Source organism: Juglans microcarpa x Juglans regia, chromosome 4S (assembly GCF_004785595.1).
Source record: "Juglans microcarpa x Juglans regia isolate MS1-56 chromosome 4S, Jm3101_v1.0, whole genome shotgun sequence".
Taxonomy (NCBI): domain Eukaryota; kingdom Viridiplantae; phylum Streptophyta; class Magnoliopsida; order Fagales; family Juglandaceae; genus Juglans; species Juglans microcarpa x Juglans regia.
This window is the reverse complement of record NC_054601.1, coordinates 673,612-817,790: the sequence shown is the minus strand read 5'-3', so window position 1 is coordinate 817,790 and position 144,179 is coordinate 673,612. Positions and strand designations below refer to the sequence as shown.

Genomic DNA, 144,179 nt, shown 5'->3' with positions numbered 1-144,179 from the left:
TATATATATAAATTATATTCTAAAATAATAATCTATATATGAATAAATTATATATAAATACATATATATATAAATGATAAATAGTCTAATTTGAATTGTGAGTCAAAAAATTAGTTTAAAGTTTGAAAAAATGAAAAAAATAAATAAAAATAAAATAAAAATTGAAGGCTGAAATATCGACAGGTACGAAACGTACAAGATACAAAAAATTTCGATCGTACCGGCACGAAATTCAAAACAGTGGTATAGAGCATACATAGTACATACTTAGATGATATAATTTGATTTGAGATATAAATTTTAAAACTTAAATATTACAAATAATTTTTTTTTATTTAAATTATGTGAATGACATGCTCTACATACATACTTAAAAATAAAATAACTAAACAAACTTTTCATTAGAGCCATGCACACATTATACAAATCTGACACATTCTACAATGTTAATGTGACAATATTTGATCTGTGATAAAAAATTTACAAACTCGAATCTTGCAAATCAAATCGTGCTATATTAATAATGTAAATTATGTATTTTTCACACCGACTTATAAATAAAATAACTTATTATAAATATATATATATATACACACACTCTCCATATGAAATACAATCTTCAAAATGGTTATATATTATTCCAGGCGTGATGGATGAGAAGACATTTATGAAGGGAGTGTAATGGGGCTCTCACGAATCACCCGGCTTTAATTGCGAGATTGATCAATGATTTAGGAAGATATGACGTTTATCAACTAGGATCAAGAACTACTGCCCAACATAAATAGCTGTAAGTATCTTAAACAAATCTTAAAGAATCAATCAAATGATGCAATCAGCCTATAAAAGCATGTTAGCCCGCATGTTTAGGAATTTACAATTTATAATTCCTTATATATCGGAGAAAATAATAATAATAATAATAATAGAACTAATATTTCATAAATAAGGATTTAAGATAATCTTTGTGGCATAGATTAAGAAATACATGAAAAGAATATATCATTGTGCCATACATTGGCAATTTTGTTTTTTTTTTTTTATATGGGGAGTTTGAATTTGCTTCTCCCATTTGGAGATCTTACCTTAACATCGTCTAGTCTGAAAGTATATTTCTTTAAAAAAAATATTAATTAATATATATAATATCCTAAACAATTATAATAATTAAAAGTAGAGCAATTTCTGGGATATGACTTATGAGTACGTAACTTTGGCTTATAATAAATGTCATTTTCTGCATATAAATTCATCATAATGCCCTGATTATGACACTCTAGCGACCCTTGGCTCTTTGACCCTAACGTTGATTATGATATAATACCTGTGGGCCCCCATGATTTTGGGTACCTCGTCACGGGCAAGAGTAAAATTATTTACACTGTATTAGTCTTTAAGTCTCGAGTATTTATTTTTAAAAAGTAAAATTTATTATTAAAAATAATTTTGTTCATGTGTCTTAATTTTATCTTTTTTTTTTTTTTTAAATATGCAAAATTTATACATTTTAATATTATAAATATAATTTTTTATTGACTAGTGACGTGTTAACATGAGACCTAATACAAAGAAATATCAATAATCTAAAAAAAAAAAAAAAAGAGTGAAAATAATAAATTATGTATTGGTGGGCGTTAGAATTTTTCTTATATATAATGCCCGTGTGCTAACTGTTTTATAGCGTTCTCTCACCCACGTGATAAGTCCATTTTTGTTCCCTGTAAAGTAAAAGGACGAAAGAGATCAGCATTATTATTTCCTGTCATAAATCCTTTACGTGGTTTGAAGAGAATTTTTCTTAAGCAATATGTAAAATTTTAGGAAAATGGTAGTTTTCTTCGGGCTTCCATTGGGATTATTTATTTATTTATTTAATGATTAATAAATTATTTTATAATATTTAAGATAGAAATTTGCATTAAATAATATAAAGTTTAAACGTTATGATTATTATTGAAAAATTTTAAATTTTATTGAGTGGTGTAAGGTATGTTGTTATTATTGAAAATTCAAAATGTCGAATAGTGGTTGACTGGATATGGGCAAGGGTGAGGCCTATAAGAGAGAGCATAAACAGGCATTTGCAGCTTTTTGGATTTATATTTTTGGACCAACTCTGCTTTCATGACTGCCCACATGATTTTCGTGCGCTTGTCCCTACTTCCCCTATAAATTGCCTTTTCATCCCTTTTTGCGTTATTGGGATCGCAGATGCCGATAGAGAAGAGACGGAGACCGACTGTTCCTGGAGAAAAAGAAAGAAGGAAAATTAGTACAAAATAATTTAAAACAAAACTGAGCATCCATCCATATTCCATAGCTTTCGTAGGCTTCTCTCTCTTGTCCTTTTTCAGACCGCAAGATCCGGCCTCTGCATATCTCCATCTCCATATAGAGTTTTTCTTAACAAAAACTTCACATTGAAACAGCCAACAATGAAGCTTCTTCTTTTCTTTGTTTTGCTGTTTCTCTGTCCTCGTAAACCGATTGGGGTTGGTGCCACGCCAGTAGCTTCTGTTTCCTCGCCAGTGGTCTCACCTGCTTCTCCAATTTCCACATCAATGGCTGCCTTCTCCCCAGGTACTCTAACGTTGTACTGTATTTTAGTTGGGTAGTGGGCCAATTCAGTTCGAAAATTCAAATTAAAAAACAACGACAAAAATACAGTATCTCTGATGCTGTCGTATGATTTTTTTTTTTTTTTTTTTTTTTTTGTCGATTCTATTCATTTATTGTTAAGATTAAACAATTATTTTCTGATGTGGATTTTCTTGCCCTTTTTGATTGTATCTCTAAACTTGGTAATCGTATAATTGATGATATTTTCCCGATTTGCTATAGCTAACTTCTCTATATCTATAATCCTCATGCGAACCAGGAATTCAAGTAGGAATCGAAGAGTCTCATACGCATACACACAAGAAAATGCTAATAGTACTCGTTGTTGCCTGCACTACCCTTGCTGCAGCCATTTTGTCTTTGTTATGTTTGTGGATTTATCGCAGGAAGTTTTCTCACAAATCCCATGGAAAAAGTGTTCTGAATTCAGGTACATCCTTACGCGACAAAAACTAATTTCTTTCCCAACTTAACCATCATTGGGTTTTGGTGAATGTGAATCACTTATGATAGTGCTCCGAGACTCTTCATATAGTGCTTCTATAATATTTGTTCTGAGATTCTTTGTTTTGTGCGTTCTGTGTTGTTGGGTTTGTTTTGGATACGAAGATGCTGAGAATGGACTTGCTTTAGCTCCCTTTTTTACCGACTTCAACTCCATAAAAGTGGTTGGTAAGAAAGGATCTGTTCCAATGATTGACTACAAGCAACTTGAAAAAGCAACCGACTATTTTCGAGATAGTAATGTCTTGGGAGAGGGCGGATTTGGATGTGTTTACAAGGCTCAATTGGATGACAACTTGAATGTTGCAGTGAAGAAACTCAACTGTGAAACTGAGGACGGTGAGAGGGAATTCGAGGTAATTTTTGTTTTTAAACCATATGGGTTCATTTCTCTTTGAATTTGTTATGACCCTATTCTTCCGATCTTAAATTATCATCTGAATTTGCAGAATGAGGTTGATTTGTTAAGCAAAACTCAACATCCAAATATAATTTCTCTACTGGGTTGCTGCATTCATTGCAAGACTAGATTTATTGTCTATGAATTGATGCAAAATGGGTCTTTGGAAATTCAATTGCATGGTAAAGCATCTAAATCTTCTTCTTCGCTTTGACAATCTGAAGATGGAAGTTTAAAAAAGAATTTAAATTTAATAATGCTAATTTCTTTATTTTCCAAATTTAATTGATATGAATAGGACCTTCTCGTGGTTCGGCATTAACTTGGCATAGGCGGATGAAAATTGCCCTTGATGCAGCTAGGTGAGCTTGTTTAACAGAGGGTTTATTTTTATTTTTATTTTTATATATATATTTTTTAAATCATTTTATTGGGACTTCAATGTTAACGTGTTGGAAAATATTGACCAGAGGATTAGAATATCTGCATGAGCACTGCAACCCATCAGTGATCCATAGAGATCTGAAATCATCTAATATACTTCTGGACTCCAACTTCAATGCAAAGGTAAAATATATTTGAGAAAATCGTTGAAGTCTTCGATTTCTTTTATAAAATTGCTGAAATTTGTCTTAATATATTGCCATTATACATTTTTATTATCTTTCATTTAACTCTCTCTCTCTGTCTCTGTCTGACACACACACGCATTGTCTGGAATCAGCTTTCGGATTTTGGTCTTGCTGTAACCGATGCAGCCCAAAACAAGAACAACATCAAGCTTTCAGGCACCTTAGGTTACGTGGCTCCAGAGTATCTTTTAGATGGTATGCCTACTAAAATTACAATTATTGCTCACGGTATTCTTCAAGTATATATGTCAGGTTGCCATATCTCCATATATGTATATATATATATATATATGTTTAAATTCTCTTCCATAATGTACTATGACTATTGTTTTGGACCTCTGACGCTGCAATGATGTTGTGAGACGGTGCTGATTTTGATATACGTTTAAACTCATTATTATGTCTTTTGATTAACGCTATCTTGAGCACATGCACGTGTACTACCACTTTAGTGCATCTGGATCAATCATTATCTAGACAACCCTGAAAACTATTTCATTAATGACTCAAGTGCGTTCTAAGGCTGATCTAGTTTTTGCATCTTAGGATTCTTGTATGAAAACAAGTATTTTTAAATCTTCCAGGTAAATTGACGGATAAAAGTGATGTATATGCCTTTGGAGTCGTGCTTCTGGAGCTTCTATTGGGAAGAAGGCCTGTGGAAAAACTGGCTCCAGCTCAGTGTCAATCTATGGTCACATGGGTAATGCCTCACTCTTAAAACAGTTCTTATGTGCATACCATTAAAAAACATTTGAACTTCAGAACTTAATACCATAGCCATTTATGGATGCAGGCCATGCCCCAGCTCACAGACAGATCTAAACTCCCAAACATTGTGGATCCTGCGATAAAAGATACAATGGATCTTAAACACCTATGCCAGGTTTGTGAAGTGATTATTCCCTACCTTTACTCTTGTAATTCAACATTGTTTACCCATTTTTAGTTTTCCTAATGGGTGCAACTTGGGATCCTTCAAATCAATAGCTGATTAACCATAACAAACTTCTGGGTTGGTCTGGTTTTAATGGTTGTGTGGCAATTTGAGACTCAGGATGAATGATTTCCTAGGCAGATCGCAGCTACCGTATTTGGGTCTCAGAAATTCATCCTATTTTTTGAACTGATTGCACCCAATATTATGAAATGATTGTGTAGGTTGCTGCTGTAGCTGTGCTATGTGTACAACCAGAACCAAGCTACCGCCCATTAATAACAGATGTCTTGCATTCTCTCATTCCTCTGGTTCCCGTTGAGCTTGGAGGCACTCTCAGAGTTGCACAAGCAACGCCACCAGATGGTTCCATACTTCCTTCTGGTCACTGATACAGAGCGTTGCCGCTGCTGCATTATTACTAGGGTTGCGTAAATTAAAGATCCACATCGATTACCTTGCTCTCCTTTACACGCATATATATATATATATAGATATAGAGATATATAGATACATACACATGATGGTTTTGTCAGAGAACGAGAAGCATTGGTTTGGAGCAGAAGGGAATTAAATGGTTTTTCATATTTTGTAAATTGAAGCAGTCTAGTTCTTGAGTTCCTGAAAATTACCAGTGCATATAATCGGTCCTCTTGGAGACCGTTGAATAGTTCAACTGATGATTCTATTCTTCACCCTTTCCCACCATTTATTGGTGTATGTTTTGAAAGTTTTGCAAGTGGTAATGCCTCTGGAGCTCCATTTGTCTTTCATGATAATACTACGAGAATGTAAATTCTTGTTTACATCTCAGTTTTGGTTTTTTTTTTTTACAAAAAGAAAAGAAAAGAAAAGAAAAGAAAAGAGGTTGCTCATAATCTTGCGTTTATAAAAAAGCACTAGTTTTTCTGCACTGTCGGAATATACTGAAAACAGTCCAAAAAAAGAACAGAGTAGGGTACCATAATCTGAAGACATCCTAAATGCAGCAATGCGGCACGATAGTGAACCCCTTTGCGACGACCGTAAAGTTAAAAAAAGGGCCAAATGTTTTGGATGGAAGTTAACTGTACGGCCTCAATGCAAAGCGACAAACGAAAGAATAACAACGAAAGAGAGAGAAAAAAAAAATCTACTTGTGCCAGTCGTGCCATCAAAGTGTACAATGGCAATCATGCGCATTATCTTTAAGAAAAATTGATAAAAATGAGATCTATATAAAAAAATTATTTTTATAAAAATAAATTTTATTTTTTTTTTAAAAATGCATAAAATTTACATGGTCTAAGACTATATATAGTTTTAGAAATGATTTAGATTTAGAGATAAGTTAAAATAAGCTGGAATGGTTTGTAAATAGTAAAATAAAAGTTAAATTATTTATTATATTTTGTGTGAGAATTTAAAAGTTGAATTGTTTATTATATTTTGTACAAAAATTTAAAAAATTATAATAATCAGATGAGATGAATTGAGAATGCAAGCGAAGCCTTAGCCTCTCCTTTTCATTGGTAGTCTAAGGTTGCGTTAAGATGTTGAATTGAGTTAAGTTCTTTAAGAATAATAGTGAGTTGAGTAGTTGAAGAAGTTATGTAAAATCCATCTAAACTGAGTTTAAAATATGTTTAAATGTTAAGATAAGTTTAATACTTTTTATAGAAAATTGAAAAAGGTTGTTTGTTGATTTCACGGATAAAAACTATTTTAAGTTGAAAAAGATTGTAGATCTCCTGTATAAGAAGGTTTTGAGTTGTGATGAATTTAATAATTTGAGAATTAGATATTTAAATGTTAGATTCAGTTTAAAATTAAACTGAATTCAACTGAATTTGAGAATCAAACGCAGCCTTATCATGCCGCACTGTTAAAAGTGTAAGCTACCTGGCCCAAAACGTTGTCGGTATAAACTCAAAGTGAGCCTTCATAAACTTTCTGCCTGTGGACGCATGCCTGTGCACGCATATTTTGCGTAAGAAACCACATATCATCCAATAAACAAGACCAGATGATACTTCAGTTTTACGCAACACCAGTCATGCACCCATATACAGATTCATTGTAAGCAATGCTTATAAATTTTTGAATTTAGAAATTATCAACTATGGAATGGCCTCAATTTGAACTTCAAATATCAACCTGCGTTGTTATAATTCGTACTCAGTAACTAGTTTGCATATTGTACCCCAAAAATGTAACTCTCTATCCATTAATTTCAACGGAAATTGTGGAATGAATCAATGATGGCATCCGCAAGGTACTCACATTTGGCCAAAGATAATCCAGCCAAGGATATCCTTCCATCCTTTGTCATGAATACATGCCACTTGGTCGTCATATTGTCGCTCTGATCACACAACAAGAAGATGCAACATTATAAAACATTGTACATGCCAGTTCCATGCACCATTGTATTGCAAACTGCACTTTCAGAGTAACCACACAGTTTCAAGGTATTTGGATATTGTAACTGGTTTCAGGTATCTGTGAACAGTTGACTACGGTCATAAATCCCGAAAATATACATGACAATTAACAGGGAAGCTAGTACTCAATGAAGATGAAACAAAAGCTTTTGGTCTAAAAGGGAAAAAAAAAAAATCAATTGAACTTGATGCGGGGTGAGCTATTAACCAATGCATATAAAGAAGTTGAAGAGGTATATATAAATAATTTGGGAAATATATACAATTGTAGATTTGACTAGTTATTATTAATAAAAAGAGAAATGATATTTACAGTCTAGAGTGTGCAATCTTTACGTACTCCCTTTGAAAAATATGGATAAATCTGTAACACACATGAAAAAATTATTTTTTAATGCTGGCCTTCACTTTTTTAAAATGGAGTACGAGAAAACTGCACGCTCCAAGATTGTACGTAGCATTACCCTAATAAAAAATAAGACAAGGGAATCCATGATGTCAAAGGAAAAAAAAAAAAAAAAAAAAAGATCAGGGAAACAAAAGCTTATGGGCATAAAACTTGGATGTTCTGATGGGAGTTGAGAAGAGGGAATTACCTGATCTTTGTTCAGGCCCGTGAATGAGAACATGCCAATCTGCTCAAGTATAAATGACCAATCCTTCCCACTCTTATCTTTTGCAGAGAGGCTATCATATAGTTTCTGTCGCACGTTCTTTATCCTTCCAGCCATGATTTCCATTTCTGCTTTCCATTCATTGAAGAGAGCTGACTCCCTAACAACATTGGCAACAATCATGGCCCCATGAATAGGAGGATTGGAGTACATTGGTCGAGCAAGACTTTCCAGTTGGCTCTTAACCCTGAAAATATATAAAAATATACCCATCAAGCAGATCTCAGGGAATCCTTTCTGTTTCAATAATTTCTCTACTTCTGGAGCTTCCGGGTTGATCATGCCTAATTATTTTAAGAAACGCACAAGGGGGAAATTGATGGTGTGAAAGACACTCTTGCCATGACAACTGCCCACCAAATATTTAGTTCATGAATGTTGAGAGACGAATGTGCTAAGATCAATGACGAAATCTTCCCCCAATACTTCATTACTTTCTATTTCGTCTTTCAAATGCATGCACAAACTCAGGAAATGCCTCCACTTGCAGATTTTGGGGAGTTTTCAGGCTCAAATCACATTCATGCCAATAGCATTATTCAACTCTGTTTCCCTTAGATTCAGGACATTGATGCCCCCGGCGGCGGGGGGGGGGGGGGGGGGGGGGGGGGGGGGGGGGGGGGGGGGGGGGGGGGTGGTGTTTTGGGATTCGTGTTTTTTGACACTGATATCAAATATCCAAATGGAGATGCATAGACAATGCCTGGATGCATGTGCAGTTGCAGACATAGAAAGTTATTTAATAGGTGACCTTTTGATAGGGTTAGTTTTTTCATCTCATCATGAACGTATTTTGTGGGAATGATGATTTAACCATAGACCAGAAAGTGAGCAGATCATAGGATATTGGGTTCACCATACCTTGCTGCAGCATCTGCTGATGAGCAGACAACATTGATTGCTCCGATCCTTTCTGCATAAAGGCCCAGATTTTTAATGTGTGATTGGGCAACCAGAAGCTCCAAACCCCGCGCAGCAAATAATCTCACAGATGCTGCATCTATATCAAGGCTTCCACTAGCAAATCCTTGAAGCATTTATACGTACAGATTTGAACACACTATGCAGATAATTCTCGATTAAAAAAAAAATCTACATGATTCTCTGGAAGACAAAGCGTTTCAATATATATCAACAAAATTTTAAAAACTTTGCTTTTTCCAAAAAGCTGGGTATCAAAAATCATAATTTAGACAAATATAAACGAATTCTGCAATCATACCTGGTATGCAACGTCAAAAAATGGTATATGGTTCTTCTTTTGAATGATATCAGCAATCTTTTCCCACTGTTCAGGGATTGGATCAATGCCAGTTGGGTTGTGAGCACAGCCATGAAGTAACACAAAAGACCCTTCAGGGGCAGCCTGAATAAAGAACCAGCATTGAATTGAAACATGGATATTAAGATGAAAGCGGGTAACACCAAATAAAATCTGAAAAAAAAAAAAAAAACATAAAAACACAATTACACCAAGTTGGAACCGTTATATCGGCTACCATCCCCTCAACGTCCAAACCAACTGTTTTTGGATCATAGTATCGGTATTCAGACCATGGAACTCTAGCATTGTTGAAATATTCTTGTGATTACCTGCAGGACAATTTTGTTGGCCGTGAAAATCCAGTACCTATTGTCAAGACAAATTTCACATACAGGTTCAAGTGAATGGCAATACACACCCCAAGTGGGAGATGATATCAGAGCTTTAGCCCCAGGAAAATATCGTTCAATAAAAGCAGCAGCTAATTGAAGAGAACCAGTTCCTGAAAGACCTTGAACAGTAGCAACCTGGAAGGAATAATGTAAGGGTATTTTTTTTTTATATATAGATAGAAAAGAAGAAATAAAAAATATGAGTCTTTGAAAAACTTCAGGCATTTGAATTACCACGTACTCTCTGTTGTTTTATTATGGGGTTGTCTGCTCCAAATAATAACTCAGCAGTCACCTTATTGAATGCAGCCAAACCTTCGATTGGGAGGTACTGAGGATAATCATCAAAATTTAGCAAGTGATTTGAAGCATGAATAATGATTCCAGGTCAACCATACATCTGAGCAAATAGAGATGCCTCTTTGTTTTCTCCCCTTTCGACCATAAGATTCTCCGCCTAGGAAAGAAACGTTTCAATATGATTAATGTGAACTCAATTTCCTTGTCAAAGAATCAGTTCCAAGTTTTTGCAGTAAGAAGTTAAAAACTGCTACAATGTAATGTTAATGGTAAAATTGTGTATACTAATGAAATTTTAACTTATGACATATATACCATGGAATAGGCTCGGACCTTCTTGACAAAATTCAGTACATAAGGTTGTAGCTCTTCCGTTCGATAGGCTCCAACTCAAGGTTGAGCTTTCTTTTGTGTGTGTCTGCCTTAAAAGCTTCAGAAACCCCAAGAATTGGATCGGGAGGAGCCATTGTGGCACCCTCAAAACGAGAAACGTTAATGGCAGCCACCATAGATATTCGACCAAAAGACTGCACATCAGAAGTGATTAGAACTCAGATATGAATAACAAGAAGCAAACATTCTAGCCAAAAAAAAAAAAAAAAAAAAAACAACCATACATATAAATATACTCCACAGTCCTCCTAACTGAGAGTCTAGTTATAGCCTCGTGAAAACCAATATAAAGTCAGAAAGTGAATGCATCGATTCGGTAACAAAGTGAGGCATGAACATTCTATCAACTAGTAACAGAACACAACACCTACAGAAGAGATCAAAGCCACCGATCAACTTTATATAAACTAGGCAGGGGAGAGAGAGAGAGAGAGAGAGAGAGAGAGAGAGAGAGAGATTCAATACGAATACCGTGATGATCAGAATTTATATAAATCTTAAATCAACATGATGGTTGCTTAATATTAAGGAAAACCCGGGAAGGCCATTATTCCCCTTAAGGACAAATTAATCCACGCCTACATAGCCAGAGCAGGACACTGCGCTATATATATATACCTTTGTGTTAATAAAGACTTTGCCTTTCTCGTTGTGGAAGCTCAAGCTAGTACTTCCAAACTTCAACTTCCCCTGTTGAAATTAGAACATGTTAATGATGAGTACTACATAAGAAGTACAATTGGTTTCCGAGAAAACATAAGAAAAGAGAAAACTCCTTCCTTAATATCTAACAATTGTTAGATTATTTCAAATATCCCCCATTGAAAAAATAAGCAAACTTAATGGTTTATAAGTGAATGAGTATCACTATACATAAAATGGAACACAAGAGTAGACACACAATAGTAGCGTGACTACACGCGCGCGTGCACTACGCATTGACGTTTTAGACACACTTAGCACTTACGCATCGTCACAAGTGACGGAATTTTTTACTTAAACGAAATGATGTGTCCTTTTTTTTTTTTTGACAGTTATTGTTAACTGTCAATTCCAGTTATTTCTACACCTTTTCAGATAGTAACTATTTCATTTAAATTCTAATTGAAACATTGCAATTGCTGCTATTGCATCTATTCGTTCTATGGTTTAGTGTTAAGAATTTGCAATCTGCACACTATGTAAACAGTATTGTATCCTGAGGACAGAATTGCCAGATTCTCTTTTGCAGAACTCAATACGAGTGTGAGGCAATATTTGTTTAAGAGACAGATTAACAATCGTCTCACTGTGTATCATCTGCAATCTCTGTTTGCTATTCTTATTTTTTCTTAACAACAATGACCTCTATATCCTGGTTTAAATAAACAACCGTCCAGTGCTCTGCTTTTCTATGGATCCTAAAAATGAAAAAAAAAAAAAAAAGAAAAAAAGAAAAAGAGAAACATGAAAACCAAAATTCCGATTCGTTTTATTTTCCTATCTTTTTCGGCAACCTAGCAGAAGCCTCCCTTCAAAAGAAACAAGATGTAAATGAAATTGGATTCAGAAATGAAAAGAAGCAGTACCTTGAGATACTCGCGCGCCGAGAATGACGTAGATGGAGAGGCTGAAGCTAGGGAAAGCATTGTCGAAGCCATCTGAATCAATAATTGTAAGAGCAGAAGGTCAGACCGAAAGCAATATGAGAGTCACCGAAATCGGTAAAATCAACAAGTATTACTGAAAACTCGGTCGAAACTCGACAACTACAAAAACGATGAAACAATGATACAGATTAGGTCGATTAATTAGCGAAATGAAATCGTCGAATTAGAAGTATAAATGCGAACAGAACTCACACTCAGTGCACGAAGTAGAAGCCTCAGCTAATTCTGCGTTGGAAACAACGGAGCCTGAACCGAAAAAGGAATGTATTTGGGTGTCATTTTCTTATATACACGTCCAGGGACCTGGGGTAAGGTAGTCGTTATAACTTATGAGTCGTACAACGTTGTACTTTTTTTTTTTTAAAGAATTAACAAGTAACAACGTTGTAAGCTGGTAACGGATGATCAACATTGCAGTGCCAACGTCCGTACAACTGAATAAGAGAGATTCCCTACGGCATACCGAAGGGTGTCAATATGTGGCAGAATCTTGAATTGAATACGAATGTAATATGAAATTAGTGAGTTTAAGTTTAATGTTAACGAATTTGGATTAAAACGAATTGACCTGTTAAAATACGATTTATAAACGGGTTAATATGTTTAACACAAAATCAATCAATTTTTACTCATTTAAAATTTATTTCAAAACTAAAATTTTACTATGGTTAAGTTGTAATATTGATATTTTTCAGTATGTTTATACTTTTATTATAATTTTAGACTTATACTTATATTTTTTACTATATGATTTGTATTATTGGTTTTATTATATGTTAAAATTTGAAAAATATTGATATATATTTTAATATATTAAGGTTATTAATAAATATAGATTTTAATTTTTATGCAAGATTATGTTAATCAGGTCAAATGAGTTATACATTTTAGTTCAACTCATTTATATAAAACAAAAAGGTTTAAATTAGTCATGTCGTGTTAATATATTTCTAATTAATTATTAAATGAGTCAAAAAGAGTGACACGACACGACCTATTATCTAAATGAATTGGATTAAATTTTGAAATTTGACACATTTAACATAATCAAATATTTATGACTTGACATGACACAAACATGACTCGAAAATACGATTTAGATGGAGGAAAGGAGGTTTATTTATGTATTATTTTTAACATGTAGGCGAAAAACGAGTTGGGACAATCTGATAGATGGGTTGGGTTTGGGCAAGATTTCTAGCGGGCCCAATCTAAAACTTTACCCTTTATTGGTTCATTTGTGATACAAGCCTTTTTGTTGGCTTCCTTTTTTTTTTTTTTATCACTTTTTTCTTTTCTTTGTTTTAGTGAGTTATTGGGCCTTGGACAATGGATATATTTGAGACAAATATGGGCCTAGCCTATACCCCGTGCTCTTCAATATGTTTGACCCAAAAAAAAAAAAATCTGTATCAGATTTTTTTTTTGCAGTGACTGATTGAGTGCTTCATGATTCTTCTATAAACACGAGCCTACCTTCGTATATATTTTTTTTTCAGTGCTGAAAAAAGATCATCTGTATCAGATTGAGGATAATTATTCTATATATGAAGTAGATGTCACCGAAGTATTAATGCTATTTTCAGTCAGTTCTGTGGCAGTAATAGTACTTACATATAATTGATTATAATCGAGATGCATATCATGTCAAAGTCACTGCAAAATTTTCCATTGCTCATTAATGTCTGAGCAAGTGGACCACATGCATGCATGGTTCCTTAATTCTTCCCCGAAGCAATTCTCACCCCTCATTAGTATAATAAACATGTTGTTGAACTTGACCAACTTTTATGGGGGTTGATCTTGTGGGTAAAACTTGGGATTTTCCCTCAAAAAATGTAATCCGGCCCGTAATCTGCGTTTCATGCATTTTTCTCTTTTCCTAATTTCTCTCCGGAAATTTCAGTTTTCTTTGTTGTACTCTAGTTTTTACGTTTTACTTGGAGAGAAAAGAGGAACATGCACATGGAGTAATTTGGAGACATGCATGAGTATATATCCTTTTCATGCCAAGCTAATGAGGTAGCTCGTTGGATGTTGTTCAAAATTCAAAGGAACGGCTAGCCTGAGCAATATCCCATGTACTACGGGCTGGGACTTGGAAGACTCGGACATTTCTATCAGTGTACACTTCACCCATGCAGCAGGTTCACCTCTTTATACTTGTTTAGCAACCAAACCGCGTTTTAGAGCAATAGATACAATGTCTTTGACTTGCTATCTACTCTCATTGACTAGTCCTTATAATCATAAGAAATTAAACAGAAATAAATAAAAGGAGAGAGAAAGAGATCATAGTGGAGTAAACTTTATTCTATCTTTTCCCGGAATTCCTGGCTATACAAGCATATTATATGTATTGCAGACGAGAAGATATAGAGACTAAATTAGATAACATATCCAAATTCTGGAAAACTTTCGTGTCTACTTGCATGATCTCCTGAAAAAAGGGATTCCCGGAGTAGTGTAAAAAGAAGGGTTTCGGTGACAAAAAGTGTCTACATGGATGTATGCAAGCTGAGTAGCAATATACTAAAAACTAAAAAAGAGTTGCTAAAATGTCTTCCATCGACAGAGAAAGATCTCTCATATTCGTATCCCTATCCCAAACACAATTTCAAACCTGTTCAGTATTCTTTCAGGTCAATGGATCGTGTTTGCATGTGATCGTCAGAGGGAGAGAGAGAGGGAGAGAGAGAGAGACTTGACATGGACTGGACAGTGCCGTGGGGACGTTGAAACCGTGGGGAGGTTTCGAACATTTGCACCACACAAGGGACAACTTGCTATCATCACCCATGTTAGATTTTGGGCCCCACTTCACGCGTTTGTGTTATGTGGGTCCTAGACATTAGACTATATCCTTTTGACCTTTCTGTTGATTCAGGCTGGCTACCTGGTTAGCTGTAATCCAAAAATGAGACGGTGTAATTTCTCTCTGTTGATGTTTCATGTTTTACCAGGTAATTATTATCTGTAGCAAAAGTACTTCCCATTACCATTTCTTCATATTCTGTTATGCGGATTACCTGGAACCTTGTTTAAGATTATGTTAATGTTAATATAAGAATATCCTTTACCTTCGCTTTTTTCGGAAGAAAAGGAGAAAGGTCGAGGATGCAAGTATTTGCGATGGGGATTATATATGGTCAGGATCAGGAGTAGGCACAGTCAGAAATAGCTGCTGACAGATGATCATGGCATGTTTCTCTCCTACACACCATATAATTGCGTGCAAAACAAAAAAAAAAACCCAATTAATTTTATAGAAATTTGACTCTATCTCTCTCTCTGGGGGATCATTCTTGGCATGTGGGTGAACAGAAATGAAGGTACTTCGTGGCAATCTAAAAACTTGGACTGCTTTTGTCCTGTTCTGTTATGAAGCATATGCTATGCTCAAGTTTCCAGTTTGCAGCACCCTGCATGCTGATGCCATGGGAGATGCATGACCTAATACCAGCAAAATCTACAATGCAGACGAGAACTCCCTCGGTGCTTGATCTGTATGAGCTCGCTGCTATTTTTTATAATCTGTTGCATGAAATTGAAAGCTGCGAAACCAATACCGCTTGAGCAGCCCACCTTTTCGTGCACAGAGATCCATTGTACTGATCCGTTGCATCATCCCCATACTTTTCAGCTTTGTTAAATCTGTTATCATCATCAATTTATTAAAAACTATCAAAATGAAGCAAGACGTACATCAAATTAATGCTGTTGCTTTGATTGCAAATTGATCCGATAAAAGAGAACAATATTTGAGCAAATGATTTGGATGGTTATGGTAATTATTATGGTCCAAGAATTTTTTATCTATGTGCCCCACACAAAATGGACATTCATATTTGAGCCCAATTAATTGCATAGATCTCTATTTTGTTTTTCTCGTACGGATAAAATTGGTTTTTCTTATATGAGATTATCAAAGTTAAGTACTTGGTTTTTACTTCTTGTCTCTTTATTATTTTCTTATATATGTGATTTCTTACAGGTTGGTTTCTTAGAATTGTTTTTTTTATTTGGTTAGTGATTTTTTAGCGTTCTTAGTTTGTGGTTGAGTCTTTTAGTTTTTGATACTTGAGTTTTAGTCTTTATGCTTATTTGTAATCTACAAGTGTCTGGTTGTAACTACGATTTTCTTCTGCTAAAAGTGAGGACTATCAATAAAATTAGAGTACCGTCCTCTACTTAAAAAAAATATTGCATAGACCTCTATCTCCCTATGGACCATATTTGCAATGTATATTAATTGTTAATCCTTTTAGAATTAATGCAACATATAATCCAATTTCGGTGGTTAGAAATTCATTATGAATACTGTGATCAGAAGAAGATGATACGCTCAATGATATTTCATTGATCAGAACCACTGGACTTATTTATTTTGAATTTTTAAGTATACAAAACATGTAGTTGATAGTTGATTGAGTCATATTCTAAACTCAAGAACACAATCACATGATGAGAAGAATCTATGAGACTATGACCTTAGATTTTCTTGAAGAAAGAATGGACAAAAGGCAAGAGAACAGTATTGATCTGATGCCTTTGGATATAATATATAGCTACTTTCTTATTATTCATGTGAATTGAATTTGGACAGTTTGAAATTTTGCTTCACTTATTTATTATATAATCATCACTTGCAACATAAGCCTACCGGTAACAAATAAATACAAAGAAAAGAAGTTGCACCATCCTGAAAAGCTTCAGTGGGACCCAATTCCATAAATTGGTTGCCAGTGAAGTCATAGAAAAAGAGCTCCCCAGTTGCCTATATGCTGTCAACAAATGCAGCTACAAAAACCCTCTTTCTCCCCCTCCTTCGCTGGCAGTACCACTCTCCTGCCTCGTTCAGGCATTTCCACAAACAGCTTCCCAAAGAAACGTCTCTTCTTCTTCCACATGGCCAGACCGCAGCAGCGATTCCGGGGTGTTCGGCAGAGGCACTGGGGCTCTTGGGTCTCCGAAATTCGCCACCCTATATTGTACGTTCAACACAGTGCGAAACCTATATATAACGTTCTTCACGCATGCGCGTTTATGTGTTCCTTGCCCTGAGTACTAAACGAAACGTTTCGTTTGTGCAGGAAGACTAGAATTTGGCTGGGAACATTCGAAACGGCCGAAGACGCGGCACGAGCATACGACGAAGCGGCAAGGCTTATGTGCGGCCCAAGGGCTAGAACGAACTTCCCTTACAACCCAAATGCACCTCAGTCATCTACATCGAAGCTTCTCTCGGCAACTTTGACCGCAAAACTACATAAGTGCTACATGGCATCGCTCCAAATGACAAAACCAATAGCACAGCAGCCTCTAAAAGCATCATCACCACATGTCTTTGCCACCAACGGCATTGCCGGAAAAACCATCGAAATGGGTATGCTGTTACCGGAAAAGAGACCTGCGGCCGAAGTACTAGAACTAGAGCCAAGTTGGGTCATGAAGAAAGTCAAAGTGGAAAGTAGCTATAGCCAACTGGCGCAGTTCAAGCCTCTTGAAGACGCTCATATAGAGCAAATGATCGAAGAACTTCTTGACTATGGCTCCATTGAGCTTTGCTCTGTAGTACCACCTCAAGATCTTTAATGCATGTTAGCCATATCCACAAACATCGATCTCAAACACCCTTCTTCCTTCAAGTCTCTGGTATACGTAAATGTATTTTGACTATTTTCACTGCTAATGTGATTCATTGAGCTAATTTAACCTAGTTTCATCAACCTCATGATCTCTCTTGGACCCATGAATAGTTCTATGAATCCTATTCATAGTTTTCTTCAGGGGCCCCGATTTGAATGATGCCATATATGCAGCATCAAATATGTAATGATTAATATATGATATAAGCTTCCGCTTTAGTTTTGATGATTTGATCAGTATTATAGTACTCGATCTACAACCCAAGTGCATGCAAGAATTCCATTTTTTTTTTAATTCAAATTTCTTTTATAGTACTTATGTGATCTGAAGTACTTTTGTTAAGGGAAAAAAAGTGCTCGGACCCCATGCATGCCACTTCATAGGAAGTGGCTCGACCCCATTAATCAATAAGCTGCCTCCCATATATTGACATCAAGCTGTTTAACTAATTAGAGATATATATATATATATATATATATATATATATATATATATATATTGATCTTCTCTAATTATCTCGATCCCTTTCTCTTATATATGACCTTTATGCATTTGAAAATGTGAGTAATAGGAATTAAATTTTCTGAAGTTTAACGAAGATGGGACTGATCATCTCTCCCATGCTGGTGGCCTTTTTGATTTCAACTTTGCGTGGTATCCATGGGAACCCATGTCATGACAATATTGTACGTGACATTGACATGATGAGACCCAGACCAGTTTTGCTCAAAAAGGAAAGGATATTCCCTCCACATTGAGCGTTAATCACGGGGAAACTGTGATCATTTACAAATGAAAAGATACAGATAATATTTAATTAGCCTGATCAATAGCTAGGTCATATCTTCATATACAATTCCTGTGCTTGATACAGATTTCCATTCAATCATATCTCGCCACATCATGCACGGATGAAAAATTCATATCAGCCTAATCAAACTACAGCTCGATTTTCTATGACTTAATTAAGATATCCCTCGATCTCAGACTATACAAATAAAAACGTAAAGTTGGGTCAAGACTCAAGGGAAAATTCGATGCATCTATTTAATTAATTAGAATACTCGTCTCGAATATATAATAGGTTTTATGGAAAATTAGATTTCACCCATCCAAACCACCAGTACTTATTTTATAGTTTAGACTCGGACATCCTAAATTTAATTCCACAGTACTAGGATTTTTCTTGAATTACTCGGTACATGATGATCATATAGTTCGAGCAAGCGGGTACAATTAAAATTTGTCAATTATATATTGATCTCCAATTCGAAATATGTTATAATTAAGTGACTTTTTATTTAAGATTTGACCGCTAAATCTCTAATTAGTTGGACAAACTATTCATTTATATTTTAATAAATAATGGAGTTTTTAAAAAATTAAGGATATCACTGGATCGATCAGATATATATAGTGACAGCTTTAACGGCTAACTCTAGTGGTTTTGCAAAAATCGATCGAGTACTACTCAAAGTACTATCAATCTGCTTGTTTCTTCCTGATCATCCTTTTTTTTTTTTTTTTTTTTTTTAACGGAGAAACTGGGGTCAACGTTAACCATGTGGAAATGCGCGCAGATACTAATAAATACATTACTTTGGTATAAATAGTTATGGTTCTATATATCCTCCAACTGCATATATCATGTGTAGCATGTGCAGCACTGCATGTTCAACTCAATAAATACACACACACACACACACACACACATAGCATAGCTTTTAGAAATTAAGAAGCATGCAAGATCAGCTTAATTAACTACATAAACATCAGTCTCATTCTTGATCGATCGATCATCTCTATGATCTAACCAAGAATATTACGTACGTACTTGCGATCGAAGTTGTGAAGATCAAAGCCTACATGAGACGTACGTTATACAAAGAGACGGACAAAAACGAGGGATGACGGTAAATCCCATCTCCTAATAATTAATTACTTGAAATTTAAACAAAAAATAATTATCTTATACGAAGTGTCTCAATCATATATACTGTCAGGTTAGAAAATAAATTGTAAAAATATAGTAACATAGATATATTTATTTAACGACAAACAGCGAAGAAATTAAATCAAAGTTCTCGTGGGAGCCAAGTAATTATTACTAATTGGTTGCAAGAAGGTTTAAAAAAAAAAAAAAGTCTGATTAATGGCGGCCTGATTTTCTTTCAAAGAAGATCAACATCTCATAAAATTTTTGTCCATTTAAGTAGTTCAAAGAATCCTACCTACATAAAGGCCTCTCTTCGCCTCGTCCTCTCATTTTAATTAGGACCACTCTCTGCCTCCATTTTTCTCCTTCAGGCCGCACGACACTCACAAACACATTTCTATCAAAACGTTTCACCTTTTAAAGACATGGCCAGGACACAACAGCGATATCGAGGAGTTCGCCAAAGGCATTGGGGCTCTTGGGTCTCAGAGATTCGCCACCCTCTACTGTAAGTTAATCTCACAAGTATCAACTATCATAACCTACGCATGGTAATTCCGACACGTTACGGGTGGGTGCATGCTGACACAAAAAGTTTTCGTTTGTGCAGGAAGACTAGAATTTGGCTAGGAACATTTGAAACCGCGGAAGACGCGGCACGGGCTTACGACGAAGCCGCAAGGCTAATGTGCGGTCCAAGAGCTAGGACTAACTTCCCCTACAACCCAAATGCAGTACCTCCCTCATCGTCTTCAAAGCTTCTCTCGGCCACTTTGACAGCTAAACTGCATAGGTGCTACATGACTTCACTCCAAATGACAAAATCATCAAGACAGGAGCCACAAAAGGCAATATTGCCGCTTGCTCACACAACCAGCTCCATTGGTAGAAGCACCATTGAAATGGGTACTCGACTGCCTGATAAGACTCTGGCTGCTGCTCAGCAAGAAACGGAAGCCAATTGGGTTGTCAAGAAAGTTCAAGTGGAAAGCACACAGCTGCAGTTTAATCCTCTCGAAGATGATCACATCGAGCAGATGATTCAAGAGTTGGTTCATTACGGGTCTATTGAGCTTTGCTCTGTTGTACACCCTCAGGCTCTGTAACTTAGGCCAGGACCTGATCTCAAACCTCCTCCAATTCATCCTGTATTTCTTTTCTGCTAATGCCATTCATTTTGCTAATTTAGTCCATTTTCTTAGCCCTGTCGAGACTCTCTTGCCATGTTTTAGATCCTTGATCGCTAGGTCCTAGAACTAGCTTCTAAGTGACTGATCAATCGAAGATGTCATTGCTATTTGTATAGTCAATAGTGTTATAATGTATTGATGTCTTTCTTTTAAGGTTTTCCCAAATTTCATGTGAAAGGAATGAAATGGTAGGTAATAAATAGGTTCACTCCAAAAGGTGCTTAAAAGTATGACCCTAAAATCCTGGTATTTCCTTCAGGCCAAACCGTCTCTAATTCGAACCAAAGAAATGCGCCACTACCGAAGTGGTTTGTCACTCAAGTGTTCTCATTAGCTAGTCAGGATTGATGAGAGGAAGAGTAGCACTTTTCTAGGAAATCCAACAGTTTCAATCATCTTTGGTGAATGAATGCGGTCAAGAAGAATCATCAGTCGTACTGTCGAATGAACTGACAGAAGGGCATGCACTATTTATTTTTCTTTTCCCTTCTGGGAGATGAGTTAAATACTGTGGAGCGCATAAGCCTAGAATTCCACTATCAAATAAATGATCAAGAACAGCGGAAGCTTGCACTGGAAAAGGTTTGCATGCAAAAACAAGGACTGAGGCTTTTTTTGTTGAGCAGGGGATTAGTACAGGTTTGAAGCTTCCACGAAACAGGGTAATAAAATCGAAAAGGTATAGTAGTTCGTAAAATTTCGGCTATTAAACTGGATATCCAAGATTATATATAATACACGAATATCTACCGCATAAAATAGACACATAACAAACGGGTTTAAAAGTGAATGAACTCATCATATAGGACTGAAAAAGAGGATAATGGAAAAAGAAATTACATTTTCATTTCCATTGATCTGTGCAACCATTGATATAATGCTTTGTCTGCCAGGAAGATATGTTTCCACTTGGCTGGTGTTGCGTTTAGAAAAAAGAGGACATTTTCTGGTTTTTTCTTGGCAATAGAGAATCACCTTTATGAATTGTTGGGTTAAAACTCAAAAAAGGGTTTTCAACGTGGGGAAGGCTTTTGGTTGGGATTGCCGCTATAGAGAGTCAGAGACAAGGGACAATGAAATTTGTTTTGAGTGGTTTTCGACTGATTTTATCTCTCTCTCTCTGAAGATCTCTTTGATAATTTACAAGTAGCCGATCATGACCGAGATATGTTGCTAATACTTGCTCTGGCCATGTAATTACTTCATGAATAATATTGAATTTCATGTGCTTAACAAAAGCAAATTGCTCGTTTTCACATGATGATGTGTTATGTAGCTACTAGTATAGCTAGATGATATGCAACTACTTTTTCCTGTCTTTACTAGATCTTTTTATTTGTTGGTTGTGTTATTTTTTTTTTGGTTTCGATTCTCTTTTTAGGGAATGCTTTGATTTGATTGTGATTTTTAACATAGAATTCATTTTCTAATAATTTTTCTGTCATTCTCATCTCCACGTCTGGATCTAATCGAGTTAAAGACAATTTGGCAGTTTGCACCTACTATACCTTGATTGCAAACTAGTCATGACTCATGAGGTACTGCAGCTTGGACCCCCACAATTCTGATGCGCAGCAGCTTGTAGGCATGAGAAATGGCCGGAAAAAATTTAGATGGTTCAAATCTATTTTATCTGTCTAAAAATGTGAAATTTTCACACAAGAGATAATATTCGGAAACATGCATATAATAGCATCAACATGCAAGCTTTTGATTCCGATGGCCGTTAGATTTGATAGCAGTATAATTTCTTTCCCTGCAAACTAGTTCAAGATCGAGCTTTGCTTTAGTTATTGCATGCCATGATCTCATCTCGAACCAACCAAAAATATTTTATTTCATTCTTTAAACTTTGCAATCTTTTTCCCCATTTTAAAAAATTATATATGTTTACTTTTGGTATTTTGGACGTGTCCCATCTTTGGCAATGAAACTTCATGATCGTTTGCCTGTTTGGGAATTGATTCTGTTCCCCACAACCATCAAAAACTAAAGTTGTTTATTCTCATTATGCTGTGTTACTTTTGATTCAGCAAAGCTGTTTAAATCATGGCATGTTATTGAGTTCACCATCATTAATAGTTTGAACCATGTGACTTTGGGGACACATGAAATTTCACCAGATCGACCTGATCTTTTTCTCATCTCATTACTGGGCAAATATCTAGTTGATCGATCATCAATTACAGGGCCAGTAATTAACAACTCTATTCAAAGATACAAATATTTTGTGCTGGCGATACCATGCAGAACTCTTAAAAAAAAAAAAAAAACAGAGAAAAAAGAAAGAATATTTGGCCGGTTTCCTGTAAATTAATTAAATGTGTAGTCTTACGTATATACGAAGTTGTTGATCTGATTTTGCAAATTGTAGGTGATAAAGCAATAGTGTGATAATCAAACTACGATGAAAACTTTTCAACGAATAAATTGTTACAGAATTACAATGAAAGAACATTTATGGAGAATCTCTGAGTCAAAGGGTAGATCTTCCAAAGGAAAAAAGCAGTCAAAACCAATCATTGTGTATCCTATCATGGTTGTATGGAATCTCACGAGAAAATGCCGTGAAAGAAAGAATCATATGGTCTCTAGCTTGCTTTCCATGAACTATTAATCATAAATGTTGCGCATATTATTCTTCTTAGTGGGGCTTAATTTTAGATGCTTTGGCGATCAACCTAGTCATGCAAAAATCCAAAAGGCAAAGACCTTTGTTAGGGAGTGAAAGATAATGTTGGTGGCCAACTGATCTATCTCTGAAAAATGAAAAAGCCACAATACTTTCAACCTGATTTGAAGCACAAAATTTATATATATATAGATATATTTCTTACTATTTCGCATTGGAAAACATAGACAAGACCTGAACCAGATTATTTCTATCTGATTAGGGTTAGGCTACATATACATTGCTATGTCTTTATTCTCATTTGCCATCCCTTGATCACATGGATGAACATGCTCTTGTTAGCATCCACATGACCCTAACCACCCCCTTCATGATCTTATCAATGCCAAAGAGACAAAGCAGAGATGGGACCCCATAACAGCCATGCATGCACAATATCCCCAGCCAATAAATAATTATTAAGTAGTACTTTTTATAAGCAAATTTATAATTTGAGATTAAGGTTTTAGTACTATTTATAGATGCGAGATTTATGAGAGATCGATTAAGGATTGTTTCTAATTTTCTAGAGCTGGACAAAGGAAAAAGAATAATTACACAGACCGCCAAAACATGATCAGCTTACACAAATATCACGACAATATCGACTATGTACGTAACCTTTTTCTTCGATGTTATTTGCTGTGCATGCAGTTTTAGCATTTTATACTAGCCACGGCAGTAGTACTAGTACTGTTGTATCACATGCATGCACTCTTCAAGATATATATTAGAGATCGTGGACAGCACGAAATAAGATGGTAGTTGTATGTGCATGGGGACTGTGTGCGCCTGGTCCCTCAGCCTCAGACCCGCGTGTTATCTATAATACATGCATGCACCAAAATTAAAAGCATTGACACAGCACAAAGTAGGTACCGAATTAGCTAGGTCACAAGCTTAGTGCGTGACTGTATTCATGAACATGGGCGGCGTCGCAATATACAATCAGGTGCAAGATCAACCAGATAACAAAATGTTTAAAAATTGTGGGGACATTGTGGTCCTGATTTTCTTTTTTCTTTCTCGATCGGTGTGGGACTCTTATCTTCTGCACCAACTTTGAGCATCAAAACATTGTGTACGTAGACAGTTTTTCCATCATTCCTTTATGCTGATCAATCTCTAATTAACATCTCTCATCATGTTGTTGAAGCAAATTATATAATTGGTCGAAAGGAGATCAGAAATATCGACCTCTGCAAAAAAGAAAAGATCCTTCAAGTTTAATTAGGAATTAAATATTGATCTCGGAAGATCAAATCCCAACAATTATATCTTTCATTTTATTCTACCTAGTTATATATTTTGTTTGATTTTTATAATAATTAAGATATTTACTTTATCTTATCTCAATGTTATTTTTTTATAAATAGACACCAGTATTGTCTTGTATTCAATAACACTTGAAATAGAAAAGATACAGTCCTCAAAATCTCCATCTATCATTCTCTTATCTCTATCTCATTTTGATTTATTATATTTTATTTTCTATCATATTTGAATGAGTTAAGCTAGATACAATCATTAGTTATGCTACATACTTTTTTAAAAAAATAGTATAGTTTATTATTAAAAAATTAATTTTTTTATATAGATTTTATATACGACACTTGAACATTATATGATTGCAAATATTATTTATCTAGACAGGATTTTAAAAATCACTAGATCAAAATAGATTATCTAGCAGTGGGTCGCGGATGTCAATATATACTTCGACGCCATGGCCCCGGCCCAAAAACAGCTAATTTTTTATAATCGAAAATCTCCCCCCTTTTTTTTCTCTCAAAATTCTGTATACATAGAAATTGGCCTCTCAAAAAAAAAAAAAAAAAAAAATCATAACCCTCATGTACTCTTCAAAATTTTCTAAACTCTGTATATATATATATATATATAGGAATGTCCCTATCCAATTTTCTTCCCAAAATTTTATTTGATTTCTATATATCCTGTATTTACTATGATGTGGTCTGTTCAAAATTAAATTCTTTTCCCCTAACAATTCTTTCAATTTTATGGGTAAATTCTAAAAAAAACTAACACTAAAACTAAATTTATGAGAATAATAAACTTATTAATATGAATCGCAAAGTTTTTTTATTATACAATATTAAGTTTGAATCCAAAGTGAAATAAACACTAGAAGAATAATTTAAGATTGACATTTTCTATGAAAAAATAGTTGACATTATATACTTAATGTGTCACCAAAATATCCAGATTTTTATATGAAATTTGTATTAACTAGCTTACATACTAGAATGAAAGATGAGTTTATAAAAAATCACCTGTTGGTTTTTATTAAGAGCAAAATCTCTAAAAAATATCATCACAAAAATGATACTCGATAATATTATTTAATGAAAGATTGTCATAAGAAATCTAAAGGAATGCTAAGTTGTGTTTTCTAGAATTTTATTTTTACATGTATATGATAAATTATAAATATTTTTCTTCGAAATGAAAGCTCTCTTTAAATTAGATAATTTTTCCAAGATGTAACTTTTATATAGAGTTATGATCTTATAGTTTACTATGGAATGAAACGTAAGAATTTTTTTATTTATTTGACATAAATGTTGCATGTTAGAAAAATTATACCCTACAGAAAAATATCCCGTTCTGTCATTGTTTGACGTGCTACGTACATACGTGCATGGACTATGTATCGATCTTACAATCTTTGGGTGTTTAAGCAAAGAGTGGTATTATTCTGCCGTTTGTACCGCTAGTTACTTTTTTTGTTTTTTCTTTTTGTTTTCATATTTTTTTAATATATTTAAATATTTTTAAAAAATAAAAAAATATAAGTAAGTATTAATCACTAAGTAAGTATTAAAAAAAATACAGAGCGGTACACTGTAGCGGTCGGCATACAAGCTTTTGTCTTAATCAAATGCCGGTCCTTGTCAAAGACACCAACTTTTGCTTGTTTTTGGGTCAAAAAATAACCGAGGTACGTACCCCAATTTGTGTTTGTAGTGGACAAGTTTCTTGGAACTGAATAGCCTCAATCTGCAGAAGGAGGCCACACGTACATTTGAGGACCTATGATCGCTAAGTCCAAATATTGACTTTGATATTATTTAATTAACTGGCCCAAAGCAAAGAGATCCTCATGCACTACCAGGCCAGTCCATGTTACGTCCCTCGCGCGAGCCTTCCCAGCGAGAGAGAGAGAAGACTACATGTGTTTTTCAGTTGCCTACATCGTCGATGGGCAGTGGACGGGGTCGGATGGGCTAGGGTCCGTCTTGGCCCTCAGACACTCAAATGAGGGGCCGCCTTGGGAATGCGGTGGCAGATTCTGGGAGAGAAAATCTCACCATCCATATCAATTTATAAATTTATTTATATAAAATTTCTTTATGCTTATAACACTTGATCTTTTATAATTATATCCACTTATGTGAGTGACTATACAAAATTATGTTTATGAGTAAGTACGTATAAGTACTGTATATATCCACAACATTAATCAACACTAAATATAACTAAAAATTACACCATGCACTTTCTCAATTCTGCTTCCTCTGCATCCCAAACCGCGCGACCATGCATGAGCCATGAAGGCTATTGCAGATAGCTAGGAGACGCGTTTGATGCTTCACTTAGGTTCGATGTATGTATTGTTTCGTAAAGCAGACTCCAAATTACTCAAAACGGAAAATGAAAATATATATATATATATATATATATATATATATGGGGAAAAACATCGAGTCATCATTTGCAGTCATAATTTCTTTTCCTTTCTGCTTCTCCATGTTATCATCATGCATTTCATAAAGTTATGCAAAAATATCACTAAATGGTTCACAGCGGATCGATTATGTTACCCTTTTTTGTTTTGTTGCAAAAACATGATTAAAATTGTTCACAACGGTTATTGCTGTCTATTGTTGCTAATGATATTACCAGCCCAACATTGCGAGCGGACCAAATAGATAATAGAACCTTAATTAATTCAATTTTCTAGAAATTACGTTTTTGCCTTCATGCAAGTTTCATCATCATGATACTTACCCATCCATGCAAGGACATGATTTTATCCTAGAGTACTTCTACTCATGATCTGCCTCTTCCCACATACACCTCAAAATTGGTGATGTGAATTTGTTTATTTATTTTTTTAATAAATAAACGTGCATTTTAGGCATTAAGAAAGACCTAAATAGTAGTAAATACCCGAATCATTTGTGGGTGGCTTTTGATTTTTTTTTTCCTTCACCCCCGCGCCCCCAACGTTCTTCCTCCATCAGCCTCTTCACATCTGCCACTGTCTGGGACCGCTAACGAGAATGACTGATCGATGAGAACTTAGCCATGACCGACCCCCACCTCATTCAGCTTGCATCCATGTTCAGCTCACGTTCACGTTTAACCTCACACAAGTTTTTGATGAGATTTAGATGGAGGGAGAGGCACACGACAAACATGAGAATCAGAGAGTTTAGAAAGGAACACAAATTCAGATTCAATAGGGAGAGGTAGACGAGAGAATTGTTTTAGTAAACTGGACTCGAATTAGACCGATCTGCTAAATCAGCCTTCGTGTGGTGTGTTTAAATCAAACCGGACTAAGTAGATTTTGCCTTTATATTTTCTAATGCCGAGGAGAAGTACCGGAGAATGAACATAAGTCCAATATGGTACAAAAGTACATACATGCATTAATCAAGTAATTGGCCGACTGAAGAAGCCAATCTATCTCGCATGCACGCACCCACCAGCTGGAATATTAAATGCAAAACCAAGCGCTATCTTTCATGCATGTGATGAATTAAAGCCAGAGGAGACACCACACAAAGCATATATATATATATATATATATATATATATATATATAGTGCTAGGAATAATAATGCTCGTCTCCGGCATACGGACCAGTACTACTACACACAGTCAGCGATGACATACTAAAGACCAGCCAGGGCATGGCTGCCTGTTAGTTCATCGACAATGTTATTTTCATTCGAGTCCTTGAATTAATTTATTACAAAGTAAACTCCTATATATATGCACGATGTACACCAGGTCTTGGCCGACATGCTGCAAGTTGTCATGAATCAGGCGGTTTCCTGTTATTTTCACGTAGCTAATGGTAATGGGTCAAAAGTACGATTTGTTATTTAGAAAAAAAAAAAAAAATTAATATGATCAGCTGGTCATAAATGTGTAGCTACATAGCTATCTAGAGTCATTGAATCTGCTTAATTTTATATATAATCATCTGAGGAATACTAGTATATATTAATGTTGATTTGTTTAAAATTATTAAAGGCGCCGTCTTAATTATCAATAATTTTATGACTTTTAAATAACCAAGATCAAATCAAATATAAAAAGTTCAAGTCCTCGGCCACCCAAGGGTAATTAGAAAATGAAAAATTATTAAAAATAACTGACTTAATTGAGATTAATAATTAAACGCATTTTATTCGTCAAGTAATTAGTGCAAAGATATTATAGGACTGACTTATGACCTGGAATAAACAAAAAGTTCATGATCATACTAATGTGTATATATATATATATATCTATCTATTATAATAAGTGACTATGTAATTATAAATAGTAATTTTTGTTATTTTTTCGTTAATTTTTCTTATTTTTCCGTTAAGTCTGTTAGGTCCTGTTTTATCAAAATATCCTTAAAATCTTTGATCATTTTATATGTAGCTCCCTTGTAGAATTTAATAAAGGGTCTTATTTTACTAAAAGGTCCTTAAGACCCTTGACCATTTAATTTGTAGCTCCCTTGTAGAATTTAATAAAAGATCATGTTTTACCAAAATGTCATTAATAGAATATAATTATTATTAATATTTTAATTAGTAGAACTATAAAATGTGATAAAAATAAAAATTTTAAAAATTATTAAATTAATAATATTTTATTATTATATAAAGAGTAAATAGATAATCCAATATAGATGTAGACCAATACTCATATTTTGCTGAAATTTAAATTTTTTTTAATCTTTATTTTTTATCTTTCTTTAACCTTTTACCTTGTATTTTATTTTTCCAGATAAATAAACTACTAAATTTTTCACTTTTTATTTATTTAAATCATTATATTAAGTACATTCGAGACTAATGCATCCGAGACCCTTTTCTAGTATATATATAAAAATCTTAAAATCTCTTTACAGCAATAATTCATTAAATATATTGAAAACGTGACAATTGTACGTAACAATTGATTAAATAAAAACTATTTAAAAACAGATTCTGAACAACACTGAATTAAAAATAGCTTTTAAAAATCTAAAGACTTTCACCTGATAAGAGATAAAGAAAACTCATATCCACGTAACGGGAAGAAGAGAAATTTCAACACTGAAGAATCTGAAAGTTTGTGTGAGAAAGTGTGAAGTAAAAGATATCAGAAACTTGAGAAACTGAGAAGAAAAAAATTTCGACCAACCTTTGAATAAGAAAAAAACTATAAAGAGATAAGTGAAATGCTGTAAAAATACACTTTACATAGTCAGGGAAGGAAAAAACACAAAAGGATGGAGATTTGAGAAAACAAAGGGCAAAATGGATGAAAAAAAATACTATTTATCTTATACAGAGCATCCAGGAATCAATTACAAAGGGACATAAGTGGAATAGAAAGTGTCAAACAAAAACCGTATTTATTCCTATTCATATATCTATAGGCTATAGGCGCATTTAACATATAAGGTATATATATATATATATATATATATTTATATAACAAGAACTTACGGAGCAAGTGCAGCGATGATAAAGGGAACATACCTGATGATGATAAGCACAAGCTAGACACATAGGAATTAGATCGTACAAAATAAGAGAAGACTGCTTCCTGATCTATGTTGACGCGCTTTGAGTGGACTTTGGCTTTTCCTGATATACTCATTCAAATTTCAAACGGCACGATGCAATACAAGTTTACTATTCAAACGTTCAATGTTCAATGCCTCTTTTTTTCTTTTCTTTTTTCCTTGACTTTTCTTCTTCTAAGTTCATTATATTCAAATATTATATACACATCTGTAATTAGTTGTAAAAGTTCTCATGGGAATGGCATACAGCAGGGAAATAAGTTCTCCAATCTTTTTACAATTTTTTATATAATTATATTTTAAAATTAAAATATTTATATAAAATAATGTTAATTTTATAAATTACTTTACAAAAATACCTATTATTTAAAACATAATTATACAAAAAATTGTAAAAAGTGTTATATGTCTAACATTTTCCTATTATATATTTCGTTCATATATATAGAAAAATTTTACTCATCGTCCTTCTTTTTATCATCTTTTTATTATTTTATGATGTGGTATTAAATAATAAGTTCACAAATAAAAATAAATAAATAATCTCGAATCATTTCGTGTCATATCATAAAATGATGAATAATAAAAAAGAAGATAATGAATAGCATTACTTGTATAAATTATATATATAAGAAAATACTATTCTCACATAAACTTTCTACGAGAATTTTTACAGAATTGTATTTTATTTTTTAATTTAATGATTAAGAAAGTATTTTTAAATGAATATATGATTTTTTTTATATTTTTTTAAAAAATTTAAAGTGTTTAAAAACTTATTGAAAAAAAAACGTTTTGCCTTTCGCTGAGGATTCTCCCGTGGCTGTAGCAGGTTCCATATATAGGAACACCAATATCCTTGACGTTCCCAAGCCCACAAAACAAAACAAAACGCAAGCGACTCACTTCCCAGATCATAGAACCTAACGAAACAGAACAATAATGTCTCAAAGCTCCTCATCCTCCTTACCCTCTTGCTTCCGCCCATCAACCATTAATAAGGACAATAAGCGCTCTCCGCCCATCTCCGCCGGAACTCCAAACCTCGCTACCTGCGGCCTCTACCACACTCCCCTCGGCCTCTTCTCCCTCACTTGGTCTCGCTCCCTCTTCGGTCACTCTCTCTATCTCGATCTCCTCCACCACCATCACCACCCTTTTGACTCTCCTGATCCTTCTCTTCCTTCCCAATTCTCTTTCCATCTCCACCTCAAACCTTTCATCTTCTGGAAAAAGCATGGGACCAAGAAGCTCAACTCCAACACCCAAATCTTTTGGGACCTGACCAAATCCAAGTTTGGGTCCGGACCCGAACCCCGTTCCGGATTTTACATCGCCGTAGTTGTTGAGAATGAAATGACCCTCCTTGTTGGCGACTGCACCAAAGAAGCCTACGCCAAAACCAAAGCCCGGAAGCCTAACAGTGCCCAAGTTCTCGTCTTGAAAAGAGAGCATGTCGTTGCCAACAAAATATACACCACGACAGCAAGATTTGGAGGCAGAATGAGGGATATAACAATAGACTGCGGCTACGACAATGATACCAGACTCTGTTTCAGCGTGGATAACAAAAAGGTCTTGCAGATAAAGCGCCTAAAGTGGAAATTCAGAGGAAATGAGAGAATTGAAGTCGATGGAGTGCCCGTACATATCTCGTGGGACGTCTACAACTGGTTGTTCAAGAAAGACAACGAAGATGGGCGTGCTGTTTTCATGTTCAGGTTTGAAGAAGAACAAGAACAAGAAGAAAAAGACAAGGAGGCGAATTCTTTGAATGAGAAGAATGGGATGGCTTTGTGGGCGCAACAGAGCTGGGGTTATGGGGTCGAGTGGAGGAAGAGCTTGTCGTCGTCGTCGACATCAATGTCTTCGTCGGCGGGATCATCGGGAGGAAGTTCGGTTATGGAGTGGGCTAGCGCGGAGGAGACTGAGTTAGGTGGTCCATCTGGGTTTTCTTTGGTTGTTTATGCTTGGAAGAGGTGAAGATTGCGAAGAGGTATCTATTACAACAATCTGGCAATGCTTGATTGATCTTAGCCCTCATTAACCCATTTGTTCTGACGCAAAAGAATAAACTAGTGATCAACAAAATTGAAGATGATTCAAACTTGATTATACATACATAGCTAGATCTAAGAACTTCCAACTTCTCTTTCACAAAATCAGAACATAGATTCTTTCTACTCGTTTGAGATTCAATGTAGTAACGTACTGGAATGTTCATTTTTGCTATAATTTTGGTGTAATTAAAAGCTGTCATACAAATTGATGAAGCATCTGGTTTTAGCTCTATATAGTTGAAGCTTCCTCCTGGCTTCCTTGATGACTAAAAAAAAAGAAGAACAGAAGAAAGCTATTCTCTTTCTTTTTCTCTTTTCGCTCCTATTCTGGAATCTTTGTTGCTTCTGGGTGTGGTCTGAGCTGTTCGACCTTGATTAGATTTAGAACAGTAGGCGTGAATTCTTCAAGGCTTCTGACCACAGGATAAACCCATGTGAGGTGGGTCATTTTTCAAGGCTTCCTAAATTGTTTTGTGCAATAATTATGTAGGACCCAGACCCAAAACCTACCGTAACCCATCTCAACCGCTACTTTTGTTAAGCATGCCATGGATCAATAAAAGAATTTTTTTTTGGACGGTAAGTAACGTGGGCTATCGCCATTGTTGGAAGGTAAGGAAAAGGTTTAGTACCTGATAGGAAACGGCACGAAAACAGATGTGTAATGGCCAGATTGATGTATAGACGTTGGAGATAAAGGGAAGAATAATAATAACCACACGATATTTTATATAACATTTTCTATAACATAATGTTTTAAAAGGAAGAGTATTTTATTTTATAAAATTAACATTATTTTATAACATATATTGTAAAAAATATTATAAAAAGTATTGTGTTTATCACTGCTCGGAAGGGAAAGGGCAACTCGTAGATGTTCAGTGCTTCGGCCGTTCATTGTTTGACCGCTGACACCGCTTTCGTACTCTGGCGTCTGCTTACCTTTGTCTGTGGACAACTCGGTCACTCCCCTGAATAGACTATAGTGAATATTGGAAATCGTAGTTACTTCAATTACTCGTTTATAAAATTTTTAAAAAAAAAAAAACAAATTTTTTTAAATTCTTGCTTAAAATAAAATAAATAATTTAATTTTTTTAAATTTTAAAATAAAAATAATATTTAAAATATTATAACAATATTTTATTTAATTTTTAATTTTTATCTCAATTTATCTTATCTTATTTTAAAAAACGAGGTATAAGAGTTGAACTAATCCTCTTATACTGTTATTCAAGGATATTGCATAAAAAAACATCTATGCAACCCCAATTATATGACCAATCATATATCATTTTTATTATTTTCTTTCTCAAAGAATTCGATAGGGAACAGTTTTAAGAAATGAATTTAAGATGTTACACAATACAAATTATTTTATCTCATTTTATTTAATATAATCATTACAATTTTAAAATTTTTATATAAAATATAATAAATAATTTAATTTTTTCAAATTATAAAACAAAATTAATATTAAAAAATTATATTCTAATAATATTTTATTTAATTTTTAATTTTTATCTCATCATATCTCATTTGTGTAACTAAACGAAGAGTTAAAAAATACGGCAATTAGCAAAGCTGATCTACTAGTGAATTAAGCAAGTCGCACACTTTTTAAAAAGTATAATTTATTATTAAAAATTTAATTTTTTAATATAAATTTTATATTTATTAATTTTAAAAAAAATAAGTCTGTACTTGCATTTTAACTGTAAATATTATTTTTATAAGAAACCATCCGTATATTTCTTAGGGGTGGGTTTTGTGTGGTAGATAATGTGCTACAGCCGACAATCGACTTCGACTAACTTGCATTTTTTTTTTCTTTGTTTTTTTTAAGGCAAGTTTAGCATTTTATAGATAAATTAAAAGATTACATGATACAAATTTTAGTGGAATGAAAATCCCCTACAATCATTTTAAAACCAACATATACATCACATAAGAAGAAGAAGAAGAAGAGGGATTTGGAGCCAATTAATTGGCTCAGGGGATGTCGTTTGAAACGATTTTTATATAGTCTAATAAAACAGACTATATTACTATAACTAAAAACTGCAGTAAAGAGAGGTGTGCTGCATCTTGTTGGTTTGGATTGGTTAGAAGAGACTGTCATGCTCATTTTCACTTGATCTTCGGTTCGGAAAAGCGGCAACATATGATAGTAGCCTGAAACAGAGTAAAATTGCCGACGAAGGACCAACACAGGTTGTGACGACCCGTGTATGTCATGCACTGCCATAGGAGTGAAACAAAGGATCTGGAGGATCCAAAGCCTCTGATGTCGGGGAGGCCGCACGTGTTATCAAGAGCAGCTCTAGGACGCGGTGGCACGTGATTGTTGCGCACAACATAAGTCGCGCATTGGACGAATGCGTAGAGCAAAAAAGCGGAATCCTTCAGCAAACTTGAAGATCGGCGACTGGAGATGCAGAAAAGGCAACACATGTTGATCAGAGAACACTGGAAGGTAGGAGATCAGCTTGTTTCGACGCTGTGGAGAAAAAACTAAAATAAAAAATGGAAAAAATTGACAAAACAAGAAATAGAAGAAAGCTGCTACGGTTGGCTAGTGAAGCTCCACCCACCTCCTCCTAGTGAATGGGTTGGAATCGCGAAGAACGACACAGAGGATTTGTCGCCTAGGGTAGAGAGAGAGAAAAGCAATCACTTTTTTCTTCAGCTTAAAGAAACTTGCTACGTTTTTATAGAAACTCCTTAAAAAAGTATCCACACCATAAGAGCATTGACAATGGCTTATACATCTTTATATTCATTTTCATATTTACATAATATCTCTTTAAATTGGTCTATATTGGATTATGTATCTTCAAAATCTTGCATTACTCTAAATAGTATTTCTTCAAATTTGAAAAAATACTATTCACTTTCAAAACATTATTTTACTATTTTTTCTCTCTCCTACCCATTAAAATCAACTTTGTGGAATTTGTATTAAAATGATTTTGATATATAAGTTTGTATTATGTTGATGATACAAAGTGTTTTTTAGTATATATTATGTATTGATAAAATTGATCATTTTAATATATGAAATCGGAAATATTTAGATATATAAAATTAGTATTTTTGAGTACATGATGTTGATTGTAAAATATATAAAAAGAATAATTTTAAGAAAAAATAAAAGTTAATAATATTTTATTATTATTTAGTTTAAAGATATATAATCTAATGTGTAAATTTTTTTTGATATGTAAAATTAATCTTTAAAAATATAATTTTGAAGATATACAGAGAAACAACTTTGAAACCGATGGACAACTTTGAAACCGATGGATCACGCACGATAAAAGCCTGGATTTTAGCCCAATATTATACTTAAAATAATTTTAAAGAAAGACGGGAGGTCCTCTTCTCTATGTTTGAGCACTCCAATGGCTTTTAAATTATATAAAAAATGTAAATAATTAGAAGAATTATTCTAAACAGAAGCATCCGATTATATAAAATGAATTGTAAAATATAATTAGTTATAGTATTCCGTTATATGTAGCGGATACTGTTCATTCTGTGAAATTTTTTTTACTGTTAATATTTCATTTACTCTCTTATTTTTATTTACTTTGATTTTTATCATGTAAACAAATTCTTTTTATTGTTCATCGTTTAACACATATATTTCATTTTCTTCTAAAAAATATCTTAGAATTATTTTTAAACCAATTTTTTCATATTTGATTTGATTTTTTATTTTTATTGGCTTTTATATTTTTGTTTTACGTGTATAGGATTGAATTATTTTACATTGTATATAAAAATAAATTTTAAATATAAAAATATATATGGATATTGTAAATTTATTGGTAGAAATGAAATATTTAAAAAGAATAAAAAAAGAATATTTAAATGATATAGATAAAAAATAGATAAGTTGATGGATGACATATTATAAAAATTAATATGTAAAATAAAAAAAATAAATTTTAATAATATATTTTAGAAGATAGGATAAAGAATATATTAGTATTCTCAGTCTGTAAGGTACGAGGAGGAAAAAGCCGAACTTAAAATAAGGAAAATAATAGTACTAGATTCGTTCCCCCACTTTAAGCCAAGCCATCCACACTTGCTGCCAACTGCTGGTTTAAATTTGCATGGAGTAATATAATGGAGGTGTCATTATCAATTAGCTGTTAACATGCATACAATATTTTATTAATTAATTACTTAGCTAAACCAACCCGAAAAAAAATATCTATTTAACGGAAAGTATTTTAGTCACAAAAAAATTACACAAAAATAAATTTATAAATTGATATAATTTGATGTGGTACGTTAGATTGTAAAGTTACGAATATATGACTAAAACAAAATTGAAAAAGAAAGGGTAGAGTCCATTTGGGTTGATGATTGAAATGAAATGAGAAAATTTCTTCGATTTACAATCAAGAAAAAAATAAAGGGGAAGTTTTTCAAAGATGTGCTTGGAGAAAGGTGTTGATGATTGAGGGAGGACTCCGATAGACTTCCTTTCTGAAGACTTTCAACCATTTTTACTCAACTTTCTCTGATTCTTTGAAAATATTCGGAGAAATTTGACATGGTTTCTCATTTCTCTCTTTGTAACCACCAGAACCACGGAAGGCGTGGGGAGCTAAGCCCCCACAGATTTTCTTGATCTAAATAGGACTAAAAAATTGTCACCCCCCGTACGACTACAAGATAGATATGAAGACAGATGAGCCGATTTGACTTTTAACATTCAAAAGTCAAAAGTCTCCGCACGTCCAATTACCATTGGTTAGACTCTCAATAACAAAGCCCAACTCTATTATTGTACTCGAATATTCTCGCCACTTTTGAAGCATTGCATTGGGTAAGACTTGATCGTTCGAGCATGCTGATATTTTTATATAAGAGTAAGGCTCCTATACTCCTAATTTATGCTTATAATTTATACCATTCACTTTGTTCAACGTGATATTATAATATGGTGTCACGTGACTTACTAAAAAATATTAAAAAAAATATATATTCAAAACAAAATGAGGCTCGAAAACACAAAGTAGAATACTAAAATTCTAAATTCTCTCTACCCTTGTATGTTTGCATTTTTCATTTCTCTTCTATTTATAGACCTATTTATCGATACATCAAACGCACTATTGGCGCGAAAACGTATCAACTAACAACATAAACAACAATTTGTGTTTTAAATTTTTTATGAATAGATCAAACCATAAACGATGTGTTTATACAACGATTTGTATATAACAGAACTCTTTGAAAATACATCATCTTCAACCGAGCTAAAGATCACAAGTCATAATCTATAAAATGATCCATCCATGGACCACCAACCCCACTAGTTTGGAACACAAAAAGCTCAACCTTGCATTGCCATTTGAAGCACCCTAGCTCAAGGTGAACCTGCCAACCTTATCTTCTAATGCCCAGCTCCATAATTAACCCCCGACAAGGAAAACATTTTGATTGCAAATGCCCCACTAATTTATACATGATCACAAGTACCCCACACTCAAAATAAATAAAATGTCTCCCTACAATCCATAATGATAAAGCGACTAGGGTCCCCTCCTCCCCCACCTACCTTGAATTGAAAATGAGGACTCTCTTCTCTCTCATTCCCTCTCAATAAACTACATCTCTCGCCAGTTCAACGTATGTAACCACAACTAATTAACAAAGAGAGAATTGCAAGATGTAATTCCACAAGTAAAAAACAGAGACTTGTAAAGGCATATTTCCATTGAAGTAAAAATAGAGAATTTTACAGAGCAGAAACGCTGCAACGTTCCCAAGCAGCGATTTTTTCCCTAACCATAAGACAAGATCAGTGAAATTAATCTGAGAGACAGTAATTTGCTATTTTCCCTATCTTTTTTGCTCGACTCTAGAGAACTCTAGTAAGTATCAAGATCAGAATGCCATTAAAGCTTTAAAGTTAAGGTTGAAATTGAAGACGAATGAATCAAAGAGGAAGATGGAGGGATATAATGGCTTTGTCTGGCACTTCTTATTGAAGGAGGTGGAGGATTAGCAGAAGATGCAAACCTACTTGAATGGCTCCGGAATTTCTTCTTCTCTCCTTCATAAACCCTATCTCCCGATTTAACTTGCCGAACTTTTGCTTCACTGACACCTGCCGGAAGGACACAATTGCAGAGAGAACCTGTAATTCATTAAAATAGAAAACATGATTATTATAACATTATGTCGCATCTTCTTTTTGCTTAAGTTAGTAAACGGAGAACTATGGCTGCAGATGTTCATAAAAGTGGTACTCAAAAAGTGTCTTTATCCCAGTATATCTAACTAAATTTTTGATTCACGCTTTCATTATTGATGTGAGAGAAAATCTACATAAAACAGCAATGGATTGGCTAAATAGAGCAGGTACGAAACAAAATGATTCAAACAATTGAATTCAGCAGAGTGAAATTAACTGTATGCAATTTTCAGAAATAAAACCAGAAGAAAACACAATAGGCAAGAGCTCATTTCATAATATCGTTTGAATCTTGTTTCCTAATCTCTAGTATCTGTCAATGAAAAATAGCTGCTTATTCATTCCTAAAAACAGCTTTGGTAGCAAGAGCTCAAATTGGAATGTTGAAGAACACAATAGGACAAGAATACACAATGGAACATAATGATAAAATGCGTGCTAGAATTGGTTATGATATCTGTGGGTAAAGGGGAACCACTAATCTCATACTCATGGTAACTTATGGGTGACTTCACGTTCAAAAGGAAGAAAGCTGCGTTTATGAATTTGAAGGTCTTTTGTTATGCAAGCAGCAGTAATACTTCTAATTGTCTATTCCAATTGTTGCATCAATGACTGCCACCTTGGCAGTTGCAGCACTAACGGCAGTTGCAGAAAGGTGGAGTTTGGGCAATGGCGTCAATTCTGGTGAAAAATGTGGTGTTTTGCCACCTTTGTCAACAGAAAATCTACATTGTTAAAGTTCTAGATTTAAAAGGAAAAAAAGCATTATACAATGTTCTAACAAGTAAGTAAACGGTTCATACATAAAAACAGCAACAGAAATGTAAAAAACAGCAATCTTATGGTCAGTTTCTTACCAAGTCGGGCGAGTCTGTTGACCCACCTAGGAATGGGTTTTCCTGTCAATCTGGTACACACGTCATTGCAGAAATGGTTGCAGTTTTTCGTGATAAGATGGTAAGTGTTTCCACAGTACCCTTCAGCTAATTTCTCCATAAAGGCACGGACCTCCTTGGGACCTAGATCAGTTCTTCCTATCAATATCGATTTCCTGAATGTGAAACCAGGACAACACTTTGGTTCCACCTCAAAAACCCCTGAAGTTCCATGATCGTGTGCTCCAAATGCGTATTCAACATCATGAACTGTACCAAAATTAACAAGAAAATCCCACAACTATCGAAAAAGTAAAAATCTAGAACTGCTTAGGATTTGATGGAGTTAACAAATAAGCATATCTACTACAGAATTTAATTCCCTCATTTACCATTTATTTGGCTGCCGAAAATTAAGGGTTACAAAATAGTTTCATCCATAATTTTCTTGTTTGCTGGAATATTAAGAAACTCGAGCCAACCCAAATAAAGCCACATAGTTAGATATATTTAGTTAATTAAAGTTTTTCTTTTCCTCACTTTCCAAACAAAGAAATAATCATGCATACAACAAAATTACTTTTCTTTGGAATATATCACTCCTTACCCGATCCCACAATAAAAAAAAAAAAAAAAAAAAAAAAAAAAAAAAAAAAAAAAACACTAAAGACGCATATTAATAAAAATTTCCATGGTAAATTCATCAATTTCTAAGCATCCAAAAGAACAAAAAAAAATCTGGGTTTCCATCACTCAGCACCTAAACAAACAGACTACAGATCTGAACTTGAACCCAAGAAGAAAAATGCAACGAAACATGGAATAATAGGCATCTTATGACAGCCCCAAGTTCAATTAGCCGTTAAAAACCCAGTTTTTCGTTTCTCTCATTCATCTTCCTTCACTATCTTAGCACCGAAAACCCTCAAAAACGTTTAAAATAAATAAACGACTCATGATTTAAGAAAGGAAAATAAACAGATAAATATAATAGCCCATGCTATAAAAAAAATCTCACCTTGCACGCCGGAATGGTAGACCCCAAGGCCGAGCCAGTACGCGTAGCCATTAATCGGCGTCAGATCGTAAACATTGAGATAAACTGGCACTGTTCCTTTCCTTTTCTTCTTCGCCAGCGATACCATTCTACACAACATTCTTCACCCTCGATACTGTCGCTTCCGGGAACTCAAAGAAACCGGGAAGTATTTTGGGGTTTAGACAATAATTTCGAGGAATTCGAGGGGTTACAAACAAGGAATTTTGGGTAGTCGTCGGAATTTCTAGGTGAGCTTTATTTATTACTTTTTTTCCTGGGAAGAAGAATCTTCTAACTTGTGCTCTTCTGCAGCCGAACCCGAAAGTGCCTTTAATGCGTGCTTTTCCCTCAATGCTCCACTCCCTCATGATTCAGTATTTTATTTATTTATTTATTTATCTAAGTAAATTTATCAATTATTATTATTGTATTTACTGTTTAAAAAAATTATCGTTATCACTCCAAAATTCAAGAATTACATGAAAAAAAATGAATTGCTAATGATTTTTGATCCCTCCATCTCTCTTCAATGTCTGCGAGCCGAAAAATTAGAAATAACATTTCATTATTTCTACAGATTTTAGTAAGATATTTTAATATGTCTAATTTATTTTAAGATATTTATTGTATTATTTAGTATATTTTTACAATAAATAATTAGTTAAAGTTGGTAGGATTATGCCGCTGAAACGATAGCTCTTGAGAAGTAGTAATTCGGGAGTTTTTAAATATAAATTTATATGAATTTATATAATACATTAAATTTATTATTTAAAAAAATAAAAGAGTACTGTTACATCTATAAAGTAATTATATAAAAGTAATTCTACAGATTTATGTGAGTTAATCTGATCTGATAGATTTACTTTACAATAAAAATAATTTTATAATCCGATAAACTATATAAAATCACATCAATTTGTAATATTATTTTTATGTAATTTATTTATAACTAAAATATTTCTTCAAATTAATTGCTACTTCACTTGGTGGGATTCTGTACTTTTGTTGAATAAATCATTGAATACAATTACAAAATATCCATATTCCATTTTTTTTCTTTTTTACAAAACAAAAACAAAAATAAAATCACAATAGTAATTAACGTGGGCATGCATCGTTTAGGTTGAATTAAAATCAAAGTCATGAATATAAAATTTGGAGCAGATATTTATTCCTTTAAAAATTAAAAAAAAAAAATCCTAAGATGATTCCAATAGGCCCTAGACTCACCACTCAATGAAATGGAGAACAAAAAAAGGAATCCAATAAAGTAATGGATGGGGTGTAGTCTACGGTTTGATTATTTTTTATTTTCTAAAAAATAAATATATAAGTTGAGTGGTTCCAACGAATCAGATTGTCTCATTTATTTTAAGATAAATAATAATAATAATGATAATATAATTAGTCCAGAAGAATCAATGAGGAAAGGAAAGGACATGATTAAGAAGATGGGTCCAGGCATGCGGAGCAGCATGGTGTGGGCTGCCCCCACGCGCAAACTGTCTTATATATTATTAATTAATGCTTATGCTTTTGGGCCCAAAAACAATAACAAAATAGAAGAGAAACTACAACAATTTCCATCTCTCTCGTCAACGCTTCCTCTAAATTTAGTTACACAATTCAGTTAGGATTAGATAAGATATTTTATTAAAAATTAAATAAAATATTTTTAAAATATAATTTTTTAATATAATTTTTATTTTAAAATTTTAAAATTTAAATTATTTATTATATTTTATGTAAAAATTTAAAAAAATTATAATAATGAAATAAGATAAGATATTTTGTGTAACGAAACCGAGCCTAAATTTTAGACCACACAGTTACCTATGGTTATTAGAAGATAGACGATTCTTCTCAGCATATATTAATATTAATTTTATATATTAATAAATATTTATGACATTCACGTGTTATATCTATTTCATTCTTTCAATATAGTTTTTATAATTTTTTGAGTAAATATTATAAACAAATATATATATATATTAGCCTAAAATATATATATATATATATACAAAAACTCTATTTGCACACCGGAGGGGTACCCCGCGTACACGGGCCTCCACGTGAATAAATGAAACATTGCGTCTCATATGCAAGCAGATTCTCTTCCCTTGGTCACAGACACAAAGCAAGCTCTTATGCTTCCTCACCCACGAAGAGCTACATTTCGGCGAGGGAATCTACTTCCCACAAGCCACAAAAACAGGTTATGCTTCTTAACTTTATCTCCTCTTCTTCTTCTTCGTTTTTTGTCTTCGCATTCGTGGACCCAACCGTGTTTCTCCCTGCCATCGTCTTTTCCAAAGCAAGCTCTTATGCTTCCTCACCCACGAAGAGCTTCATTTCGATGAATGTGAAGGGTGAATCTGCTTCCCACAGTCTTTGCATCCGAGCTCGCTGCCTGGTTTTTCACTGGCACTGCATGAATCCAGTTCTTTAGTTTTTCAAGAATTTTTTGGATAATAAGAATGTTTGTTTCGTGGGAATGGAAGATGAACTGAGAAAATTGCTGGAATGGCCAACTGAATGTAATCATTTTCACACGAGAGCTGTAGGACTGGGTCATTTGGCTGCAAGGGTTCTTAAGAACCCCGACCTTCAATGGCTTGGTTTGGCTGGGTTAGCAGCTGCAGTTGGGATGCACTATAAGGAACCAAAAAATGGAACTTTCTCTGATTTGAGTTCTTATACGTTTTTTTCGAAGGAAGAGGTCGAGTGGCTAAGGAATGAAGAGGATGAAGAAAATTTCTGAAATAGAAAATAGGGATGAGTTTGGCGCTAGATGATGAGATGGTTTCTCAAATTGAGGTTTTTTTTTTTTTTTAATTTTTTTATTAAAATAATAATATAAAAATGACGTGGCTAATACCACGTCACACGATTCCGCAACAGGTACCCAACGCCAGGTACCTGTAGCAGAATTGATATAAATATATATATATATATATCGATACGTTGCGGTTGGTAAATGATTTGGGAATGGGCTCTTGTCTTAAAAAAACGAATGATCTGGGAATGGGTTGGTTGGGCCCAAATCAATTAGTAATAGTTATTCCTGCATAAAAGTTGGGCTTATGCCCACACTCTACTAAATCAGTATGATTTAGAATTTAGATAACAAACTTGTTAAGGAAACATTGATATATAAATTAACAAACTGAGTTGTAGTATTTTCTCTACTTTGGTAATGTTTTTGCCAGGCTACTATTATACAGTAATTATTTCAGACTTTTTTTTTTTAAATATTTTAAAAAAAATATACAAATTCACTAGTAATAAATTTTTTACAAAAATAAAAAATAAAATAAAATGTCAAACCCAGGGTGCAAACTATAATTTTGTGTTTTTGTGAAGTCTGTGAGGGAGGGGCTCGTAAGATGTTGTGGTTTTGTGTTCTCTGCAGAAACAAAGTTTTCATCTAATGTATTGATCCTTATGGTTTTTGTGTGGGCTTGCTTATGTGGAGCACTTCTATTGGATGTTGTTGATGGCTTAGCAACGGACGGTCTGTTCCAAAGAGGAACTGATACACATATATACTGTCGTGAAAAATGTGATGCGATGTAGACTAGCTTTTATATATATATATATATATATATATATATATATATTAGATAAGAATACAAGAAAATCTTTGATAGATTTTTTTGAGGTACTTAATGAAAGTGACAAAGTACACGCTCCTCATTAGAGGACAAACATACTCTACATCTCCACTTGGTTTGAAGATTAAAATAGTGGAACACGTCTTTATCTAACTATGCAAGTGTGAACAAGAAAACTATTTATATCTTCATCTAAATTATGTTCCTAAGCTTATCCTGATGCTTTTTTTTTTTTTTTTTCCTACTTTTTGGTTCATATCTTCATGTATTCCGTGTAATCCTTTTGTTTTTGGTCTTTTGACGTTACCTAAAGCTAAGCTTTTTTTAAATAAATAAATAAATAAACTGGAGTGGGAACTCCACGTAATCTCTCTCTCATTGGCCTCCTTCTAATCCATGCTTCGTAACTAGCCAAAGTGATATTTCTTGACCCTGCGTTTTGGGGATTCTGAAAATGTTGTTATCATCTTCATATTGGATTTGGGTTCTAATCACTTCAATTAATAAACAATAATTTAATTAATTGAGTAAACCCATATTGGATTATGATTCAATCCTAAGATGAGACTACTGCCAAGGCTTTTTTGGAGGAGAGTTTGGCGTGCAAGTTTTAAATGGTCACAGCTCAACATTTGGTGCATTATGGTTGGGCTCTCTCTCTCTCTCTCTCTCTCTCTCTCTCTCAATTTTTAATTGAAATTGTTGAATGTGGAAATTTCTGAAAAATGATCACTCTTTCTGAAAAATGTACAGAGGCAGATAGATCATAATGATCCAATCTTATTAATTGACAACAATGTATTGATCTCATCCAACCAGAAAACGAAGTCAATTCCATTAACTCTCAACTAACTACATGAATCCACAAGGTTTTGTAATACAAAAATATACAATTTAATTAATACCGAAAGTAGACAAATTTGGACAAACTTTTGACTAGGAGCAAGAGTGAAGATCGAAAAAAGAAAAAAAGAAAAAAGAAAGACGAAGCGTGCAACTTAAAGCTTGAGAGACAAGTCAAGCTTCTTCATCTCCTCTTGATTTGTCCTGTAAAGAGCAGTACTATCTGCAGACCAAAATCCACTAAATTCATCGTCACAGGCAGGAGAGCCATTCATCGTTCTTGCTAGCAAGCCAAATTTACCAACGCTGCCTCGCGAAAGCGATCCTACTGCTGTGTGAAAATTCCCAACTGCTGGTTGCTGGTCAATGAGGGGTCTTGACCAGCCCCGAGGTTCCCAGAACCCACCTGAAGATGATTTCTGAGAAGGCTTTTGGATCATAGAATGCGCCTGAATTCCAAGCGATCTGTTATTATAATTAGCACCATGAAGAGGAAGAGAAGCCATGCTTGGGTAGTGCTGGTGCTGGTGCTGGTGCTGGTGGAGGGAATGCCCAAAAGCTTCTGCGGAGGCCAATATGTGTGCTGCTATCTTTTGTCCTCTTTTTGCTAGAGTCCTCTCTCTTTTGTGGGCATTTTGGTGGCCTCCTAGTGCTTGTGAACTATAGAATTTTCTTTTGCAATAGTTGCAAGAGAAAACTCGTGGCTCGGCATAAGAAGCCTGATCATCATGCAGGGGATCAGTTGCTGATGATGGAATCTGAGATGAACCCACGTCCAAGCAATCAATGAGATTGAGCTCTGCGTCAAATCCACGATCGGACTGATCCTCATGACTACAGACATTCAGATCTAAGAAGATATCTGGCTTTGTCGTCTCCTTTTCATGACCTTCATCCTCTTCTATAACTCCCAGGTGCTTGTTTTCTTCTGGGTATTGCTGTGGTGTATTTGGACATGGATAAGCCTCTTGATTAGCAGAGAAGATGCTATTACATGGCTCATTCCTTGTTGTTTCCATTGGAGGATACCTCTTTTTCTTGGCGGTTTATGAAAAAGAGATTATAAAAAGTCATTCACGGGACAAGTAAAATGCCTTGTGCTATATATCCAACAAACATACAGCACTGTTCTAAAAGAGTTTAAAAATAGTAAAAGCTGAGCCGTATGTTGGTAGGTTTACTTGTTCCCACACGCTTAATTCACGACACTTTGATCGACTTATAAAAATATCCTGTCAAGAACTGCTTAAAGTGCCATTTATGTTCGATTAATGAGACTCTTGGGGCATCTATAAAAATATGTATAAATTTCTTTTGATTTTGCTGAAACAAATTTATTTTTTTTCAGCGAAGCTATATATATCATGCAGAACTGCTCAAAGTACCTTGATGATCATGAGGGGACAGGCAACCATGCGTGTGTATACATGTAACCCGCGGACGACTTTTCTCTGCACCGTGACCCTGGTTGCATGTTATTAATGCATCTGTCCCCCTGCACATTTTTTGTGGGGGAGCACTTTCCCTGGATGTTTCCCTTCTAAAAATAAATGTGGCCGAACAAGCAATCATTGATACTATTTATCTTATATATGCAGATCAGTTGAGCGAGCTACTAGCTAGATTAACTTCGGCCACTTTTGTCCCATTTCACCTGAAAAAATCATTCTTTGTAGGCCAAACTATCCAATTAATATCATCGCATCAGATCAACTAATCAAAAGGGGGGAAATTCCATACTTGGGCTAGCTAGTTGATTTAATTCTATACAATTCTATCTTATTACACGAGAAAAATGTGGTTTTTCCGTTAGGATAAAAGAAGAAGATCAATGCCATGCGCCTTGGCCATTAACACTGTTTCATGCCTATCTCCCCCGTTCTATTTCTGTTTATAAAAGCACCACAAAATGGCTGATCAAAGCATGCTAAAGCTAGCTACCTTGCTCTTACTAATTACCGCGCGTAATTCATACGAAACCAAAAATGACGCAGTAAACGTCATGCATGAATATTTCCAACGCGAATCGTTTAGATAAGTACTGTCATATAATTATATAATTGGCCAAAGACACATGGTTTGATAGCCATAAACTCACAGTTTCTAAAATCCCTCCTCTCCAAATGTATCAAAAAAAAAATACTGTCATATAATTTTGAGTTGAATATTGTTTATTTTTTTAAAAAATAATCATTACATTTAAGCGTGGACTCGACATGAAATCGACGTTAATATTAATTATTTTAATTAATTATAACTAAGTGAATTAGCTACAATATTAAATAGAACATTTGAAAAATTGTCATCTTATTTTAATCGCTGAAATCTTGATTAACCAAATTAATCTTCTATCTCCTAATTACTATATCTCTTTTTGTTTGAGGAGCGAGCTAGAGAAACTAATTTATATAAATATTTTGATTATGGCAATATTTTGTGAGGAGAAATGATAGTTACAGTCAAAAGTATGCAAGCGTTACGTAATTATTTTAAAAAATAAATAAATATAGAATTCATGTATAAAAAATTAATTTTTTAATAATTAATCCCACTCTTTTTTAAAACAATTATAGTATACTTACACACCCCACAATTATGTATTACTCTTTTGTATTACTCTTTTGTGATATGCCTTGATTAGTGGGGATCAACGGCAAATGGCCGACAAGTACAAAGGGGGAGGCCGATGAAGAGCCCCTCTTTTGCCATGATGGTGCTATATATATAAATATATATATATATATATGTATATGTATATATATTATGCTGCATTATTAATATTGTAACAAGATATAATCTCAAAAGTTAACCCTTGGGATACAATCAATATATAGCAATCTCTAATAATATATAATTAAAAATAATATTATTTTCAAGATAGTGATAGGCTTATTACTCTATTACTATCTATCTGTTACTCAAGTATATTACAAGTATTTTTTTTTATCATTTTCTTTTAAATAGTTTTTTAACATATTTAATTACTAAGAAAAAATTAAAAAAATATATAATTTTATTAATACTTACTTCCTTAATTATTAAACAAAATAAAAAATTTTAAAAAGTCAAACATAAAAAAAATATAAATAAATAATAATAAAATTATTCACTTCTTTAAACGTCCTCACGTATACGTATAAAAGTTGGGCAGAAAAAAAGACATGCGTCGGAGTGGACTTTTGCATTTCACTTTCATAGGCTTAGGCAATACAATTAATTGCAAACACTCATGACCATCATCATATCTAACTTCATGTATCGTTTGCTTTTCTTATAAAAAATAGAACCAAATCTCTTTGCTAGATCTGTCTGTCCCCATAAAGGCTCTGGATAATTCCCCATTTCAAAGGCCATAAAAAGAAATCGACAAAGTGCCATCACTTCCCTGCATTAAAAAATCTGAACTACTCAAAAGAAGACAAATTAATGCTCCCTCTTCCTACTAATTAAAACCATCTTGTTATGTAAACACCCCCACCCCTTTCTCTCTCTCTCTCTCATCATGACAACTCAGACATGACAAGGCTAACATGGGCACGATGCAATATGTATTTGACTATGGAGTTCGGTAAATTCTTTATCTACTCTTATCTTGGTCACTACCCTCATCTCAGTCATTTCTTTCATATACTGTCTCTTTGTACAACAACCTTCCACGTTTCTTTTTTGTATGATTTATACAGGTCATATATATTTAAGTACAGTTGCTACCTAATTAAAGAGAGATCAAGACATATGGAACTCGAAACTTCTAATTGCAAGTAATGATCAGGTTATATATAATGTATTGATAAACACCCAGAATTCTTTTCATTTTCATGTGAGTAAAATAATAAAATATTTAGTAAAATTATTAGATTTATGGTAAAAAGCAATTATATAAGTGTTTATTTGAAACAACCTAGCTAGCTAGTTTCGACCATATTAGCTTTATGTTTTGATAAGAATATTGCTTGGGCTGTTTCGATGGAAACAAGATGATCATGATCATGAGCATTTGACATGAAATTGTGTCGCGCGTCATCATATAATCTGTCTTTGTATAATTATCACATCTAAAATATTATAGGTGAGGGCAAAGGAGTAAGCGAAAGAGTCCAAGCTTGACAGGTCTCCAAAATTATTATTATTATTATTATCCAATATTGTATCCTGCATGTTCTAGAACCCAAACAAATATAGGTATTATTTGTGAAATAAAGGTATATATCAAATTGAGCCATTGCAATATTAGTACCTATTAGAATTGTAATTAAATAGTACTGTTAGCTATATATAATTGGTTACAGATTACTTAGAATAGGTTAGCTTATTAACATAGCACTTAAACTGATCAGAGCATCTCTCCAGTCTTTTTTCTCTCTACCCACAGCCAACTATCACTGCATCTACGCCCGGGAGCTGAGCAGCTCCTCCCCCTCCACTTGTCCAACCATTGCCGGCTTTGTCTATTGGTGTTTTTCCCGTTTGTTTTTTAGTTTTCCAGCAATAGCACAAAGATGTCCAGATCTGCTATTTACCGGCCTTCCTAGACCGCCATGCGCCCCTCCATCCGATCCCTCAGTCGCCGATCTGTCGGACGGTAGGAGAAAACTGACCAAACGAGTGGCATGTGTGTCTCACATGCAGCTTATAGTGTGAGTGAGCCTCACGTGCCACCATATTTGGAGGAGTCCTTTGTCGTCACGCGCAATATCATTGGGGTTCGTGGTTTCGGATCTCTCAAATCCAATCGTTCTCTTCTTCCTTAGCGTAGCTCATGACCCACACGTGCCATCATCGTCGGTGGCAGTCTTACGCCAGTGTATCAGGTCATCTACACGTTGCTAGTCTCTTATGTTCCTGCTTTCCCTAACCAACGATCAAGATGAAGTAGTTGTGATAGTCTCTTTCAGCCAGACCAGATCAGCAAAACGCAACATGACCCCTCTCTCACCTGCAGTTTTTAGTCTTAGGTTTATAATCTGTTTATCAGACTATGTTAAAATCGCTTTAAAGCAGCTTCTCTTTGTGGGAATGGGTTTGAGTCAATCTTTTGGCTTACTAACCCACTTTTTTTTTCTTTTTCTTTTTTTTTTGTTTTTATTTTGGTGTTGCTTTTGCTTGCTTTGGGATGATTGTTAGGGAATCTCACTACTGAATCTTGTATCTTTGTAACCGCTTAGTTTTAATCTATGCTATGCTTATCTTGTTGAGGAAAAAAAAAAAACTGATCTGAGCATTGTATATAAGAAAAATTATACTCATCATCATCACATCACACATCACATATTATTTTTTTTTTCTCTTACCAAATATGTGGTGTATGGATGAAAAGTAGAAGAAATCAATTAGTTTAAAAAGAATAAAACCAAAAAAAAAATTAAAAAAATAAAAATAAGTGTGATATGTGAGCCGGGGACGATGAATAGCAAAACTATTGTATATAAATACCTCAACTCATGTACTACTGTACAAGAAGATATATATATACACACACGCGCGCGCGACTTCAATAATGATTTTTAGTCATTTTCTTTATTTTATCCATTTTCTCTCGATACTTCCGACTATGTTTTTCACATAATATTATTGAGAAATACTCTCATATTACCTGTGAATAATATCTTAGGTATGTTTATAAGGAATGAAAAATACTCTCTTGTAGAACCGGTTTTATGAGATGAGTTAGGCCCATGAATTTCTTCATAATATCAAAGCCTACTACAAGACGAATGGGAACTCACACTACTTATCTTGTAACAAGGACTATAAAAAAATACTGACCTGCACGTGAGAGCGGGTGTTGAAGAATAATTACACATTATCTGTGGATAAGGTTTTAGATATATTTATAGGAAATGAATAATTTTATCTTATAAAACTAATTTTATGAGATAAATTAAACCCATAAATTTTTTCATATATCAGAGCTACCTCTCGACGGCTCTAAGGTGAGACAAATTTGGCACCATCACTTATAAATACAAATTAGGATTCATTTCTTCCGGATGATTCGGTTTAGCTAGCTAGCTAGGGTCTTTTCACTAAATAGTCTCTATTATCGAAACATTTCAGAGCAAAAACAACTTTAATTAAACGCTCCCTCACTAAATATTTCTTTCTAAACATATATATTCATCGAATCCATGACCCCCTTTTTTCAAACGTTAATAAAAATATCTCGGAAAGTTTTTTCCATCTAAGCAGTACATTTTAATGAATCCCACCGCTTTCACAAAATCTCATAAACTCATGATCATCTTTAAATTTTTCTAAAAAGCTTTACAAAAATCTTTCAGGAAAATGTTAAATTTACGTACACATTCCCGAAGATAAGTTGTATAGTATGCAATCATGCTATATATCTATCTTTTTCTAAAAGAAGTACTACTAAATTAGTACATGATCTTTCAATCAGAATTTAGCCTATTTGCTCGATCACTTTACCTCTCAATTAACTAATTGTTATATCATTGGTCAGGTCTTTAACACTTGAGAATTAATATTGGCAGGTGTAGAATCATATATAGATCATCGATAGTAAGAAACACCTGAACATTCCTAAAAATATTAATGTAATGTTATCCTAGTTACGTGTACGTACGTACGTGGGTTTGTGTTTGTGTTTGGCCTATTAGGCTATATATTCCCCGCCCTCCACGTAGTACTGTACCAGTCTGGCATATATTCTTCATTAATTGATGAAAACAAGGTCTTAAGTGAAAGATCAAATTCATGTCAAGTGGAAACTTTGTTCAATTCTTGTTCCTCTCCTCGAAAGATGCACTTTCGTTGACACAAGACAATAGGCAGTTTGTCTGCAAAGATCATTGTTTATATTTGGAATTATATTCTAAGTAAGTCCGGCCCTTTTGTCTCCACCTAATTCGTTACTTTCATGTAATTCATGTGTCCACAGGAGAAGACTTCAACAAACACATGCAACAGCTAGCTATGCAACATGTATTTTCGATGCCGCCTATGTTCCCAATTAGCGTCTGTTTACATATTATATGTACACCCGAAGCAACATGTATATATATATACATGATCTCAATTTGTTATACCTTACCCAATATTGCATTTTCTCTTGGATCTAAATCCCAAGATATGGCTAACTTAGGATTCATACCACTTCTAACTCTTGTAATCTTCTACACAATTAATGTTGGAGATGGTGATGCAACCTCTGTGGCAATGCCCCAAAATCTTCCAATGTCTCCTTCTTCTTCCCCACCCATGCCCTACCAGCCACTTGAACCAACTCCAGATTTAAACCAACCTCCTTCAAATTCTGATACACCTTTGGAGCCAGCACCAGCACCATACCCACATCATCATCCTCGTTCATCTCCATTAATCAAAGCTGCCTACTGGCCATCTTTCGATGCATTTCCAGCATCCGCCATTGATACCTCATACTTCACCCACCTTTATTATGCATTCCTTTTGCCCGACCCCATTACATATAAACTCAATGTTACCCAATTTGACCAAGTAAAGATCCCTGAGTTCCTGGGTGCACTTGGGACCAAAAACCCACCCATCATAACCTTACTATCCATAGGAGGAGGCGGTAATGACCCGACTGTATTCTCTAGAATGGCAAGCAGTTGGGCAACACGCAAAACTTTTATTGATTCCACCATTGAAGTTGCTCGAAAATATGGGTTCCACGGTGTTGATCTTGATTGGGAATTCCCGGCTAATGAGGAGGACATGTCAAACCTTGCCTTGCTATACAAGCAATGGCGAGAAACCCTAGTTGATGAAGCTAGGACTTGTGGAAAGTCACGTTTACTTTTAACTTCTGCAGTATACTATGCTTCGAAGTTTACCTTTGATGTGCCTCGATCATATCCAACTTATGCTATAAGCAGATATGTGGATTGGGTTAGTCCAATGTGCTTTGATTATCATGGGACATGGGAAAATTTCACTGGGGAGCACTCAGCACTGTTTGATCCTAATACTAATCTTAGCACAAGTTATGGAATCGGGTCATGGATCCAATCCGGTGTACCGCCCAGTCAGCTAGTTATGGGTCTACCATTGTACGGGCGGACATGGACACTCCAGGATCCGGACACTAATGGGATTGGAGCACCCACGTTAGGCCCGGGCTTGGAGGTGGTATCTTGAATTATGATCAAATATTTGATTTCAATAGGTGGAACAATCCGACGGTTAAATTTGACCACGAAACGGTGTCGTATTATTCATATTTTGGAGACTCTTGGATCGGGTATGATGATGTCCTGTCGATAAGGTTGAAGATCCGGGTCGCACGGTCTTGGCAGTTAAGAGGATATTTCTTTTGGCCCTCGGGCAGGATAAGGACTGGACCATCTCAAGACAAGGTAATATACATTGCAATTGCCAATACTCTTGTTTTTTCCTTAAATAACCACCGGTTTTGTTTCTTCCTTTTATATATTCTCCTTATTTATTTGTATAATTATTCCGTACGTAAACAACCTTAATTAAAGTGGTTACGATTAATTTGGACTAATATAATTTTTTTTTTTTTTTGGGCAGCTTCGAATGCATGGGACATTGATGATTATTGATCTCGATTGGGAGAAAAGTTGTGCTTTATCACTCGTGAATTCTTCGGATGTTTTTATGTGTGTGATTTTATACCAAACTTTAAACAATTGTCTCAAACAGATAAGAAATGATAAATTTAATTGTTTAATTTATATTATAATAGTCCGTAATGTATCTTGTATTATCTTTCTTCATTCGTGGCTTTTACAAGATTGGCATATGATGTAATCTACCCATATATACATGACAACATTATATATAGTGTTATTATGCTCAACAGCCCTACATTACCAATTATTCGCTTGCTTTAGCGAACGCGCGACCAATCGGACACTTGCATCATTATTGCGAGGTGATTAAATTCATCACATTAAGGGTTAGATTCAGATAGTGTTTCATCTCATCTCATTTCATCATCATAATTTTTTTAAATTCTTACATAAAATATAATAAATAATTCGATTTTTTCAAATCTTAAAATAATAATACTATTAAAAAATAATATTTTATTTAATTTTCACATAAAATTATCTCATCTCATCTTATCTCACTATCTAAATCAACCTTAACTCAGCCTGATTGTCAAACATTTATAACGTAGTATAAGATCGATCTATTCTAGCTAACCCATAGTTATGTGTAGGCCCAATTTAATCCCGCACTCACACTTATATCTTGGTACGTATATGCCTCACTCAGTTGAGATTCTCTCTAATTATTTATCAAATGAAATGGTCTCTTAATAGAGAGAGAGATAATTAATAAAACATCAAATACTTATACTATATATAAAAAGAATTTTCTATCCATCGCGTCTACTTATACTTGGCAATTATTGAGTTGACCTTAGCTTCACGTACGTCTGTAATTATTGGCAGGGATTGATCATCATCAATACGCTGTAGGCTTAACTCATGAGTCTGGCACAGAAAAATGGACAGCCATGCATGTTTGAGTGGAACAAGATTACAAATATATATATATATATATATATAATGTTATACACGACACTCTCATTCTATTTTGATTATATTAAATAATATGTGACATATTCATTACCATTAGATGATAAAGAAATATGCAATAAATGATCATTTAATGATGATAAATATATCACATCATACTTAGTAGGATGAAAACGAGATGATAATATGGTGTATAGAATTTTTCACATACATATATATATATATATATAGTAGGAATCCACTCCAATTAATGTTATAAAATTTTGGGCATGCATATATCCCCGGTGGGAGACAAGTAGACAACATGTTAATTAGCACGCATCAGCATTTTTATGATTTATCAAATAAAAGTTGAGGGCTGAGGGAGGGAGGGCGGTACCATGTTCTTCCACCCCTCACCAAAAAACCCTATTTTATCAGTCCATGCTGATCACCTTAAATCATGCCAATTAAGAGAAAGCTAGACGGCCATGTGACTCCAAAAGGAAAAAGGAATCTCAAGATTTTCCACCCAGCCTGAATCTTCTAGATATAATATAATATAATATATCTATATATTATACGATACAAAGTGCACTATATATATATATGTTGGTATTGATAGTTTTCTGATTATCATGCAAGTTTTGAAAGTACCCCTTCTTGATGTTAATGGGTTTGTTGATGATCATTATGCTTTTGATTTTTAAATTTTAATAGATAAATCTTTTGGTGGCTTCTTTGGACTTTGGACCATGATGGTGCCATTGGATCCTTATAAGCAAGCAAGATGTTCTAATTTCAAAATTGATGTAATTATAACATATGTTCATCGTCTTTTTATTTTTATTTTTTTTTAAAATACAACATCAAATAATTGGTAAATAAGTAAGAAATTAATAATAAATATTTTTTCAATCAGAATGATAAAAATCAAAATTTAAAGAAGCATGTATTAATGGTGATGAACGCTAGCTGAGGAGACCCTTTTCCATTCTCGATCCTTTTGAAAGTTGCAAATCAAAATAAAGAAGAAATTAGTAGAAAGTGTGGGTAGGATGATCATGAAATTAAGATAAAAAGTTACGACTCCCAATGAATAGTGAAGAAGGGTGGAAAGTAAACATAATTGATAGATGATGCAAGTTTCCATTGATGTGTTTGTTTGAGAACCACGTGTTATAAGTTTATTCGCACACCAAAAATGTAGTGGCCATTCAACTATATGCTCATTCGCTATAGCTTTCCGTGCATCGCATTGCCTTTTTTTTCTTTTTCTTTTTCTTTTTTTTTTTTTAATTTTACCAAGTCATCATCGTACTTGTATCACCTACTTTTTTTTTTTTTTTTTTTTTTTTTTTTTTTTTTTTTTTTTTTTTTTTTTTTTTTTAATTCGGAACCGCGTCTTTGGCTTTCTCTCTACAACTTGTGTTTAAGATACGACCTCTCTCTTTCAACTAATAATACAGCTATTTTTGTGATGTTTCATTGGAAAGTTGTCATTAATGATGTTAATAGATTCTCTATAATTTTTTTATTTAAATATTTTTAAAAATTTAGAGACCTATAAACATAACACCCATACCTCATAATATTTAAATATTGGCTGAATCCTAATATTAAATATAATTAAATGAATAATACTAGATACAATTTTTTAGTATAAATCTCATGCATTCCTTTTAGAGAAAGTATAGTCTATTGTAAAAGAAAGTTAATTTTTTTATTTATTTAGATTTCAAATTTCTTACTTTTTTAAAAATATGTATGAGAAACTTAGGCTGGGTTTGGATACACAAACATCTTTATCTCATCTCATCATTACAACTTTTTAAAATTTTCATATAAAAATATAATAAACAATTCAATTTTTTCAAATTTCAAAATAAAAATAATAGTAAAAAATTATATATAATAATATTTTATTCAACTAATATTCAACATTTCATCTCATATGAAATGTCTATCCAAACCCAATCTTGAAATTGTATAAATAATTTCCTTAATTAAATTCATATTGATTCGTACTTTTTTAAAAAAGAGCCATGATACATGCACGGAAACTTTTTTACAAAATTTGCAAGAAATGGGTAAAATTTTAATGATTAATGCTAGTTATAAGTCTCGTGCAAGTTCCTTAAAAAAAAAATAGATCTTATTAATAAAAAATAATATTTTTTAAAATTTTTTAAGATGAGATCTATTTTTTTATAAAGATTAATTTCTCTTGTTATTATGTTCTTATGCAAAGAATTTTCATAAAAATGCTTCAAGAATAAACAGTATTTGTTTTTGGGAGGGTTGTTTTGGATTTGGGTTTGGAAAAATAGGAGGGAAATTAATGGGTTTTCAAATAACCTCTTTATTGGGGTTGGGTGTAGCATTAGGCCCTAATGAAAAGGAAAAGGCTTTTTGACCCTTAGCTTATTAAAAGTCCCAAAACTGAAAAAGGAATCAGTTCAGAGTTCAGAGGAAGAAAGGGTCGGCAAAGCAAGCATTCCTATCTTATTTTTGGTTATATTATCAGCAGCACGCTTGCGCGTGCTCTCCGGAATCCACCAAAACAAAAAAACTAAATTAAATTCCGCCTTTATTGTGGTATCGAGTCTCCGATATTGCCAACAACCATTTTCAATAATGCTAAAGCCGACCAAACAAGAAATGCCTGTAAATATTATTAAAAAAAAAAAAAAAAACATGTATGGCGTTTCATTTTCAGAAAAAAAAAAGAAGAAATTCTTAGCCCAAAATCATTTTGAAAAGGACCCTCCTTTCTTTCTTTCTGAAGACTGACGGCATAAGACTCCAAGAACATTCACCAATCAAAAGCAACTACATCACGATGATTTTTCCCCGGAAATAAAACGTGGTTCAGTTTCGTAAAACATCTTTTTCAATGTTGAAATATTCATTTTATATATGTTTAATATTAAATAAATTGTTTTTCTAAAAATAAAATAATAAAACTTATGAAAAAGTAAAACATTAGCGCATAAAAATTACTAGATAAGATCCTAATTACTATTTTCTAAATTAAAAATGTATTTTACACGATATATAAAATTACCTTTCTATTTAGATTAATGGTTTAGAAATATTCTAACGGAACTATCGTTTCGATTATATATATAATGTATTAATTGAACGTTTAATCTTAAAAAAAAAAAAAAAAATTGAACATTTTCCCTTTTCTCCATCCCTTTCCAAATTATTAAACATTTCTGCTTAAATACTCGGAAATTTCAACGCCCAAGTTTCAGCTTCTCCAGCGCGTGAGTTACACGCAGTAGAACCCCTTTGACGACACGAAGTGGAAAATTTGTTAGTTTGGCAAGGTATAATAATATGCTATATTTCAGTGACGCTCAAATCTCCATTCTGCAGATTTCACAGTTTATAGATAGTAGTTTCATTAGATTCCTTTTCTCTCTCTTTCCCCGGTCAAATTGCCACTTTTACAGTCTCTCTCTCTCTCTCTCTCTCTCTCTGAATTCATATCACATACTTACATAATCTTTGCAAATCCTTCTCTGCTTCTCTCTGTTCAGTAGATTCTGGGTTTGGTCATTACCATAGAACATAGAGCATATTGTTGGAACGGTCCTTTTCCATTGTTCTTGTTCTCTGAATTTTGTCCATCAGTCTGCTTGCAGAAAATGACAGTTGAGCCTATAATGGATGATTCCAGAGATCAGTTCCCCATTGGAATGCGTGTGCTCGCAGTTGACGATGACCCCACTTGCCTCTTTGTCTTGGAGACCCTTCTTCGTCGATGCCAATATCACGGTTTGCATCTTGTGCCTCTTTTCTTAATTCCTTTGCTTTCTATAATCAGTTTTTGGATATGGGTTTCTGAATTTGTGGTTGTTATTAAAATTCTTCTATACAAATTGTTTCTTTCTTTGTTGCTATAATCGTAGTACGTTCAATCTGTATGGGTTCCTTACATTTTTTTACCACACCCTTTGTTTTTTATGTCTACTTTCTCATATATTGGATTGGGTTTCTCTGTTTGCGGAAATATTTTCTCAGATATCTGCCTATTACTGAGATTCGTTCTTTATTTCGTGAATTTTCTCTACTCTCATATTATTGGACTATGGCTTAGTTGAGTAATTTTGGTTGTTTATGTAGCCTATCGGGAGATATCTGAAAAGCATTTATTTATTTTTTAGAAACTTGGCCTGATCTTCGTCATGAGTTTTGGATTTTGCAGTTACGACAACGAATCAAGCAATCACAGCATTGAAGTTGCTGAGAGAAAACAAGAACAACTTTGACCTGGTCATCAGTGATGTTCATATGCCAGACATGGATGGCTTTAAGCTGCTTGAGCTTGTGGGTCTTGAGATGGACCTGCCTGTCATAAGTAAGCCAGGAAGCAGGAGCACTAATTGATCTTCATCATATCAACTTTTCTTTTCTTTTTATATTGCCATTCTACCGTGAAGTTTCACTTGTGGAAAACAAAAATTTGTCGTTGATTTATCAACAAAAACGTGTTGTAGATTAAATAATAAGGGTTATTTAAACTGGCTTTTTCTAAAACTTTATCTTTCCGATCTTTAAAACTTCGACAATTTGATGAACTGTGAGATTTTTGTTTTTAAAAACAAAATGCAGTATGTTTGTCTGATTTCCAGAGAAGAAACATAGGGCATTTTTAAAAGCACTTGAATATATGTTGGTCCGTTTACAACGTGCTTACATTCTGTGAGCTTATTGTTGGATTGTGGTACTCTTTGCAGCATGTGGTTAGTTAATCGGGCTTATTTTTAACATTTGTAGTGTTGTCCGCAAATGACGATCCCAAGCTAGTGATGAAGGGAATTACCCATGGAGCTTGTGATTATTTACTGAAACCTGTTCGAACTGAGGAGCTGAAGAACATCTGGCAACATGTTGTCAGGAGAAGGAGATTTGATTCAAAAGACTCAAATAATTCTGGCAGTCAAGACAAGCCTCATCCTGGCATTGGTGGAGGATCAGGGTCAGCTGGGACACTTTCAGATCCGAATGGGAAGCTCAATAAAAAACGGAAGGATCAGAATGAAGATGAGGATGAGGAGCATGATGAAAATGTGCATGATGATCCATCAACTCAGAAGAAGCCTCGGGTTGTTTGGTCTGTGGAGCTGCATCGCAAGTTTGTCGCTGCGGTTCATCAGTTGGGCATTGACAGTATGTTCTTTACCTATCATTAAAGTGAAAACCTCTGCAGTAATTATTATTCCACTTTTAATGTTTCAGGCATGGAGCCTTTTCTTATAAGTTCATTATGTTTTATTCTCTTTTGGATGCAGAGGCTGTGCCAAAAAAAATCCTAGATCTGATGAATGTTGAAAAGCTTACAAGAGAAAATGTGGCAAGCCATCTTCAGGCATAGAATCTGATCCTTCTTTTCTAAGGTCGTGATATAAACTTATTATTGATTACAACAGGATGCTTACTACTTTATTTATGGTTGCAGAAATACAGGCTTTATCTTAAAAGACTGAACAGTATGGTAAACCAGCAAGCTAATATGGCGGCCGCCTTAGGAGGTACAGATTCTTCATATTTACGAATGGGTTCTCTGAGTGGACTTGAGAATTTCCATACCTTGAATGGATCTGGGCAATTTCATAACACCAGTTTCAGATCCTTCCCACCTAGTGGGTTGCTTGGTAGATTGAACACACCAGCTGGTATGGGAATGCGTGGGCTTTCTTCTTCTGGAATGACTCAACTTAGTCATGCACGAAGTTCAAGCGGCTCTACTGTTGATCAGGCTGACTCACAGCAGGTAATACATCCTGGAAACCATAATGGGGGTGTACTTCAAGGAATGCCGATGACACTAGAACTCGATCAACTACAACATATTAAAGGTGTTACTCATGTCAGGGAGCTGTCCACTGCTATTGATAATAGAGCAATTTTCCCCATTTGCAGTGGCCTCCTAGATGCCAAAACAAACATTGGTAGCTCAAGCAATCCTCTTCTTGGCGTTGCAAACACAACCTTGATGTTAGAACGAAACCCTCGAGCAGTTCAAGGTGGTGAAGTATTTGGAAATCGGTCCCCTGTTTCATTGGCCTCCTTAAATTCTGAATTGTCTTCCTCCTTGCTGGATCACAGGAGATTGAATGAAAACTGGTCAACTGCTGCTCAGTCATCTGGGATCCATTCAAATTCTTTTCAATTAAATGACTGCTTTAAACAGACTACTCAATCTACCATGCATCAAAGTAATGTGAGGGATGACATGTCTAAAAGGGCAATTCAAATGGGGAGTAATCTACATGATGTTTCTTCTGCTACTTCAGTATCTACTGAATTGCAGGATAGAAGGTCAGACATGCAATGCAGAGCAAGCCTGACCAGCAGTAATGCTGGGAAAATAAGTAATCATGCCGGACCTCAAGGCTGGGTAGACCATAATGAGGATAGTTCTTATCGCTCCAATGTTATGTGTAGTAAAATGAACTCTATGATCCCGTGCAAGGTGCTGTGGGTCCATTCGTTCAGAGTTCAGAACCAAAGAACTTTCACCCTGACATGGATTTCAATTCAATTGGACAATCAAATCTTTTTGATCCTTCATACACGAAGCATGATGAGGTCAATAAATCTCATGTGGAGACATCACTGAAGTTGAAGCAGGGGCTCAGGGACCAAAGGAAGCCACAAGAAAGTTATATTTCTAGTAGTTTTGGCTCATTGGAAGACATAGTGACTGCAATGGTGAAACGGGTAATATAATATAATATTTGCTTTAGCTTTGCTAATAGATCTGTCTTCTTTTATAGTTTGACTGTAATATCTTGACTAGACGTGATTTTCACATGCTATTTTAGACCCCAGCCATTAGATTAAAACAAACTGCTATATCAACTTCGTGGTAAATATGCTGAAAGGAGAAAACTCTTGGTTATTTAACCAGTGATTGCATTTCAGTGATATTTTCCCTTTGTTTAGTTGTTTCTTTGAAGCTAATCAAAGAATCAAATTAAAGTAATTTCTTTCTGATGATATTATTTTGAAGGACCAGTGGGATGTTGTAGGAGAGCTTAGCATAGTATGATTTGATTATTTGTATGGTTGTTTTTCATCTCTTGGTTCTTAAACAACTTAAGATTTCATAATCAAAGGTTAAATAGCTCAGTAAGTAACTAATCCATTGTTCGCAAGACAAAAACTTAGAATTTCCCAGTTTCTACCTGTTAAACTGAGGCGTTGCAAGCAGCTCTTGAATGAACTTGGACATTTATGCTTTCACCATAGTTTTACCTGTTAACCATCAGTCCTTTCATTATCATCTCTTCTTTGCAATTTTAACCTAAATCATCTTGTAGCAAAAGTATTTATCTCTTCTTGTTATTCAATCTAAAAGAGTGTTGTAATACTAAAGAGAACTAATTTAAATCGTTATGGCTATGCACATGCATGTGGGTATACTGTTTTGTATGCATGTATGCCTGCAGCACGCCTGGGGGAATTTACTCGTGGAGGGCTCTTGTTCCTGTGCATGCAGCTACAAGTTTTGTAACTATCACAACCAACAATAATCTGTTGTGTATCTTTAATGACAATATAACTTAGATGTGTGGACAATATAAGCTCTCTTTTTTTTTTTTTTCTTTTTTTTTTTAGGCTCATCAATCCGGTATTAGTTCGTACGAGCAAATATATTCATTCAAGGCTACACTATTCTCATTAGCGTGGCTCTTAACTGATTAATACAAAGGAATATGACATAGAAACTAATAGGATTTGGTCAATAGAATTGTGAACAGTTACCGAGATTACTGAAACGTCGTGAACAGAAACCGTGTACAGTCTTCTGGCTATTTGTGATTAATTCAAAAGAACAAAATGGCATTTTAAGAGAATAAAGATCTGGATCACACCGTCAGGCGCCCCACACGTACGCAACTTATGGTTTAGAAAACCTTCCCTACTCTTCAAAAGCGAACTCTTCACGCTAATGATCACATGAATCAATCAAAACCACTTTGAAGGGAAGACATACTTTCGCCAAAAGGGTTGAGTGAGCAGAGGAGAGAGGGGCCATCAATGACTCAATGACACTACCCTTTTCGCATTGAGTTTAAAATTAGGTTTTAAACAATTTTAATTCATAGAATGCAAATTATAGAATGCAACATTCTAATTCATTTTTCGAAATTATGTGACTCTGTAATTGCATTCACATTACAAATCATTGGTTTTTTAATTAAGTATCAATCATTTCAAGCATTTCTTACTAACAATCCTCCTATGGAACTAGAAGGGAGGTTTTTATACCCAACCAGGCCAAAACCCATAACCCATGACTTGGTAGGCCGGAGGATGATAGGGAAGAAGCCCAAGCCTGCCCAAGAAGAGAAAGACAGATGGCCCTCCCTCGAATGCAGCACATTAATGAGGAAAAGACAGGCCATGATCCTATACCCTGCAGGATCGGCTGCACTAAATGCATCGAATGGCTAACACCAAAGTCGAGTCCCTGCAACTAACAAGATCGACCGCATTAAATGCGCTGCCATGCCGTAAAAAGTATATTTTGACTTTTGACATTGGAGGTGTCACGAATACACCCAACTACTTCTTCCTCCCTTAAAGGCACTCGGAGCATCGTCAGAACTGGGGGTTACAAAACAATTTAGCCTTAACAGAATTAAAACTAAATAAGAGGTTTTATAAAATACCGATGAAGTTCCATTAAAATTAATTTGGTTTCAGGTAAAAATTGTTAAATGTTACAGAGAGCAATGCATCATGAAAATGGGTAAGAATGGGCCGCTTAGTGATGTTACATGTATGTGTCAGTCATCCAAAATAATGACCCCCGGCTCTGATTTCTCTGTGCTTCCGTTGGGTATAGCTTCGTCTTTCCTTTCTTCCATTTCCACATTGTCCGCAGATATATCAGGCAAACTTGCATTTTCTGCCGTTGGACGACTTTGATCTGTAGAAGGTTGAACGTTAAGAGGCGACTCACTCTGTGTTTTTGCTTGGTTTGGGTCTTGGTCTGGGTTTGACTCCAACTTGCTGCTTTCGTTTAGAGGTTCTGTTTCTACATCCATCATCTCTGTTACCACCATGGAAGCAGGGCTGTGGCCTTCTTGCTGCATAGATGGTGATCCAGTGCCTGAAATGGTGTTCTGTGATTCAACTTGTGATTGTTGCCCCGTATTCATTGGATGTTCTGAAGTAGGGGGATTTGTCTGTGCAGGAGAGAGAATGCGATTTACGTCTTCATAGATGCTTTCCAACGGCCGGAGTTTCTTTCCCAAGTTGACACTCGTCACAGATTGGTTTGCTAAGGATGTCGGAACAGATTCCTGGGCGTTTTCCTCTACAATCTTGCACATCTGCAAAAAATATTGAACAGAAGGTAAAGGATCTGTAACCTGTTGGCTAGCATGCCTTCCAAAAATGTTCCAGTCTCTGCATGATGACTTCTTTATCCCAACAAAATGTAGCCAATATGCATAAACTGCGATGTATAATGCGCTCAAGGCAAGAATTTACCTCATTATAAAGCTGAGCCAATTCCAATCGATCTCGGTCATCATCACAAACAGCAGCAGCAATTTCTTCGGTAGCTGTATAGGCACAATATTAGTCATAACCGAGCACAGATCAAGAGGCTCATATCAATCAATAGAAGAAATGATGTGATGCCAATTGATCAGGATATGCAACTCATCCGTGAATTCTTTCCCACCGATATTTGTAGCCAAGGACCGGAAAAATGAAAAATGAGCAAATGACCAGGGACAATTTTTAATTTTTTTCTTTAAGAAAAACCTGCATTGATATAAAATTCTGCTGGAACTGTTGTTAATAGTAAAAACCATATGATACATGATTCTGAATTTCATATTCTTGAATAGAGGGAAAAAATCTAATACAAACTCAAGCAAGTATATTGGATACCCGAAAGTCGCCAACTAAAAGAGGACAAAAGAAAAATGAAGAAATGGAAGTAGACAAGAACTCTACCATATTGATCAGCGATCATTCCAGAACTAAAGTTAGACTTACTTATTGCTTCTACTTGAGGCAATTGATCAATCACTTGGGTATCAACCTCCACATTGGGACTTGGCATATTTGTAACCTTAGGTTCATTTTCAGGCTCCTCACTAGCAGTCTCGTTTGGTTTCACGTCACCCTGGGACACAATCAAGGAGAATGAAAACTATCCAAGTCCACAAGCAAGTAAGTGCCATCTCCTTACAACTGATGAAATACACAATTCATAAACTTAAATTTAGCATAATGTCGAGAGCAATCCTGCTTACTCTTGGCAATGATGACCACATATATAAAGCCCAATGTAATCAAGGATATCAAAAGCATAGGGCTACTAAGCTAGTTATTTTGCAGATTCAAACTTAAATACAGTCCATGCTGGAAGAAATGTTTCAGAGAAACCTCTTTGTGGCATTAAATCCAGTAAATCGGCCAAGGGAGATGCATATAACATAGCAAGGAATCAGGGAAAATGTACAGGTGGAGGTACCTAGATTTTCCAGACTTAAAACTTTTTAGCATTGCAATTTATTCCAAAAAGCATTCAACAAGATAGATGCTTAGAATTGAATAGGACTCGATAAGGAATTAGTTTGGTCAATTCTGCATGCAAAACAACCTTTCTTTCTTTTTTTTCTTTTTTTTTTTTTTTTTGGGGGGGGGGGGGGGGGGGGGGGGGGGGGGGGGGGGGGGGGGGGGGGGGGGGGGGGGGTGCTAAAAGGAGTAAGGGAAATAAAAAGCAACCATGGTCAGTGAGCAAACACAAACTAAATAATAAGGCCATGAGATGATGGCAGCACCACTTATTGGTAGAAGGGGTTGGATGAGAGTATGTGGAGGGGACTCAAAAGTAAACTAGATCGAAGTTGTCCCAAGTTCTGAAAAGTAATGGTATGATCACTGTATTTACATTAACAGCACTTCAGAGGACGTGACATCTGTCAAGGCCCAGAGGTAATTGGTTAAGATTCATCGGTCAAAGTACACAAGGACCTTTTCAAAGCAAAACACTTTGCGGGAGACAGGCCATGAGGTCAGGAAACTCTCTTCAAACTCTCCACTGCGGAGACCAACAGGAGATACAATGTTTATTGAACAGCCTGTCTAATCAGGTTGAGCCTGACTCAGATCTGGGTAGTGTTACAAGTACAGTCCATCTCGTTGAATACAGATTTAATTGAAAGAATCTATCCTCCCGAGCAATGATTGGCAAAATGATATTAAGAACTCTGGCCCACATTCAAGACTGCAGAATGTTTTGGGCTTCACCACAACTTGACAACAACGAGGTGGTGGACTGACCCTCAATGATCATCCCTCCATAGGGAATGTGCTTTCTGCCTACCTTTGAGGAAGTATTAATTGAATGCGACAAATAGGTTCTCCAGCAATCAACAGAAGAGATGCCTAGACAGATAATACACCAGGCTAGCTGCCCTTCATTGTTTGGTTGCTTAGGTTAAGACCACTTAGCGTTCCTTTGTCTACCAATCCTAAATTGAGGTCAAGAATCTTAGCCCAAGACTACATGCAACATTCATTATCTCATTTATGTTTTCTGAATTCATGAATTAATAGAACAAGTCCATAAGAAATATTGCAATTGGCATTAACTTTTACTGAGACAATAATATTTTAGGCTAATTTCCTTTAGACTCCAACAGAATACACATAATAAACCAATATGCAGATGCCTGAAAAATGTAATTAAACTTACGAAGTATTCTTTCTGGTACTCTGCATTGAGTCCCTTTTCCAAGAGAAGCACCCTTTTCTTGATAAACTCAACCTGTCTTCTCTGCATATCTCTGAAGTAAAGTAGTATAGAAGGGTCTTGATGTAGCCGTGCTTGGTTTGAAGCATCAGCAGTTCCAGGTGCAGCATCAGTTGCTATATCATTCCCACCACCATTTTCCTTTAACTGGGAGCCAGGCGCTCCTGCATTAGCTGTATTTGTACCATTTTGTGCTTGGGAAGCAGCTTGTCCTGGGACAGGTAGATTTATGAAGGGGAGATTTAACTCTTGACAAATCACCTCCTGAATCCTCAGATCCTTGTCATCAACAATAGCTTGCCATCTTCCATACCCATGCCTTTTATGAAAGCAAGAAGACAAAAGCAAGTGATAAGTACTTAAACAAATGTCTGTGTGAACTGAGTGTTGTAGCAAAGCTAAATTATCAAGCACTCAATTCACCTTTATCATATTCATTCACTTATATTATACTTCATCTGCCCAATGTAGGATTTAGCGGGAAGTCACACAGATAATACTAAACATTCATACATTAACAAACGTGTGCAAATGTGGTCACATGTGTGCATGGAGTACAGGAAAAAAAAAACAAAAACAAACAAACAAAGCAAGCAACAAAGCAACGGCCAAGCACACAAACTATCTATAGCCTACAAATATCCATGGTCTGAGAAACGCAATTTGGGTAACAATCATGCGGAAGAGATGATGCACACCATACTGCCTTTTCCATCTGAGACCTCCCTTTTCAGACCAATCCCAGTTTGAAATATAATCAACTTCAAGATGATTAAGGACCTATATCCTCCAATTGATTTTCAACAACAACAACATGTAGAATGCATGGTTGAAATCTCATCAGTTCAAGAACCCCAGACTTGAAGCATTCTTTTATAGGGTAAATATACTCATGTGATAGGATTTGAACCTACAATCTCATTCTCTACCCCTTGTTTAAGTGGTGAGAAGATGCCATTTGGTCCAATGACCATTAGCAGAAGTAGAAGTTTAATTCGGCCACGCTATTACAAAAAGCAACACAGTAGCTTTCAAAGGAAACTGAATGTAAGAGAAGTCAGGCTGACAACGTTTTGCAATTTAATTTACTAACTATGAAGCCCTTCAAATTGAATATGAAGTATTTCCTAAAATTAACAGAACACCAACTCGTTTCTCACCAATTATTGCACTACACATAAAAGAGTTCCATAGATGCATAGAAAAATAGTTACTCATACACTTATGCCCGAGTACAAAGTACAAATCAGAGTCAATCTTAGAATCTATAAATATGAAGGTGTCTCGTTTGGATGTTGAGATGAGATGAGATGAAAAATCTGTGAATAATAGTGAAATGGTTTAAGTTAAGATGTTTTTATGGGGTTTTGGGAAAGGAGAGAAAAATTTGAATAAAAATATTATAAAGTTAAAATATTGTTAGAACATAATTTTTTAATATTATTTTTGTTTTGAGATTTAAAAAAGTAGAATTGTTTTTTGTGTTTTATTTAGAAGTTTGGAAAAATTGTAATGATTAAGTAATAATTAGACAAAAAAGTTGACGATTTGAAATTGAAAAGTGTGTGTGTTTTAGTGATGTTTGGATGTTGAGATCATGTTTGGATGTTGAGATGAGATGATCTCAACATCCAAACCAGCCCGCCTTACTATACAACTAAGGAGATATATTACGAAGGAAGGATATAAGCAAACAAGCATAACAGTTTATAAATTATTGCAAAGAGTATACTTGTGACTTATAAACCAGTAACAGAAACATACTTCAGTACAGCACGCAATAATAATGAATCATGTTCCTCCTTCCAAGATTTTCCACCCTTCAACCCTGGGTACCGAGATATGATGTCCTCAGTGAAAAGTGGAGTGCCTGGATTTTCTGATGAAAACTTCACCTATCATTACACCCAAAAAGGAGGGGAAAAAAAGAGTTTAGCCTCAAGAAATGTAGAGAATTGGAAGATAAGCTTTATCAATAGAAATGTACATTTTATACATAAAGAATTGAATTGAGTGTCTCCAAAGCCCTAATATGAGATATATCTTCCTTTTTTATTTAATAAATGGCCTGGAATCACACATACTCAACATGCACATCTTCACTTTGCTAGAATTGTTTAAAATATGGGTTGCATCTTCCACAATCTACCCTTCTACATGAAGAATTGATTCAGGATAAGATATGGTCACTTTTTGCGTTCCTCTTCATCATTAATTGTAACAACTTACACATCTCTACCTTCCTATTCCCATAAATATACATTCAATACATTACAATTTAGTTCTCCCTGCCCAAGTTAAAACCATGGATTCAAAGTCTCCATTTTAACTTTGAACTTAAAACTCTGCCCAACACTATATGATAGCTTCCAAAGAACTATACTAAGATATCTACAAGAATACCCCTACTGAGTTAATTCAAACTTAATGCAAAGAAAACAATCTGTAAGATAAGCCTATTGCACGTAAAAATTCAATTATTTCTTTTCCACCCCTATTCTCTCACATGCTTAAATGAGGTGCTTCCAGAGCCCTCCTATCTCCAGGCTCAGGAACTACTTATTAGTGAAAACCCATTGCTAAGTTGGCAAAAAAAAAAAAAAAAAATTAAAAAATTAATAATACAACTTGCATAATGTAAATTAACAAATCCCAAGCCTTGTGCTTATAGGTATATGCTTATGCCTCAGGAGATGAGCAAAATCATATCACATAATGACCATTTCCCTAAAGACAAAACAGGGAAAAGAGACAATCCACATCCATCACTTGGTTGAGTCATACGAGGATTCATACGAGGATCCCTACAATGTACCCCAACTACTAAAATCAACAAAATAAAAAAAAAATGGAGTTACGTGTATAACTCAGGAAAAAAAAAAATTGAACATTTAACCAAGGAAAGAACTAAATACGGCAATATTCTTTTACCAAAACTTACTTTGTCCCTTACTAGCATCAGAACTGCAATCCTAACAAGCACATCTTGTATTCTGAGTCCTTCTTTAGGAACACCGTCTATAACCAAGATAAGTAGTAGGTAAAAGCTTTAGTAACAGAGCAGACATGGTTACAGACAAAGGAAAACAAATTAAGAAATGGAAACAGCAGGTTTTTATGACCTGAAAAGGTTGGGGTGTCTGTTATATCTTCAGCAATGTGAGACAAGAAGAGAACCCCATAACTGAAGAAAAAAATATAAGTATATCAACATACCAATTATCTACTTCATAGAAAATGGAAAGAGTAAACATACATGCATACATATGCAATTTATCTACTTTACAATATTATTTTAACTTTGTGCCTCAAGATCATAATCAAGTATAATCATTACAGGCACGTATAATAATATACAGAACTCTTTTTGGCGGTGTGGAAAAGTTTCTAGAGAAACAAAAATCAAACCAATCTGCACTTGCATCATGGTATAGTTGGAGTAAATTTATGACAGCTCAACATTAATGCATAAGAATTAAGACCACTTTTAGCTTCAAATATTTGTTTTACAACATGCTAGAAAAGATGTTAGAAAACTTCACTAATGTTGCAGAAAAATGGCATGCTCGAGAGACAAATCTCCTCAATATATCTAGTCTTTGTCAAAATTTTCATGCTGTACTAAATTGTGCGATTCAACAGCATAGACTTATTATTAAACCTGAACAAAAAAGGTGGAAACATCACATTGGTACGCTTGACACCTCAAACCTTGCCCCTTATTGACTTGATCCAAAACATTTTTTATATCAGAAAAAAGTAATCAAATTCATAGAACTGGCCCCGTTTGGTTTCACAGATGGTCTCAACCCATCTTATCTCAACATCCAAACACCATTCAAACACAAGCACTTTTCAATTTCAACTTTTCAACTTTTTCATCTAATCATTACAACTTTTCCAAACTTCCAAACAAAACATAAAAAACAATTCAACTTTTTCAAATCTCAAAACAAACATAATATTAAAAAGTAATATTCTAACAATATTTTAATTTTATAATATTTTTATTCAACATTTTCTCTCTCCTTTCCCAAAACCCATAAAACATCTTAACTCAAATTATTTCACTACTATTCACAAATTATCTCACTACTATTAACATATTTCTCATCTCATCTCATCTCATCTCATCAGTATAACCAAACGAGGCCTAAAACAAGCGAAACTTTTGCAACTTGAGTTTATCATTCCAGTAGTTTCTAGAAAACAAGACACATGTATTAGCAGTCCTAAAGCAAGTATACTGGCAGTCCTGAAGCACATGTGCATGGTCATCCCATCCTGGAAAGTGTGGAGATAAAATGTTTAAACTTATTGCCCAAACAAGATGACAAAGACAAGGCCACCATAAATTCCAGTAACATTTTTTTAAAAGTTAAGAAATTATAATGTGCTAAATTCCAATAACATTTTAATGCTGCAACTCAAGAAGATTTCAAATCAGAAGCAAAAGCTATATAGAATACTCTTTTATTTCTTCATAGGTCTTCTGCTTCATACGAGACGTAAACTCCTTCCAGTCAAAATCACCAACCCCAAACCTGCAAATCATTCAAGAGTAAGACAAGTGTCGAAACATTTGCAAACTGGAAGTGATCAGACTTACATATGCCATTCCCAGAAGTTTCAGTTTCTTGCAATAACATACTTGACAATTCTACAAATTTACACGTTAATGCTTTGTGTGTGTCGTGTGTTTTTTCGTGTGTGTGTGGGTGGGTGGGTGGGTGTACATCTAACAACTACTGTAAAATTGGTTACAAATGTGAGAGAGAACCTCATCAAAATTTGCACAAATGCTGCCCTCTGATTTTGATTGAAACCTAGTACCCTGAATGATCTCCCTTCACCTTCCATCAAAGGAAGTGGCTCGGTGCCATCCACTGTAAAAGTAATCACAAGGAAGTGGCACTACAGTCAGCACATGCTGACCAAATCATTGTGATTAGATTATTGAACAATACTAGTACAAAGAAGTACCACGAGATTTCTTTTTGTAAGGCTTTCTCCCAGAAGGAGCTCCTGTTGCAGTTGTTTCACCATCGGTCAGCTCGGCTTCGTAGTTATCATCCTCACCATCAGAGCTCACATCTTCCAAACCAGCTAGGTCATCTTCTTCAACAGATACCATCTGTACAAAACCCCAAAAGCACACACTAATCCCCCCACATCCATGGAGAATTGAGACTGGGATAAGTAACAAAGATGGGAAAATTCCCCCAAAAGAAAACAGTCATATACAGATCATTTGACATCTTTGAAGAGAGATTTTCCTTAGAATATGAGTGTTTCTGTGTGTATGCAAATACATTACTGTAGCATTCTAAGTATATAACAGACAATATGGGACCAAGTGATTCTAATTGATGTCATAAAGACCAAACCAATACCTGCTTTCGGCTTCTCTTTCCCTTGCCCAAAGCATTGAACTCTTCAATTTTGTGCACTTCATATCTGTCTCTTAACAACTCTTCCCAGTAACTTGATCTTTCTGAATTGCTTGTTGTAGTCTTAATGTCAACAGTTGGCTTCTGTGCTTCCTCCTCTGGTACAGCCTCTGCTTCATCAATATATTCAAAATTTGCCACCTACAAATATAACACTTATTTTAATTTTTTAGAAAACAAGAAAGAAGCAGAGAATATAATGATGAAATCCTATGCTGTTCCACAAAGCTGTTCAGAAACAATCACAATCGGATGTTCACAGATATTAAAACAATCCCAATGGCGGAAATATTAAATATTTGTATGATATATAAATATTGGGTGTAGATGAAAGTCATCTTGCTAGAAATAGAAAGGGACGAAAGAAAATCATGTAGAGTAAGTCCATTAATGTCTGTGTGCTGTCACAAGAAGTGTATATATTTGTCTGATGAGACCAAAAAGGAACAGATATGAACTAGCATAAGGAAGAATGCCCAAAACGTATGGAACAATAACTAAAAAGTAGCCAAGCTATTATCAGACGCATGTAATGCAACAGAATATTCAAAAGACTCTGAACAAATTGATACAAGGATGTCATAATATTTGGGATTCCACAAGCCTCAGCAATAGGACTGCAGAAGCTACACCAATAGCATGCTCTGCTGTTTGGCTGATTTAATGTCACCATGGAATGGTACAATTCCATCCAAACCAGGTCACATTTATGCACCAAAGTAAAACAATGGTAACCAAAGTGACTTCCATATTTGGATTCTTTCTATATGTAAGCAAGACTGACACTTCCTCCGCCAAAAGTCACTTCTCCTTGCCAACACCACAACCCTATTTTGGTCTTTTCCTTTTTATGTAATCAAAGACAACTGTGTTAAACCATCACGCCAAGGAGTACAAATACAAGTATGTCGGACATAGGGAAATAAAGCGTAACTTAAATCACTAGAAGCACAATGATGTAATGCACATGATAATATAAAATTAGATAAAACCTTAAAGGCTTTTAAAAACCCATCTTCTTCTTCATCATCCAATGTAGCGTCTTCATCTCCAACATGTTCACGGTCAAGTAATCTGTAACAAAAGAATTTTGAGCCCAAATGGTCGTGAATTTAGTCAAAGCCGTAAGAAAAGAACTTACCTATCTATTGCTGCATCATCATAATGAATTTGTCTGGATTTCCCTGCTTCATCATTCTCATCAGCAAATAACTCCTTTGAGCCATACCTTATGATGTCATCTAACTCTTCCTAAAGTAAAATCAGAATCACTTAGAATTTTCATCATTGTGTATGTAAATACATTTACTCAGATAATTTTAGTTCCTCAGTGCACACACAATCTCTGGCTTACATTCGACTTCTATCAGAAGTAGTCATTAAAAATGAGGTACTTTTTTTTATAAGTAAGAAAGACAGTTTTATTAATACGAATGAAATAGGCGATCAATGCCCATGTACACAGGGAGAGAGAACCCTAAACACCCAGACCTACTGCCACCCATCCCCCACCCTAGCCGGCGTGTGGCATCTCACCACCGCAACAGACTTGGTCGATGGGCCCCAGCGCTACCGCTGAGGGCCGGCCGGTGTCGGTCCTCCCTCCGACAACCGGATTTCGCAGCTTCTATCTCAGTTTCCATCGTCTGTGTAGTCCTTCTGTGCCATCTGTTGCCGTCGTTTGTCCCTGTCTCTGCCTCTGTCTCCAGCGTCCGTCTCTATCTCCGTCTCTCCATCGTTTGCTTCTATCGCCGAAACCAGATCTATCTCTATCTCCCTACATAAACATCGCCACCCTCCCCACTCTAGAACAGCGGGTGACCCCTTCACCGGCACAGATAAGGTCGACGGGCCCCGGCGACTCTGCCGAGGGCCGTCCGGCGTTAACCCCCTCTCTGGCAACCAGGTTTTTTTGCAAAAACCGACCTGGATGAAGCTTTGTTCTTTACTTTAAGAAGATGAAGTTGGAGCAATAGGGAGCAGTGGACACAGGGATTTGACGATGACGATGTGCGATGTGGACTCGTCTCAGTTGGAAGGCGAGAGGTGGTTGAAAGTGGAATCAAAAACTTTTGTTTTTACGAAAGAGGGAAGAAATAATTTTCGTATTTCTGAACGTAGCAAAAGGATAGCAAAGTTCATGTGTCTAGGGAGGATGACAGCTTCGTGGGTGGCTAAGGGAATTGAGGATTGTTTAGAACTTATCTGTCATGAAGGTTTCTTCAGAGAGTTAAGGATGGGTAATGGAGTTTTTATTATTCAACATCATGCTAACGCAAGGGGCAGCTTTTTACAACTCTCAGAATTCTGGAATGGAAGGAGGAAAGGATTGTTGGTGATTCCGAAGGGCGCTAATGGCATTGGATGGAAAGGCTTTCTGTAGTCCATTTGAAGTGTTACTGGGGAGTTTGGAAAAACATGGGAAGGCCGTCCTCAGTCAGAGGTGCTTCGTACGCTGCAGTGTTGAGTTCATTGGCGCGTAGTCCAGTCGAGAACAGCTCAGCGGCAGAAGGAAAGAGTAAGGCACTTGTAGGAGACAAAAGCTGTCAGGTGACATTGGGAGAGGTGGAGTGGGTCTTGTGGGATGTCAAAACTCAATTGAAGTGAGTTATGGAGTACGTGAGAGATCTGATGATTAAAGTGGATAAAGGGCTGGACTTAGTCGTGGGTTTTGGCGGTGGGCCGAGCATGGATGAGGGAGGGAGGGCGGGGGGTAAATCCTTCGGGTTTGAAGGCCACAAGTGTGCCGACAAAAGGCATTTCAACGCCGTCACAGATTGGGTCATTGAACGCTAGCATCTTTGTCCATGCCAGTGTCACTGTGCCTCCTGAGGGAGCTGTAGGACCTCAATTACCATATGCAAATGGGGTTGGTACTTCTATCCAGGGTTCATCCTTAGTTGAAGACAGGGGACCCTCAAGGGTCTCGAATATTTTGGAAGAAACAGTCAAACCTCTTTTGAAAGATGCAAACGGGGTCACAAAAGGTAGTGCTTCCCCTTCTTGTGTTATGGAGGGAACAGTAGGGCCAGACAAAGCGACACGACAAGGATCGTTGGGGGTGGTGCAAAGTCAAGCAATGTTGGTGGAGGGGAGGAACCTTTAATGGTGGCAAAAACAATGGACACTAGCGGTTTGCCGTTGGTACCTCACGTGGGGGTAGGTTTGGAATAGTGCAGTTGGGTACGGTGGTTGGAGATAATGTTGTTCCCTTGGTTTCTATCCCTCCGTTAAACAATATAGCGGGTTACCATCATATTGGGTTCTGAATAAAGTTAACGGACTTCAGCAAATCCTGGGGCTTTCATATGGAGAACAGAGAGAATATGAAGATCAATTTAAAGCTCTACTCACTGCGATTGAGGCGAGTCACGCGCTTGAAACCAAATCACATTTTAAGAAAAGTAGGAAGTTAAGGCGTCTTCTATGTTCAATCAACTACAATGCTAAGGGAGGTAGCTCAAATCGAGGGAAGAATAAAGGGAGGGCATTGTGAAGACGATCTCGTTGTGGGATGTTCTGGTAGAGGATTAGTTTTATGGAAACAAGGGGTTGGGGTTGGGGAGGTGTGTCCAATTCGGGCTTGGTGTATTTTGGGTAGGTTTCATGGGAATTTTGGGTCATTAGGGGCTCTCTTGTATGGGCTAGGTGTTTTCTTGTATACGTTCAGTGTACTTGGTTACTCCTATTGATTTATATATATAATAATTTTACTTATCAAAAAAAAAATGTGCACAGGGAGTATACAAAAGAAACACCTAAATAAATTCTCAGCAGCAGAAAACGACAACAGAAAATCATGAGCATTAGCTCCGTTAAACACTAAAGCAGAAAATCAGAGCAATAATGTGTGCACAAAAAAATTTCGTAGTTCCTCCAAAGTTCTCTCCTTATCATTAAAACACTGATCATTCCTTTCCATCCAACATTAAAAATGAGGCACTTGAAACATACAGCACACCCTAAATAAAACGATAATTTATATAAAGAAGAATCAACCAGTAAAATCAATTTTAACAGATGGGCTTGTCACCATTCAGCAGATTTATACCTCTAACAAAATGACATGTGATAGCATGTATCCCAGTTTCTTTTTCACACTAGTCACACTTTGGAATTGATTCTCGCAATTGAGAATCCTTTAAAGCTTTTCAGGTTTAAATTATAGTCATATAACATGCTACTCACCCCTGAAAAAAGTTGATCAGACTAGATAGGAGTTTTTTTCTTAGAAAAGTTTATCATGACTGGTTTGGAGGAAGATCAAGTGATCGACAATTATATTCTACTTTTCTAGCTGCTAGTCCAAAGGCTGGGCTGCACAATCTCCAGTACAAAAATCTTGAGATACTAGCATCCAGAGATATTACTTGAAGGGGAACGAGAAGGGAAATGAAAAGTATACAAAAACCAGGTGATCAGGATTCAGTACACCAAGAGCAGCGAAACTGTAATACTCCTGAATCTTACAGCATCTTTTGGACAACCATTGTTTTCTAGTCTTCTAGCATGTATACGTCGAAGTAACTTCATTTTCTCTGGTCTTTACTTGAAGGAGCTACTTTGAGGAAAAGCATTGCCCCCTTTATATAACAAGGATATATCTCATGGTTGCACAGTGAACCCTAGGGATAGCAACAGAGAGATCTGGCCAGATTCCCAGTTTCCACTGGAATTAATAGTGCTAACAGATCCAGCCCAAACCATGACCTGCAATATTCCAAATAGAAGGAAAATGTAACCCTAACCCAGCCCTCAACCCATCTAACCCATCTAGTTCGTTTAAATTTCATGATTTACCTATTTCAAATTACACTTATGTACAAAGAAAATAAAAATCAAGGACAAGCTTGAAATATTATAAAAACAAGCATCAAGGCCACAAAATTTTGGATAATTATGAATATTTCCACCATGACAGAGTACCCAAAACATGTGAACAAAGCTTATCAAGAAACAACACTACCGTAAATAGAAAGATTGAAAGACTTGGAAGATTTCAAAACCAACAAGGAAAAAAAATATATTGCTGACAATGGCATACTTTTTACAGAATATAACAACAGCATTAGTATCTGAAAGAACATCGTTTACCTGGTTAATGTTTTGAGCCTTCAGCCTCCCAACAACGAGATGTTCTAACACCATTTTCTTCTTAGTCATTTGCATCATCCTTTCTTCAATGGTTCCTCGTGTTACGAGCCTATAAATCATCACCTGCAGCACCGAAGCAAACTCAACTTTAAAGCAAGCAAAGGACCACGACAACAATAATTTGGCGTAACAATATTGAGGAATGATATCAACCTTGTTAGTTTGCCCAAGTCGATGAGCTCTAGCCATAGCTTGTAGATCGGCATGGGGATTCCAATCACTGCAAAACGATAAGGTTTTTTGGTGAATGAAAAAAATACTTGAAGAATAAAATAGAGAAGTTATCTCGCACATATTAGAACAACATATGACACATCTTTTTCTTTCAAATAAATCTAAATCTAAATCTAAAAGTGCAAACTCATTTTCAGTACCGAGATAAATGAAGAGTTACCACCATCATTTATTACCCTGAGGATAACACTTGGGATGGGTTTGGATACACAAACTTATCTCATCTCATCTCATCTATCTCATCATTACAACTTTCCCAAATTCTCATACAAAAATATAATAAACAATTTAACTTTTTCAAATCTCAAAATAAAAATAATACTAAAAAATTATATTTAACAATATTTTATTCAACTTTCAACAAAACATATCATCTCATCTCATCTTAACCCTTTATCCAAACCCAACCTTACTCTGTTGCTGCCAACCATGAAGCCTAAGGGGAGCCCTCCCTCCCTCCCTCCCTCTCCTAACAGCATACAACATAAACCACTTAAATCTGAATGAAGTGGCTATGCAGTCTTTGAAATAGCATTAGAGAGATCCAATGACAGGGCACAATCAAACCAACCCATTGCCATGTCAATGCTACCATTACTACCTTGAAGAAACTCAGCTATCGGGACGTAGTCAATAAAACATTAAGAAACAAGACAACACATAATAGAGCTCTAGCCCCTGCACAATGCTAGAATGACCCACCATCCTATGGCCCAAGTAGCATCACTATATGAAGAAGTGATTCAGACCTTGTGTAAGGCACGAATATCATAATCTTTTGAAGTGATTCAAACCTAGTGAAATTTGTGACTTCAGGAAGCACCTTTGCATGCCACATTTATTTCCAAGGAAGCTCTTCATGTGTAACAAAGCACACTTTCATATCCACTATAGAGCCTCCATCTCATCATACCAGTATCAGAATCTAGTCACTCGAATACAGAGATAATTACTCTAAACTTTTTTTTGGTAAGTGAAAATTTATTAATACCAATAGGCGTAGCCAACACTAGATGTATACAAGAGAAAACACCTAGTTGAGGTGCAAAAAAGATACAAGGAACAATAAACCCAACAAAGCCCTAGCCCAACAACAAACCCATCTAGCAAAATGAACGTAACAAAGCCCTAGCCCAAGCCCAAAAATGCGCCTGTCCCAAACCACCACCAGTGCACCAATGCCTATCCCACCAAACCAGATTTTGCCCATATACCAAGTCACTGTAAATTCCCAAACACACTGGTCCTACTAACAATATACAATTGGTTCTGTCTTCCCTCTGGTCCTCCCTCGACTTGAACTACATCCCTTATCGTCATAGTTGATTGTCCAAGTAAGACGCTTTAGCTCTCTGCTCTTCTTAGATCTTGATTTTGTGCCAAGTACATGACCAGCCTCTATTGCAGTGAGTAGTGCTATGAATTGGTTCTCGAATCCTTCACAAGTAATCTGCACACACTGTTGTATCTCATTTACCTTATCCAAAACCCAATTCGATGATGAATCAGCTATATTGCTAATCGGTGGGAGAGATATCAGGAGGACAACATCTTCTGTAGACTCTGCTCCAAACTGTGGACGAGGCAATAAAAATTCCCCCTCGCAAGGCACGAATGACAACCTTGTCCCTTCTTCCACACCAGTTCCTAAAACTCGCGTCTCCTCCACAGCGCTATTGATGTTGTCGCCACCTTGGCCAAAGTTATGTGTCAACCCGCAAGATGCCTGAATAGGTACACTTGCACCTTTACTCTAAATAATTACTCTAGACAATATCTTCATTTTGCATTAGGCCACTCGTACCTTTACAACAATTATAGCTAGAACTAACATTCCATAGTTCCAATCATGGCAATTGGCATCGCTGAACCCAAAACCCCTTCCCTTGCAATCATCAAATTCCATCACATAGAGAAGCACTATCCATGGAAAATTACTAGTTCAGTCATTCATTAAATACATACTCACTGTCTTCCGAAACTCTAGGTTCACAGAACCATGAATTGATATCCCTTTGACGCAATTTACCTATCAAAAAAAATATCCCTTTGACGCAACCAAAGAGTTTAATTACTTCACACACAAAAAAAATATCAACAATTGATTATCAATTAGTAATCCAGAAACCAAACTCCAGTAGTTGGTCCATCACAGCTAAAATATTTTAAAAGAAAAAATAAGACATGTCAGAGCGTAAACTTTTCACCTATCATATATGATAACTGTATCGGCAGTTGCAAGGTTTATTCCCAAGCCTCCAGCTCTGGTTGAGAGCAAAAAACAAAACCTGGATGAATTTTTGGCATTAAATCGGTCTATTCTAATTTGTCTTTCAGCTCCACCAACTTTGCCATCTATCCGCTCATACATCCATTTCTGACCCCAAAGAAAAAGTATGAAGCAACATTAAACAACTTATATAAATTGTTTCCTTGTAATATAATTAATTCCAACTAAATGCATACATAGAAGTATGTAGGCAAGATAATGTTGAATGTAAACCTTATAAGTGCAATAATCTTCGAGCAAGTCCAACATGTGTTGAAATTGTGAATATATGAGAACTCTATGGCCTTGCTCTTTCAGCTTCACCATCATTTTGTCCAACAATTGCAACTTCCCTGATGATTCCAGGAGCTGTCTGTCAAACAGAAAAAGAAAAGGAGAAGCAAAAAACAGAGGAACATTGTTATAGCTTACTAAGAAAAAATTATGGTAGATATAATCTGGCACATCAAAATCAGAACAAATTCACTGTATCTATTGCCAAACAATCCTGCCTTCATCATTGAATATATAGATGGCAATATTGATAGGGAGTACATATTTACTTGAAAGATTCTTTTGTATCTTCTATATCAGGTTCAACTCCTTCTAACATATAAGGGTGACAGCAGAGCTTTCTCAATTCCATAACCACATTGATTAGAGAAATCTGATACAGGTATTCAACCACAGTAACATGTTAGATCGAAAATAAAATGAAAAGCTATTAACTAATTAAAAAAGCAACCCTACCTGTGCACCACCACGTCGAGTTAGTATCTGATAGTTCCGAGTCAGAATTGCTTTGTAGTATTCTTTCTGTTTGTTACTCAATTCAACACGTAAAATAAGTTCCTTTTTAGGAGGAAGTTCCTTCATTACATCTTTTTTTACTCCTGCAATAGCATACAATATTTACAGCCACATCTTCAGTAATGTAATATAATTTCAAAAGGTTACAGGTTAATTAAGATAAATCTCCTCTTACACAGTAAAAACTTGAGTTTTTTTTTTTTTTTTTTTTTTTTTTTATGACACCCAACCTCATCAAGGCAGGGTCCTTTTGACCCACCCTTAGGGAGTGAACCCTAGATACACGATTCCACCATCAAAATGTATATCATGGTAGTCAACTGAATAAAGTTCGAGGATTGGGGAGGATGTCCTTCCCCTAAAAATGAAATTTGAGTTCAAGGTGAACTAAAAGTATCATACAGGAGAAGATTTCTCTAATCAGTTAATTTTTCGTAACTTCTTAAGCGGAACATGATAACTTCTAAAGGGTGCTATGTTGGAGTGTTTTCAGCAATTATTGCCACAAAAGAGTTTGTAACAACATTGATAATAATTGAGAGCAAACATTAACTTCATTTAGGTTCAATATGCAAACATATTGGCAAAACAGATGAGAAGCGTCTGCATTCTGCAATCTAAGAATGCCTGTAAATTTAAAAAAAGAATAATAAGACAGTATTAAAAGCAGTCAAGCTATGTAACAGCACATGCTGGTCACCAAAAAGTTAAGCATGGGTTTTGCCATCACATAGGTGATGCATTCTTTGCAACACTTACTAAGATACATGGATCAGTTACAGGACCTACATGCATCCGGAAAAAAAGTTCTGGGGCCTACTGATCCTCCCATCCAGACCCATGCAACAACAGTAACTATTGCAGGTGCAAGACAATAGGAAGAAGAAAAAAATGAAAAATAAAGGGAAACCAAAAAAAGACTAGGAACTTTGAGTTGAGTTAAAAATTCATACTACATGGCTATCATAAAGCATTGCATACACCCAATAATGAAACTCATAACATGGTGATAAAGTGAAATTTTTGTCACTTGAAAGAGTTTAAGAACCATACTTCTAAGGAGATGGGGGGCCAACATTTTATGAAGCCTAGAAATCTGCTCTTCTTGATTGATATCCTTAAACTCTTCCTGGAACTCCTCTAAACTTCCAAACTGCAGAAAATAGAAATCGTGAGCAAGAAAACAGTCATGATGTCCATGAATCAATTTCTATAACGTACATTTAAGGAAATGAACACTAACATCTACAGCATGCTGTGCTATATACTAACCTTTCCAGCATCAAGGAAGTGCATAAGCATGAAAAGTTCGTCAAGATTATTCTGAAAATGGAAAAGAAGGGTCCCCCCATAAGCAGGTTTGTATGAATAACTAAGCCTCATGTAACAAGTAACTGAAGTCAGAAATAAGCATATTAATGCAAACATAAAAGCTACTAAATAAATAAAAAGAAAATGAGTATTATTTTTTAATTCCCGAGAGATGATACTGCACATGCTTTCCGATCAAATATATGGTATAATGACAAATATTCACATATATAACTTGCATCAAGCAATGAGTGAAAGATAGCATATACACCAAAAAGAAGAAAAAGATGCATCCAAATTCCAAAGTAATAATATTAATACGATAGCAGACATTTGAACTAGGATGAAAAGTCAGCTCCTTGCACATTTTAACCGATTACTCATGCCCCCCTGCCAACTATCTACATGAATGTGTAGATTATTTCTAAGACAGCCAAAATACTATGAGTCCAAGGATAAAAGCAATATTCTTCCAATACATGGTGTATTATCATGAGATGAGAACCCAAACTAATAATACAGAATTGATCTTTTTTCTGCCACTCACTTAAAGAACAGGCTGTACGATTAATCACCATCCTATAGCAAAATCCATTCTGATGTTTAGTGACTTACAGAAATCACAGCAATGTGGAGAAAACATATTATGCATTCATCCAAGGAGAAATAAAAAGCTCATATTGTAGAATATGATCCCAGAATAATAGCATAATCTGACAATAAACCTGAAGAGGAGTCCCAGTCAAAAGCACTCGATGTCTACTTGAATACTGCTTCATTGAAGAAAACAATTTTGAATCCTTGTTTTTAAGACGATGACCTTCATCAACAATCTATGAACAGAAATTAGCATTAGGGGAAAAAATACAAAGCACAAATTGAGGAAAAGCAAAGAATGCAATGAGTTGGAGATTGTTACCATGCACTCCCACTTGATCGGTTTCAAGGATGCTGAGTCCAAGTTAATCATCTCATACGACGTTAGAAGGACATCAAATTTTATCCTATCTTGCTTGCTTTCAGTAACAACTTGACCAGATTTCTTTTTCTTGATTTTCTTGTGGCTTTTGGGAAAGTAAAATTCATATTCCCTAATAACAGCACGAGCTTGGGCAGACCCAACATACATAACCTGCAGTAAGGAAGCTTTTGTTCAGGGAAATATTGACCAGCCAATGAAAATGCTAAATAGACAAATCCAATGTACATACGACGTTCATTTGAGGAGCCCATGTTGCAAATTCACGTTCCAATTTCGCAGAGTTGAAAGTGGAGCAACCACCAAATGGTGAGAAAGGTTCTCTTCAAAAAGAGAGGCCAGAAAAGCAATACTCTGTATAGTTTTTCCTGCAACCAACAAAGAGATTGCAAAATCCAGTCATGAAGATGCACAGACAGCTCCTTAAAGAGAGGAAAAAAGAAGACTCACCAAGTCCCATCTCATCAGCTAGTATTACATGAGTTTGTTTGGACCAAGAGAAACGTAGGAAGTTCAATCCTTCAAGCTGATATGGATGTAGTGTGCCTTCATTTATACCAAAATCCAATCAAGAGTTCACAATTCAAACCAAATAGCATATAGAAAAAGTGAGCCATGTTAGAGAGTATATATCAGACAATATTACCTCCAGAAAGAAAGTCAGGACTGTGTTCATACTGTTGAAATTCTTTCTGCTTCTTCCTTGATTCCATAGCATCTTTTGGGCTGCTTTTCTGCTTACTAGACTTAGTATACCTAGACTGAATTATTTTAAATCTCTCTATTTCTGGCTGAAATGCAGAAATATCTGATTCAAATTCCCAGTAACATTCATCATATGAAAGTTCTTTCCACTTCACAAGATATTCCTTCTCATCATCATCACCTCTGTAGCATTTAGTAAATGACATCACATCCAAAATCAGTTCCATTACATGTTCAAACAGATCAAAATGATAAATATATAAAACTAAAAAAATAATAAAAAAAAATCAATTTGATAACAAGCTCACAAGAACCAATTGTGAAGTCACCAATTGTCCCAAAAGCTTAAACTGATGAAAATATTTAATTATTTATATCATTAACACTTCCCCTCAAGTGTGGGTCAGACTCCCTCGCAATAAGTGGACCCAACACATGAAATATTTAATTAATAGAATTAAGTGTAAAGTTAGACTTCGAACTCAGAACTTCTGCTCTGATACCATGTGCATCACCACTTATCCCTAAAGCATAAGCTTATGGAAATATTAATTATTTATATCCTTAACACCAATCAAGACTAAGAAATGAATTTATGACAGTAAAACCTTCCACCCCATTATTTTGCATAGTGACAAGTCGAGTGATTTGAACTAGTCCACTTTGCGATGCTACGATAAAAAGAAATTCAAAAGATTTATGATAAAAGATTTTTTTTATATACTAAGGTGATTATATCAATGAGCAAAAGGCGTTACCCAAGTACATAGGGAGCATACATTAGAAACACCTGAAATGGATGTTAATATATCAATAGAAAATAAATTAAAGGCTTGTCCCAAAAGAAAACTTAAGAAAGCAGCAAATAGCAGGCAAACCATAGGCCAAATAGTACTAAAACTCTCTAACCACTCACTTTTTTCTTTTTTCCCTATGCTCACTTCAACATGGTGCTTTTTTTAACACTTTTGCATTGATTTTAAACCTTCTAAAACTATTTCAAGCCCTAGAGCATTGAAATTTTGCACAAACTCAAGTTTAAAGCATTGAACTCAGAGAGCAAAATTGAAGCAAAATTCATCTCATATTATGTATTAACAAGAAAAACTTTGAGATGGTTGCACCTGCAAGCAAGAATCCGATCAACTGTAGTCCATTCAGGTCGAATGGCAACAAAGTCTTCCTCAGAGTTATTGTTAGATGCCATTTGACGATGGAAATTGTTTACTTTAGTCTTTAGGCGAGGATGCGTCTTAAAAGCTTTTAGGAACTCTTTCTCTGGCACCCTGTGTTAAGATCGTATGGCATGTAAATGGAAAGCATCACACTAACAAAAATTCAAGGAAAAAGGTTGATAAGCAAGGCCATACTAGCTATTACATAAATATATATTCCAAATAGCACAAAGAACAACAAGAAAACATAAGAAACGTATTCCAGGATTAAAAAGACTTACTAGAAATCAAAGTCCTTTTAGAAGTATTGGTCAACTAAACAAAGTTTTCCCCTAAAAACATATTCTTAGATAATCATTAGCCAGGAAGTTACCATGTGCAATGCAAATAAGATAATCCTTTCCACTTTACAAGATATTGTTTTACAAAAATTTGCTTTGATCCCAACTTTGAGGCATCACTATCATCAGCAACAGTAGGGCGCATTTCACAGTCCAATATCTTCTCGATGTCATTTAGAGGGCTAACCTGAAAATAAAGCATGTTCATCAGCAGCTATCACCAACACATGCAATCCATAGTTTGCTTGACAAAAGCAACAATAGTTCCAGATATGGAATCATACACATTCAGGACACCTCCAGTTGCCAGGAAGAGGAGCTTTCAGAGGAGGAAGTAAGCACTTGGAATGATAAGCATAAGTGCATGTTTCACAACAGAGAAGATTCCCGCTTTCTCCACAGGCTTGACATAAATTCTCCTTCTATGTTTTAAAAAAAAAACATCAATTGTTAGATTAACAAAATATTTAAAAAATTGCAAAATAGACAGACAGACAGAGTAAATAAAACTTTCTATATATAAGACAGATAAATTGATAAACCATTAGACATTAAACAAAATAACCTGAGAATAACATGACAAATTAAAGCCTTTTCTGTCATGCACCAAAGTAACATGACACAATATTTTCCATCAAATGGCCAAACACTGCCACCCACTTGCTGTCATTGCTATGAAGTTCAAAAGCCTTCAAGCAACAATGAAAATACGTGCCTTGAACACATTAAAGCATATCATATAAGTAATCTGGACGAAGCCCGGATTTTTCAGGTTAAATATGCCACAAACTAAAGGGGTTGAAAATTTCCCAGCATCACTTTTTATTATAAAATGCTTAATATCTAAATTGACAAGTTTCATAGAATAAACCCCAAGGGTTTGGCTCGAGTGGCAAAGGCCCTGGGCTTGGGGGTATGCTCCCCCAAGTCTAAGGTTCAAATCCCCTTGGGTGCAAACAATCTAGGGGTCATCGGACTAGGGGATTTTTCCCTTGAATTACCCTGGGTGCACTTGTGGGAAACTCCGTGCCAGGGGCCTGTGCACCCCCAGGATTAGTCGGAACGCTGTTTCCGGACACCCGGTGCCAATAAAAAAAAAGTTTCAAAGTATATTTCGATTTAGGATTACGTTTTTCTCTTAGAAAGAACTTTATTCTGTATACTATAAATATATTTAGCATTAAAGAAAAAATAGTTGAGGTACTTATGAGAACTGATTCTCAAGCACCTCATTTCAGAGGATGCATAACCAAATTTTATGAGCTAACCAAACAATTAAGAAACTCAGTATTTAAGGTGGCAACAATGTTTCATTCTTTAAAATTCGTCATCTAACATAAGTATAACCGTAGAACAAGTAAACAAGTCCAATGAGGGCGAAGAAAAGGAAACATAAGTTCTAAAAGAACAAAAACAAAAACAAACCGTATCGCTCCTGACTATCTTTTCAAACTTTTCATGAGCTGTCCCATGTTTTCCAGGCAAAAGATCGGCATCATCATCTGATTCGTCAATGTTGTATATTGGTTTCCGATCTGATCTAGCACGAAGCCTCTCTACCAGGCTACTCATATTCTAGGAGGAAGAAAAACATCTTTTGAATTGAAATCTATTCATGGCAAGTGAATGATTAAAAGAATCTTACAGTTCAGATCATAATAATGCTCCGAAATCAAAAGGTATTAATTGGTTTTGAATGACAAAAATCAGTCCACAAGCAGTGTATAATGCTTTTCAAGTATCCGTGACAATCGGGATGCCTTAAATATCATATGCCATAAATGAATTTCTATCTTCGTGCCCAAATCGGTAGTCAAGCCGGACTTGAAGGTACAACTCTGCTATAAGAATTATGTAACCAATTTTGCCATATGCTGAAGTTATATTTATTCATTGCCAATTTCGTAGAGAGATGAAAACACTGAGACAGTTACGAGTAAATTAAACAAAGTGTTCAAATCGAATATCTGTCAACATATCAGAATGTCCCATGCATCATATACACGTAGGAGAACAATCTTACTGGAACTGTATCAGTTATAAATAGGAAAACACACAAGGGCATATACACGTAGTTGTCAAAAAGATACCCAATAATGAAAAAGGAGAAGATAACGTGAGCATCTATCCTAAATGTGTGCGTGCGTATGTAAATATGCATTGCATATACGCAGATCAATGTAATTATATACACATATATATAAAATGTATGTATTTGTGTGGTGTATTTGTTTGTATGCATTTATATGTATCACATAATATACATATATTCACTTTCTTATACAAATGTATGTGTGCGTGTGTATGCACGAATACTTTGTATTTATGTATATCTGTGTTAAGTACGTACGGTTTTGATACGGTATTTTGGCCTTCCAGTTCAAGGGTTTGTATTATTTTATTGAGAGGATATATGCGTATATGATATTGCAGGTTTCAGAACAAATAGGCAATTCATAATTCCTCATTTCGGTTTGGAAATGAAAGATTCCTCACCAAAAAGAAAGAACAAAGTAAAATTGGAAAAAAACTAAACAAAAAAATACGAGCTAACAGTCAGAGCAATGCAACCCTAAATTCAAGCCCACACTGAACCCGCAAGTAACAAGCAAAGCGATATGCAAAGGATGAGTTACAAAGGGACCCACATCGCAATTTCAGTAACAAGTATCGTATAATGCAAAAAGGGAATACCCATTCCCTAAAACGACGGGAAGTTCAAGGTTCATCGACCATTTTCAAGATTTTTCTTTCTTTTGTGGATAATTAATCTGAGATTTTTAAGTTAACGGCAGGTGAAGTGTTTAGGACATGGTACTGTAAGAATCGTGGAGAGGATAGAGGGAATTACCGGAAGTAGCCGGATCTCGGGGCCAAAGTGCGTCCAAAATTTGAAGCACGGACCCAAACCCGGAGTTGGGAGAGGGTTAGGGAGAGCAAAAGGCGGTCCTGCAGGAGAGAGAGAAGGTGGTGCTATGGTGCTACCCTCACCGATACCCTCACCGAGACAGTAGATTTTTTAACTCCAAATACTTTTTTATATAAGCATTTTGACAATGAAAAATTATTAAATATTTTTAGGATATAAATTATTATCCTATCACCTCATCTAATTAAAATTTTTTATATAATTTTTTATTTTTATCAAGATGGTATTTTATAATATACTTGGAGTATACCATATCCGTATATAAGATTATTCAATAATTATTTTTTGAGATATATCTAATAATGGATATATGGGGACTTTAGATGGGATATTATGTTTTTTTTATTGGGGGTTTTGTATTTTGTTAAAAGAATAATAATAATAATAATAATAATAATACTTAACTAAATAGTCATGTGTAACCAAATTAAAAAGTATATATTTTTATTTGTTTTTAATTTTTTTGAGTTTTTTAAATGAAGATTCATTTTTATTTAAAAATAATAATACTATTGATGGTTGTTAAATGCGGTTTTCAAATGGAGTACTTTTCTGATATTATTTTAAAATTGGAAAATTTTATATAATATATTTACATTTCATTTATATTTTAATTATGTTGAGTTAGCATTACCCAACAACTTTTTAATTACTTTTTATAAAAAATAAATAAATAATTATCTAAGTGTGATGGCAATTTGGAAAATGTTATCTATATCGAGTAGAATAAGAGTATAATATATAATATTACTCTTTAAAATTATATGATCACCTATGATCAAAAGGATTTACTAGTCAATAATATTATTTGATGAAAAAGCTCTACCTCATCACCTTCAAAGAATCCATTGCAATAGTTTCTACACAATGACCAGTTGAAACGAACCTTTTTTCAAGTAGATAATAAATATCCTTAGAACTCATTTAGCTCGTTTGTTTTAAAAAATGATATGAGATGAGATGAGTTGAGTTGAGATTAAAGTTAAAATGTTGAATAAAATATTGTTAAAATATATTTTTTAATATTATTTTTATTTTAAGATTTGAAAAAGTTAAATTATTTATTTTATTTTATATTAAAAGTTAAAAAAATTGTAATAATTAAATAAAATTAGATGTTTTTTTAACAACAAACGAACTCTAAATGTGCAAGAGAGGGACATACATACCTTAGAGCACACTCAACGAACATGCACCAAAAAAGCTAACCTACTTTTTACCATGCAAACTCATTGTGCAAGAAACTTTACCATGCATGCATGCCATATTCAGGTTCCGTTTTGGGTTTGATACACAAACCTATCACATCTTATATATCTTATTATTATAATTTTTACAAATTTTTATATAAAAATATAATAAACAATTCAATTTTTTAAAAATATTAAAATAAAAATTATATTTAATAATATTTTATTCAACTGTTAACAAGATATCTTATCTAAACTCTCTATCTAAACCACCATTAATGTGAAGAATAACAATTTTGAACATAATATATATATCGACTCTCACTAAAACCCCAATTACGTGCCCCTAGCCAAAATAGGGAGTATTTCAATATAAACGTATGTAAAGCAAAAAAGGCAACCAAAAAACAAAATCCTCATATAGTTTTACATGGTGGGATGTCCATATATACATTTGCACATTTTTATGGCATCAATTCATGAATAGACAACAATAGGAAAAAGGCATCCAATTGTTAGCATAAAAGGATAACTCGTATTTGGTTTCTTAGTTTTTATACTCATTCATGGCAGCTCCTTAAAATCATCATTAAGTGAGGAAAAAAAAAAGACATTAAATTGATAGTCCAAAGTGAGCAATGAAATCTTAGAAGTAATCAAGGCTTTGTTTGTGTAGTGAAATCATCTCATCTCATTTTTTTATTATAATTTTTCTAAATTTCTAAATAAAATACAATGAATAATTCAATTTTTTAAAATTTTAAAACAAAATTAATATTCTAATAATATTTTATTCAACTTTTAACTTTCATCTAATCTCAACTCATTATTCAAACCAGGCCTATAACTGTACCTATTTACCAAAACTTTATTATCCATTTTCTCGATGGCAATGGAGAAGCATTCAAATCACCACTCGTCTATTTGCTACAATTAACTTAAGGATGCTTGAGATTTGAGATGAGAATTTTATAAATAATAGTGAGATAGTTTGAGTTAAGTATTAATTAGATTTTGAGAAAATGTTGAATAAAAAATATTATAAAATTAAATTATTGTTATGATATAATTTTTTAATATTATTTTTGTTTTGAGATTTGAAAAAATTGAATTATTTTTTGTGTTTTGTTTGGACATTTGAAAAAATTTTAATGATTAGTTTGATAAAGTTTTAATAATTAATTTGAAAGTATTTATATTTAAATAATATTTGAAAAGAAAATAAAATAAAATAAAATAAGATGAAATGAAAACTATTTCCAAACAATACTAAATCTAATAACACATTGGGTTTTAAGGTATTTAATAAACCAGTCCCGCTACGTACAGGCAAATTGGCGAACGAATCTGATGTGGCGTTCTGCCACGTCAACGCCTGTTTTAAAAAAAATATTTGAAAATCAATGAAAGAGAAAGAAAGAAAACTCTGTCGGCACTGCAGCATCCCATCTTGTATCATTCTCCATCTGCATAGTGAAATGAAAACCATTAGTAGTAATATTCTCTATCTCAAGGATGTAAAATATTTACTGACTAAAGAATGCATAAAAAATCGTAGGCACGAACACAATGAAGTTTTAGAGTGTATTTGAATATTGAAGTGAGTTGAGTTGAGTTGAGATAATAAAATATTATTAAAATATTATTAAAATATTATTTTTTAATATTATTATTATTTTAGAATTTGAAAAAGTTGAATTGTTTATTATATTTTGTGTTAGAATTTGAAAAAGTTGTAATGATGAGTTGAGAGTAGTTCAAGATCCAAACAAAACCTTAGTCATGTATTCTAAAAATGTCTAGAAGAAAAATTTAACGTTCAAGGTACGTTGTTTAGGATATGTTTAGTTCATTATCACATCTCAACTCATTATTATAACTTTTTTAAATTTCAACACAAAATATAATAAGTAATTTAATTTTTTTAAATTTTAAAATAATAATAATATTAAAAAATAATATTTTATTATCTCAACTAAATTCAACTCAATTTAACATTTAAACACAGTAAATCGAGACTCCACCATCCCTTCCAAGCGAATCATCAGAATCAGCCGCAATTATAATGAAGAAAATTCCCAGAAAAGTTATGCTATGTACAGCTTTTTCTGGGACAAACTCCATAAAAATCCACCAAATTTTTTAACACCAAGTTCACTCATATAATTAAGAATCCAAACAAGTGCAGTACATAATGACTCTAAATTTGCGTGGCTTGGATATGAAAGCTCCTTATATACTGTCTTCTGGGAAACCCTTTCTTAATATAAAAAATGTTAAATGTACTTGATAAAAATTTTAAAAAAAAACTTACGTCTCCACATGTCAGTTATTGATATATTGAAAATTATGAAATTCAAAATTTAAAATTTGAATTTAAAAATAAAACTAATAAAATGAGTATTGTAAGTAAAACTGTAAGTACATATAGCACTACTCTTCTTAATATATATATAACAGCCAAGGCTTTCAGCAAAAATAAATAAATTTGATGGATGCTCATTTGACATATTTATTGTCCCTCTTTCATTCTCTCTACACTCTCTCCCTGTAACTCTCTAAGAGAAAGTTAGCTTCAAACAAAATTGGGTCAAAACAAGTTATGGAGAACGAGTTATGTAGAACAAGAGAGAGGAGAGAATGATAGGTTAGGATTAGGGATCAAGAAGATCAGGAAGGAAATTGACTACGCCTAAGTATAGGGAGGAGATGAAGGGAAATTTTGAAACGCACCATTTTGACAAAATGTTTGTCCCCACCAGTACTCTCTCGCTATGTTCTCTCTTAAACGACCAGGAATGCCAGGTTGTATTCATCCGCAAGGTGTATGCGTAATCGCCTATGTATAGAATTTTTCTTAATAAACAGATCTGCATTAGAAAATACATTACTTGCAGGTAAAAGCTTGTTTAAGAAGATGCTCAAAGCCTCGATCCATTTAACTTGAGATTTTGAATTTATTTTTCTATTGGGGACTTAATTCGTGAAATGTCTTCGAGCTCTAGCTTACCCTTTCGACCCTCAATGCTTCAATTTTACTAATTGAGGCATTATGCTTATATTCGGCTTTCATTTTTAATCGAGAAGTGCTTGCTAGGATATATAAAGATACTTAGGTTTCGTTTGGAAACACAATTCATCTCAACTCATTTCAACTCATCATTACAACCTTTTCAAATCCCAACACAAAATATAATAAACAATTCAACTTTTTCAAATCTCAAAACAATAATAATAATAATAATAAATAATATTCTAATAATATTTTATCAACTCAACTCACTTTAACATTCAAACACACTCTTACAATAAGAACAAGTCGTGTTAATTTATAATGTAAAGTTTTTACATTTCCTTTCGTAGATCACGCATTTTTCTTTTCAATCCGAGAAAGCTAGACTCTTATCATACGTTCAACTGAAAAAATGACATATCTGATCGCTAAAGAATGCATAATTGAGAAATAATTAAAAATAAATATATAATAATTTAAAGAGCAATGTTACGTACAGTCTCCTGGAGACTGCATTGCAGGGTTAGTTAATTTTATTTTTAAATTTTTTTAAAATTATAATAATATTCTTATCAAAATTATATTTTTTCTATTTAATGAAGAGTTTGCACATACAATCCTCAGACTGCAAATAAAATTTCTCTTACATCTTTAGGGTGACTAGCACGGTTTGGAGAGCACTTTTAACCTTGTTATGATGCTACAAATTCGTTGTATTTGATTGTTTAAAACTGTTTTTTTTTTTTTATTAAAAATGAAAACTCCTAGACCTTTTTTATTTATTAGCAGTTTAAAAAAATGGTTACTCGGCTATTTCAGAGTTTCTTTTAATAAAGTTGAAAAAATTATATTATTTAATTATAAAATGAGTTGTATAAAATGATAAATATATCGTTAATTTATTTAATTTCATATTGTAGTAGGACTCGTTTAATGCACGTGACTGTATAATTTAACACCTTGGAGTCTATAAAAAAATGAGTAGAACCAATAAATTTGAAATATTTCCTCTTTAAAAATAAAAAGAAAAATAAACCTATAGGGTCAAGTTAAACTCGCTTAGCACCCACGAGCAAATTAAGTAGAAATAAATTAATTTAGCAATATGGATAATGAAGGTCTGAAAACGACGTTCATCCATATCAGATTCATATAGTTGGTATTTTATTTCTTAATTTAGTTATACAAAATTAAATCGTTTTATTTCATCTCATATAATTATTATAATTTTTTTAAATTTTTATAAAAAAATATAATAAATAATTTAAATTTTTTTAAATCTCAAAATAATAATAATATTTTATTTAATTTTTAATAAAATATCTCATTTTATTTCTAAACTGGGTAATCAAAGGACGCGTAAGTCGAAAGTTAATACCAATTTTCTTTTATTTTACCATTATGCTTTGGATGCAACAAATTTTAAGGAAAGTCAAAGGTCCTTTGCATGTCAGCCACTTGTTTGCGTGGAACCAACCTGGCTACGTGCACGCTCCTTTTGACCCAAATGGCCAGCACCGACTAGTCCAGTCAATACTGACCTTCTTTCTATTAGGACGGTAATCGAGCTGAGTCGAATCGAATCGAGTTAATGTTTAACTTATCAAGCTCGACTCAATTTAAAATACTCGAATTTGAACTTGAAGTTTTTTTTTTATTCTTCGTTCAAGCTCAGCTCGATAAGTTAAATGCTTAACTCGAGTTCGAGTTCGAATTGTGTATTTTTTTATTTATTGAATAAGATTTAATAATTAATAAAATAAATAATAAACTAATATTAAATTTATACAATTAACAAGGATAACATTTATTGAATTATAAAATTTTAAAAAATTTATAAGTAATTAATATCTAACTAATTGATATTTATCTAAAATAATAATATTTTATATGCCTACATATATTATTAATACATACACTTAATATGATATCATATATCTATTTCATATATGGTTCACATATACTAGTATATGAAATTATTAAATTTTATCCACTAATTATTAAACAAATTATAAAATATACTTATGAAATATATTCACTATATAGACATAAATAATTAAATTACATATTATATATTTAATTATAAAAGCGGTATGCTTATATTATTAGTTACTACATATATATGTGTGTGTATATATAGATGTATGTATATATTTATTAACATATGAATTTATTTTAATCAAGTCGAACTAACGAGTTGATTCGAGCATAAACTAACGAGCCTCAACGAGTCGAGTCGAGTTTTGTCGGATATGTGTCATTTACAATTTGAGCGGGTATATGCTTTCACGGACGAAATTTTTTTTTTCATAAGTCGAGTTCAATTTGAGTTTAACCTAATGAATACTGAGTGGACTATCGAACATATTGATTCATTTATAGCCCTACTTCTAATGGTCTAATCCCAAAATGCAACCACTGTGGTCCAGTTTGAGGACAATCATGATTTATCATTAAAAAAACTGTTTATTTATGAACAATTACATTTTTTCTCAAATTTTTTTTTAATGTAATGCTTATTAAATTGAATATTATGAAAATGGATAAAAAAAGTTATTCAGTTGACTATTGAGTAACGTTAGATACTTACCCAAATAGCTATTGAGCTTCTTGGGAAAGTGGGCTTTGACCCGAACTCTGGAGCGAGGCCAGTAAAGAGGATTATACGGATGTTGGTTGAGAATGAAATTGCATGAGAGGGGAGTTTTCAAAGAGTAGGGCTCGGGGATTGTTGATGTTGAACCATTAGCCCAGTATGTGCTACCCGCAACAAAAAAAAATAAAATAATAAAATAAAATAAAATGATAAAAATATGCTTATAAATTGATATGATATATTTCGTGTAATACAATAGATTTATTTTATGGTAAAAATAATTTTATAATTTTATGTATTACATCAAGTTGTCAATTTATGAGTTTAATTTATTAAATTTTCTTTGTAGTCAAGATATTATTTTTACTAAAGAATTAAAAATTGCCAAACTTCTTTAGATGGTGGACCATCCAATGTATGTTTAAAAAAAAAATTGCCTTTAGAAATATAAATTAAATCGTATAAGAGCACTCCCAATATTTTTTTTTATCACGTTGTTTAAAATACATCATTTAAGTTTACTTTTTCTATTTCACATATTAATTTATACGATATACTATATGTTAGTTTACCTATTTTTTCTATATCATTTAAATATTTATTTTTTAATATTTTTTATTCATTTAAAATATTTTTTCTAACTATTAATGAGTTTGTAATATTCTCATATCTTTTGATATTTGCAATATATCTTCATATACAATATGATCTAATTTCATCATATACACAAAATAAAAATATTTAAGTTAAACAAAATTTATAAATAAAACCGTAATATTAGAAAATAAGATTATATTATGAGAATATTCTCAATAGGTTATTGGATATATGATGAGAAATTAGGGTATGAAGTGAAAATAAGAGAGGATAAAAGAAAATGAAGAGAAAGAGAAATAATAAAAAATAAAAGTTTGAGATGATGAATATTGCCAACTACATGTAACTGGTTTATTGCATATAAATGAGAAATATACATAATCCATTCGACATTCATTTTAGAAAAATACTTATACTTTTAGAAAATAAAAAGTAGAAAATACTCTAATAGGTGATGCTGCCATGTTTATATATATGGTTTTTATTATTAATTATTGAAAAATGTGGAAATAGAAGGAAACAGTCTCGATCAGTAATAACTGTTGGGGGCGGCTACTATGCCGCCCCATTTTGACCGCTGGGCATACCGCCCAGCGTAAATTTATTTTTTTTTTTACATTTTTTTAATATATTTAAATATATTTAAAAAATTAAAAAAATATATCAATATACTTAAAATCACTTTTTTAATCATTAAGTAAAAAAAAATTAAAATAAAAAAATAAATTTTAACTAAATGTCAAATAAAGATATCAAATTAGAGAGGTAAAATAGACTTTCTCATAACTGTTTGAGTCAATAGTCTATATTTATTGGCATGAGAAAACGACCGACACCTTCCAACGAACCGATAGAGAAGAGCCTCAATAAATAAAGAGAGAATATTAAAGCGCAGCGTGTGGCCAAGGAAACGACGACGTAGACAAAAATCGTACGTACATTACATTACTATGAATAGGTTAGGTTAATAGGTTTCAATTGACATGAGTCCCACTCGTACTCCTCCGTTTGATAGGGATACCCTTACCCGCCAACACTATAATACATGTGAGGCACAAAACCAGCCCTACAACTTTCGATATTTGCGTGCCATGCCACTCAATTTCGATGTTTTCAGTTCGAATAAATATAGATAAAAATTACTGTTGAGAGTAACTATTTTGTATACATGATGTGACATTATCTAAACCACACATTTTTTAAATCTAAAATTAAAAATTAAAAAATTAAAAGTAGCCATGTAGTAAGTGCAAAGTGTGTACGCTATAGTAATTTCTTTATAGAATTACTCTTTTAGGTTTCTAAAATTTTAAATTTAAATAAAATATTATTAATAAAATTTTTATTTTAAAATTTGAAAAGATTGAATTGTTTATTATATTTTATATAAAAATTTAAAAAAATTATAATAATTTACGAGATAAATGAGTCTCCAAAGAGTCCTAACTCAGACCAAAATTGCTCACACAACACAGCATTCGAACCCCATGCAGAAAGGGTTTCATTTTCACTTCACTCCTGGTCTACCACAAATCTAAAGCAATATAAGATATACATACATACATACATACATAAACTTTGACAGGCATTGACTTAATACTGAATTCTGACTAACAATGGCTACAAAAAACCCAGAAGGGAACGAGGTTGCGGAAAGAGGACTAGTTTCTTCATTGGCACTTGGCAGCAGCTCCAATCCCTCATCCTCAAAAGGGCAAGCTCTTTGAGGTCGAAGTAGATGTGAGGGACTTGAAATGATTCGAGGGAACAAAATCCTGCGGTAAATTTGCCCTCTTTATAATCCTTCTCATGTTGTAAAGCAGACTTTGCTGGACTAATTGCTTCACTGCTCTCTTCTCCTCACTCGAATTTTTCTCCTCCAAACACTCCTTCGGACCCCCAGCAACTGGATTTGTAGAAGACGACGAAGACACACCACAAATGGGTGCTGATACTGCCGCACCAGTACCCAAACTGTTACCAAAATTCTCAGAAACTTGCTTCCCTTTATCGACTCTCAAACACTCCAGGATCCTTGAAGCTCTCTTCTGGGCCAATGGGCTACCAAGAAGGGTTAACTCTAACAAGGACGATACAATTCCAGCCTGTGTCATTGCCTGCCTATCAGAATTATTCCCTTTATGTGCCATTACCATCAAAATATAGGATGCCTTCTCTTGGCAACCCGGCGAATCAGTCCAATTCAAAACGTCGACCAATATTGGGAAAGCATCCGCCACAGTGCTAATCGCCTTTCGACCTTCCGAGGTCGAAACCACATTGCTAAGGATTGCCAGCATTCGTTCGCTCACTTCCATATCGTCCAATGTTTTCAATAGAAATGGTATCAAATTGGTTTCCAAAACGATGGAAACGTTCGACTTGAAGATTAAGAGATTGTAGAGCGCTCGGAGGGCATCTTGCTTCGACTGGAGGCTACAACTTCGATGGTCTAAATTCTGGAGAGTTTTCACCAAAAATGGGATTGCCCCGGATGATCCGATCACGGGCTTGTTCGAATCCAAAGCGCTCAAGCCCAGAAAATTTGCCACTACGGCTTCTGAGACTGATGGGTTTGGAGCTGTTGGAAACTCGATCAGCTTTAGCATCTTGTGGGCACCGCCAGCTTTAACAATGGCCGCTTTATTCCTGCAAAAGTTTCCGAAGCAAAAAAAAAAAAAAAAACGAAGACGTACATTGAGAATGAAAACGTGATTAATGTAAGCTATTAAATTGGATATCATAAGTCTATAAAAACCAAGTTTCAAACAATTACAATTAGCAAACTGATTAATATAAGATCTTAACACAGAATAACAAACTAAAAATGGATTAGGAAATTCATGAATAAAACACATAATGCTAATAGTGGAAGAAAATAATTCAGCCTGAAAATTAAAATATTAAAAAGGAAATAAAACAACTAATTATAAATAAATATTAAAAAAACAACGATAACGACGTGATTTTAAGAGAGAGAGAGAGAGAGAGAGAGAGAGAAAAGAATAGTCCAACCGAGATTAACACGTTATTAAAGCAGCAAAACGACGGAGATTGGAACGTTAATGCTTGATAAATGACACAAACGGAACTCGAAACAAAGGGTGGTCGCGGTTTAACACCAACGAAACAAATCAAAGCGAGAAAGTGACAGAAGACAGAATCCGGTTCCCCATTAAAACCGAAACCGAAAAGAACTCACGCATCGTTGCCGATCCCGAGATTGAGCAGCGCGTATAGAGAAGCGATCTGAGTTTCGACGTCTTCCGAATCGAGCATTCCGACCAGGGGAGGGATCGCTCCGAGAATGGCGAGCGTCACTCTAGCCTCCAAGTCTTTCTTGGCGCGCAGCCTCGCGATGCTCGCTGCAGCCTTTCTCTTGACCGAGTCCACAGCCTGGAGTTCCGTCACCACGCGCTTAAGCTCTTCCAATGCCTCCCCGTTCTTCGTCTTCACGGCGTCGGTCTCGGGTTCCGGCAAGTCCGCCATCCTCAGAAGATCGGAGAACTTCTCGGAATTGACGGACCGCCGCTTTGCTGCCGCCTTGGGCTTAGGTTCATCGGAAGCTGATCTGGTGAAGTCATGGTGGTTGCGACGGTGGTGGGAGCTGGCGCCACAGCTGACGGCGTGGAAAATCTTGCGGCGGAATGAGGAGCCGGAGAAGGCTGTACATAAATGGAAGTGTACGCTGGGGCTGGTGGAATGGGGGTCGAGGACGAGAGAAGAGACGTCGTTTCGGTAACAGTACTCGGCCATTCATTACCTGTAGGACGAAACCACATTGCCAAGAAAACCAACCAGATGGATTGGTTTCGTCGAGAGGAGAAGAAAGAAGAAGGAGAAGAGAGTGAAAGACAGTGAGTTTACTTTTTCGTGTTTAAATATGACTTCCTCTCTTTGTGAGAATTGAGAGAGAGCATAGGCTGAGGTTATAGTCCGAGAAGGTAAAGGCCTGTTTGTTTGTCCCCTTTCTTCCTGAAAACCCATTTTTTCGTAAGTAGTGGTGCGCGCATTAGTACAAATGTCACTTTTTTTTTTTTTTAACATTTTTATATATTTTTAAAAAGTAAAAACATACACTAATATATTAATAGTCATTTTTTTAAAAAATAAAAAAATTAAATGTATGAGTAATTAAAATGAGAGTACAAAATTAGACGACATTGTAGTATTATTTTTTTTTGTATAAACTTAACTATTAATTATTTTCACACACTACATATCATATTTTTTTTAATTCTTTTTGTTTTATTTTTCTTAAACTTATTGAAATATTTTATTCATCAACTATATATCACACATTCAATAATAATATATGATGTATAAAAATAATGAATCTTTTCCTATTTGCGTGAAAAAGTTAGAAAGGTCAATAATAGTACGAGAAATGAAAAAACAAATGTTGGTGTTTTTAAAAGTTGATCTTGCTTTATATTTACTAAGAAAAATTTTATTTATTATTTTTACACATTATATATTATATTTTTTTTTTCTTATTAAATATGTGTTATATGGATGATAAATAAAAAAATTTAATTAGTATAATAAGAATAAAACTAAATTTAAAAAAAATAAATAAAAATAAAAATAATATATGATACGTGGAGATAATAATTAGCAATACTCATTTATTAAATGTGTACAAGCAAAACCAACCTTTCTTTGAACTTCTGGCTATTAACTCTTTATTAAGAGAGCAAATAAATATATTTTTTTAATAAAAATATGGGGATGCATGGGGAAGTGTGTAAGAAAAAAATGTAGAAGAGAGCGTGTAAAAGTGACAGCGTCACTATCATCATCAGTCTTTCGATAGATAAATTGAGATCCAGCTCATCTGTGTGTGTTCATCATCAAAGGTGCATTTTCTTTGGCAAGGCACTTGCGTTGCTTAAGTGGGGTCGCCTCGGTCTGATTGGATGACGAATTATATGTTTTTGCAAACGAGGAATCATTTGTTTTGCTAGACAAAAAAATGAATAGAGGCCATGTTGTTTAGTCTCACTTTTCACACAGTCTATGATCTGGTTCAAGACAACTGGATTTGCTTATGTTCTTCTCATCTCTCAAACTGGAAAACACAAATCTTCTTGGCCATGACTGTGAAGGAGGGAGGGACTCATGAGGAAGTGGGGCGACCTGTTGATTTAAAGAAATTAATTAAGGGTCGGTGCTTTGTGGCGTGAGACATTTAAAAACTTAGGTCAATGCCAGGATAATGCACTTATTCTGGTTAGAGCTGTGCACCCATTTACAGGTATTCTATTAATACAATGCTGCCCTTTTTTTTTATCCCATGACCATAAAACCCAGGCGCATGGGGTGGCTCTTCAACCACCAAACTACTCAAAATTGAAGTTTCCCATATTATCGGCTACAAAATGTTGTCTCTGCTGCCTGATTATTAGTAGTATCATAAAGACAATCGTGCCTTTCCCAGTTATAACTGAGTTATGTAGTCCAATAACTGCGAGTACTGGATGATCTCTACAAAGGGAAAAACTACCTTTTGAACTTGGAAACAACTATTATTTGCCAGTTTTGTGATGAACAGTAAAGTGAAATGGGCAATACACCATGCCTTCTCATCTCACATTTGATTGATTGACATCATCCATAAATCATTCCAAGTTGTACACACCATATACAATTATTTGTATCTCATGTACTTTATGTTTGTAAATTATAACCATAGGCTTATGGCCTAAAGGAATGTTCCTCCGCCTCTTGGATTCAAAGGCAGTAGCCGGTAGAGGTCCTGATCTTCCATGACTAGGGGATCATATGCTCTTAAAAAGTTATCTATATGACCAAAATAAAAACAACATACTAAGACAACATGCAAGTCTATTACAAGTTGTAAAAAAATATTTTGATAAAAATGCATGAAACAGACATAACGTTTAATACTTTTTCAACCAGGAAGTAGGAGCTGGTAATTTCTGAAAAACAAAATTCTCATAATCCATTTTATTAAGGTCCGAGGTGCCTAGTTTGGATACTGAGAATAATTCAAATATTATCAAAATATCTCACTACCATTCAATATTCTATCATTATTTTTTCACTACTATTCTCGTAATACTATCATTAAAAACAGTTGTCTGCCTGCACCAATTTCATAAACCGGAATACCAGATTACTCGGTCGGGTCTGTTATGGACCCACTCTAGCACTCGAAAAAAGCGAGAGAAAAAAAGGTACACAAGCAAAAATACATCTGGTTGCCTCGTATATATGATATCTAACAAAAAGGTAACTTCGACAGGATAAGAGCCCTCACAAAATGTGTAATAGACTAACAATTCTTCAGAGTATAGTATCACTCTAATATTAAGACGACATTTAGTGCACATCTACCAGCCACCAGACGATTCAAGATTCACAGTAGTGAATAGACGAAAAGTTTCTATTTGCTTTCTGTGATTGGAAGGTACACGCCTTCGGCTGCCAACCAAACATTGTCCGCACGCTTTTCTTGGATGCCACAAACCTGCAAAGGCACTAACTATAGTTAGTAATGCTTATTCCATTAGTTACTGAAGACAAAAAAAAAAAGTTGCACTGTCTTCTCACCTCCTGCTGTCCTCCAGCAATGCGGGAGTATTTCTTGTCATGACTATGTAGGTAGCCGCCAGTGTCCACATGATGAAGCCTAATCCTTTGATCTTGCTTCCAAGTCTTCCCACTCCCTTCAATCAGCAGCCTATGGAAAACGACACAAACATGGAGCATCAATCATAAAGAAGACTGGATAAGCAGTATTCCTAATGATCATTCCCGGTCTCACCTCCAGTAATCCCCAGTGTCAGACTCATTCTCTCCTCCAAAGCAGCTCACCTACACTCAGCAGTGCAGCTTGCATTATCAAATATGAGTGTCCGTGACATAACAATGATGTGGAAAAATCTCAACCATTTATTCGGAAAACAATGGCTGAGATTTAATTAAATCTTGGCCGGAACTGATACAGAGTATCTGTTCAATACTTCAGATTCAATAGCTATTATAATGCAAAGATGAATAGCAGAATTTCATACCTGGGAGGCATACATCTTATTTCATCTATTTCTTAGTTTCATGATTCTCTATGATGAATTGTCAAGCTAAAACTAAAAGTGAATTAAGAAATAATATACAGCACGCTGCACACATGAAGATGGCATATTACTTCTCCAAGATGAAAATATAGCTGTATTTGAAAAAGGGAATTTCTCAAAAGTAGAATTTCACTCGATATATTTAACAAGAAAATTTTGAACAAAAGATGACTACATAAACTCTATCAGAGTCATGAGAAGATTATCAATAGCTGAAAGTTAAACCCATAAAAGGGGCTGTCATATAGGTTCATTATCAGGCACTAAAAAGATTTTCCCATACCACCAGGATTCTTTATTATGCCAGAGAAGACTAGTCTCGTTTGAATAGTGAAAGTGTTTCATCTTATCTCACTTCATCATTACAATTTTCCTAAATTTTCACATAAAATATAATAAACAATTCAACTTTTTCAAACCTCAAAACAATAATAATATTAAAAAATAGTATTCTAATAATATTTTATTCAACTTTTAACTTTCATCTAAAATTATCTCATCTCATCTTATTATCAAAACCGCACCTAAACATTTGCATATGACTGGGATTTTTTTTTTTTTTTGAGTAAAATGCATATGACTGAGATTTGATTTAAGGCCTCGTTTATTTTCACAACACATCTCATCTAATCATTACAATTTTTTCAAATTCTCACATAAAATAAAATAAACAATTCAACTTTTTCAAATCTCAAAACAATAATAATATTAAAAAAATATATTCTACCAATATTTTATTCAGTTTTCAACTTTTATCTCAACTCATCTCATCTGCGAAAACAAACAAGGCCTAAGACTTAATTATAAGTAAAGAAAGATTGCATAAACAAATAGGCTTTGAGAAAAGTGGAGAGTATAACTGAGAAAATAATATATTAAGATTTTTTTTTTATTCATGAACAAAAATTGCACCTTCATTATCACCCAAAGTCCCTAAACTCTAGAAAAATGTTTCTTCGAATAACAGTTATGTTATCAAGCATAAAACTAGAGAACACTGGATAGTCACCAAAATTCTGATGAACTGCAGAATAATTGAAACACGTCTCATAACTCAGCAACATAAAATTAAATAAGTTTCCTGAGGAAAGTATATACTGAGAGAGGTCACTAATACGAACCAAGATTCACTGGAACCCCTTCTTATGCATTGTGTTAGGTCAATCATGCACAATATAAAACATAATTGCCAAGTCTTTTTATGTCCCACACCCCCCCGGCAGACCACCGCCTCACAAGGAAAAAAAACCCTTAAGTCATAATTACTAAGAAGGAATTCTGTATTATATGAAATATAAATGCAAAAGAATAGGAATCAACAACAACCAACCTCTAGGTTGCCTGTTATAGGAGATGCATGCAAATGGCTGTGAAGCCACTTCCTAGTTCTCATGTGTTGCAATCTGATGATTGTCCCACTTGTAATTATGTCACCTTGTTTGGCAGAAGTTCCTGGCTGAGGTCTAACAATCTGCAAATGAAAACCATTTTTATGTCCATAGTCAACACCTCATTTACCTGAACAGTATGATTTCACCTTCCTGATTTTTTTTATCAGTAAAAAAGAAACTTTATTGATGAGAATAGGCTGAGCTAAAGTACACGGGAAATTTCCAAGAGCAACACCTATTCTAAAAATACAAGAAAATCATGAATGTTCATGCCATCAAAGTCTATTACAATCGACCAATTCACCTTCCTGAAATTTAATCACCTATATATACTCAAACTTGATTATGTATATCAACGGACTCTTCAATGCAACAAAATTAGTTTAAGGACACATCAAATATTTCATGTAATAAAAACAAAGATATGCACCCAAAATTTGGGTGGTAGTAATACGAGGTAAAACACTGAATATCACAGTCAATCTATGCATTCTGAACATTTGCACGTAATGCTAGCCTCGAGAACGTTTGATCCAAGCTAGTTTTTTTGTTTAACTAGTTATTGTTGTAGCCCCTACAAAGCAACTTGTTAGGTGTACAGTTTTCCACGTAAAAACATGGAATGATAAAAAATCTTAATTATTTTGATCAACACACTTTCTTGTGACAGATATAATAAAACGTAAGGAGCAAGAAGATAAATGATAAAACAAACAGAAACAATCAAGAGAGATAGAGTGAGTGAGAGGTGATACCCAGTAGCTATTGGAATCATCGACGTTGGGAAAACCAGTGACTGATTGTTGCCCACTACCAGAACCATAAGGCACATCGTGGGAATGCAACCGAAACTTGGTCTTCTCATGCGTCAGCTTTAGAACTGACCCATAGGTAATCTGCCCAAACAAAAAGAAAATTACGATGGTAATAGGACTACTGACATCCCCAATCCTATTAACTTTTATTTGATTGCCAAGGGGCAGAGAAATGGAAACATAACCAGATTTACACTGAGTTTCTGAAGGAAGATTTTTTTTTTTTTTTTTTCTTTTTTGTTCGGGGTGGTGGGGGTGGACTTAAAGTGCAGGGCTATTTATATTCGATTCTGATGTTATGCCAAAAGAGGCCATCACTAAACGCCGCGTTAAATAGGTTTTACTTGTGTGTGTGTGTGTGTGTGTTTAAATCTATTAATTATAAATACAACACCAAAATTGTTACTTAAAAAAGCATATTACAATATTATTTATTTATTTTTTATAAGTACTAAGAAGTTATTAAGACAAGTAAATAGGACTAGCCCACGACAGGAAGTATACACTACATTACGGTATGATTTATGAAATATTAATAAAAATTATTTGAATCTTCTCTTTGAACAAAGCATCTCTTGTTTTTTTTTTTATTAGTTTTTCTCCCACTGAACTTCTCCAATCAAATCATCTCTTGTCAAAATAAACCACATTAAATTTCCAATCACGCCTAAATTTCAACTTCTTGTTAACCCATCCTGGATCAGAGCAATGGAACCGTTCACTCATTCTCTCGAGTCTGAGCAGATTTTAGTACCAGGAGAAACTGAGGAAACGAGCTGGAATATTCAGCTCGTACAAAACCTAATTTCCAACATTTTCTCGTCAATCAAACAGGGCCTTTAGTAACTCTCTTTTTCCCACACTATCCGACCAAACAAATAAAACGATGAAAGGATTACTCAAAATCACAAATATTGATGTGAAACATATATGCAAACAAAAAAGTGAATAAAGACTAAATCGAACCTCAACGCCCTCAGAGGAAGCGGCGGAAGCGGAGGAAGTGTAGCCAAAATCGGTATCCAGACCGAGGAAGAGGAAGAGAGCGAGAGCGAAGAATCCGAGAGCCATTAAAAAGAGAAGACCTATGAACCAGTTCTGCTGCCAGAAAGGGTAATCGGACTGCGAAGACTTTCTGGACTCTCTGTACACGATGCGAGTCGCTCCGGAAGAATTCGTAGGTGGCCTTGAGGAAGAAGAAGAAGAAGGTTTCCTTCGAGATAGGCTCGGCGACCCTGAGGAAGCCACGGTTCGATCTGAAGAACTATCCAGAGCGAATCATACGAGAGATAGAGATCGGGGAGGGTTAGGGACTTAGGGTTCCAATTTCTGAGAATTGTGAAGTTTGCTTGAGATCTGAGTCTGTTTGGACGACCGGGGGGGGGTTGAAGTCTAGACGCACTGACGAGTAATTCGTGGACACGTTCAGTGACACGCTTTTGCGAATAATGAGAAGACACGTAGAATTATAATGATGTGGAGGATTTTTATTGGAGGGAACGGATGGTCCCAGAATAGAAAGAAACGACGGAAGAAGCAAAAGAAGCCAGGTCCTCGTTACTGTTCAAAGTTCAAACATGGAACTCGGCGAGAGTCTGACTCCTCAAATAATATTAGAGAATACTTTAAAATCGGTCCATCCAATTTTATCCAATTAATAATCCGCAATAATAAACTGACACGTAGCTTCCCACCAGCTCTATTATGAAGTACATTACAGATGAAAAGAGGGCTTCTTCATCGAACGATTCCTCCAGAAACGCTCGCAGCAAGCAATCCCTTTCATCTGCCCACCCTCCCTTTCATATGCTTCTGTCCCTTTTGCACCACCGTGTAGAAGCTTCCTCCGCCATCATCTCAGCCCCTTCGTATCCCTATCACATAGCTTCGTCCTCTCTCCCAAAATGCCCAACACACCAAAAGATTCGGCAGTCTCTGCCCCTCCAAAATGCCCAACACAAAAAGAAATTGAATGATTACTACTCAAGATCCAAAAGAAACCATGGAAGTCTCTGCCAATACTTCTATAAACTCTGTTAAAATAACCAATACTTCTATGCGTTTAGCCCCTATGATCTTTTATGGGTCTTTTTTTATGTGTATGCTAGGGATGGGTAGCTATTTTAGCTTGGCCCAGTGGCAGGAGCTTGAGTTGCAGGCTTTGATATTCAGGGATGCGAAGGGGATGGTGAAGGGGCAACCATGCGAAGAGGCGGCCGTGCGAGAGGGATGCGAAGGTTTTCTAGTCGGAGCTGGAATGAGTTGGTGGTAGTGGAGGTTTGCTTTTTGGTCGTGGAGGTTTTCTGGCAGCGGTGGAAAGAGACGAAGCAGAGCAATGGACGATCGACGAGAGGCAATGGACTGTCAGCGAGAGGCAACGGTCGGTCAGAGTTGGACTGAGCTGGCGGTCGTGGAGGTATGCTTTTTGGTTGTGGAGGTTTTTTGGTGGTGGTGCAAATAGACGAAGCAGAGCAAAGTGGAGGAAAATTAAAGTTCTGGTCGTGGTGATTTTCTGCGGATGAAGTTATTTAGTGTGAGTGAAATTATTGAAATTATGGTGTGATTTCTGACGTGGCAGTAGATGAAAGGAGGGCTGCTTTCCTTTCAATAACAACATGATCGGTTCTAGCACAACTTATAATATAAATTATACGAAATTTCAATAATATAACGTTGTATAATAAAATAAAATATAGAACAGAAGCACGTATGCATATTTATAAATTTTCAAATAATTATCGCATTGTGAGATGACCAAATATTGCCTCATTTCAAATGTAGTCTTACTTGGGTCTATGTAAGGAGCTCGTGTGCTGTGTTGGCATCTTAATTTGTTGGCAATATATACAAGTTTAGTATTTTTTTTTTAAAGAATATATAAACGAATCTAATTTTTAAGAGAAATTATATTTATAGTCATAGAGTATATAAATATTATAAAAACGTGAGTAAATATAAAATTAACATGAAAAAATTAATTTTTTAATGGTGATTTTATATTTTTTAAAATGAATGCACAATTCATGATTGTATATAACATTATTTATTTTTTAATAATAGACTCTATTATTTTTTAAAATAAACACACAAAACTTATGTAAACTGTATCTAACATTACTTTTATTATGTTTGTGATTAGCAAGTAACTTGTATTTTGGCAAGTGGTTTTGCTGATAGGGCCACTTTAGTCACTTGTTTTTTTGTCTTGGCATGGTATAGGCTATTCTCCAAGGCCTTTTGACTTTTAGGCTTGTGCAAAAAAGTTATTGACCTTGTCTGTCTGCGAGACGCGACTTAACCTGATCGATAAAAACGATGTGAACAAACTTGCGGGTCGAACTCGCTAAATGCCATCAGCTAACACGTTAAATGCCATCCTATTTCTCTCTGTCATCATCGGCCTCACACTGACATGCTGATATAAAATATTTCTCAAACAACTATATCTCTCCCCTCTCTCTCGCAACGTTTTCATTCTATTGGAAACCATTTCAAATTTAAAGGTTCTTGCACAGTCGACGAATTTTCTTGATAGGCTTTGTTGTCTGGGTGTTAAAATTCAATATATACTTATACTTTTGGGTGAAGTGGGAAGATTGGCCATTTTCTCTTATTGGAACATCATTTGGTGGTATAATGGCTATAAAGGGCGGTTATTTTCTCTCTCTCTCTCTTTAGCTCATATTTGTTTGGTTGTCAATCAATGTGATACTTGTTGTTGTTTCGTTTCTTAGAAAGTATTGAGGAAAATCTCACATTTTTTTAAGCTCATTTTTGTTTGGTTTATGAGAAAGTGTTGAGGAAAAGAAAAAGGTGTCGTTGTTTGTTTAAAAAAAAATGAAAAAGTTGCTGTTAACGGTTTACAATTTAAAAAAAAAAAAATTGTCCTACGTTGGGTCGAGTCGGGTCATTTTATGTTCCCTTGTGACCAGGCTGGGTCGGGCCTGCAAACACAAACCGGATTCGTCGGGTTGTAGGCCTATTGACTTTTAAGAGCATTAATCATTGTCAAGTCTAAATTTTGACTATAACTTCAAGTTTTGGCTATAGCATTAATTTTTTACTAGGTTAGTCTATATTGGACTAGTCATCTTAAAATTAAAACAGTAATGTAATATTATATATTTTAATAATATTTTATATATTTTTTTAATATATTTTACAAATACACTTCATATATTTATTCAAACTGGATTCCACCACTTGATGCCACAAAACTAGGTAAAATATATTACATACTATTGAAAAATGAAATAAAATAAGACAGAAAATAAAGTACTATTTATCAAAATTAAAATAGATAATATAGATTTAAAAATAATTAGATAATATATACATTAAAATAATGTATAAATTTTTGAAATAGACGTAAGATATTACTTTGGAAATGATTAAAATATTACTTTGGTAAGTAAATAGTATCTAGCCAAATGATTAAATACTCTGGAGAGTTTAATTTACGGTAGCTCATATGTTGAGTTTTAGTGGTTTGGCTAGTCCAATGTAGCTCATAGACAAAGCAACTCGTGGATCACATCATTTTACTTTCCTGTGCATTATCTTTCCATGTTACCGAATTTCATGGATACATGTGCATGATCATTCCCATGATGGCTTAATATGTTTTCAAGGATATAAATCACATGTATGCACCGCATTTTAGGTAATTCTGCAGCTGAGATGCAGCACTTGTACCATATTTGGCATAATCTGCAAATGAGATGAAACTTTCTTTAGCTTTTTGGAGAAAAACCGCGACAGCAAACTCACTTTCATGTTGCAAAATTTTCTTTTGGCTTGTAAGCTTTAAGAGAGAGAACAGCTTTAGTTTTTACCAAACATGAGGGGAAATTTCCTTAAAAACCAGCATCGCATCAAAACCATCTTGTCTTTCTTAAATGTAATCATGGACTAAAAGAAAAGATGAATGGTACTTTATGGCCCACTTTCTTTTGCTGATATTAAGGCCAGGTTGGGATTAAAAAATATTCTAAATTTAACTCGATTTATATCATCTAATTATTATAATTTTTTTAAATTTTTATTCAAATTATAATAAATAATTTAATTTTTTAAAATTTTAAAATGATCATAATATTATAATAATATTTTATTCAATTTTTAATTATCAATTTTTAATCTAATTTATATCATCTCAACTTACTATCTAAACCGCACCTAAAAGTTCCATTACCTTTTAGTCAAGTCAAAGCACAACTTTCTTTTTCCCAAATCGGTGTCCTTTGTGATGGCTTGGGTTTAAACTTAAAAGCACTCAGCAATATCTCTCAACGTCTCCATATTCCATGAGGCATGTGATGATTAGGGTTGCTACCTGCACCATACGGGATAGCCCTTTCCTCGCCCCTGCCTCGCATCCATCCCGCCCACTTTAATAATAGACTACAATCTACTATATTTAAAATTTATTTGAATTTAAAAATGATAAAAAACACATTTTTTGACGCAAATTATAAATTTAAATTTATAAATATGATTATAATTTAAAAATTATGTAGTTTTAATTTTACTAGTACATATTTTGTATAAGTTGTAGTGTAGTAGGGTGATCATTTTATAGATTACCTTCACAATACAAGTCTCACGCTTAAGTGATGTGAGACTCTTGTATTGCATTAACAATCTATAAAATGGTCACCCTACTATACTACAGTTTACACAAAATATTAAATAAAAGTTATACTTAATACATATTATTATATTTACATATAGTACAAATAATAAATATTTATAACATATAGTTCACCATGCGGGGATGGGGCGAAAGGGTGCAGGGGTGCGGGACTCTGCTGCCCACCCTTAGTGATGATAAAAAACAGTCCAACCTCACCCTTCATAGAAGAAGATGATTCAACATCTACAAACAAAAGTTTGACAGACGAACTTTTTTTTTCTTAATTAACAAAAAAAAAGTAAGATAGATGCGAAAAATAATAGATTACAGTTTGGATCAACTGCGGTAGATTTCAGAATCTGTGAAGGCGCGTGAAGGAAGCACGCTTGTCTCTTTTCAACCGCAAAGGTCATATCTGAAAGATGTGGTGGTGGCGAGTCCGGTGATCTGGCGCGTGTGGCGAGAAGAGCTATCAAAAGGGCTTGCGCGTGAGGACCACTCGTAGTGATTTTCGCAAAATTGCCACTTTCCTCTTAATGATTTGTGGCTTGGGAGTCTGCTTTATATCAAATATATCAAGTGATTATCAATTTTAGTATAAATTTGGAAATTTTAAACACTATGTCGTCTTTTTTGGATTATTTATCGGCAATGATATATTTGATACGCAACATCCAAATTTTCTAGATGTTCGAAAATAAGTAAATAAGAAAACTAAAAACATAGATAACAAATTTATTTGTAAGCAGGCATCAAGGATAGATCATTCATATATTTAGGCTTCGTTTTGATGTTAAGTTAAATTAAGATGAGTATAGTTTTTTATGAATAGTAGTAAGTTGAGATAGTGAAGTTAGTTTTGTGGGCTCAACTAATATGAGTTTAAGACGTGTTTGGATATTAAGATACGTTTAAATGTATTTATAGAAAGTTAAAATAAGTTGTGGGTCCTACCTAGTAAATAGACGTTGAGTTGAAAAAGCTTGTGGGGCTACTATACCGCCCCACTCTTACCGCTGGGCGTACCGCCAAGAAATTTTTGTTTTCTTTTTTTTTCACATTTTTTAATACATTTAAATATTTTTAAAAAATAAAAAATACACCAATACACTTAAAATCACTTTCTTAATCACTAAGTAAAAAAAATAAAATAAAATTTTGACAAGCGGTCAAAGTAGAGAGGCATACTAGTTTTATTCTTGAGTTGAGTTATATTGAGTAATTTGAAAGTTGTGTATTTGAATGTTAGGATATGTCTAAAATATAACCTAACTGAGATGAGTTGAGCTCATTTAAAGATCTAAATGAAGCTTTGAGATTGGAAAAAATTTTCATACCAACATTCATGTAGAATTATTTTATTAATTTTAAAAATTCAATGACTTGAGCAAGCAATCCACGTGGCTCCACATCTTGAATTAAACCTTATGTACAACCAAAATCATCTTCAAGCAACAAAATAATCATTCTTGAAAGCTTTCAACCTCAAGTGACCAAACTAAGTTCACTTTCGAATCTTTGGCTTAAAAACTATCACTTCAAATGAATGAATTTTCTGCAACTCTGAAAATATATGAAATAAAGTGGCGAGCTACCACGTGCTCAGTAAGTAGCAATTTATTGGACGTGTGAGAGTTGAGAATTTTATTAACTATAAGAGATTGAATAAATTATCAATCAAATAATGTGAGCAATACAATTTTATCTCAACCAAAATATCCAGCCAAATATCATATTCATGACCACATGATAATAGAGAAATCACCAATATACCACAAAGATATTTATATCATGGATTCAAGAATAAATAATGTACACACATTTAATTTTCAAATTTAATAAGACACATAACATTTCTTAAACATTCAAACAAAATTTGCACAAATCCTATAAGCAGAGCTAAAATAGCATAAGAATGTGTACAAATTTAAAGTTTACATAAGTTTAAAATATATAATATCCAAGTGGACCGTTCAAAAAAAACGTAACAGTTATTTTGATTTTGTGAATAGAGGCCGTTGTACTTATATTATATAAGAGAAAGTCTATTATGCCGCCCCACTATGACTGCTGGTCAATCTTTTTTTTTTTTTTTTTACTTAGTGATTAAGGAAGTGATTTTAAATGTATTGGTATATTTTTTTTATTTTTTAAAAATATTTAAATGTATTAAAAAAATATAAAAAAAAAAGAAAAAAAAACCATGGGTGGCATGCCTAACGATAAGAGTGGGGTGGCATAGTAGCCCCACTCATTATATAATTTGAATGACTTAATTACGATATTATGATAAAATAAAGACAGATGCTAGGGAGCTCGAAATGGGCTCTCTTTTTTTTGCCCGATTGTTTTTATTTTTTATTTAGTTTTTTTTGACTTAGTAATTAAAAAAATATTAATTAATAATATTATAATTTTTTTTTAAAAATATTTAAAAGTATTAAAAAATTTATATGAAACAAAAAATAATAAAGTCATTTATATTCAAAATTTGTTGGATAATTTTTATCATAAAAGTGTGGTTACCGTATGTATATAAATTTTAGGCATCGTTTGAATTTGAAGATGAGTTGAGATGAGTTGAAATAAATTGTGAATAATAATAAGATGAATTATGAATAATAATGAGATTTATGAGTTAAAATTGATAAATAATAATAAATAATAATAAAATAAATTGAGATGAGTTAAAATGAATTGAGATAACTTACGAATATAAACCGGACCTTAGTTGCAAAACTTTAGGTAAATAGGCCCACAATATTTTTTTGGTATGATATTTCACAGCGGAGTTCTTTTATTGTTATCGGTATATATTTTCTGCGGAAATTTCAGAAATCCCTAAAATTCTCTCTGAAAAAACTCGAATTTTTTTTTTCTTCTCCAAAGATTAATAGCGCTTTCTTTCGCTGAAATTCGAGTTCTCCTCTCTCGTTCGTGCGCTCCTTAGGGTTTCTATGGTTTGAAATCGACGCAAGACGCCTGATATTTGGAAGGATTCAGGGTTACGAAGCCAGCGAATGGCGTCTTCGGATACAGAACTCGAAGAACAGCTTCTCCAAGCTGGGAATAAGCTCGTGGACCCTCCTTCTTCCGTGGATGACCTCCTTCCTATCCTCGACGTAAAGCTCTGATTTTTCCCCAATCATATTCAAAATTTGTTACCCTATTAATTTATTTAACCCTCTGCGCTATTTAATAAATTATTTTACTTATAAAAATGATCACTTTTAAAAAAATACTCACTTTTTTTCGTCTTTTTATTAAATTCCATAGATACGATTGTTGCCTCTATTTAATGAGATGGGTTCTTGACATTTTAATACCATTGAAGCTTGTGATGTAGGGTTGTGTTGGTTTTCGTCATCTGTGTTATTACCTTTTGTCTTCTATACGTGTTGCATGTTTTCTTGCATTTCTTTTGCTTATTTTCTTAGTTTAGACGGTTTTTTCTGAATTAATACTTCACGGTGCCACTGACGTATATTATACTGGAATTGGTTTGAATTAGGAGTTATGCATGCTGCATAACTAATCGTTTGATGCTAAGCTACTGTGTTTTTATTTGTTTGTAACACTCATCCTTGAAAGTTTCTCAGATGAGGGATCGAATCTTTAACTTCGATGATTTTTATATAAGTAATCGTAGGGCTAGTTTTCTGTAGGGGTGTCAAATCGTGATAACAGGTCGTATTCGTGTCGTGTCAGAGTATATACATTACAGTTAATGGGTCAACACGAACATGACCCGTTAAGGGTTTCGTGTCAAAATTTCAAACACAAACATAACACGGTTTGATAACGAGTTGACACGATACGACCCGTTATGACACATTAAAAAATAAATTGACACGACACGACCCGACCTGTTCCAACCCGTTTACGTTAATGGATTGAATAGACACGATACGACACGACACGACACGACCCGTTTTACCTGATTATAAATTATAAATATAAATAATATCTACAAAAAAAAAAAAAACTAAAGTCTAAAATTACAATCCAAACAAATATCCACACACATTGTAACAATATATTAAAATTACATTTCAAATATAATAAACAAAATACACATAGTAAATATATTAATGTTACAATCCCAAATATAATAAAAATTAAAAACACAAATCCAAACAAATCTAGAAGTTGAAGAATGAGGTGGAGTGTCCTCCAAGCCCTTGCCCTTGTTGTTCTCCAACTCCATTACATCTTCAGTTAACTGGTCCAATTTAACTTCTTCTTGTGTTTCTATTAAAAAAAAGACATCAGTAAAGTTTTATATTATTGAAGAATTACAGTCTTTTATTCAATAAAATAAAAATAATATTACATTGCTCCTTGCCATATAACCAATCTCTAGTGCAAACTAATGCTTCAACAATATCTGCTTTTAGTGCACTTCTAAACTGATCAATAATATGCCCACCAACACTAAAAGTAGATTCAGATGCAACTGTAGAAATTGGAACACTCAAAATGCCACGAGCCATACGAGCAAGATCAGGATAACGAAATTCATTTCCTTTCCAAAAGGAAAGAATATCAATCTTTGCATTTCTTTCTGCCCTAGGTTCATCCAAGTAAAGATCCAATTGACTTTTTTTCATATAACCAGAAAGTTCATCAGGTCTAAATGTATCAAATTCCTGTAAACAAAAAACATATAAAGATATTTTCAAGCCAATATGTGATATGAAACAACAATATAATATAAATCATTAAACAAAAAATATTATTTGATATTACCTCCAAAAAAAAATTATCATATGAAGACTGACTTTCCTCTCTAGTAACTGTGCTATCAGAAGTCGTGGTAGAACAATCATTATGGGAGCACTAGAAGAACAATATTCCATGAAAAGAGATGACATTTTGCTCCGAATATTCATATACTCTATGGAACATTCACCATAAAGCTTTGTATAAGAAAAATCAACAAAATGAAGCTTGTATCGAGGATCCAATATAACTGCTATAGCCAACAACACATTGAACTTTGACTAATATTTCTCAAACTTAGCAAGCATTTTACAACACATTCTCTTCATGTAGTCATCTTCATCCTCAGAGTGCCGCTTTAATGTATAATAAATCGAAAACACTGATGGAAAGGAGAGATTGGCTGTAGGGTATTTCATCCCAGAAAAATTACAGGTCTCTCTATAAAAAACTCTCAATAAATCGTTAATCTTCTGTACTCTTTCCCACTCAGATATTGATGGACAATGCTTAAAATTGGAATCAGTCAACTCCAAATGAGTAAAAGCACGACGATAGAAAAGAGTACTCTCAAGCATAAGATAAGTAGAATTCCATCTAGTGGGGACATCCTGTCTCAACCCTTTCTTGTTATCCAAAGACATTTGATTTGTTGAATCTATAAATTTTACTTTCTTTATTTGTGATCCTTTGACATACTTGATACTTTCACGAACTTTTTGGATAGCAACATCAATCTCTTTTAACCCATCTTGTACTACCAAATTCAGAATATGAGCACAACAACGAAGATGAAAGAACTCACCATCACAAAGAAGAGCTTTCTTAATGTTCAATTGAGTTTTTAACAACTCTACTGAAACATCATTAGAAGAAGCATTGTCTAAAGTCAATGAAAAAATCTTGTGTTGAATTCCCCACTCACATAGCAAATTATAAATTTTTTTCAGACAAAGATATGCTATTATGTGGTGGTGGCATATAAGAAAAGTTCAAAATCCTTTTCTGCAGAACCCAATTCTTATCCAGAAAATGTGCTGTAATGCACATATAACCATCAGTGGTTATAGAAGTCCACAAGTCAGATGTTAGACTAATTCTACCAGGAGAATCATTTAACATGCATTTAATCCTTTTTTTTTCTCGATGATACATCTTAACCAAATCAGCTTTGGCAGTATTCCTAGAAATAATTGGAACATCTGGACGCAAATATTGTAATAAAGATCTCACCCCCGAATATTCAACAAACCGAAAAGGGAATTCATGTTTCACAATGGCAGCTACCAAAATTTCTCTATATTGTTCAGTGTCAAATTTATGAGTGCTTACCGAAATATTTCCACTATTTTGTGATAACATCATCTAACCAATATCTCGTGAACTTCTCCTAGGGCATGTGTCAATGTGACGCTTCATATTGCTGGTTCCATATTTGCTTGCTGCCATGTAAGTAACTCCATACATCTTGCACTTGGCTCGTGGCTTGCCATCATTGGTCTCAGAGTCAGGAACCATTTCAAAAAAAGCCCACACGTTTGACCGTTTCTTTCTTTTTGTTTTAACTTCCTCATTTTGAAAACTTTCTGAGTCAAACGGATCCAAATCAATCATCTCGTCATTTTCACTTGCTGCCGAACTCATCTGACAACAAACGACAAGAACAAATGTAAGAGTAGGACATTATATATAAGGCACTTTTAGCTCAATATGTAGCACATACCAAAGCAAAACACAAAACTTTATGTTCATTTCATTTCCATTTTCACAGATTGCTCATCCTCCCTCAACCAACATTAAACTATTGAGACTCAACATATAGCATTAATCACAATCTCGTATGCTAAAATTTTGAAAATCTATCATTTACAGATAAAACTTATTGAGATTCTCGAAACAATATTAAACTGTCCACACTCAACCAACTGACAAGTTGTTTGGCTTCAATGAGATAAGTATGTCAATTCCTAGTAACTAAATCAACATATAGCATTAATCACAATCTCGATTTCCTTTTTCTTCCCAAGTGAAAAAAACCTGTTCCTAACTTCCTTTTCCCCCTCAAATGCTTTATTTTTTCCATGCAAATTATGCAATGCCTTCTCTGTGAGATATAAGAATTCAGTAGTAGCTAATATACAGATTAAAAAAAGAAAAGAAACAGAAACCGGGAGGGGGGGGGCGGCTATGCAGTCATTAATTAGGGGAAGGTTTTTTTTTTTTTTCAAATTTCTCCTACGTTTTTTTTTGGGTAATTAACCAAACAAACGTTCTAGAGTTCTAGATTAGTGTCGAAAATCAATTGAGATTGAGATTGTGGGAATCTCGAAAAATCTACCGAGTACAACTGTACAACACAACAAAAATCTCGAAAATCAAATTTTCTTACCGTGGGCGACGGGGCACGGCGCGGCGTGGGCGACGGGGCGCTGGCAGCGGCAACTGCGAATCCGTGGTTTAAATCGTGGGGGCGACTCGGCGTCACCGTGAAACTGGAGGGGGGGCGGCGTCACCTTGAGGCGTGAAGGCTGAAGCACACTGGACTATGGGCGTGGGCGATGCGGCGTCACCGTGAAGAGGAGCGGCGAGCCGGTGTGGTCGCGAGGACTGAGGAGTGAGGAGTTTCTGAAGAAGAATGAAGAAGAAACAGAAACCCCGGGGGGGGGGGCGGCTGGACATTAGACTGAGTTAGGGTTTTTTTTTTTTTACTATTTTTAGTTTTAGGTTTTAAGGGTAAAGGGTATAAGGGTAATTTTAAAATTTTAAACGGGTCATTAAGCAATCGTGTCTTAACGGGTCAACCCGTTTTGATCCGAACCCGTTAACACTCAACCCTAACCCGCTTTTATTGTGTCGTGTTTGTATTGGTTTAACGGGTCGTGTCACATATTGCCACCCTTAGTTTTCTGTACACCCCTGGGATTAGTTGGGATGTTGTTCTCAGACAGCCAGTGCCAATAAAAAAAAATTGTAGGGTTAGTTTCTCTGTTAAATAGGTATGCCGTATGCACGCAAAATATATATATATATATATATATATATTAGTTTTAATCTGCAGGTATGCGTGCAGTTGTTTGGCTTCTGCATTAAACACAATGTCACATTAGTAGTTTCTTTGGGGTATTGTCGAATGAGCTGCTATAATCACTAATCAGGACTTGCATTTTCTTCATTATTGCCATCTTTTCCGGAGGAGGGGGAAAAGAGAGAGGGAGAGACATTTCAATTGGAAACTCATGATCTTGGCATCTTCCCCACAGAAATTTTGGAAAGAGAATAATTGACAAGCAGAACTGGATTTTGTACTATAACTTTCCGAAGGAGGATGGTCATGGATAAGCACAACATTATAATAGATGACATTTTTAATTCCTTTCCATTTATATCCTTTTTTTTTTTTTTTGGTAAAATCACATTTTTGAACACCTATGATGCTAAGGGAGGTAGCTCAAGTCGAGGGAAGGGTAAAGGGAGGGCTTTGTGATGTTCGGGTTGAGGATTAGTTTTAAGGAATCTAGGGGATGGGGTCGGGGAGGTGTAATGATAGTTTTCCAATTCGGGTTTGGTGTATTTTGGGTAGGTTTTTATGGGCTTTTGGGTCATTATGGGCTTTCTTGTATGGGTTAGGTGTTTTTTCTTGTATACGTCCAGTGTACTTGATTACTCCTATTGATATATATATATATATATATAATATTTTTACTTATAAAAAAAAAATCACGTTTTTGAACACGACTCAATGCGTTTACCCTTTTTGGGTGTTTGCTTGTTTAGCTATTTAATCATGAACTAGAGAAAGGCTTGTTATTCTTTTAATGTATTCACTGCTATATGTCTTTTTGTGGGGGTGGATTGTATCAATTTTCCATATCCTGGTTGGAATTGAGTTATATGAGAATTCAATCTCCTTTCGGAAAATTGTATCTAGAGGGTGTAATAATTTTTTTATCATATGTTGTTAAAAATACTACGATATTTTTTCCTTTTCTGAAAGTAGTGAAGCCCTATTTTTTAGGCCTTTGCATGAGGTGTTTGGGGCATAAAAGGCATAAATGCCTTCTGTCTGCATATGTGTGAAACTCGTGAGCCTGGATTTGTTCAACATGAGCCCCACTATGAATTTCTAACGTATTATTTCATGAACCCACATAAGATATACTTATAAAAAAACTGAACCCACATAAGATATGTTTCATTTGGAACATTCACAATTTTTGAAATATTAAAAAATTATTGTTGACTCCCTGTAATAAGCTATGAGGATGGTGCATATTCAATCAGTAGCTTAATACTTTATTATAATTTATTTTTTGATCGATAACAAAATCTTATTGAGCATAAAATAGACAAAGGCCCAAGTATACGGGACATATTCTCATGCGCTATTATAATTTATAACTGAGCTTTATCAGCCATGAATGATCAAGTACCTGTCCTTATGTGAATGTGAAATTTTCTTGATTTCTTTAGAGAATATTGCAATTTAGTGTTGAAGAATATTATGACCAGTTCACAAAAATAATAGTGAAAATTATTTTAGGAAGGGAAATATTTGAAAGATTTTCTTCTTTTGGAAAATTTTATAAATGACATGTTATGGGGGTAATTATGGGATACAAGGAGCATGCATGGGTAGAGAATGCAAGAATTGTCTTATGTTCTCTTGCTATTGCATATCATGCTGTTGTTTTTTGATTTACATAGCTAATAGTTAAGTTTCAGTTCGTTTTACATGCAGCATCTTCACTTTTTCTTCTGTTTCATTAATAATGATGCACCTTCTTTTGCAAATGTTTCCAAACAAGTATGCAATTGTTGATCTTTGAAAATTATTGGTTATGAGATTTCTTTAATGTTCACTTTCATGCCTGCATCCAGCATTAGCGAATGGTTAAATTTTCTGTGTCTCAACTATTGTAATGACGGGGGACTGGAAATGGCAAAATTTGTGACTTTTTACTTGTTCTGATGGCCTTGTATTTGCATAATCACGCTCTTTCTTTATCCCTGGTGATTTTAGCGTGTAGAGAATTGTCTGTCAAGAGTGGAACAGTCTCCCACCAAATCAATGCAAAGTGCACTCTCTCCATCACTGAAAGCATTGATTGCTGATAAACTTTTTAGACATTCAGACGCCGATGTGAAAGTTGCAGTTGCCTCTTGCATCAGTGAAATTACAAGGATAACTGCACCTGATGCTCCTTATGATGATAACCAGATGAAGGTATCTGAACTTTGTGGTTGGGATATTTTTGGGGATTTTACCTTCTAGCTAGCTGCCTCGACATTATTATTTGTAAAAACAAATTCACTTATATAAAAAAAAAAAATTATAAAAACAAATTTCCGGTGTTATATTGCTTTTATAATATTTCATTTTATGTTGTGCAGGAGATCTTTCAGTTGCTAGTATCTTCATTTGAAAATCTTTCTGACAATTCCAGCCTGTCATATACAAAGAGGACCTCAATTCTTGAAACTGTGGCCAAGGTCAGGTCATGCGTGGTGATGTTGGATCTTGAATGTGATGCCCTGATCCTTGAGATGTTCCAGAATTTCTTTAAGGCAGTAAGGTTTGAAACGTCACCCCATCTTAAGGATGTTTTATCATTGAAAATATCTGCTGTAGCCCGTAGTGTCTTTATCTTTGTGGAGTCTGAATATCTATCTGACGTGTTTTGATTTGTGAAATGGTACTTACGTATTAGACTGATTTTTTTCAAACATTTGAACTGTGGCATGAGTGGTGCTGTCTAAAACAGGTTAGGCTTACGTATATGTTGAGTTGTTTGGAGTAGTTAGTGAGAGTGTAATTCTTACCTTAGGTCTCGTTTGGAAGGTGAGATGAGATGATCTGTAAATATTATTGAAATGTTTTGTGAATAGCAGTGAAATTGTTTGAGTTGAGATGTTTTATAGAGTTTTGGAAAATGAGAGAGAAAAAGTTGAATAAAAATATTATAAAGTTAAAAAATTGTTAGAATATAAATTTTTAATATAATTTTTATTTTGGGATTTGAAAAAATTGAATTTTTTATCTTTTGTTTGGAAGTTTGGGAAAGTTGTAATGATTGGGTAATGATTAGATGAAAAAATTGACGATTTGAAATTGAAAAATGTTTGTAGTGTTTGGATATTGAGAAAAGATGGGATGTGATGAGATGAGATGAGATAGGATGTGATGAGATGAGATGAGATGAGAGACTTTTTCTATCCAAACTAGGCCTAAATGTAAAGTGTTATATCCATAAAAAGTGGATCCTTAAGGGCTGGTTTGGATTCAGAGCTGAGATGAGATGGTTTTAGATGAAAGTTGAAAAAAAATATTGTTAAAATATTATTTTTTAATATTATTATTGTTTTGAGATTTGAAAAAGTTGAATCATTTATTATATTTTGTGTGAGAATTTGAGAAAGTTGTAATGATGAGATGAAACACTTTTCGAATCCAAACGAGGCCTAAATATGTTGGATACTAAACAACAATTTTATATTTTTTTTCCATGGTTTTACAGCTGAAATTACACTTATGTTAATTATCAAAAGAAGAAATTTCACTTAAGTTATCTTGGAAGACCAATTAGCTTTTATGACAAGATATGTACAAGCCCAAACCGTTTATTATGTACCTTTGTTTGGTAATTCATATAGCTGATGTTCATAAAGACTCTTCTTTTGCTACATCTGGTACACTTTATATGGTTTGCGTGCTAATTTGGTCCCCTCAATAAAGCTTAGTAGGCACAATAAGGTTATTATTTACAAATTTCTGGAGTAATTTTTTTAATCAATTTATTAATGATGATAGTCCAAGTACACAAGATGGTCTACAAGAGATAAGACCTATTTAGGTTGTAGCAATAGAAACAAGAAAGTCATGAAATCAAGGCCATTAAAGTCTATAGCTATGGCCATAGGAATAGAGTTCTAAAACATAAAGAACTAAGTTCCACTAGTGACCGGTCCTTATCTTTAAATGTTCGGTCGTTTCACTCCTGCCACAGGCACCACATAATACAAATATGTACCATCTTCCACACGACTTTGATTTGTGGAATATCTCCTGGATGTGTCCAATTGGCCAAAAACTCAACCACTGTGGTGGGCATTACCCAAGCTAACTCTACTCGGTCAAACGCTTCATTCCACTACGCTCTAGTAATCTCGCAATATGGTAAGAGATGATCCACAGTCTCGTTGGATTTCTTACACATGCAGCACCAATCTAGTATAATCACCCTGCGCTTCCTCAGGTTATCTGTTGTGAAAATCTTATCCAGGGAAGTTGTCCAAGTAAAGAATGCCGCTTTGGGAGGTGCCTTATTCTGCCAAATCCTTCGCCATGGAAACTGATTATTCGGTGAGTGTGTGAGGGACTTGTAGAAGGATCGAACCCAGAATGTACCCTTACCTGCAGGTACCCACCACGACTTGTTAACTCGTTGTCTATTCGGTTTCACAGAATACAATAGGCTAAAAAAGTCCTTGAAGCTGCCAACTTTCCAATCTTGTGCCGCTTTATTGAAAGTGATCTTTCATTGGACTTGATCTCCCGCTAACACCATGAGATCCGCCACTGAAGCTTCTTGATCACAAGCAACCCGGAAAATTGATGGAAAGGAGTCCTTTAGGGCATTATTTCCCCACCATATGTCACTCCAAAATTTTATTCTAGAGCCCGCTCCTAGCATCAGTTTGGTATGACGAATAAAAACCTTCCAACCTCGTTTAATGTGCTTCCAAACTCCCACTCCATAAGCCTCACTCAACTCTCTAGTACACCAGCGGCCCCCCCAAAAAAAAAAAAAAAAAAAAAATTTGCAATCAACTACCAATTTCCATAGGGCATTTGGTTCCATATTATCTCCACAACCATTTCCCAAGTAAGGCCCGATTGAAAATTCTCATATTTCTGATTCCCAACCCACCAGAGGAGATTGAAGTGCATACCTTGTCCCAACGAACTAGATGAAATTTGAATTCATCCCGCACGCCACTCCATAAGAAATCACAGTGAAGTTTTTCAATCCGGGCCGCCACACTAGCTGGAATTGGGAAAAGAGACAAGAAATATGTTGGTAAGTTAGAAAGAGTACTCTTGATTAAGGTAATCCGGCCACCTTTCGAGAAGTACAACCACTTCCATCCTGTCAATCTACGTTCTATCTTCTCAATCGCTGTATCCCATATTGATATAGCCCTTGAGGCAGCCCCCAACAGAAGTCCAAGGTAATCCATGGGAAGAGAGGAAACCTTACATCCAAGCGTACTGGCCCATTTCCGAATGTTGCTAACACTACCAACTGTCACTAACTCTGATTTATCATAGTTCACTTTTAAACTAGACGCTACTTCAAAACATAGTAGAAGTGCCTTCAGTGCCCGGAGCTGGTTTTGTTCCGCCTCACAAAATACTAGTGTGTCATTTGCAAACAATAAGTGAGAGATGTTAATAATACCCCTTTTGGGTTCACCAACTGAGAAGTCAGCCACAAAACCGTTCATAACCAAATTTGATGTCATCCTGCTACGTGCCTCCATAATAATGACGAAGAGGAGTGGGGACAACAGATCCCCTTGCCTTAGGCCTCGCGAATTGCTAAAAAAGCCAACTAGACTGCCATTTATCAAAACTGAAAATCTCGCCGTTGAAATGCACCATTTGATCTACGAACACCATCTCTCTCCCAAATCTGCACCTCCCCAATAATTAAAGTAGAAAGTCCCAATTTACGTGATCATAGGCCTTCTTCATATCCAGCTTACATAGGATCCCTGTAGATCCAAATTTTAGTATGCTATCTAGGCATTCACTGGCGATAAGAACTGAGTCCTTGCAAGTGCATTGTGGTTTCGTAATGATCTTCCCCAATACCTCTCCTAAGCGATGTGCAAGGCACCTTGGAGATGATCTTGTACACCCCATCGACAAGGCTAATGGGCCTATAATCCTTTACCTCTGATGCCCCAATCTTCTTAGGAATCAATGCAATAAAAGTGGCATTTAGAGTTTTCTCAAATCTTCCAGCTGAAAACGACCCTTGGAACACCTTCATTAGATCCTCCTTCACTACCTCCCAACATGTTTGGAAGAATCCCATAGAAAAGCCGTTCGGGCCTTGTGCTTTGTCTTTGACCATTCTTCTTACCACACCATTCTTCTCAAATTTACTTTGATAAGTTAATGTATTCTTTATTTTTTCCCGATTTTCAGCTACTCTCTCTTTCATCCTCATGATTTTGTTTGTTATTTTGGGCGCTTTGATTTTATTAATTTTTTTTAAAGAGAGCTATTCAGCATTAACTTGGTGTAGTTTTCTTTTTACGCAGTTGATTTCTATCCAATTCCCTGATCATCTTTTAGTTTGAATCTCCTGTTTTGAATATCTATCTGATAAGTTATAGTTTCTGTCTCCAGGAAACTTTTTGGGAGTTAATTATGTATTTGTTATTTATTTTTCATTGCTGATGGTTCCTCTTGTTCAAATGTCAGGGATTATCACCCAGAGAATGTCTTCTCATCTATGGAGACAATTATGACCCTTGTTTTGGAAGAAAGTGAAGATATATCTCTGGACTTGCTCACTCCCATCTTAGCTAGTGTGAAAAAGGACAACGAGGTTAGTTATGCAGTGAGCCTGACAATATGCATCTGCCTTCTCAATTTTATCAATTTTCTGACCCTCCATTTCCAGGAAGTTCTGCCTGTAGCGCGGAAGTTGGCAGAGAGAGTGTTCGAAACTTGTGCTGCGAAGGTAAAGCCTTATCTAATGCAAGCGGTGAAAACTTTGGGAATATCTTTCGATGATTATAGTGAAGTTGTTGGTTCGATATGCCAAGAGACATCTAGTGCTGTTGAGCAGAATGAAGCCCATGCTACTGGCAAAGATACGGTAATCTTGTCATTTATTCCAAGATAGTGAAACTTACACTTTTTGCTGTTTCATGACTGTAAGAGAACTTCTGAGTTGGTGCTCCCTCCAAAGCCATCGATGCATAAGTTCTGTCCCTCGTTGCCTTATCATGAATGTTAAAGATCTCTTGATTGGTGGTCCCTCCATAACCATCAACACGTCTGCTCTGTCCTTTGTCTCATAACATTTTACCAGTATTCACCAAGATGTAGTCACTTTCATCTGGCATCACTGTTTCCATTCTACAATCTTACTACCACCGTATCCTCCAATCACCATCTCTTCTCCTAAAACTATTTTCTTAATAATTCAACAGTAAAAATTTCAATTGACTAAGAGATATTTCCATTTAAACAGTGGTTTGGAACAATGCTATTCTCTGATTCCCTTGTTTTATCTGATTTTGGTAGCATTAATGTTGAGATAGTTTGTTGATTATGTAGAAGTTTCGTTTGGTAATTTTGTTGAGGTGGGCTGTCTGAGAACAGGTTCATGAAACATCATGATCGGTTCACATGGATTTGAAACCTATGTGATGTTTTTTACACTTATTTTTTCTTCTGGTGGTTGGGCGGGGGGCGGGGGGAGGGTGGTCATCTATTGAATCGTCGTCTCCTGTTATATCTCTTCCAATCTGGTCAAGTATTCATTGGTGGTTGACTCATCAAAAATAATAATAATTTGCTTGTGATGCGAATATACTCATGCTTCTGTGTTTATATTCTACAGGCTGACAAGAGCAAGTCAGTGAAGTCATCTGTGGATGAGGAAGCCCCGGTATGTTCTTCCACTTATCTTAATGCTTTGTCTTGCTATTAAATTATATCATTTGTTCTTATCTTGAAACTTAAATTTGTGAGCCCGAGTTGTCTTTTATATCATTTTTCAATTGTTCAGGAGGATAATGGGAGATCAAAAGCAATAGCTTTTTCTGAACCAGTCAAACCTGCTATTCAGAGCAATGGTGTCGTACAGATGGGGGAAAATGACTCTTTGCCACATTCTAACTCTGATCAAAAGCAAGACGATGGTCATCATGCTGATCCATCCATAAGTATGAATGCATCGAGCAATGCTGAACCTGATAGTTTGGACACTGAGAACGCAATAAACATAGAACACCAGCCCCAACAAACAACTAGAAGAGGAAGAAAATTTAACTCTACAAAAAAATCAACAGAACCTTCTGAAAACACGGAACCTCCTGACAACTCTGTCATTGATGGTGAGATGGAAACTGAGAAACTGCCAGAGCATAAAAATCACAGTGAGGATGTGCCTAGTCCATCTCCTGAGGAGGATCCACCTGTTGAGGCAACTGGGTCTCCAAAAAATGAAAAAGAGACTAGTACTAAGGTATCCTCACCTAAGACTTTGGATAATGAATCTGGGAATGTTGCTCCCCTATCCCCAAGAGGTAGCCTTCCTGATGAAAGTTATTCCAAGAAGGCAGGTGGACGACTAAAGAAAAAAGAGAGCTTGACTAAAGAGGCTACACCATCAGCAGATGAAGTTTCAGAAAAGGTATCTGAAGCAACAAGTGATTTGGAGCTAAAACCAACTAGACGCACAGGGAAAAAGGTTCCTAGTGAGATTTCTACTGAGAATAAAACGCCGACTCTGGTAGAATCTAAAAAGGAAAGCAGTGATTCAGAGGCAAAACCTTTGAGGCAGCCAGCTAAGAAGGTAGATGGAAGCAGTAAGATTGGTGATGGATCATCTTCAAAGCGACCAGAGGAGAAGAAAAGGCGGGGACAGGGTAAAGTTATTCGTGAGAAGGATGAAACAAAATCTCCTGCCAAGGCTGATGACAAAGTACTTTCTAATTGGCTTTCGAATCATGAGCTTGCTGTAGTGTCAATGTAATGCTCACGATATTTTGTGCTGGACCCTAAAGCTAATAGAAATGTTGTTTCAATGATTTATGTAGGAAATGGTGTCTTCACCGAAGTCAATCACAAAATCTACCAAAGATGATCATCACTTGGAGGAGACCCCTAAGACAAATTCCAAGAGAAAGCGTACTCCAGGCAAAGAAAATGTATGTATCTTTGGTTCGCAAGGCTGTATATATTTTATTTCTTATGGTTTTAGCTTCAAAATGAAATTTCTAACTGGCATGATTTATTGTGCCTATCATATTAACGTGGGATATCCTCCATGAAGCTGAGTACATTGTATTTTGGTATCTTTTACCCCTATTGGGGTGTTGAAATTACTTTTGGCATTGGGTTCTTTAAATATTTCCAATGTTAAGTAGTTTTTTCAATTTCAAAGTTGTCAAAGAATTATCTGTGCATATTTTTGTACTTACGATTTAACTAGAAATCAGTTCCTTATTTGAGTGGTTGCTATCTCAGGATTCTGATTATGGTGAGAACTTGGTTGGTTCAAAGATTAAGGTTTGGTGGCCTAAGGATCGGATGTAAGTACTGTCGTTATCTTCTATGTGTTCTCAATTGGAGATCTTCATCGATTAATCTTTTAAATGATGGCTTTTTGTGACATTGTATATCTTATGTTTTATATTTTCTTAATTTATTTTCTAATCCATTTCTGGAAAGTTTGTAAATTAAACTGTTGAATGCTGTGCATATGTGTATGTTCGTTTATTCCCATAGTAGAATTGCTTAAAGTGGTTTTCATTGAGTGTTTATAAACAGTATTATTCAATCATTTTAAGGCCCTCAAGATTTTATAGACTCAGTCATGCCATTGTTTTTTTCAATTGGGGCTTGGTTTCTTTCATGATAACTCATTGCAAAGTTGTCTACTATTTATTACTAAAATCTTGTCAATTTTAATTCATCATCAACCCAACAAGCTTTTGTTGTATATCATACCTGGTTTCTTTTTTTGTTTTGATAAGTAAGAAATTTGTATCATACCTGAAAATTAAAGCTACTTTCAGCGAAGACGGCTTTTCACCTTTTGGGTGTTTGTTAAAATTTGGTCTATATGGAGTTATTATGTTTCATCTGGAAGGGGGGAATATGAGAAATTTTGTAGTTGTAAAAGTGAGATGAAGTCGTAAAGGAGAGAATTACAGCATTGGTGGCATTTATGATGTTTGGCCACAGTGCAGTTTAGAGGTGTTGTATCTCAGATTACTTGGAAAATGTAAATCTAAATTACGAATGAGGTTGAAAAGAATGAGATGATAAAATGGTTCTTGGTCTCAATTGGGAAGTTGAGTAAGCAGTAGCTTTTCTGGGGGTTTGTACATGAGAAAGCGGGTGTCTTTATTTGGTTTAGAGTAGCTTTAACATCAGATTTATGTAGGGGATTTATGTAGGGGTGTGATCCCAGTGGATCCTAGTCCTTTATATCATGGCTGTCACACGGACATGCAAGCTCCTAGACCTGGTCCCTTAAAGGTTATTTTATTCTGATTCTAGAGTTGTAACTACTTTCATTATAACAGTAGTGTCTTGATAACTGCGCCTAGTTTCAACCTTGGAACCTGTATGCTGTATAATCTAACCTTTTGCATTGCCTATTAACTGAACTCTGTTTCATTTTGTTGTTGCTTTTATATTATGCTCTGGAGAAGTTTGGTCCTTGATGGGGAAACTTCTATTACGTGGATTTACAAGAATGTTGAGTTTGTTTTCCCTTACGTTTTATTTTGTAATTTTGCAGGTTTTATGATGGTGTAATTGATTCTTTTATTTCTAGCTCAAAGAAGCATAGGGTGAGATGCCCATTATACAAGCCCCAAAGACTTATCATCTTTTGTGATCTCTCTCTCTCTCTCTCTCTAAGTGTACACGATTTACAAAAAATTTAGATTTTCTCAAACAATAAATATATTTTTTTAAAATCTTGTATGTTGCATTTAGTGTTGACTTTTATTTGTACTCATATTGGATGTGCTGTTTGGATTATGTATAGGTATTATACACAGATGGCGATGAAGAAGTGTTAAATCTTAAGAAGGAAAAGTGGGAATATATTGGAGGTGACTCTGGGTCAGATGGGGTGGGTGGCTCCCTGATTTATATTTTGTAGCTTATACTTGTGTTCTTGAGTGATGCTGATAAGATCTGTTGACAGGAACAAGTAGCCGATCAGCCAAGTCCTGATCCTTCCTCTGAAATGTACGTATTGCCTACTTTGGTATTGACCTTTTAGTCAAGAATTTGTTGCATTGCGGTTTTCTCTTGAGATGTTCTAAAATTTGTGTCATCGGTACTAGCTGTCAAAATTTTGCAACCCAGAACCTATTTTAGCAATTTGTTAATTCTGTCCCATTACTTATATGACATGTATCATATGGGATGTTGAGCTTATAGAATGAATGGATTCCCTTTCTGACTGCTCTGGCATGGTGCCACATAGTGGCATGTGCAGTATGGCAGTGAAATTATGAAATGATTTGTTTTTTATTCCTTAAATGTGAATAACCTACTGCATTTTTTGCATCCCTTTCAATTTTAAAAGTTACACAAATTTCTACTGAATGAATCAAACGAAAGTGTCTTATTCTTGAGCTATCAACTTTATTTCTTGTTTTTTTTTTTTTTATACTGCCCAATTGGTTTCCTTGTTCTCTTGATTTGCCATAGCAAAGCCTTTGGGTTTAGTGGCAATCTCTTTTGATTTTATGAGTTTTTAGTTGCATTAATGCATCCTTCATTTTTCCTATATATATATATATATATATATATATATATATATAAGAATCCCTTCGTCTAGTGGTTGTCCTTTATGCAAAGTGGCTTATATGTTTGGCACCTGAGGCTTTCTGATTTGTATTCTTCACAATGTTCTTGCTTGGTCATTATATAACATATGCTCTGCTCTGTTTCCATCATTATTTGCAGGCCCCCTAAGAAGAAAGCAAAAAATAATTCTGATGAGCCAAATAAGCAAGCGAAGATGGATGCTTTACCCAAAAAGTGAGTGCTCTTTTAGTGATAGACTTTTTCGTGTTATTTCTTTGCTGGCTTATAAGGGTTCCAGTTTACTTTCTAGGGGTGGAGGTGCTTCTTCCAGCAAATCCAAAGGCACATCTTCAAAATCTGGTCATAAATTCCGTGAAGGCAGTGAAGTTGATGGCAAGTCCAAAGATGACTTTCCCAAGACTGAAAGTAAATCAGAGAATGCCAATAGTGGCAAATCGAAGGATCGAACATCTAGAAGTGGCGGTAGTAAATCAGTTGGTCCTGCTCCTAAATCAGGTGGGAAATCCAAGAAAAATGATCCCAACACACACAAGATTGGCAAATTCAAGGATGACAATACCAGCACACCTAGAGCTTCCACCAAGTCCAAGCAAAACGTCGAAAAGACTGGAAAGTCCAAGCAAGACAATCCCAAGAGTGCCTCCCTTTCCAAGGACAAAAACCCAAAAGTGGTGGTAAGTCTGGTGTTAGTGGTACTGGCAAGATGAAATCAGGCGGTTCATCAAAGGCAAAAGAGAGAGAGGATATGAAGGATAATTCTACTGATTCTGCAAAGGTGCCTAGAAGTACTAAGGGGAAGTCACCAACTTTGTCGAAAGGAAGTGACTCGAAGACTGGGAAGAAGCGCCGGAGGGGAATGACAGGGAAGTGATTCCGCCCACCACCCTCTCCAGCTATCTTTGATATCTGAGCAGTGCAGTTAACATTAAGCTATCAATTAGGTATTCTTCATCATCTTTGACATAATTCCGAGATTGCAACTAGCTTGTACTCCACCACAGGTAGCCTAGTTTATAGTTATTTTAGGGTTTAGTTAGTTTTTTCCTTTATTATTGTTTTAGTTGGTATTTACGTTATTTGGCTGACAGCACTGGAAAACAATGGCCATCTCTTTTTGTCAGAAATGCTTTTTCACAAGCAGTGTAATAGATTCAACAATCAAAACTAGCTGGCGGAATGACAACACCTCTTGATCGTACTAGCCTTCTTGTGCCAGGTTTTTGTGAGCAACTTTTACAAGGTTTTTGTGCTTTAACGATAAAAGGGTTCTACGATCATTACGGCTGTAAGTTGGAACACATGGTTTTGATCACAAAACCTCCTCACACATGTACAAAATCCGACTGTCTTCCTACATTTTCTCTTCTCTCATTGTTTACCTGTTTTTCACTAATTTATAGGCGACCTTCCTGGTGGCTGGAAGAATGCCCTTCACTTCTATTTAGACTCGCAGTACAATTTCTTTGTAGAATTAATTAATTCAATAGGTTTCACTTATGTAGAGATCGCGATGATCCATTAATGCCCCCCCACCACGTACATCGATTGCATGGTCTGCATGTGCAGGCAGACCGTAAGAAGTCTTTTTAATATTTTAAGTAAGCTGAAAATAAATGATCGATTAAATTGATTAAAATTTTAGAGACCCAACTGATCATGAATCCCTTGCCAGCTTATATGATTAAGTTGATGGTGTGTAGTGTAAAAGTTTTCAAATGATATGATTCATCTTATAGAATGAACTTGCATGCAAGCTTATTAGTCAAGTGAGAAATTATTAATGCTAGCTGTATATTATTAATTATCTTTTCCTCTTTTGTTTTGATGAATTACTTGAAAGATCTTATAAGTTGTGTCTGTCATATATTAATATTGCTGCATTTCTTCGAGTTAGTGGATTGCCTTTATGTTGGTCAAATGTTGCTGCAAAATTCAAGTTCGTGCCGTTTGTCTTCTATAAAATTTGATCATGATGTGCTTCGTGAAGCAAAAGCGACTTGATTTCCTTTTGTCCTTTTTCCCGAAGGCATACATACATATATACACACACACACGCACACATTATGTCTTCTATGAGTTGCCCCATCCATGATCGTGTATCCTCCCTTTCCTTTATAGACAGCATCTCCTTCAAAGGTTACTTTCTTTATATTCAGTTCTCTATAATTATAAAGCTCCATTTTGCCCTCCACAAAGCACAAGCTTCAGCTAGGTCAGGCCAGGCCAGCTTACCTATAAATTCCTTTGCAGCATACAGAGAAATTAGAATCTCTCCCTTATGGTTTCTTCCAATAACACCCATTCCCATTTTCTGATTTGCCATCAAAGTTACTTTTAATCATGATGCTAAACTTATACTAATATATGGTTCTATTTTCGTGAATATATAGCTAGCATAGATATTTCACTACTCTGCGGAAACTTCGCTAGCTAGCTTGAGGCAATGTTAAGAAATCTCATTTGACGTAATATTTATATTTGATAAAAATATTTTTAGAGAATTTCTTCTTTAATACTTAATAAAAAATATTTATGATAAGTTTTTTAGCTACTAGACTACAATTTTTTGGTAGTTTAAGTGGGTGATTATCAAAATTATAGGGTGTACGTGGTTATTTCAAATTGGGTATTAGTAGATGAAGGGGGGGTTTTATATTTTTTTTCTTTTATTGAAACTTGAATAATGTTAGAAACAATCTTACGGTATGTAAGTTCCATGCACTTATATATATATAAAAAAAATAGGATCTACAATTAAAAAAAAATTTATTTCATGTAAATTATAAATTTATCTATTTTTTTTTTAAATAAAGACGTAAAATCTGTATATCCTAAAATTATAAATATCATTTTCTTAAAATATTAGTACAATTATAACTTGTTATTTCGTTAATACAAGAGATTCAATGCTATGTATGAAGAGTAGTTGTTTTTAGTTCAATTTCGCATATCATGATCCTCTAGCTAGATACTTTAAAGTTATTTAAAAACTAATTGAAAGAAAACAAATAACATAAAAAACTGAAAAACTAAAAAGAATACATGAATGAATTTCGTATGATGTGAGATTGATCATAGGTGTTGCTTGTCGCACAAAAGATATACAACATGCAACGCCATGGGAATTCCCGTCCTAGCTATATATATATATATATATAGCTTTTGTCCTCATTCGTAAAGCTTTCGGATAATCAAGAAAACATGAAAGTATTGGGTATAGCTAGGATAGATTATATTGTTTCATCCCTTCAAGGCGTGACAGTACCCCAACAGTTTGCATGCAAAATGCTGGCAACTCAGGAAACTTGTCGCAGGTTGTAATTGCCCACTTGTCAAGATTCCCTTACAGAAATTTAATTCGATTTATTTATTTATTTATTTGATGATCAGTGGCATACAGAATACAGTAGTACTACTGTGGGGGAAGATATTACATAACATATCATATAACAATGTTATAAAATAAGAGTATTTTTATAAAATGATATTATTTTTATAAAATATTTTATAAAAATATTTCTCATTTAAAATATAATTATGTAAAGTGTTGTAAAAAATATTATGCGTAAATTATTTTCTAAGATATTAACAGGATGTAACTCACTGATGAGGACTAAAAGCAATAGCCGGGGGGGCCTTGTTTTCGAGGGATGATCTAATTGCCCATGCACTTGTCAAGATACTTATTTTTTCTGATAAATAAAAGGATTTCATCATGGGTTAATAAATACAGTTGTGCATGTCCAATGACCAAAAACAATACACATGATGAATGGATGGTAATTTAATTTCCACGATAATTTTTTCCCAGCTATCAAGAGTTTCTTTTGGCTTTTTTCCTTTGAGATAAATTGTCAACCTCTCATGTGCACCCAATAATAATAATAATAATAATAATAAGAGAAATGATACTTATAGTTATGAGTACACAAACGCTGCGCAATCATTTTAAAAAAAATTAATAAATAAGGAACTCACATGAAAAAAAATTAATTTTTTAATAGTAAACTTTATTTTTTTTCAAAATGACTACACAACACTTACGTAATTTACGATTGTATATAGTATTACTCTAATAATAATAATAATAATAAAAAGGAAAAAAAAAACCAGTGGTCCAATATGCCAACAACCCTAAAGTTAAAGCCCTGAAATATTTAAATGAAACAAAAGGACGAGTTAGATATATATATATATATATATATATATATATATATATATATATATATATAATATAGGTCTACAACATTACTAGCTTTTTGGGCGTGCATGGTCTCAGCTTGTTCCTGCAGATCCAAGCAGCTTATAAATTTTCTGTGATCTGTTAGTATTTGTTTATTATAAATTCGTGCAGTTTTCGGATTAGCTAGCTAGCTAGCACTTTATTAATTTCTCAAATTCTTTTTTAACAATTAAACTGCAAGGTCTAGTACTGCATGCACTTCTTTAATTTTTCTTCGATCTGTACGTACATACATCCCATATATAATATGCATATATATATATATATATGTGTGTGTGTTAATTGTTTTGTTTGAAGTAAGAAGAAAAGCATTAAAATGCATGGGGTATGAGGTAGCTGCTAGTGATAGGAATGATAACTGGTTGAAGTACTTATCATGCATTTTACCGTGGATATATTCTGGAAGAGAAACCCAAAAAAGTGCCCTCCCCAATTTAAGAAGGGGGTGAAAACTCTGTATGCAGTAGTACTACGTACTGCCCCTTTAAACCTTGAGAAAGAGCATGTATGTACTACGACCATGCAAGCAGGCTGCATGCAGACATATATGTACTAGCTAGGACCAGAATGAAGTTGTAGTTTTTGTACTAACTAGCAGCTTAACTAATGCTTATGACTCCAAAGGATCGAAAATCTAAAATGAAATATATATACGTTCCAAAAAAATAAAACAAAATATCAGAAAAGGGTACAATCGGTCCCGCTAGCTGATGATCACTCTGCAGCGCAAGGCAATAAATATTCCACCTAAAGCGACACCAGAGGTACTGACCGACCTTCCATGCATAATTTACGGCCTCTCTTTTTCTTTTTCTTTTTGTCGTTATTATTATTATTTATTATTATTATTTTTTTCTGTTTTTACAGCTTCCCAACTATACATTATACAGAGCAATAGACACTATATATATATATATATATATATATTATATATTGCTCTGAAAATAAAAACCATTAATTATAATGTGCATGCAGAAGATCATGAGCTCCGTGATCTCCATCCATATATAAATCCAACCCTTAACCTCAAGTATATATTCCCCATGCATCCATCATCCCTGATATTGATCACTATCTCCAGAAAGTTGGCCACCATATATATATATATATATGTATGTATGCTGACGTGCTAGCTTGTAGGTAGCATGGGTTGATGCACACATGATGGTTTACCCTAATTATAATTTGCAGGGCAGAGATGTACGTATATTGTGTATATGTTAATATCAATTGTAAGAAAAATAAATTAATCAAATGCCAGTAAAAGGCAAAAAGAAAATATATTATTATTTTTCTTCCAATTTCTCATGCCATGAAAATATTTCGGAATTAAGAGACACAACATATATATATATATATATATATCTGTGTGTGTAATTAATATTATTCCCCAGCGATATATGTATGATATATATTGTGGGCAGAAACAGAGACTAGCTAGCCGATCGATCAGCCATTCTAAATGGATGCAAGAGCGGCTGGCCTTTCTAGCAATTACAGTGCGCGGATGCTGTCTCTATCTGTTTGAATTTCACTCATGAATTACCAGCTATTAGATCAGCTGTACACGAGTGCTATATATATATAATATATCATATACACAGAATTTCAAATCTCTTCGATCATTTATTGTTTGAGAAACGATCAATAACTTTAAAATGGCCCGACGTACTAGATCAGAAGTATGTACTAAGATTTGCTACGTTTGGATAGTGAGAATACTTGAGAAGTGTTGAGAATATTTGTGAATAGTAGTGAAAAAGTAATAATAGAATAATGAATAATAGGTAAAAAGTAATGAATAGTAAAAAAGTAGGTGAAAAGTAATAATAAAGTAAAGAATAGTAATGAAAGTATTTGAGGTACTTTTAGTATCCAAACGTAGCATCTGTACGTTCAAGTCAAATTAACTAATATTCATGTCATGATCAACTCATCATGTATTCATGTCGATTAGCATTTTATTATTTTTAGTTATATTCCATTTAATTGATTGATATATTAAATTAATATTTTACATACGTATATACAAAAATCTATTCCAATATCCATCATGCATGCATGAATCCTTCGAAAGTGTCCGTAATGCATGAGATCAGAGTCTAAACTAACTGAATTAATGAAAAATTGTAGTAATTTGGTACATACTTATGTATTGATCTCCAATTAAGTCAAATGATCTAAATTCATGAACGACGTACGTAGAACAATCTAATTCATAGCTGTATCTTCCAGGGGCCGGCCGGCCGGACAGATCATGGCGGCCGGGTACCACGTTGGTACGAAGCTATAGGTCGTAACACACACACATATATATATCTCGCATCCGAATTAATTAATTAATAATTAATTAATTTGAAGTAGAAAAAAACATGATTATATGAAGTTGCTTTTATTCTATTTATTAAATTTATTTAAAAAGAAATTGCTACATACAAATATATGATAATAATAAATAGAGTATGACCTGTTTAATTATATATATAATATACCTATAACTGATGATCAGTACACCTAGACCTTGGAATTATTTTGAGCCTAGTCATGAATCCATCAAGCAATTGCAGTCACGTCGTTGTACATACCATTAATGTCAATCATTTTAAAACGATCGATCAATTTTAGAGACAAGTAACTAAAATTAACAAAAAAGTAGATAGGTGGCTGATCATCGAGCTGCACCTATCCGTATATAGAATGCGTTCATGCTAGGAGGTTGATCGAATTTTTCTTAGACGTCGACATGCAGCCCATTGATCTATGATCTATCAGCTGGAGCTGTCCGCCCTCCTCCTATCCATCTCAAAAGGAATGAACATCAGTAACCTTGACCACACAAGTTTTATTTTTATTTTTTACTTTTATTTAAAAAACATTTTTTGAATATTTATTTTTAACTATCTTATAAGATTACACTTGGATGTTGAGAGTATTTTAAATTATTTGTGAATAGCAATGAATTATTTATAAATAATAGTAAAGTAGTATGAATATATCTTATAATAATTGTGTTTCCAAATAGAATCTAAACATTTATTTTTACAACAAAAAGTTTAAAATCTTAGAAGTTTTCACGTAATAATATAATCATTCTGTCATCGATATAATAATATTAATACAAAATATGCAGATTAATCCATATCAAACTGACTTATTTATAGTATTATAAAAGAAAATTTGTATTTTTAAATTGATTTGTAGAGCCCATCATATCATATATCAGTTCTTCTACGTGCAGTCTGGAGTTGCAACGGCGGGGGAGTCGCCTGCTACATTAGCCTGCCAATTAAACAAAAAAAATGAAAAACAGACAAAAATAGAAGAAAAACGCTAGGCATTTGAAAGAAAAAACAAGTGCACGAGCTCTTTGCCTTCAAAGGGAGAGGTCTCTTGATGTGGGTAGATTAACTTTAAGAGAGTATTTTGGTGATCTTCGTGGGTCTCGTCTTCGTCTTCGTGGGTTCTTGTCTTCATGGGTTTTGGTTTATGGCAATAGTAGATAAAGTAGCAACAACCAACAACAAGAACAAACAGAAGCAATTGAGAGAGTAGCACAAGAAATCAAAAAGTACTTGGAAATTGCAAAATCAGAAGGGCTAGGAATCTGGATTTCTAGAGGAAATTTCAGTTTCCCCTGATGTCTATCCACAAAGTTACAACCCCAATACAAGAAGAACCACAAGAACAAGTCCACGGAAACAATGGCTATGAAGAGCACCGAATGAGAGATAGTCCAAGTCCAAGTCCATGACATCTTTGACTCTCTCTCGAAAGCTCTGGGATTTACACACTTACGACTGGTAGGACAGGTTGGTGTCCGGGATTTACACATCGTTGTGGTCTTCAAGTGGATCTGTGCTCACCCATTTGCATGGGTCATCTTCCTCGTGTGGGTCTTCGGCTTCGTATCAGTGCAGACTTCCATGAAACCTTCAAATCAGTGCGGGTATTTGTTCCTTGAGTTTGACAGTAGTCTTCAGGTCGAAACAACTAAACATTTCATCCCGTCTATTGTTCTTCATCTTTTTTTTCTTAATTTCTTGGGAACTAAACAAAAAATGCAAGCTTGTCCAAAAAACACAATAAAATTCTTTCTTTCGCCTTCTTTCTCAATTTCTATGGAAATAGATGGAGAACCAAGAATTGCTAAAAACTAAAGCATATCATGGGGGAAAAAACTATTTCCTTTTTTCACAATTCACAAAACGGAAGCAAACTAAAAAGCTGCTCCAAACAACAATGAAAAAGAAGAAGAAAGAAAGAAGAGGGGAGACCGAGGAAAGGGAAACTGAGGGAAGCCTTCAGCAGTTGAAATGGTGCGCTCCATTTTTTTGAAACAGTGCGTTTGGTTTTTTTCCATATCAGCAGCCGTTTACTCACCGTTTACATTAGGCGACTGTATTAAGCATTTTTCATCATATATATATGTCACTTAAAAATGATAAGATTTTCAAGTGAAATGTGTAAAGAGACATAGTGATTGGTGCCAACTTGACGGTTGTTGTCGCAAGGAGTTACTTTTTAGAATGCCAAAAAGGAAACACAGTGTTTGGATTTGAAAATCAGTTGAGATGAATTGTAAATACAAATCGGACTGTCATAGTCCCATCTCCCCCACAACAAATATTTTACCGATCAACGTTAGGGACAGACGACCGTAACAAGGCGGCCACACTTTGACACTGACCCCACGTCTTATTGATCCGATGGCAGGGATCAGTCCCCATCAGAGAGTTGAATCAACGGCTGACAATCCTTCACCGGTCAACCTACCCATGACAGCAACACGTACCGTCCAACAAGTATCTGAGCCAACCAACCAAATGATCCCTATGCAAGTTGCGCGCGCACTCTCTCTCTCCTCTCTCTCTCTCTCTCTCTCTCTCCTTTTTAGGTTTTATCCTCGAAAATGCTTTCGTGTACTGCTTTGCTCCTTCGTCGCCTTCCCTCAACAAGAAAGATAAATAGTACATCGAGAACACTAGCGAAGAATATCCCACCACACACGCACATGAGACGTACGCACGTACCGAGTCGTGATAAGAAAGAAAGATAGCCAGACCAAAAGCAAAAACAACAACACAAAAAGCAACGAGCAAAGCGAGGGTTGATTAGCCTCAGGTGAGTGACTGACTCTTTCTGTCGAAACATTATAAAAGCTCTCTCTCTCTCATCACTTTCCTCATTCTTTTGATTGTTCACTGCCCTTCCGTTCCGTATTTTGGCCCTTTTGGGTGCAATTCGCTGTGGTATCCATTGGTACTGTTTGATTTGTTCCGAAAGAAGTCAGGCTATGGAGACGTGTCATGACCGACACCTGTACATCATGCATGAGAGAGGAACGAGAGTACAAGGGAGGTTGTTGTGAATGCAGAGCCTGAGAGAGATGATCATGGGTTTTCTTTTCTTTGGTTTCTTGGTTTTATTTTTTCTTGGTCTGAGAAAACCCTAAAAATGCTTACTTTTTCTCTGTTCTACACCAAACGAGAATGAGATCGCAGATTGTTAGCGACTTTTGGTTGATTTCCTTAAATGTGCCTCACTGTGTTTCAGATCTGACTCATATATTTTTTTTCCTATCTTTTTTGAGTGTGTATGCTGAAGCCTTTTCGTTTCCTCATTTGGGAAGCCTTTTATCTTTACTCATTTTCGCTTCCACTCCTCCTCTCTGATTTCCGTTTCTCTGGGACATAGAAATTGACAGAAGAGAGTGAGCACACAGAGGCACATGGTATAAGTCTATACTATTGCTTTGCGTGCTCACTTGTCTTTCTGTCAGATTCCAGTGCCGGAGAAGTCCAAACCATTATCACCCCTCCTCCGTCCTGCCTTTGTTTCAGAGATCCTATCTCTCACTGTCTCTCTCTGATATTTCCTATATAATCTTTTTCTTGGCTTTCTGGGACTTCCAACTCCAGGAGCCGATCACGAAGATAATCGAGGGTTGGATGGATCGTGAACAGGTGTTTTCAGCGTCTACTGTTTGAAATTCGACAAATAATTTATGCTTAATTTTTTATATATTATAGATTTAATTGTTGAAAGCGTGACTTTTGATGTAGTTTTCGGGAGAAGGTACGCCCGATTACTGTGCGGATTAAGCGGCAAAACTTGTTTACAGCATGGGACCATTACGCCAGATAGGAGTAGTATGGTCCTCACCAAATCCTCCCTCCTATAATCCTATTCCTTTTTCTGCTTCATAAGTTGGAAGTATGCCATCTTTGTAGAGCCATCTCCTTTTTTATTCCTGCGCATGCGTTTTTCACTCGAGATTTGATTCTGCTTGGGGTCTGTTTCTACCTGAATCTAGCTAGGTTCTGGTTGCTTGTTATCTCGCTTCAGATAGATATTATTGTTTATATTGATTTGAAACCCTATTCTAGCCATAAGAGAGGTCGCTTTTGGCATGAGTGGCTGAGTGCAGAAGGGTTTTCCAGCTCTAAAGTCTTGTAAAAAAATTTGGTCCCTTACATCCCTAGTACTGATGGGCCTTTGGATCAGAAAACCACAAATTTCAATATGATCTTTGAAAACAAGTTCTAGCATTTCAATATCAAGATCGAACTCTCCCCAGATCAGAAATTATATTGTCAAACAGGTTTGGGCGCGCGTGCTCCCAATAACCCTTCTTTTCTACTGGATAGAGTTTGGTTTGTGCCTCTTAAATAAGCAACAGTTGTTATTTATAATTTCAATACTTGCAAATCAACAGAGAAATAGATCGCTTATTCTTTTATGAGTATTTTGCTGAGATCCGTAATCTTTACTTGCTGTACGTTGTCTTCTGTGATCAGATCATTTCGATGTCTGGATTCTGCATGATACATGGAATCGAAAAATTCCACCCGGAAGAGCTAGTCATACTTTGTCATTTGGGATTCGTTCTTTCCAAGATACAAGTACTGATAAGTTTCATCCGACCTTTCTGCAGGAGTTTATGATCTCGTGTATATACTGAATAATGTTTTACAAGGTAATTCAATTTGCAATTCAGAATTTTGTTTACCGTATGTTAAAACGTTGACAATATTGCTGGCACATTTTCAGTGCCGTCGTCCTATACTAGAGTTTTTTACATATTACGAGGTTTTGATTAATTAATTAATAATCATGTCTTGTTTTTAATGTTCTAATTATGTTAATTTTAGAAATTTAATTAGAGATGATTTTTATCTTTAATATTGTTATCATCTGATGATCATGTACGTATGATGAGACTCCCATCAGTTGCATGGTTAAAAAAAGAATCACGATCCTTGGCATTATAAATTACTTTCTGATTTTTCATCTGTTTTTTTTGGGGATCTATATTTTAATTACTGCTATACAGGTTTAGGCCATGTTGGCGTCTTATTTTAGTACATATTTTAATTACTGCTATTCATATATAATTTTGTTTAAGACCAGACAACATGTGACATGCATGCATTATATATTTTGCTATTCCTCTATTGTGTTCGGTATTTACATTTAATACTCTTATTTATTTAGTCGCAACATACTGGAAGTAAGTTGTATGAAAAAATTATAAGGAGTTGGAATAGTACGCGTAGTTGGTGGATGCTCATCAAAATGGATCGAAGAGTAGTTGGATGAATTTAGAATAGATGTTAATCATGAATGAATGCATGAATTCAGCATTTTACATTTTTCTTGGAATGCATAAGCCAGTACTATGGTTTCCAATTAATCCCTGACGAAGTTATTAGATGTCCATCAAGATGAATTTTCGTTAGACATATGCTAGCTAGCCAGTAGTAATGAATGCTTGAAATAATATGTAGATCGAGGACTTTTTTTATAATTATAATAAGGCCCCCTTCTAAATCAATGTGTAGGAAATTCCTAAGCTCAATTCTGGAGAATTTTCTTGGGAGGAGGGAAGATGTTAATTTTGCTTGAGGTTCAAAGCAGCTTGATTTCAATATTTTAAAAAGCCATCATTAACCCTTTGTTCTTCTTTTGCTTATTGATCAAAATATACTGAAGGTTATTTTTTTCAAAACCTATGTAATATCTTGCTTGGTCTGCCTATATTATACATATATGTGTGTGAGTGTGTGCGTATTATGTATCTATGTATATATGTATTATATATTTATGAGGGTCTTATATTTTCTCGTGCATAATGGCGCAAAACAAAAGAACATGCTGATTCGGGTGGACTTACTATATTTAATCTACCATTTATCCATCATTTCCACATTTAAATAAATAATAAAAAAAATCGATCGGGACATTAAATTAATAATTAATTACCAAATAAAAGGGAGTTCTCTCATTTAAAAATAATAATAAACTCTGGATACAAATAATGCAATCATAATTAACCTATGAAATAGGAGCTAGAGAATCCTTATATATGCATGGGGAGGAAAGATTAGGATTGTTTTTTACAAGTAATCAAGAATTTTTATTAATGAAAGCATTAAGCATAGCCCATGTACATAGGATGTATACAAAAGATGGAAAGATACATAATTTTTTAGGTGGAAGAAATGGAAAGGAATCTTGAATGTGATTATATGGATCAGTTGAAGAAATACATTCATGTTGGTGGGCTTAATTAAGAAATGTCATTGATATTTGGTCATGTTCAATTGCAACTAGTCTTTTTCAAATGATGAGCTGCTTCAGAACCACTGGCTTTGAGGTTTATGAGGGGTGGGTATGGGTATCAAATCTCATGAGCTTTTGTTTGCTTAATTAAGGGTGGAATTCACTAACAAATGTGCTTTTTGGGAGGTAGGAGTCCGTCATCTTCGGCACCCTCATTTCCTTCATTGGCCTTTTTGACTTCATCTCTGCCTACAGATAGTGTAGTGCACGCCACCTTCAACAGAGGAGTAGTTGGATGACAAATTTGTTGATTTATTGGAGCTTTTGTCTTTAAGGAAGTAAATGACCATTGGATGATGATATCAATGTGAATGATAGGGCTTGAGGATGGCCTTTTTGGTTGTTTTGATACCCTAGGAGGATGAGGTATGAATTGGAGAGGGAAGACATAGCGAGCTCTTTTGAGTTATTGGGCAAAATTGGTGGTGGTGGTGGTTTTGAATAAGATCGGGCATTGGGGTCAGAAATTTTGTTCTTTCTTTGGCCAACAGGTCATGTCGAGGGTGGCATTAGTTTCCCCATTGGGGTTGGGTGTTAAGGAGTTTGATTGTGAGGAGATCTTAATATGATGGGTGGTGATGGCTGGTTTGTTGGGTTTTTGCTGTTTTGCATTTTTGGGGTAGATAGGTGTGGATTGTGGTGGTGTGTGATAAAGGTCTTTGGTATGTTATGATAAATGGTGAATTCGAGTTTGGCGGCCATGGATGGTATTTTCACAATGGCTAGGAGGTGCATACCAGGGGCTAAGGAAAGTGATGGTTGTGGTTGATCAAGAATGAAATCGCAGTTCTTATTGTCCATCAAAACACTTTCTTTTTAGCTTTCAAAAAGTGTTTCTTATTGACCTTGGAGATAATAAAGCTACCTTATTTAATTTGTGAAGCAAAAAGGAAAAGAAATCTCATATATATGCGATTAATTATGTGGTTCAAGATATTCGACAGGTTCAGGTTCGGAATATTAATAAATCCATTCTGTTTACTTAAAAAAAAAAATGAGGTTCAAGATACTTTTACTTGTAAAAAAAAAAAAAAATTATGTGGGTTCAAGAATTGCTCAAAATCGACATGTTAATTGGTGGGCTATAAGCTTTAAGCATGCATGTTATTGCATTTGTGAGCATTTTGAAACTTGAACACATACATGAAGTAATTAAGAAGACCAAGTTCATGGTAATTGGTAGGCTTTTCCAACCCTCAGTTCGGCGTTGAATGAGTACGTAATGGTGGCGGTAACAAGTTTTCAGATAAAGCAATATTAATTGCTTATATATGATGTGATATCACTAGTGCTAGCTTGTGTGTGTGTGTATATATATATATATATATATATATATATATATATATATGATGATGATCATGATGTGATAAAAAAATATTGCTTGTATGCTCATATATAGCTTTTGATCGATGTGCATGCCATGCCTTTTGAATTAAAGAATCACTAGTACTAGTACTGTCCTCGCTAGCTATATATAATATGCATGCATGCTGTGATACCAATAATTTCTCTCCACCTTAATTTGTCCCCTGGCCTGGCTCTTCATTGTTCCTGATCTAGTTATCAAATTTTCCCAGTTTTCAGGGCTATTGATGAATGACTGATCTCTCTTCCTAATATAATTCTAGATCTTTTTTAATCTTTGAAAAAAGGTCCTTAAATTTAGTAGTAGTTTTAGAGATAGTGTTAAGGTACGTACCGTGCAATTTGTTGTCTCCATTATAACATAAATTTCAATGATTGCTGGTACGCTTGGTTGATCTTCTTCTTGTGTTTACAAATCATATATCCAAATATCAAGTACTTCAGTCTATACGTTTACAGATCAGACGTTATTTGTGACTGCGCCATTAGTGAAATTAAAGTGAAGGAATGGTTTGTGAAAAGCTCTTGTATTTAAC

General features: G+C 34.7%; 13 protein-coding genes and 1 long non-coding RNA gene across 21 annotated transcripts; 7 read left to right on the top strand and 7 right to left on the bottom strand.

Annotated features, from left to right (window-relative positions):
• Positions 1 to 2,107: 2,107 nt before the first annotated feature.
• Positions 2,108 to 5,863, top strand: LOC121263709 (probable receptor-like protein kinase At1g80640). Of its 2 annotated transcripts, none has more exons than XM_041166753.1 (10): positions 2,108 to 2,580; positions 2,879 to 3,049; positions 3,229 to 3,479; positions 3,573 to 3,705; positions 3,822 to 3,885; positions 3,994 to 4,090; positions 4,248 to 4,350; positions 4,740 to 4,858; positions 4,952 to 5,136; positions 5,185 to 5,315. In XM_041166753.1, exons 1-9 carry the CDS (start codon positions 2,436 to 2,438, stop codon positions 5,102 to 5,104), a joined length of 1,236 nt encoding a protein of 411 aa, XP_041022687.1. In that variant the 5' UTR covers positions 2,108 to 2,435; the 3' UTR covers positions 5,105 to 5,136; positions 5,185 to 5,315. The 2 variants fall into 2 exon arrangements, with proteins under 2 accessions (XP_041022687.1, XP_041022686.1); XM_041166752.1 differs by lacking the exon at positions 5,185 to 5,315 and adding an exon at positions 5,317 to 5,863 and having other exon boundaries at positions 2,113 to 2,580; positions 4,952 to 5,041.
• Positions 5,864 to 7,187: 1,324 nt separating this feature from the next.
• On the bottom strand, positions 7,188 to 12,509 carry LOC121263710 (aspartate aminotransferase, chloroplastic-like). Its single transcript, XM_041166754.1, is given in 13 exon segments — positions 7,188 to 7,436; positions 8,112 to 8,376; positions 9,051 to 9,217; positions 9,412 to 9,555; positions 9,674 to 9,768; positions 9,771 to 9,782; positions 9,872 to 9,980; positions 10,087 to 10,176; positions 10,264 to 10,302; positions 10,479 to 10,537; positions 10,540 to 10,672; positions 12,107 to 12,178; positions 12,380 to 12,509. Coding segments are annotated over 12 exon segments (1,317 nt in total). The 5' UTR covers positions 12,380 to 12,509; the 3' UTR covers positions 7,188 to 7,304.
• A 4,422-nt stretch (positions 12,510 to 16,931) lies between these two features.
• LOC121263708 (ethylene-responsive transcription factor ERF003-like) lies at positions 16,932 to 18,061 on the top strand. The gene is made up of 2 exons (XM_041166751.1): positions 16,932 to 17,178; positions 17,281 to 18,061. The coding sequence occupies exons 1-2, from the start codon at positions 16,982 to 16,984 to the stop codon at positions 17,780 to 17,782; spliced, it is 699 nt and encodes a 232-aa protein (XP_041022685.1). The 5' UTR covers positions 16,932 to 16,981; the 3' UTR covers positions 17,783 to 18,061.
• Positions 18,062 to 20,017: 1,956 nt separating this feature from the next.
• Positions 20,018 to 21,065, top strand: LOC121263707 (ethylene-responsive transcription factor ERF003-like). Its single transcript, XM_041166750.1, has 2 exons — positions 20,018 to 20,280; positions 20,383 to 21,065. The coding sequence occupies exons 1-2, from the start codon at positions 20,198 to 20,200 to the stop codon at positions 20,876 to 20,878; spliced, it is 579 nt and encodes a 192-aa protein (XP_041022684.1). The 5' UTR covers positions 20,018 to 20,197; the 3' UTR covers positions 20,879 to 21,065.
• A 10,269-nt stretch (positions 21,066 to 31,334) lies between these two features.
• Positions 31,335 to 32,832, top strand: LOC121263706. Its single transcript, XM_041166748.1, has one exon. The coding sequence runs from the start codon at positions 31,402 to 31,404 to the stop codon at positions 32,440 to 32,442; it is 1,041 nt and encodes a 346-aa protein (XP_041022682.1). The 5' UTR covers positions 31,335 to 31,401; the 3' UTR covers positions 32,443 to 32,832.
• A 5,408-nt stretch (positions 32,833 to 38,240) lies between these two features.
• On the bottom strand, positions 38,241 to 40,988 carry LOC121263705 (deSI-like protein At4g17486). Of its 2 annotated transcripts, none has more exons than XM_041166747.1 (3): positions 40,636 to 40,988; positions 39,600 to 39,839; positions 38,241 to 38,682 (listed from the first exon to the last, which is right to left on the bottom strand). In XM_041166747.1, exons 1-3 carry the CDS (start codon positions 40,772 to 40,774, stop codon positions 38,441 to 38,443), a joined length of 621 nt encoding a protein of 206 aa, XP_041022681.1. In that variant the 5' UTR covers positions 40,775 to 40,988; the 3' UTR covers positions 38,241 to 38,440. The 2 variants fall into 2 exon arrangements, with proteins under 2 accessions (XP_041022681.1, XP_041022680.1); XM_041166746.1 differs by having other exon boundaries at positions 39,600 to 39,887; positions 40,636 to 40,986.
• Positions 40,989 to 45,085: 4,097 nt separating this feature from the next.
• On the bottom strand, positions 45,086 to 46,353 carry LOC121263704 (zinc finger protein 3). Its single transcript, XM_041166745.1, has one exon. It carries the CDS (start codon positions 46,136 to 46,138, stop codon positions 45,275 to 45,277), a length of 864 nt encoding a protein of 287 aa, XP_041022679.1. The 5' UTR covers positions 46,139 to 46,353; the 3' UTR covers positions 45,086 to 45,274.
• A 5,858-nt stretch (positions 46,354 to 52,211) lies between these two features.
• Positions 52,212 to 53,671, top strand: LOC121262692 (class V chitinase CHIT5a-like). Its single transcript, XM_041165279.1, is given in 4 exon segments — positions 52,212 to 53,223; positions 53,226 to 53,420; positions 53,423 to 53,461; positions 53,640 to 53,671. Coding segments are annotated over 4 exon segments (1,278 nt in total).
• A 4,328-nt stretch (positions 53,672 to 57,999) lies between these two features.
• Positions 58,000 to 61,516, top strand: LOC121263703 (two-component response regulator ARR12-like). The gene is given in 7 exon segments (XM_041166744.1): positions 58,000 to 58,153; positions 58,249 to 58,381; positions 58,812 to 58,964; positions 59,384 to 59,776; positions 59,899 to 59,975; positions 60,066 to 61,065; positions 61,068 to 61,516. Coding segments are annotated over 6 exon segments (2,025 nt in total). The 5' UTR covers positions 58,000 to 58,153; positions 58,249 to 58,251; the 3' UTR covers positions 61,340 to 61,516.
• Positions 61,517 to 63,288: 1,772 nt separating this feature from the next.
• Positions 63,289 to 87,838, bottom strand: LOC121263698 (CHD3-type chromatin-remodeling factor PICKLE). Its single transcript, XM_041166738.1, is given in 32 exon segments — positions 63,289 to 63,954; positions 64,115 to 64,188; positions 64,631 to 64,760; positions 66,339 to 66,714; positions 68,160 to 68,290; positions 69,337 to 69,413; positions 69,518 to 69,579; positions 70,865 to 70,939; positions 71,176 to 71,281; positions 71,379 to 71,529; positions 71,789 to 71,986; positions 72,838 to 72,919; positions 72,987 to 73,096; positions 76,940 to 77,062; positions 77,153 to 77,219; positions 79,441 to 79,610; positions 79,737 to 79,875; positions 80,066 to 80,169; positions 80,253 to 80,395; positions 81,366 to 81,465; positions 81,585 to 81,635; positions 82,349 to 82,456; positions 82,543 to 82,755; positions 82,835 to 82,872; positions 82,875 to 82,970; positions 83,053 to 83,148; positions 83,249 to 83,490; positions 84,432 to 84,593; positions 84,856 to 85,010; positions 85,108 to 85,245; positions 86,249 to 86,398; positions 87,675 to 87,838. Coding segments are annotated over 31 exon segments (4,413 nt in total). The 5' UTR covers positions 86,396 to 86,398; positions 87,675 to 87,838; the 3' UTR covers positions 63,289 to 63,405.
• An 8,787-nt stretch (positions 87,839 to 96,625) lies between these two features.
• LOC121263700 (U-box domain-containing protein 14-like) lies at positions 96,626 to 99,139 on the bottom strand. Its single transcript, XM_041166741.1, has 2 exons — positions 98,351 to 99,139; positions 96,626 to 97,797 (listed from the first exon to the last, which is right to left on the bottom strand). Exons 1-2 carry the CDS (start codon positions 98,902 to 98,904, stop codon positions 96,855 to 96,857), a joined length of 1,497 nt encoding a protein of 498 aa, XP_041022675.1. The 5' UTR covers positions 98,905 to 99,139; the 3' UTR covers positions 96,626 to 96,854.
• A 2,216-nt stretch (positions 99,140 to 101,355) lies between these two features.
• LOC121263701 (stromal cell-derived factor 2-like protein) lies at positions 101,356 to 105,838 on the bottom strand. Its single transcript, XM_041166743.1, has 6 exons — positions 105,421 to 105,838; positions 104,395 to 104,535; positions 103,579 to 103,719; positions 101,939 to 101,988; positions 101,725 to 101,854; positions 101,356 to 101,641 (listed from the first exon to the last, which is right to left on the bottom strand). The coding sequence occupies exons 1-6, from the start codon at positions 105,523 to 105,525 to the stop codon at positions 101,558 to 101,560; spliced, it is 651 nt and encodes a 216-aa protein (XP_041022677.1). The 5' UTR covers positions 105,526 to 105,838; the 3' UTR covers positions 101,356 to 101,557.
• A 7,013-nt stretch (positions 105,839 to 112,851) lies between these two features.
• Positions 112,852 to 130,611, top strand: LOC121263699 (muscle M-line assembly protein unc-89-like). Of its 6 annotated transcripts, none has more exons than XR_005940322.1 (15): positions 112,852 to 113,211; positions 119,832 to 120,035; positions 120,203 to 120,384; positions 124,305 to 124,431; positions 124,507 to 124,704; positions 125,455 to 125,502; positions 125,623 to 126,540; positions 126,656 to 126,766; positions 127,086 to 127,150; positions 128,368 to 128,419; positions 128,620 to 128,706; positions 128,782 to 128,825; positions 129,552 to 129,626; positions 129,691 to 130,354; positions 130,535 to 130,611. XR_005940322.1 is itself a non-coding variant. In XM_041166740.1 (14 exons), the coding sequence occupies exons 1-14, from the start codon at positions 113,110 to 113,112 to the stop codon at positions 130,118 to 130,120; spliced, it is 2,631 nt and encodes an 876-aa protein (XP_041022674.1). In that variant the 5' UTR covers positions 112,852 to 113,109; the 3' UTR covers positions 130,121 to 130,611. The 6 variants fall into 6 exon arrangements, 2 of the variants coding, with proteins under 2 accessions (XP_041022674.1, XP_041022673.1); XR_005940321.1 differs by having other exon boundaries at positions 130,502 to 130,611; XR_005940320.1 differs by having other exon boundaries at positions 129,691 to 130,414.
• On the bottom strand, positions 114,258 to 114,913 carry LOC121263702. Its single transcript, XR_005940323.1, has 3 exons — positions 114,839 to 114,913; positions 114,423 to 114,738; positions 114,258 to 114,340 (listed from the first exon to the last, which is right to left on the bottom strand). It is a non-coding gene; the product is annotated as an uncharacterized LOC121263702 (long non-coding RNA).
• Positions 130,612 to 144,179: the final 13,568 nt, after the last annotated feature.

Excerpts from the sequence above, each read along its gene's own strand:
- LOC121263709 (XM_041166752.1), top strand. The coding sequence starts at position 2,436 with ATGAAGCTTCTTCTTTTCTTTGTTTTGCTGTTTCTCTGTCCTCGTAAA. Across the intron at positions 3,050-3,228 it reads AAAAAGTGTTCTGAATTCAG|ATGCTGAGAATGGACTTGCT; the intron begins GTACATCCTTAC and ends TTGGATACGAAG. Across the intron at positions 3,706-3,821 it reads TTTGGAAATTCAATTGCATG|GACCTTCTCGTGGTTCGGCA; the intron begins GTAAAGCATCTA and ends TGATATGAATAG.
- LOC121263700 (XM_041166741.1), bottom strand. The coding sequence starts at position 98,904 with ATGGCCGAGTACTGTTACCGAAACGACGTCTCTTCTCTCGTCCTCGAC. Across the intron at positions 97,798-98,350 it reads CTCGGGATCGGCAACGATGC|GAATAAAGCGGCCATTGTTA; the intron begins GTGAGTTCTTTT and ends AAACTTTTGCAG.
- LOC121263699 (XM_041166739.1), top strand. The coding sequence starts at position 113,110 with ATGGCGTCTTCGGATACAGAACTCGAAGAACAGCTTCTCCAAGCTGGG. Across the intron at positions 128,420-128,619 it reads CTAGCTCAAAGAAGCATAGG|GTATTATACACAGATGGCGA; the intron begins GTGAGATGCCCA and ends GATTATGTATAG. Across the intron at positions 129,627-129,690 it reads ATGGATGCTTTACCCAAAAA|TTTACTTTCTAGGGGTGGAG; the intron begins GTGAGTGCTCTT and ends TAAGGGTTCCAG.
- LOC121263704 (XM_041166745.1), bottom strand. The coding sequence starts at position 46,138 with ATGGAAACAACAAGGAATGAGCCATGTAATAGCATCTTCTCTGCTAAT.
- LOC121263701 (XM_041166743.1), bottom strand. The coding sequence starts at position 105,525 with ATGGCTCTCGGATTCTTCGCTCTCGCTCTCTTCCTCTTCCTCGGTCTG. Across the intron at positions 103,720-104,394 it reads ATGATTCCAATAGCTACTGG|ATTGTTAGACCTCAGCCAGG; the intron begins GTATCACCTCTC and ends TTTCATTTGCAG. Across the intron at positions 101,642-101,724 it reads TTGCTGGAGGACAGCAGGAG|GTTTGTGGCATCCAAGAAAA; the intron begins GTGAGAAGACAG and ends GTGCCTTTGCAG.
- LOC121263705 (XM_041166746.1), bottom strand. The coding sequence starts at position 40,774 with ATGTTGTGTAGAATGGTATCGCTGGCGAAGAAGAAAAGGAAAGGAACA. Across the intron at positions 39,888-40,635 it reads CTACCATTCCGGCGTGCAAG|TTCATGATGTTGAATACGCA; the intron begins GTGAGATTTTTT and ends ATTTTGGTACAG. Across the intron at positions 38,683-39,599 it reads CAACAGACTCGCCCGACTTG|GTTCTCTCTGCAATTGTGTC; the intron begins GTAAGAAACTGA and ends AATGAATTACAG.
- LOC121263708 (XM_041166751.1), top strand. The coding sequence starts at position 16,982 with ATGCAGCTACAAAAACCCTCTTTCTCCCCCTCCTTCGCTGGCAGTACC. Across the intron at positions 17,179-17,280 it reads GAAATTCGCCACCCTATATT|GAAGACTAGAATTTGGCTGG; the intron begins GTACGTTCAACA and ends TCGTTTGTGCAG.
- LOC121263706 (XM_041166748.1), top strand. The coding sequence starts at position 31,402 with ATGTCTCAAAGCTCCTCATCCTCCTTACCCTCTTGCTTCCGCCCATCA.
- LOC121263707 (XM_041166750.1), top strand. The coding sequence starts at position 20,198 with ATGGCCAGGACACAACAGCGATATCGAGGAGTTCGCCAAAGGCATTGG. Across the intron at positions 20,281-20,382 it reads GAGATTCGCCACCCTCTACT|GAAGACTAGAATTTGGCTAG; the intron begins GTAAGTTAATCT and ends TCGTTTGTGCAG.